The 144179-nt window shown below is 35.4% G+C and overlaps 1 protein-coding gene across 3 annotated transcripts; it reads left to right on the forward strand.

Annotated features, from left to right (window-relative positions):
- The first annotated feature begins 52746 nt into the window (after positions 1-52746).
- On the forward strand, positions 52747-117132 carry MAP3K7 (mitogen-activated protein kinase kinase kinase 7). Of its 3 annotated transcripts, XR_013765272.1 has the most exons (18): positions 52747-53216; positions 67256-67366; positions 70393-70458; positions 70937-70982; positions 71894-72032; positions 75114-75238; positions 77167-77295; positions 79040-79170; positions 80941-81022; positions 83539-83669; positions 84318-84447; positions 87048-87128; positions 98295-98359; positions 107205-107310; positions 111835-111896; positions 112755-112870; positions 114686-115453; positions 116259-117132. XR_013765272.1 is itself a non-coding variant. In XM_079148285.1 (17 exons), the coding sequence occupies exons 1-17, from the start codon at positions 53097-53099 to the stop codon at positions 114864-114866; spliced, it is 1821 nt and encodes a 606-aa protein (XP_079004411.1). In that variant the 5' UTR covers positions 52747-53096; the 3' UTR covers positions 114867-117132. The 3 variants fall into 3 exon arrangements, 2 of the variants coding, with proteins under 2 accessions (XP_079004411.1, XP_079004412.1); XM_079148285.1 differs by having other exon boundaries at positions 114686-117132; XM_079148286.1 differs by lacking the exon at positions 87048-87128 and having other exon boundaries at positions 114686-117132.
- Positions 117133-144179: the final 27047 nt, after the last annotated feature.

Below are 144179 nucleotides of genomic sequence, written 5' to 3' on the forward strand. Positions count from 1 at the left end.
CTTCATAGAATGAGTTTGGTAGGGTTCCCTCCTTTTCTACTTCCTGGAATACTTTGAAAAGTATTGGAATGAGTTCTTCTTTGAAGGTCTTATAGAACTTGGCTGAGAATCCATGTAGCCCTGGGCTTTTCTTGGATGGTAGGCTTTTGATGGCTTCTTCTATCTCATTGCTTGATATTGATCTGTTTAAATTGTGTATGTCCTCCTGGTTCAGTTTGGGAGGAGCATCTAAAAATTTCTCTAGAAATTTGTCAATGTCTTTGGTATTTTCTATTTTTTTTGGAATATAGATTTTCAAAGTAGCTTCTCATTATGTTATGTACCTCAGTGGTGTCTGTTGTGATATTTCCTTTTTCATCACGAACTTTAGTAATTTGAGTTTTCTCTCTCCTTCTCTTTGTTAGTGTGGCTGAAGTTTTGTCTATTTTGTTTACTTTTTCAAAGAACCAACTTTTTGTTTTGTCAATTTTTTGAATAGTTTCTTTTGTTTCAATTTCATTGATTTCAGCTCTGATTTTAATTATTTCCTGTCTTCTACTACTTTTGCTGTTATTCTGTTCTTCTTTTTCTAGGGCTTTGAGCTGTAATGTTAGGTCATTTAGTTGTTGACTTTTCATTCTTTTCTAGAATGCGCTCCATGCAATGGATTTTCCTCTTAGTACCACTTTCATACTGTCCCAGAGATTTTGAGATGTTGTATCATCATTCTAATTGACCTCTAAGAACTTTTTTATCTCCTCCCTGATGTTTTCTGTTATCCATGTTTCATTCAATAGCATATTATTTAGTCTCCAGGTGTTGGAGTTATTTCTGTTTTTTATTTTGTCATTGATTTCTACTCTTAGTCCATTATGATCTGATAGAACACAAGGCAGTATCTCTATTTTTTTGCATTTCCTAAGGGCTGCTTTGTGGCATAACATATGGTCTATTTTCAAGAAGGTTCCATGTGCTGCTGAGAAGAAAGTGAATCTGCTCATTGATGGGTGAAATATTCTATATATGTCTATTAAGTTTAGGTTATTGATTGTGTTATTGAGTTCTATGATTTCTTTGGTTGGTTTTTGTTTGGAAGATCTATCTATTGGTGACAGCAGTGTGTTAAAGTCTCCCAGAATTATTGAGTTGTGGTCTATTTGATTCCTGAAATTGAGAAGGATTTGTTCGATGTATAGGGATGCACCATTGTTTGGGGCATAAATATTTACTATCGTTATGTCTTCCTGATTTATGGTTCCCTTAAGCAGTATGAAATGTCTGTCTTTATCCCTTCTGACTAACTTTGGCTTGAAGACCACTTTATCTGATATAAGGATGGAAACCCCCACTTTTTTACTGAGTCCGTGTGCATGGTAGGTTTTTTCCCATCCTTTCACCTGTAGTCTGTGGATGTCTTTTTCTATGAGATGAGTCTCTTGAAGGCAGCATATTGTTGGGTCTTTCTTTTTAATCCATTCTACCAGTCAATGTCTTTTGATTGATGAGTTTAGGCCATTAACGTTCAGGGTTATTATTGAGATATGATTTGTATTCCCAGTCATTTGGGCTTATTTTTGGTTTTTAAGTTGGCTTGGTTTTTCCTTTGAATGGATTTTTCTTTAAAGTAGTTCCTCTCTTTGCCTACCTACATTGTTGTTTTTCATTTCCTCCTCATGGAATATTTTGTTGAGAACATTCTATAGTGCAGCCTTTCTATTTGTAAATTCTTTTAACTTTTGTTTATCATGGAAGGATTTTATTTCATCTTCAAATCTGAAGGTTAGTTTTGCTGGGTATAGGATTCTTGGTTGGGAACCATGTTCTTTCAGAGCTTGAAATATGTTGGTCCAGGCCCTTCTAGCTTTTAGAGTCTGGGTTGAGAAGTCGGCTGCTATCCGTATTGGTTTCCCCCTATATGTAATCTGATGCTTTTCTCTCGTGGCCTTCAAAATCCTATCTTTATTTTGAATGTTAGGCATTTTCATTATAATGTGCCTTGTTGTGGATCTGTTGTGATTCTGTGCATTTGGTGTTCTGTAAGCCTCTTGTATTTGATTTTCCATTTCATTCTTCAGGCTTGGGAAATTTTCTGATATTATTTCATTGAATAGGTTGTTCATTCCTTTGGTTTGTATCTCTGTGCCTTCCTCAATCCCAATAATTCTTAAATTTGGTCTTTTCATGTTGTCCCATAGTTCTTGGAGATTTTGTGCATGATTTCTTACCATCTTCTCTGTTTGGGCAACTTTATTTTCAAGATTAAATATTTTGTCTTCATTGTCTGAGGTTCTGTATTCCAAGCAGTCTAGTCTTTTGGTGATGCTTTCCATTCAGTTTTTTATTATTGTTTCCTTCATCTCAAGGATTCCCGTTTTTTTTTTTTTTTTTTTTTTTTTTTTTTTGTTTTTTGGTTTTTGGTTTTTTTTTTTTAGAATCTCTATCTCTTTGTTGAAATGATCTTTTGCTTCCTGCAGTTGCTCTTTCAACTGCTTGTTGGTATTATTCATTGTCTGCATTTGCACTCTTATCTCATCCTTTGCTTCACAAATCATCTTAATCATGTATAGTCTGAAGTCCTTTTCTGACATTTCTTCTACCATACTGTCATTGGATTCTATTAATATAGAATCTAGATTTGTTTGTATCATTTTCTTTCCTTGTTTTTTCATGTTGTTCATGTATCTTCTCCTCTAGCAGTTCAGACCTGGGGTATTGCAGATTTCCCCCTAAAGGCTTATAGTGACCCTATAGGTTTCCAAAACCTTTTCTTTAAGGGGAGATCAATATTAGCAGTGCCCAAGTCTGACACTATGCAATACTAGACCAAATAGCCCCTATGAGGACAATAACAAATTTGTCATAATAAACAGAATGTGTTCAAATATTATGTTCAGTATAACAAACAGATTTGCAATAAGGTCTGCAGTTTCCAATGGAGGATGAAGAGGATGCAGAGGGATGTAGGATGTAACTGTTAATGGGATAAGAAAAGAATATATAAAAGTTATAGATAATAGAAAGGGTGAAAGTGTAATCAAAAGAAATTGGATGTAAGCATGCAAAAAGGGAGAGAAAGACTCTGAGGGAACAGGTAAACAAAAGGAAAAGAGAGCCAAAAAAAGTAAAGAAATAAAAACTTAAAATTTTTCAATAAGGAGAAGAAAGAAAATCTACAGTATAACAGTCATATAGTATTCAAACCTCCCAATCTTCAGTAGCCTGATGCATGAGAGGTACCTGACAATGAGTTTCAAGTCTCCAGCAGGTGTCTCAGGATGGGATTTGCCCCACCTAAAGATCGGAGCTACGGCTTCCAGTATTATCCAAGATGGTCTCTTTGGCTTCCAAATATGTTGGCAAATGGGGAACTGCAGCTCGAGGTGTGGACGTGGTTGGCTGGAGGTCCTGGAGGCAGGGTGCGGTTGGTCAGGCAGGGGTCCTTGAGGTCAGGTGTGTTTGGTGTGGTTGTGGGATCCTGGAGGCCGCGTGCAATCTGTCGGTCTGGGGTCCCAGTGATAGGACACAGTCAGTTGGTCTGGGGGTCCTGGCGGCAGGGAGCAGTCAGTCAATGTGAGGGCACCGAAGGCAGGGAGTGATCGGTCGGGCCGAGGGGTCCTGGAGACGGGGCTCAGTCAGTCCAGCCAGGGTCCCATGGGGCCTGACTGTTGTCTCAAAATGGTGGCAGCCACATGTAACCAAACCTGCAGGTACTGTGACAGAGAACTTCCAGGCAACAGCAGGCAGCTGGTGCTCCACTGGCAGTCTGTGGTCAGTCTGCTGGCAGCTGTCAGACGATCGGGAGGTGAACCTCGGGTGGTGGGTGATGGGTAGGTGAAAGGCAGGCGATAGGCAAGAGGCAAGCAAATGGCCGATTATAGGCACCTGACAGTGAGCTTTCTGCAATCAAAAAAGGCGTCAATATGCTGGCAGACTGCAGGTGATCACAGTAGACAAATGGGTAAATAGCAGGGGATCGACAAGCAGCAAATCTACCTTACCAAGAAACAGATATCCTCTGCTTGAAACCGGAGTTACGGAGCGACAAGGAATGCAGCCTCCCTGTAGTCTGCCATCTTGGATCCGGCTGGACCACTCTTTTGAGACATTTGAGTAAAAAAGGAAAAAATATAGATTAAATAGTAATTCTAGGGCAACACCAGGGAAGAATTTACCTTTAAAGTCTTTAAGAATGATAAAACTTGAGCAGGTTTGTAAATCAAGGGGAAAACACCTTTAAAAAGCAAGGGGTTGATATAGAGTAGATGTGGAAGATTCAAAATAGAGACTAGAAGACTGAAAAAGAAAGATTATAGGACGAAGGTGCAGCTGTGTCAGGGCCCAGCTGAAAAGATATAGCCATGAACTGGAGGAGGGAATTCTTATCTAATGAGAATAGAAACAACTATAGAAATTGAGTAAAGATGGAGGCAAGTGTCTACATTGTAGTGGGAGATGAGGAGAGCAAGAATAGGGTCTCAGTTTCTCTCAACATAAATCTCTTCTCTACAGAGTTGTAATGGACCTCGTATGAGCCTCAAAGACAATTCTTTACATCTAGCCCAAGGCCCATGCATTCAGGCCCATATTCAGGTCCATAAGTCCACAACTAGAGTGGTAAAGTGAATAAAATTTCCGTTCCTCTTATCCTTAAGTATAGCTGATATGAGACACTAAGACTAGGTTTCCTTTTCTAATTGGCTATCTGTGAATACCAACATCAGTATAAGCCATTGCCAGACCCCATATACTAGGTTCAATAAAAGAGAGTACCTCTAGAAGAAAGTTTTCAAATAAATCCAAAAGGGAAAAAATAAGGTCTAATTCTAGCACTTTGCACACCCTCTGTATTGCTTTTACTAAATAAATCTCAACCTTTCAGTGGGAGAGTCGTAGCTGGACTTTATTTTTGCTTTTGCCCATCAGAAGACCTTTGTTTCTCCCTGGCAAGGGGACAAGGAGCATAACATAAATATTTGAATACTTAATTTCAAAATATCTTCTGAGATAAAGACTTCTAGCAGATACTCCTTAAACTAAATAAAATCAACAAGAAACACAAGTAAAACTACATATGACCTTCAACATTAACCATGAGACTGAGAATACTGTGAACTAAAATTACCATAGAGAAATAAATACCACATACTAATAAAGCTTTTGCAATTACTACAATTTTATGTATTTGAAGAATGAGGAATGGAATGGTGGGCATAAAAGACTCAGTGAATAAAAAGAAAGAGAAACAGAGAACTGAGAGCAAGCACAGACAGAAAGATAGTCCTGTGCTAAGTGCCAAAATACTGAAAAGCAGGACTCGTTCAAAGCAGGACTTGGTAGTTCACAGTACCAGCTACAGTGAAGGGGCACAGAAGTAAGTAGAATAGAAAGTGACAACCTCCAAGAAGCATTGCTTCTGGGGAGAATCACATACGGAGAGAAAAGATAGTACATCTAGGAGGCATGGTACCTTATTTTTTAAAGGGAAATTAAGAATGAAAGAGGAGGTATTAAAAGTTCTGTAAATACAAAAGAAAATAAATGAAACGCCAAGCCTTTCACCTACACCAGCACTACGAACATTATTGATTGAAGAGACTGCACTTCACTCTACTTCATGAAGGGGTTCTCTTGAATTAGGAACCCTATCTTTTAAAAAATGCCTAGGAATTGAAAAAAAAAAAAAAAAAAATCTAGCTCCATACAAATCTACCATACAAAGAAAAGGGCAAAATGCATTTCTGCTGATGAAAATTCCTTCTTCCTCTCCTCTCCAAAAAGGCTATGAGACAGAAGAAAAGTGTAATATAACACTCCAAAGTTGAATTAAACATCATAAAATGAGCATTTTGAAAATTAAAATAAATCAAAAGAAAATAAAATTAGATTTAGGTGAGAGGAAAGTGAGTGCTGAGGAATGAAATAGACCAAATTATTTTATGTGCATATACAAATAAGTAACAATAAACCCTATTATCACGTATATCTATACTGTAACTATTAAATAATCATCTTAGGGGTTGGGGAGATAGCTCAGTGGTTAAGCACTTGCCTAGCATGCATGAGACCCTGGGTTTAATCCCCATCACCAAAAAAGAAAGAAAGAAAAATAGATTTAGAAACTTTAAAACTCAGAACATTAAAAAAAATAGGGAAACATTCATGGGGAGTAATTAAACACAGGAATGAAATTGGAGTAAAAAGCAAACCATCTCAGGAAAGAATAAATTACAATGTGCCCAACAGAGAATAAATTTCAAAAAATGTCTAATAAGGGATTTTCAAAGGGAGGAATAAGAACCATGAGAATGAATATAAGATTTTGTTTTTAAATGAGCAAAAGAAGTCAGGAAAAAATAATGTTGAAAAGATCCAAAATATGTATAACTAAAGTTCTGAAAAAGAAACACAAAGTGACAATTCAAAACTAAAAATGTAAAATATATTTAAGGAAAACTTTCTGAAAATAAGAGATAAAGTTCATACATTAAAATTTTCTACTGTACACATGAAAACTAGATATAATAATCCAAATAAACCAACTCGGATTTATAAACAAAGAAAAATTCTCAGAGACAAAAAGATCAAATTATTTGTAAGAGTAAGAAAATTTATTTGTAAAGTATGAAACTTCTCAAGGGTGATATATAAAGAGAGACAACAGGGAACAACATTTTCAATAATTTTTTTAAAAGAAAAAATAGTTTCTATATCCACCCAAGTTGTCCTTTAAAGCTATAGAAAGTAATTCTGAATGTACAGAAAATCATAGGATGATACATACATGTGCCTTTCTTAACAAATCAAAAGAAAGGGTGATCTTTATCCAACCAAAAAATACTTGAGGAAACTTCAGTAAAGGCACTGGAGAGCATGTTTAATATATTTAGTTATAGATCTGGAGAAACTTCAGTAAAGGCACTGGAGAGCATGTTTAATATATTTAGTTATAGATCTAAAACTAAAATAAAGAACAGGGACATTGGTGGAAAAAACAGCATGTGAACATTGTATGTTTTAAAAAGTAGAATGAATAGAAAGCAACTAAATAATGGGAAGAGAAAGAACCAAAATGTAAAACAGGAAAAATTAATTATACAAGTAATAGGTGGGAACAAATAGACACCATTTAAAACTGACAGGTAGTATTATATATAGTTAAGTAAGAAAGAAAGGAATTAAAGTAGAAATAAAAAGTAACTTATTTATTGAAAAATACAAATCTTACTAAATATCAAAATGAACTTTTTTAAAAAGTAGTCAACCATATACCAAGAAAAAGAAATATAGCAAATGTAACACACATGGTATTTAAAACATAACATAGTAACAGCAAACATACAAGTCATATTGATAAATATGAAATTAGTTTACCTTGGCTACTAAAAGTTAACAAGTAGCTTTTAAATCATTTTATATCAGTTCAGATAGATTCTTTAAAACCTAACTATGTTCCATGTAAAAGACACATCTAAAACATTAATTTTAAAAGGTTAAACATAAAGATATAGACACAGATATACAAGTCAAATGGAAACAATTAGAAAGCCAGGCTTTTAATCCTAACATAAAGTAAAATTCAGACCAAAAAGTACTAACCAAAAAATAAAAGACAATATGTAATGCTGAAAGTCAGAATTTACTTCAACTAGAACAGTTAGGAATATCCATACACCAAATAACAAAAACAACACTAGTTTGGATCCAATTTGAGTTTGTCCCTCAAGGATTCATCTGTTAGACACTTGTCCCCTAGGTGGTAATGTTGGGAAATAAAGTGGACTTTTTGAGGTGGGGCCTAGTGGCACTTTGGATATTGAGGGCACTGCCCTCAGAAGAAATTCAGGTATTTCTTGTGGACCCTGGGTTACTTCTCTTGGAAGGGTTGTTATAAAAGCCAGAGCCTGGCCCTGCCCAGTCTCCTTGTGCGTTCTATTTAGTAACGTGGTCTCTCCCTCTTGTGCATGCCTTGCCATCCCCATGCTGTCCTCACCAGAACTGAGCTGATGCAGTCCCCATGGCCTAGAACTTCCAGAACTGGGAGATAAATAAACCTCTTTATTTATAAAGTTAGCCTGCCTCTAGTTTTTCTTATAGTTATTGAAAACAGACTAATAGGACCACATATGTAAATCAAAAATTATTCACCAGAGAGGGAAAAGGGAGAAGAAGGGGAGGAATTGGGAAGTAGCATTGATCAAACTATGTTACATGCATGTACAAATATGCCATGATGAGACCCATTATTCTGTATAATTAATATGCACCAATTAATAATTTTTTAAAAAAATTATTCATGAGCCAGGATTGTTGGTGCATACTTATAATCCCAGCAACTCAGGAGGCTAAGGCAGAAGTATCACAAGTTTAAGGTCAGCTTCAGCAATGTAGATTCTCGGCAACTTAGCAGGATCATGCCTCAAAATTTAAAAAAAAAAAAAAAAAATTAAAGGACTGGTGGTTAGGCGTCTCTGGATTCAGTCTCTAGTAACAAACCAAAATCATCATCATCCTCATCAAACAAGGAGAAAATAATGGAAACTTACAAATAATAAGAAAATTTAACACTTAATATGCCACTCTCAGTACAAAACCAGTGAAGTGGAAAAAATAAAAATAAGAATATAAAAAGATCTAAACACATTATCAATAGGATACATCTTTAAAATATGTATAACATTATACTTTTCTTTTCCAGTACTGGGAATTGAGCCCAGGGATGATTTATCACTGAGCTACATCCCCAGTCCTTTTTATTTTTTATTTTGAGACAAAGTCTCACTAACTTGCTGAGACTAGGCTCAAATTTGCAATTCTACTACTGCCTCAGCCTCCTAAGCTGTGCCACCATGACCAGTTATAAAACTTCATAAGGTGGCAGAAAGTAGAAATATAGCAAACAACATACATTGATTAGAATATAGTAAACCCAGAAGTGAAAATTTGCAATAAAATGCCCTTCTTCTTATAAATTTTTACTTGATTAAAAATTTTCACTTGATTAAAAATTTTCAAAAAGGCAGAAGGAAATATAAACAGAAAATACAGAACTTCTGAATAATCATAATAACACAAAAAAACTATATGTCAGAGTCTGATGGATACATTTAAGGCAGTGACTGAAAATTTACAACCTTAAACATCAATGTTAATTAAAACAAAAGAATGAAAATAAATAAATGCAATTTCCTGTTCAAATACTACAAAAATAGCAACAGATGAAATCAGAAATAAGGACTAGGAAGGAAGCTAAAGATAAAAAGATAAAATAATGGCACAGAATTAAACTAATTGGCCAAAATTTAAAAATCAAAATTGTGGCTCTTTTATAAAAAATAATGAATTAATAATGAGATTTGTCAGGCTAGAACCCAAGTCTAAACACAAAATTCATTTATGTTTCATATATGCCTCATACAAATACTCTAAAGGTAACTTTATACTGTATTTTTAGTGCAACTGCATTTTGACTGTGACTATTACATGAGGTCAGGCATGGAATTTTTCACTTGTGGTATCATGTCAGTGCTAAGTAAGTTTTGAATTTTGGAGCACCTCAGATTTAGGATTTTCAGATTAGAAATTCTCAACCTGTATTTGACCAAATAAAAATGAAAAAAACATTTTTTTGACATAAAACACCACAAGACAAATCAAAGACAAATGACAAATTGGGAGAAAAATCTATAACATCACAGATGAGGGCTGATATCTCTGACATAAAAGGAGATTTTTTTTTAATGAACAAAAATCTTGTAGCAAAAGTGAGCAGTAGTCATGAACAGTCAACTCATCAAAAAAAAAGGGGGGGGGACTCAAAAAACTCTACTCCAAGAATTCAAATAATCCAGTCCACAAATGGAAATGAATAGACACTTCACAGAAGAAGATCTACAAGCAATCAACAAACATATGGAAAAATGCTCAACATCTCTAGTAATAAGAGAAATGCAAATCAAAACCACCCTAAGATTCCATCTCACCCCAATTAGAATGGTGATTATCAAGAATACGAGCAACAACAGGTGTTGGCGAGGATGTGGGGAGAAAGGTACACTCATACATTGCTGGTGGGGCTGCAAATTAGTGCAGCCACTCTGGAAAGCACTGTGGAGATTCCTTAGAAAACTTGGACTGGACCCTCCATTTGACCCAGCTATCCCACTCCTTGGCCTATACCCAAAGGACTTAAAATCAGCATACTACAGAGATACAGCCACATCAATGTTCATAGCTGCTCAATTCACAATAGCCAGACTGTGGAACCAACCTAGATGCCCTTCAATTGATGAGTGGATAAAGAAGCTGTGGTATATATATATATATATATATATACAATGGAATATTACTCAGCCATAAAGAATGATAAAATTATGGCATTTGCAGGCAAATGGATGAAATTGGAGAATATCATGCTAAGTGAGATAAGCCAATCTCAAAAAGCCAAAGGAAGAATGATATCGCTAATAAGTGGATGATGACACATAATGGGGGGAGGGAAGGGTTAGTGTTAGGGTTAGAGTTAGGGTTAGGGAGGGGGGCAAGTATGGAGGAAGGAAGCACTGTATAGAGGGAAAAGAGGGGTGGGAGGGGTGGGGGGAAGGGAAAAAATAACAGAATGAATCAAACAACATTACTCTATGTAAATTTATGATTACACAAATGGTATGCCTTTGCGCCATGTACAAACAGAGAAACAACATGTATCCCATTTGTTTACAATAAAAAAAAAAGGGGGGGGGACTTAAAAACAATGCTAGCCATAAGAAAAAATGTTCGATTTCAATCAAAGTAGATAAATTAAAACACACCGAGATACCATTTTTCACCCATCAAATTGGCAAAAATTCAAAAACTTAACCATACTCCTGTTGATGAGGTTTTGGGAGAAAATTCATAAAACCTAGAATTAAGTACAAGCAGAAACAAGTGAACTACTGTATTTTAAGTAAGTAATATAACCACTCTGCAGAAAAAATAAAGAACCAACCCAAGCTACTTTTCAACACTGGTTAAGGAGTCAAAAGAATTCTAAACAAATCTTGAACTCTTTTTAGTAAGTTTGCTTTTGTGTTGATGAAGTGTGAATTCTGAAATTATTTATGTATATTGAAGGGATTATAAAAATGAATAAATATGTTTGTGTTGCCAGAAACCAGTGCTCACTGCAGAAGGGACATGCAAATATGTAATAGAGAAAAACGGGTAAAGAACTTTCTGAATTTTTGCAGGGGGCAACAGGATTGAACTCAGAGCACTTAACCACAGAGTCACATTCCCAGCCCTTTTAATATTTTATTTTGAGACAGGGTCTTGTTAAGTTGCTTAGGGCCTGCTAAGTTGCTGAGGCTCACTATGAACTTAGTATCCTCCTTTCTCAGCCTCCCCAGCCACTGGGATTACAGGTATGCACCACTACACCCAGCTAGAACTTTGTGAATTTGGATTAAAATTAGAGGAATGAGCATGAGTTCATGATTTCTAATATGTGCGCACGCTCATGCGCACGTGCGTGCACAACACATACATTTCTAATAAAGAAGTCTCCTCATAGCAATACACACATAATACCCATCTTGACTGGATTTTTTGTTTTTCGTTGTTTGTTTGCTTGTTTGTTAACATTCAGGATTGCACTCATGGGCACTTCACACAGCTATACCTCCAGTCCTTTTTCAATTTTTTATTTTTATTTATTTATTTATTTATTTATTTTTATTTTATTTATTTATTTATTTTTGTGACAGGATCTCAATAAGTTTCTGAGGCCCTCACTAAATTACTGAGGCTGGCCTTGAATTTGCAACACTCCTGCCTCAGGCTGCAGAGTCAGTGGGATTACTGGCATGCAACACCATGCCCAGTCTCTTCTTGATTTCTAAACACCATTGTCTCCTAATAGGAACAAGAATTCCATTTGGAAATGCCATCCCAGGTCTAGGACAGAAAATGTTCAAGATCAGCCTTAATGCCAGAAAGAAGAAAGGACTCAAAACATTGATGGAAACATGTCAAAAAGAAATAAGATTCAGCTGAAAAGCCTCCCACTGACCAAATCTGGGGCAATTTGGGCATGAAAACAAATACCCATAGACTAAAATAGGAATACATGAGTCCATGCTGATATTAAATGGAAATGATAGATAAATCAATAAACATTTTAGATGTATCTTGATTATTAGGAATAATGGATATAAGAGATGTCTATTTCTTCTTAGAAATGTTTACTGGTCTGAAATCCCAGCTACTCAGAAGACTGAGACAAAAGGATCACAAGCTGAAGTCCAACCTGGGCAACTTAGTGAGACCCTGTCTCAGTTATTTTTAAACAAGGGCTGGGAATGTAGCTCAGTGGTAAAACAGTTGCCTTGTATAAACCCAGGCCTGGGTTTGATCCCCAGTACCACAAAAAGCAAAAGGGGGGGGGGAGGGGGGGGGGGAGGGAGGAAGGACGGAAGGAAGGAGTTTAAATATTTTCCGTTAGATTATAAATTCTCTCTCATTATGTGTGTATACGTGTGTGTGTGTGTATGATAGAACACCCTTATTGCATTTATTAAACTGTTTTTTCCTAGTTGTCTTTTTCCTTTTAACAAATGAAATTTTTTATTTTAAGAACTCCTTCAGATAGTAGAGTCACATTAAGAAAAACAACTACTTACTGTAGATTATATTCATTTGAACTTATTCTTTAACTTTTCTTCACAAAAATAAAACATCCCTCCCCATCCCTAGAACATACTACTCATGCCAAAATGAAAAGAAAGAGACAGAAGAGGGAGGCAAACTGTGAGGATTAATAAGAGAGGAGTTGAATTCCCTCTGTTGTGCCTTAAACCATTCAATTGCAATAGCAAAGGACACCAGAAGAGGAAAATGTGATCCTCTTCCACAGAGAAATTAATTACTTTCTTAGATTTGAAACCTTTCCAATGAAAAATTTCCTGTTGCCCAGGAGCACATTCCTAATTAATGATCTTTAGTTTGTCAGGTAAGCTCATGCTACATAACTCCCATCTCAGCTCTTTATGAAGGAAGAGGCATTTAAGGCGTGAGCTGCAGGCGAAAGAGTAGGAGAAAATGAACTGGCAGTTGGAGCCTGTACACTCCATTCTTCTGCATGGAACCATCAGATGGGGCTACAAGGATCTTTGCCCCCTGGCTCAGTGGAGAAGAGTATGTGCTGACTCAAGGCTCCAGCACCCTCTTAGAAAAAAATCACTGCACAGTTAACTTCTAAATTACTGAGAACAATTGTAGAGATCAATAGAAAACACCAAGCTCTAAAGACATTTCCTACAGCATAATTTGAAGAAGTAGAATACAGGAAGCAGTGAGCCACAGAAAATCAGGTCTTACAACTAATGAGAAATTTTTCTGAGCTTTCTCTCAAGAAAATCAGTTCATCAGTTAAAGGACTAATTTGAAACATGGTTGGTTTACAAATTTTCATTTGGATTGAAAAAAAATTCCAGCTGGATATTTGAGCCAACATTCTAAGTAAAATTGTGAGACTGATTAATTACTTACTGTTAATAAAATTGTAATGAAAAATTGATTATTCACTAGTAGTTAAAAGCTGTTTTTCACATGTCAGAATGAAGAGTCTATGAAGTAGACAGAAAAAAAAAAAAATCTGCTAGAGTATCTTGTTTAACCAGAAAAGGAAGAAGATTAACACTACATCTCCCAAAATGTAACTTCCTCCCTTAAACTTTAACATTTATAAAATTTCCTTGCGACAACTTAATAAATGCTTACCTTGTGTTTAGCTATTAATCCTAACTGGTAATCTTTTTCTTTTATAGTTTGACTCAGCATAGAGATGCCACAAAGAGCTATAGTATGTGTATCTAACTGTATGTATTCTTGTGTAGCTTTTTTTTTTTCCAAGTAAATAGTCTAGAAACCATTTTTGACCTATCAGTGGAAAATCCTGTTTAACCTCCATCTGTATCCACCCATCTCATTCGATTTGGTAGGTGTGGCTCAACTATTCACACTGATGGGAGTTACAGTAGCCTGAGAATGTGTCTGCCAAAAGCTATTCGTTTAAATAAAAATAAGAAAATAAACTCTCCTTAAGAGCAGATCAGCAGGGCCAAGTTTTCTCCTCACTAAAAAGAATACAACCTTTTAGAAACAGACTGCCAGGGTTTTCACAGGCTCACCATTCTTCAAAGGAATGTCATATCTCCTGACCTTACTGGTCTGACCAGTCACTACTAATAGTTCTCCACCCATTGTGCAGTCTCCAAATGTAGCCTATTTTGAATATCTTTCCTTTCACTCTTCCTATATAACCAGGTCACATCCTGTACATAATTCCTTCATATTATCTTAAATATTCACTTCTCCTGTAATTGCAAAGCTAAAATTCTGATCCATTGTCCAATTGTTCTCTTTTCCTATTTCTGAACTAACTGTATCTTCTAATTTGCATGAAACAAATTAGGTATTATTTCTGTTTTATTTGGATAAAATTGTAATATTTGTTACAAGGAAATATGTAAATATAAAAACAGGACACATGAATAAGCAGGAATTGTAAATATATGTTAGGACCAACTTAATATCAACATGAGTATATTATTATATATTCTGAAGTCATATAAAAATTTTTCTGCTGAATATTGGGTGAATTAGATACTAACATATCCTTTTTATTACATAATTAAATATATTTGCTATAGAAAAAGTATGAAAATATGGATGTCTAAACAAAACGAAAGTCTCCCTGATCCTACTACCTAAAATGGCCATTATTTAACATTTGGTGAATGTCCTTTCTGATTTTTCATATTTTTATATGTGTTATTTTTTTCCTTACAATGCTGGGACTCATACTGTATGGTCTGTTTTATAATATGTTTTCTACATCAATAAATATACAGCTAAAATATCATTCTTTATGGCTATTTTTTTTAATTTTGTGAATACCTTAATTTGGTTATCTGATATTATGCCTGTATTCATTTTTACATATAATTTTGACAATGATTGCTTTTTAATGTTAATCTCACTGACCAGGCTCCACTTAAAATCTAGTTTTGTATCAAAACATCAGAAATAATATGTAGCTCTTAGAGAAACCATGAATCCTAACATGAAATCCAGCTAAACACATTTTTTTTATTGTACTACAGCATTTAGTTCTTTGGGCTCATCTGCTATCAATTAGGGTGATAAGCAGGCACTCAAAGCTAGCTTTTCAATTATGTTTTCTACCTTCAACTGAAATGTTCCTGTCATTGCATATTGTGTAATAATTTTGAAAAGGCTTCATCTTAGCAACCAAGTGATAACTTTAAAATCAAGAATCTGAACCAATTAATTCCTAACATTAATTACTTCTTTTAAAACAAAAGGCACTTAAAAGTAAGAGACTGCAAATATACTTTTTATCCCACTGGCTGTCCTTATCTCTTTTTCCCCCAGCTCACAATTCTGTTGACAACTCATGCTCAGACTCAAATCATCATTCAAATCATAATTAAAGCATAATTCTGAGCTCTCTTTGTACATGTTAATTCGACCACCACCAGATGTAAAAGCCACGCAGAAATTCCTATAGAGTATTATTAGCTTGCAAGCAGCAAAATTAAGATGCATAAAAGTATCTTCTATAGTAAGTAAATATTTTGGTTTTAATTACATTATTACCTTGTTTTATGCTACTAATTACTACAATTTATTGTATAATTGACTCTCAGAGAAAAATATTACCAGAACAGTTCTATAGTCTTAAACTGAAGATGGTATATACTAATAATTTTGTCTTACTGCTCAGTTCCCTTTAAAAGTGTGAAATATTTTTGTAACAGATTTGATAAAGCTCTTTCCTATTCTCCCACTAATGTATAAAGTTATTTGTATACTACTGTTATTTGCTGATTTATTACTCTATAAGTCATAGGGAATAAAAAATTATATTCTCAAGCCATATATTAGCTGTCTTTATTCCGTAGCACCTAACTCAGAACTTGAAACTTAGTAGGTGCTCAATAAAATTTATTAAATAAGTTAATGAATTAATCATTTCAAGGATTCCTTTAACTTGACATCATAAAAGTAATATTGTTGAATGTTAGTTGGTATCCATTTCAGCATTTACAGATTAACAACCTGCAGCCTTTAGAGCAAAAGGCTGAACATTAGAAATAATAATAGTTTGCCATAGATTGAAAACAAATGAACTCATTCTGAGACTCGGCAGTCATTCATAAGCCACTTGAGCTGCCAGCCCTCTTACAGTTTATGACCTCAGTCAAGTCTTTCTAGTGAAATAAAGCCTATGTTCACTCTGGGGCCATCTATTGTTCTCTCTGTAATTTGTATCAAATTTTAAAGGTTATAAATACTTGCGGTAAAGCCTAGTTGTTGAGCCACTTTCATTCACATGTAGATGCCTTTTCTTATTAACTACAAGACGGGGAACTGGCACTTCCTTACTTCACAATAACCTAATCATACATACCTTTGAACTCAGGATGTTCTTCAAATGCCATGATTTATTATGTCCTCCTTGGTCACAGAACAATCAACCTTGTCAAATTCAACCATGCCAGCCTCTTTCTCTTAGGCGTAGTAGCTAGTAATAAAAGATGAAGAGTTATTTCTTACGTGTAACTGTATATACTTGGAATTACTTTTCCAATTTAAAAAAATTCTAATATTGCAAATGACAGTGAAATGAGTGAAAATAAGCAGCTATATACATAAATTTTTCTACCACTTCTAAGCCTATTTCCAGCTTATTGCCGTGCTTTTTGTTTAATTTCTCTTGAACTAATGTGCCCTCTAATGGTTAAAATAAAAATATAATCAGAACCATAAAATAAGTGCCAACATATTAATTGCAAAGACTATTTCCATTTAAAAGATATTCCCTTGACTTGAACCTATGCCTTTCAGATTAAAATAGATGTCTTTTAATAAACAACCAGAAAGTTATTGTATTTCATAACAATTTCTAACAAGAATTTGGTCATGTTAGAAAAACATATGTACAGAAAATACATTTAATCCTGTCTAAAACAGGAAAACTGAAATCAAAGACAAAGACTTTCTGCCTTGTTTAACCAATTAATTGCCTTATCAGTAATTTAGATAATTTGTTTTTTATCAAAATAAGATAGTATGTCCATAGAATGGAATTTTCAAGTCCTTTCCAATCATCGATGGGAAGGGGAAAAAAGAAAAAAGAAAAAGAAAAGAAAAGAAAACACGCACAGCCTTTTCCCTGCCTCAGAAAGTAAAGACATCATTTTTCCTATTACATACTTGGTGTGATTTTTCACTGATGTGGACTGACCTATCAAGACTGCATAGTCTTTGATGAAAAAAAGATTAGAATTTCGAAGTATTTATGCAGCGTGCTGATTTGGGTTGGTGCTTTGTATGTCACAAGGATGTGTTATTTTATTAGGAAAAAATCCCTACATTTTCTGAATTCATTTCTGTCTTTTTCATTCAGCACTAGTTTTAAAGATGCACAAACTATGTTATATATATTATATATATATACACATATATATGATAATAATTTTTAAGTGAACATAGAAATATTAAAAAGGCTGCAGGCTGAGAGACAGAAGACCTGGATTCCAACTGTTTGTGCTACCAACTGAACTGTTTGTGCTACCAACTGAACTTGAACAAAGGCATAAAAAATTCTGATTCTGTTTTGCTCACCCTTCAAAGGAGGCAATTGAATTAGATAATTTCTGATCTTCTTTCTAATTTGAAATTTAAGGTTTAAAAAAATAATGATACATATGGAAAAATATATAATCATTTTGTCTTTATAATTTAAAATTATAAGGCATTGAATTAGATTTTTAATATGTTTTTCTTTTACATTATTTCATTTTGCTTGATCATTTTGCAAAAATACATGATAATGTTCAAATAGAGTACGACAGAATAAAATATCTGGTGAAAGTACTTATAAACTATAATCACTCAGAATTTAGTAATTTCTATTATCATTTGCCATTGTTTACATTGTTTTATTTTTGTTTGCATGTGTTCCTACAACTGTACTTCAAAGACAAGAATTAGTTCCTCCATTATTATCTCCCCATGATACCACTATTCAGTTAAAGGAACTCTCAATGAGATTTACCAATAGTCAAGATTAAGTTTGCTGGTTTAATGAATAAATTACAACTGGGACCCTGGTGAATGAATTATAAATAAAAGAAGTGAATGACTGTGTTCTCATATTCTTAAAATAAAACTCAGATACAATATGCCAAGGAGTTTTAATATATATGTAGTAAATTTATATTTGCACCCAAATCTGTGTAATAATAAATGACTGGAACCAGAGATATTTTGATGATAAAGAAGAAAATAACCACCTAAAAAATCTGTACAACCCACACTATGTAGAATCAGAACTGGTAGTATATTGCTCCCAGATCTTCAATCTCATAACTTCCAACTATGAAGAGAGCTTGAAATCAAAGAACTATCAGTCCAATAGTTCCTCTGTGATTTATCAGCACAGCATTAACCTAGTAGAACCTCTGTTGAGGTCTCCAGCAAGTTTAGTAGCAGCCAGGATTGAAGGCTGTACCCAAGAAGCCTCTGTGCATTGATTAGGACCTCCCTGTTCCCCTGTTACCACTGGTTTTCTTTCATCCTTTTATTTTCTGGAATAAAGAGGAATTCTTTCCCTTCTACTGACAAAAATTGAAGTCTAGGTTGTGTATATAGCTCATGTGTAGATATAATCAATGATAAGGAACTTCCATTTCTTACCTTTATTCCTCACTCAATCAGAGGCTACTTTTACCTGTCTTCTCGCCTAACCTCACTATGAAATCATTACTCCTGCTTCCTTAACACCATGTGTAAGACCCACACTTTTAGAAACACACTGATGGGCATCCATAACTGTAGCATTATTCTTTAACTTCTGATCTCCAGTATCAGATGACTTGTCCTGGTCTCTTATCATGTACTTCACAACCACCAACTCTGGATTTCTAATTCTTTGTGGTTCCTAGGATTGAAAACCTTTGAGATCTGCTCAGCCCTCCAAATATTATTGCTTATTTTGTACTGGGGATTGAACCAGGAGCACCCCACCACTGAGCCACATTTCAAATTCTTTTCGTTATTTCAAGACAGAGTTTTGCTAAGCTGCCAAGGTTCTTGTTAAGTTGCTGAGGCTGGTCTTAAATTTGCAATCCTCCTTCCTCAGCCTCCTGAGTCACTGGGATTATAATTGTGTGCCACAATGCCCAGCTCAAAGATTATTGCTATTTGAGACCAGCCCTTGAAGTCATCAGTGCTAGAATCATAAGAAGTAAAATAAAGGGCTTGTTAAGACATGGACCTTAGCCGTGGGTTTGGATCCCAGATCTTTTACTAACTTCATGACTGTGGACAATTGACAACCTCTCAAGGTCTCTATTTCCTCCTCTATAAAATACAGACAAGTGAGCAGCCTCACAGGGTTATTTGGAGGATTAATCATGGTCCCACAATAAAATTCTCAAAATAATATCTGTAATATAAGTGATCAAAATATGTTAATAAGTGACCAAAAATGTTAGCAATTATTAACATGGCATGTTTGACTTTTTCTCTTAGTCATATAGGCAGAATTCTAAAAAGGCAAGGGAATTATTTTTAATGACGCAACCATCTGGCAATCTTAATTTCTATTTTTTATAGTTAATGTGCTCATAAATCCTCGTTTCCTAGTTTACACCTGTTGTCCTGGGGTGATTATTAATATAGCAATTCCTTTTATTCTCAAAAGTGTCCAGATTTGAACAATAAAATATGTAATAATTCTAATTATAATATAGAGTGTTTAGTTATTCTTCCATACCATTAGGAGAATGAATTTAATATTCTCTGAGTTAATGTAAAGCACAAGGGTTTTATGAAAATACATAGTTTATACATGAAAATAAATATTTGGGAGCTTTGTAAATAAAGTCTAAAATCTTAAAAAGTGCTATTAGGTTTTTTGAAGGTGACATAATTTGATATCTTTATTTAAAAATGGAAATAAATGGAGCATGAACTAACAAACATGTAGAGAACTACATTTATCTCACTTGTTTGAAATGCATGCATCTCTCTGGAGTCCTTTTCTTACTCTCCAGGTCCTGTCCTATTCTTCTTCCTTACTTGCTCTCATGCTTTCCTCTTCTGGACTGGAGGTGGGGGAAGGATAAGCAAGACAAGAGAGAGGGCTTCTCCCCACTCCCTAAACTCCACCCCCTTTACCTCAGGGTTCCCAGATAAAGATGGCCATTCTCCAAACCAAGCCCAGGGAAAAATCATTCCTAAGCAAGTATTAAGGGAAGCTCATAAATATAGAGAAGAATAATATAGATTTATGAGTCCTCTGTCACTGCATGAAATCTACAAAATGACAATATTGAATCTGAGAAGTAACACATCCTCATTTAGTTCATTCCTAAATATTTTAAAATATGTGAAACCAGAAAGAACTTCTGGAGAGCAACAAATTTTTAAAAGAATAATTGTATCACATAAAAAGTGCCTTTTTTCTCTTTTTCTTTTTCTTTCTTTCTATTTCTCTCTCTCTCTCTCTCTCTCTCTCTCTCTCTCTCTCTCTCTCTCTCTCTCTCTCTCTCTCTCTCTCTTTCTTTCTTTCTTTCTTTCTTTATTTTTGGTACCAGGGATTGAACCCAGGGGCCTTAACCAATGACCAATGAGACACATGCCCAGTCCTTTTATTTTTTATTTTGAGACAGGGCCTCACTAAGTTGCTAGACTGGCTTTGAACTTGCCATCCTCCTGCCTCAGCCTCCTGAGTCACTGAAACTATAGCTTTTATTTACCATCTCTTCTCCATCATATAATTTTTCCCATTGTCCTGCCATACTTATGTTCATCTTTAAATTAAACATATTGCTATAAGTCATTGATTGATAAAACTTATAAAATTTGAGCCAAATACACACCACTTATAAAGCATATGTTGTAATCAATGCCACTTACTTTAAAAGTTGATTGATTATATAAACATGGTCCACAATTATGAGAAGTAGAGTTTTATTGTACCTCGGTGGACATGCAAAATTTAATCTTAAATATGAATCACTCTATAATTGCTTGATTGTTGCAATGAGCTGAAGGAAACAAAAAACAAGAATCCTGTGGAGAACAAGAAATTGTGAAAGCAATCATAGAGGGAAGCAATTGTTACATTTATGATTCTTTCAATTATGGATTATGGAGACAACTGCACCACAACCTCTTCAGTTTCAAGACAGCATGGTGTTTTATATAATAAGCCTCTGAATAAAGGAACTATTATCAATAGCATTTGCAACTTAATTGGCTACCTTTGAAGCTAAGGAGGTCTTTATGCTTCCCAGCTTTGATTCCCAGCTGTATTTTAGAACACTGCATTCTGTCCAGCTGTTTAACCTCTATTTTTTGTTCACAGATTCTGCGAAGGATAGTGCATATACATTTGACTAGAGCTGAGCAACATTTTCACAGGGAGGAATAAATAAGCAAAGAATCTGTTAAGCATCTGTAAATTTATGTTTATTCAACAACATGCTTACACTGCACCTCTACTCTGTTATAATTACAATTAACATTAAAAGAACCATCATCTCAAACCACAATGTTTATTAAATCCTCAAACAAAGCTCGCCTCTAAAGTCTGGCCCATTTGCCAGAAACAATACTAAGATGCACTCCCTATTTAATGGTTTTCCTAGAAGTTTTGCTTTAAACAACCTTTGGTCTAGTAAAGGCTGATGTTCTCTAAGGTATCTACCCCCATAGAAATTCTAACCAGTAAGGATAACAGTTTAAGAAATGAGAGTTTTACTGCACTGGTTCGGTGTGACCAGGAAAGAGGAAGTATACTAATATACGATGAAAATGTACACCTCATGGTGCAAGAGGGGATAAAGAATTCTAATAACTTAAATATCCTGGCAGGTAAAATTGGGGGGAGGGAAATACCCATCTCAAACTAATATCAGTGATCCATCCCTTTGATTTTCCTATAGTCAAGTCTCAGGTATAATATGACAGCATCCTCTTTAATTCCTGCCATTGAAAAGAAATCTTTATTTGATGTTTGTTAAGTGTCATTCAATCAGTAACACCAACATAGAAAGTGTCAAAAGAGTGAATTATTAGAGACAACAAAATTTGAAGAGCAATACCCTGATTCGCAGTCTGAAGTTCCCTACAATGATATTAGCTCAAGTAACTAGGTGTTTTGATGTGTTCACTAGCACTATTCAGTTTTTCTGGATGATCAGTGATGATCTGAAAACATTTGGAAGGAAGCAAATGCAGTGCAGGAAAGTGAGGTCCCAGTCATGGTTGTCAGTCCTTACAGAGGGATCCTCTGTTCCTCACACAGTTCCTTCTATTGTTGTTTCTACACCCTGATGGCACAGGACAAAGGTAGATTATAATTTCAGAGATTGCAAGGTTCCCCCAAACACCACCCCATGAAATCCAACATGGACAAATTCCTACTTTTGTGGTTTTTCCTGTATTTCAAAGAACTGATTCTAGAAAGCTTTTATTAAAATACAAAATTACTGCTGGGCATGGTATACTCCTGTAATCCCAATCACTAAAAAAGACTAAAGTATGAATATCACAAGTTTTAGGTCAACATGGGCAACTAAGTGACCCTGTATCAAAATAAAAGTAAAAAAGACTGGGGATGTAGCTCAGTGGTACGGTGTTTGCCTAGCATGTGCAAGCCCCTGGGTTAGATCCCCAGTACTACCAAAAAAAAGAAAAAAAAAGTTACTAGAAGAAGACTAAACACTTCATCTGCTATGATAGCAACACCAATTTTGTAATTTCATAAGCTCTTTGTTTAAAAAAAAAAGGAATAAAAAATGTGGTTAGTCTTCATAATCCAACCAACCAATCAATTAGCTGGGCTAATTGCTGGGAATCTCAAGATACATTTTGTTTAAATGCCCCACCTTTACTGTCTAGTGGGGAAGGTGGACATACATATAAATAATTTATTGCATATAATAAATGAGCCCTAAAAAGTAATCATTTGATAAGAAGGAACAGAAATTTACTTGGGTCGCTAAATAAAAAAGATATTAGCATAATGGGTTAATAGTATCTAACAAGCAATGGTGGTCTCAGGAAGGACTCAAACAGGAAATAATAAGCCAACAGAAACCAAGACAGTGCCCATTCCTCCTCCTGAAGGCCCCCAGGGACATTTCATATATGCTTTTTCATGTAGTTTTCTCCATTTTCTACCTTTCCTCGGTGTGCAAGCTCTTTTGGCTTACACATATGACCACATCAATCCTTAATACCTTAAGAGTTTACTTCTCCAACACCCATAGCCAACTAATTCACTCTGTATCTCCATATCTGTTCTTTGAAAGGGAGTCTGACTTAATCCACATCTAATCCAAGGACAAATTTTCTTAAAAGAAAGTGCAATAATGAGGAGGAATCATTGCCCTCTTCCGTACAGTAATTCCAAGGTCAGTTTTGAAGGGAAGATAGGTATCTTCCAGAGAAACAAAGGAAAAAAGGCAGTCCGAGCTCACAAATGTCATGTTCAAAAGTATAGATGGAGCAAAGTATTCCATATAAAGAAAGACCCACACATAAATATCCACTTATCAATTGATAAAGCTAGGAAGATAGCTAGGGACCAGATGATGAAATATTTTTATGTTCTGCTGAGGCATATGGTTGGTTTTTATCCTAGAGTTTATGGGGATGGGGGAATCAAAAATTTTAAGCAGAGGAAAGATAAAAGCATACCTGTATTTTTAAAAGAAAACCCTAACAGCAAAGTAAAGGATGGACCACAGGGAGAACAAATTGAAGGCACCATTCTAAAGGGTTCTACAGTAATCCAAGTAAGATATGGTGTAGACTCAAAATAAGACCATGGCAAAGATGATACACAGGAGAGGAAGGATTCAAGAATATTAATAAAATAGAAGACATCATGGAATGGGGTCAGTTCAGAAAAGAAAAACTTCACAAATATTATTTGGGGAAGAGAAGGAAAGTTTAAACCAAACTCAAAGTGGTAAGGAGTGTACCAGATGTGACAGGAAACACACTAGAAGAAGTGATGAGTACACAAGATACATTTTGCCTTCTTTCCAGTCTGTTCATGGAGTAGCCTATCTACGATCTCTGAATATTTTAACCCAAGTAAATAATGGCAGACCCCAGCTCTTTGGGGTATGAGCACAAAGGGCAAGAAAATAATTGGTAATTAAGTCTTAATCAAAGGCATACTCCAATTATTCTGTCATTTTATTAAAATGTCTGTCAATTCAGCCTGTTACACAAAAGGACAAAAATTCATTCATAGTGAAGCCTTAACTTGTGGATGCTGGGCCCTGTTTCATTATGTCCTTAATTAGAAGTTTTAACAGTGTTGTTTTCCTTTCAATTACAAGAATAAAAAGTAAGAAATAAGGAATGTGAACTTCTCAGATGATCCTATGACTTTGAAGCCACATATCTGAATATATGATCTCTTGCTTTTGCATTTAGAAGCCCTGGGGAGCAACATTATCTGACTGATTATGAATGTGTATATTTTCATAAGAATATGCAATCTTAGCCAGCTCAGCACAGGACACTGAAGTGACTAAGTATCAAATTAAAGATTATTCTTTTTTGTGTGTGGAATTCACTCCAGCAAGAAATTGAACAAGGGGATTTGAAATCCAAAAACAGTGGACCACCTCCTGAGACATTATTAATTATTAGTGGGCCATAGTCTTCTAGTTTCTTATCTCCCTATACACCCAATTCTCCCATTGCTTTAAATTATTATCATTATTGGCTAAATGCTTTCAGTATGCTTGGTACCCTGGCAAGCACAGGTACCATACCTACCCAGGGATTTTCTACCTAAATTACACAGATATAATTTAAAATTGAAAGTGAATAGTGGTTGTCATTTATAGTCTTTTCAATGGACGTAGAAGCAAAGGAAATAGCTAAAAGTTTATAGGTTCCTATACTTCTTTCATCACCCCCCTTGACTCTTCTTCCTATTCCACGGCATGGTCCACTAACCCAGATAAGAGTACTCTGGAAATATGTCACAGGTCAGTAAGTGAAAGGACATCCATAGCTCAGAGAAAATTATTAGCACATAGAAACAGCCCTGAGTGTGTGGGCCACCTCCCGCTGGCCCCTGCCGTTTGGTGTGGGGCCTGTGTTCAGAAGTTTGGCAAAGGAATGTTGAGTGGAAAATAAAGCCATGGGATGCCTTCCTCTTCCCTACCCTACCCCACCCAGGCCAAGTCACATATGGCCAGCAATGCCCACATCTCAGTCTAAATCTTCACCATTGTCTCAGAGGCCTTGTTCGTCCCAGATTTCTCCTCCAATTCCTATGACAACTCTCTAGAGAAGTGAGGTCTGAAACTTCAGAACCTCCGGTTTTAGTCCTTTATGTATGTTGTAAAGCACATCTCATCTACATGTGGTTTTGTTCCACAAAAAGCTGAGTATATAAAACCGGAAAATTGGGGTGCCCTTTCACCTATATTCCACCTTACTCCTATCATTGCCAATAAACACAATCCTTTTTAAAAATAAAAAATACTGTGTTTGCCTCAAGGTCAAACAGATAATAGGGTAAAAGCAGTGAGTTTGGGTGCTATGCCCAGGATGTAGAAAACCCCAGACAAAACCACAGGAGACAGGTATGGAATAGGAAAGCACCCAACCAACCCTGGGTCAATGAAGAAAACAGTAGTAGGGGATTGGTATAAGGGATGGGGTACAAGTGACGTCAGGCTCCAGGGAATAACTATGGGTCTGTTTTACCAAAGAGTCCTGAATCCCTTTGCAACTATCACCAAATCGACCACACCCCGAGGCCCTGCCCCACCCTCTGCCAGTGCTTAGTCTGCCAAGGTGTCTCTACCACCAGTTGTTTGTCATTAAGGCACTCTATTTTCTTGGTTCAACAGGAAGGAGAAGAGGAATAGTCTTTCCCCACTTCATGAAGAAGTCCACCCAGAAGTTCCATTGCTGAAAGTCACCTCCTGGTACAACATTGGTACACCTAGTGATTTAGGTTCTCCTCCTCTTGAGGACCTCTACATGCATACCTTTCTGTGGGAAGATGTTTGAAATTACCTAAATTTGAACACAGTTTTACCTTTGAAATACAGATGTTTCTTAAAGACAAAGCTCTTGACTGACGTGAATACAATGAACAGTGCATATGAATACATTTCTGAAGGGTATTTATAATCTACTGCATTATTGCCTACTGGCCTTATCTTCTACACTGATTCACAGGGAGAAGGCTCCTCAGTTATTTCAATCCAGCAACATGCCACCAAATATGCCCACTTCTACCACCAACAATGCCTAACTCTCCTCTGGCCATCTCTTTTGTTTCCTTTCTATGTTCAGCTCACCATGAATTCCCTCTCCATGCATGTTTTACCCACATACTTATTATTGTTTTCACAGCTATTTACTAAATGCCTACTACATACCAGACACTAACTACAAGGTGTTGTTGAGTTTGGAGTGCCTGGAGTTTCAGTATTCCATTCATGTCTGCTCTAACCCACCAGTTTCTAAAATGTCAACTGGGTCTTAGTCCACTGATGCAATATGAACCTAAATCCTTATTCCTCATATTCCTGACATTTATCTGGAGAGTCTTAATGCATGCATAGTTCTTTTCTTACTGATCCTTTATAGTTTTATTGTTTGGCCACAAAAAACCTAACTCATTTCCTCTGAATAAAACTCAGGTGTTTCATCACTAAAATAAATGAAATAGACTTCCACAGCTCAATGAAAGTGTGCTTTGTAGAGATTGCATAAAATAACTTCAAAAGTGGTTATGTCTGGAAGGGGTTCAGGATTTGTTATCACAAAACATGGAACTGTTGCATGTTTTAAGCTGAAGGCACATTTTATGCTGAAAGAGTTTTAGAAAACAGAAGCAGGAAGGTTTCCCTGACCTCCCACAACCTTTCTCCCCTGAAGCAAGTCATGAAACATGGAAGGATTTTCTGACTTTCCCTGGAAGCAGGTCATAAGACCTTTTGTGACAGATACCCTGAGGAAAGAAGTATCCTTATCTTCTAAGATGAAGGAACACAAAAAAGAATCTGAACAAACAAGCCTTGTTAAGATTCCCCCAGGTATTACATTTAGCTCGTACCCCTTTATCCTATCACTTTTCTACACACTAGAACAGTCTTCACCAAAATTATAAAAACCACTCAAATTTAACTTTTTCCTCAGGCCTTTGTTTTCTTATGAAGGCTCCATATTATGTAAAACTTAAACATGAGTGGATTTCTCTTGTTAATCTGTCTTTTGTTATGGGGTTCTCAGCCATGAACCTAGGATGTGTAGAAGGAAACATACCTTCCCCACATACATAGTCCAGAAATGACTCTCAAGAGAAAAGGAACAGGAGATGAAAACCATAATGAAATTAAAATTAAAATAGCTAAAATCCTGAGCATAAGAGGTACAACTGTACCATGCTTTCTTGAAAATATGGATTTTCAGGGGGAAAAACATGGGCAAAGGTGAGTTTTCATTTACTAAAAGATTTACAGTATCATTTTGCAATATGAATAAAGCATGCTTCAATTAGTAAAATAGAAATATTCTCTATATAGAGAAGATATATAGTTCTGTATAGATAAATAAAGATATATAATATATATTTTCTGATATGCATAGTATCTTTACACTAATCACATAATATAAACTTGTTAAATAATGAATGGTCATTTCTCAATTTTTATCTATCATTTTTGTTCTAAATTTTGCCAAATATCCATGAAAATAAGAATAACCAGGTGGACAGAATATTTTAAGAGCAAGTTAAATGATTTAAAATTGAATCAATCCTTGGTTTTCTCTTAGTTGCCCAGACAAAGGCTAATTTATAATTGTCAGATCCGGAATCCATAAATATCATAAGCACAAAGCTGGATAATCCATATCGGTATGCAGGGGTAAGGGTGAGGAGTGGAGAAGAGGAGAGAGAGACCAGGAAATTTCATTTAAACATTTTATAATTATAGTTTATAAATATTTGTTGAAATAATGTTTAATCTTATCATAATGTATTTTTCCTAGTTTCTATACTTCCTAAAGTTTTTTTCTATCTAAATTACTGCCTGGATTTGTCAGAAATTCCCTTTTCTCTATACCTTCTATAGGTCTGTTACTCATGTTTGTTCAGATTTTCTCATCTCTATCTCTTTCCCCTTTTTCTTTCATTAGTCCATATAATCTGCTCTCCTCTTAATCATTTTAAGATTTTTTTTCTTATCTTAAATCTGGTTTGTAAACAGTCAGAGCTATAGACAACAGTGGTTGCTAACATGGGATGACAAAAACGTACATAAACAATAGCGACATAATCCTACTTTTTTTTTTTTTAAATTAGCTTTTTTCCCTCTCAGAAGTCTATCTTTCTTTATACTGTTATAATCAGCTTTACTCAGTTAAAGGTGCAAGTGTGAATCAATATTTCCAACTAGAGTTCCGGCCATAAATCTAGAAGCCCAGAGAATTCAGGGTCTGTAAAACTTGTCGGTGACTCTACTTTTGGAAGGGAATATATTTGGGTCTGGATGAAGTCACCGATGTGCCTCTGAAGAAACAAATGTCAGCACGACCTATTAAAGTCAACCCTGAGCTAGGTAGCAACAATGAGCTGGGGATTAGCATTGACAGCTCCCTTAATGTGATTCTTTTGGACAGGGATTAATTTAATGTGTTGCTGTCAAATGAAACAAAAAACGAGATGGATTTACTAATGACTCTATTCTATACCACACACTTTTCCACTCCTGATCTATGTCAGAATGAATCTGACAGCCAGAGAAAATAATTTTTAAAATGGAAAGGAGGAAGACATTCCCTTCTCGATAAACTTTCAATGAGGGAGTTTTTGCTGGGCTCCCAAGAGGCAGGATGAGCGAGCGTAGGGCACCGGACCATGTGGAGGAAGACGCTGGGAGCCGCTGCTCCAAGAACTTACAAGGCAGCAGGACCGGACCTAGTGCTAGGTCCCAAATAGGCACCAAACTTGCAAGAGGGCCTTAATTTACCCAGGGCTTCCGATGCTAATGTGAAAGGTTGTATTTCAAGACTTCTAAATTTCTTAAGTCTAAATTGCTAATATCTGGAAGAGGGGGTCCTCAACCCCACCAGGAGCACCAGCCTTGTTCCAAAGACAACTCTGCTGAGAGTGTGACAGAGAGGGGGCGAGTCAAAGAGCGAAGGCTGATCTTTAGCAAAACGGTTTGCCAAATCAAATGCTAAAGCCTCCTTAAAATAGTTTGGATTCTTCTTTGTTCTCCCTAACAAAGAAACTTTAATTCGCAGTTCTGTGCGAAGAAAGACAATGCAGACAAGCCATTTTCAGGTGAAAGGTGTCTCGTCAATTAAAAATCATTGAATAATGACTGAGGATTGGCAGGAGCTATTCATCGAACAGGGTGCTCATAATATGAAAACGGCATCGATTTACCATATAGACTGGGCATTATTCTTCCTCGTGATTTCTTTTTTTTTTTTTTTTTTTTTTTTTTTTTTAATCTCCTGTGAGGTACACGCGTTTCTACTCTTGTATATACGTGTAAGTTACCAAAAGGTTTGTAAATACCTCCGGCCCTATGTCTCAGTCTGCTTCATTGACAGTGATGCTCCCCAGCAGCGCCCAGACTCCAACGAGGTCCCCGCCAGGCGCCAGAGCCCCGCGACTAGTGCTTAACTCGGCACCGACCGAACCCGCCGCCCTCCAGAGTACGTTAGTGGGTCGGGGAAGGAGTAGGAGAGTGGACAGGGAGGAGAGCGGCCCGCGGTGGCGTGGCTGGAGAACCCGAGTGAGGCGCTGCAAGAGCGAGTCTAGGGAAACCAAGGGATAGGGCGCTCCTCCCCTCCCCAGACACCTCTTCGCCCTCATCCCGGGCATGGAAAGCGCTCTTGGGGAGGAAATGGTTCCCCGTACGGCCGCTTACTCTGCCCGCCGAGCGCGTCCTCTCCCCCTGCTACCGGTGCGCTTTGGGCAGAGCCAGATTCCGGTGGAGGAGCGGCGAGAATCCTGGCTCTGACACTTAACTTGATGACCTTGAGCAATTACCTAGCCTCGTAAGGTCCAGGTTTCCCCGCCCGTTAGGCAAAACTGAAGAAAACGCCTTGGCGAGCTCTGCAAGAGGATGAAATGGAAGGATGGCTGCCCAGGCTTGAGCTCCTCTTGCATGTTCTGTGTTCGTTCGACTCCGCTTCTTCCTCCCTACCGCACTCGTATTTTCTGTTTCTCTGGGTTTGCTGTCGTTTTTATATCTTGTTTTCCCTTGATTTTGTCTCTCCAATCTCTCGCAGAACCTTTTTTTTTTTTTCCTTCTTCTTTCACTTCTTGTCCTCCCATGTTCATTACTGTCATCAACAAATTCATCAAAGATTTGTTTTCAGTCCCCAGACCCTGGGCTCCCTAAGGCAAGCCTCCATCATCTCCATTCAGCCCCCTCCGTGGGCCACTCCAAATAGGCAGTCAAAAAGAACTCAGCTTACCACGAAAACATCATCTGAAAACACACGTTCCCTCGGTCCCATTCCAACCATTAAACTTCTGCTATGCAGGACCTCTAAGACCACCTCTGCCCAGAAGGCAGGATCCGATAGGAATTCTTTGTCGCTGTGTCCCCAACACCAGGTCCAGAAACCTATGCAAGGGTTCAACAAATGTAGGCCTGTGACAAGCCAGCAGAGTGGGGAAGTTAAGACTGGAATCCAGTCTTCCAGTTATTTCTCCTGGTTCTTGGTGGAGAGAAAAACAGATTTACATATAATGTTCCATATTCAAATATGAATATTTTTACATCTTCAAATAAACTCAAGGATATAGTGTAAAAAAAAAAGAGCACAATGTATACGTAAATACTTTTTAAAAAGAAAAAAAAAAAAAAAAACCATGTTCTATAATATTTACCTAAAGAACTGAGGCTTGGATAAAGTTCTTTATTATGAAAAAATTGGTCAGAAGGAAGAAAATTAAATACCACAAAATTGAATTGCCTGAAGTTGAGGGGTTGCTTTTATACTCATTTACTAAAACATTTTAAAGATGCTTAATAACACGTTATGTATTTCTTTATATCAACAAAAAACTATTACTATATAAACATAGTAGTGGTTTTTATAATTTTATTTATACTCCTTGTAGTATATCTACAAAGTATATATCTACAAAGTATCTCTTTGTATATCTACAAAGAGTATTAATAAATTATAAAATGCCATAAATTATAACCAGAGTTGATACAGGAACTCAACATAAATAAATAAATAAAATAAACAAAAAAACAAAAAGCCAAGGGGGCAGGGTGGGACTCATAAAGAAAACTAAATAGAGAAATTTTAGTTGCTTGCAAGTTACCTCAAACCTTTAGGTATCAGGTTTTCCTTTGAAATTATTTCTCATTTTTATTAGAATCTAATTGAAGATCACCTGAAAAAAGTGGGGGAAGGAAAGCAAGTGGAGAAATACCAGTTATATGCACAGGTTTTTAAAAGAGTAAAAGAACCACAGTACCACCTTGTGGGGAACAGAGATTTTTTTCTTCTTCTTTAGTATTATGTTTTTTAAATTTCTCTTTACTATAGCCACACATAAACATATTAAATATAAAAATAAATAAATCCACTTAAGGCATAGGCAGAAATTTAGGACTATTTGAACAAAACATGGTACTATGCTTTCTCTATTATTTTAAACAAACTAGCATGTTTATATCAAAAGTTTTAAGTTTATACTAAGTTAAACATGACAATATATGGTATGGAGAAATGTTCTTCTATTATAGCAAGTAATCCCAGAAATCAAATGTTAAGTATGAAACAATAAGTATAAAATTATATGCAGATCCTAAAAGAAAAATCTTTCTTAGCTTAGATTTCACTAATAAATACAACTTATACTTTTTTAAAATGTATTTCTTTCTTCAGTGGTTTAAATGTGGAAAAGACATATTCTTAGAAAAATAAAAAGCTTTTTTTTTTTTTCGGTTAAAAATTGCTTATCTTGTTACATCTAATAGTAGAGCAACCATTTATAGGACCTACAAACATTACCGTAACAAAACCATTATGGTCACTTTCAGGATGTTGAGAAGGCACAGATCACAAAGCTTGAATTTTGGAAGTAAAACTAGAAGACTCCAAAGCCACGAAATGCAAAATAAAAATTGTTCCTTTTCTATTGTACATCTGGAAATATCTTACATGACACAAATGTTTCCTGTTCTAAACGTGTTTTCTGTAAAGCAAGAGGGAATTCAGGGGTTACCTGTAGGCATTCTTTATTCTTTGTGCTTTAGAATCACAGGGCTGGTATATCCCTCTGACCTTCAGGAAGGACTAAATCAAAAGCATCCCGGGAAGAGACCAGTGTATTTCAAACTGTGTTCAGCAGAGCCCTAGGGGCTGTCAAAAGATTACGAGGGGAGGGAAACAGAAAAAGGCCCCTCACTTCCAGCTTCCACCAAGCAACTCTGCTTTCATCATTTTCATATATAGGAATTCTGCCTAAGATTGAATGTAAACAACAGGCTCCATGGCTTTGAAAATGTTAGAAAAGCAGTCTAACTGAAACTATTTTATAACTCTAGTAAAGAATTGCTATAAGAAATGTCCTGAAGCTTCCTTCGAGTTTATTAACAAATGCAATCCAAGAGCAAATCACTATGTTTCTACATACATTTTTTGGTTAAAATTAAAAAATCAGTAATTATAAGATTTATACAGGTTGACTTTTTAAAATCAAAATATATTAAATTAAAATCTCTATATTACAACCCATCCACTCCCCAGGAATAACACAGCTAACATTTTGGTTTATATACTCAAACAATTTTTTTCTCTATATGCACAGGTGCATGCACGTTTGGTGTGCATACATACCCACACCCACAGTGTGTGTCTGTTTATTCATCTTGAGAAAACAGAATCATGTGTCTGTGGTTTTCCTCCTCAATCACATAAGAACATTTTTTTCAGTGTCAGTAGCTACAGAACCACTTGTTCATTGCAAAGATTCCACAGTATTCAAGATACAGACTATGTAATTCATTTAATCTCATCTCCATTGCTATTTGGATCTTTGTTGTTATATCATATATTTGCACTTGCTCTTCCTAAAACGTATATCTTATACTTTTCACCCTGCCAATCTTTGCACGTATAAGTTTCATTTTTTTTGTTATTTCCTCAGAGATGGAATTTTAAATGTCATTTAAATGGAATTTATATGTCATTTTAAATTGTGATAAACAATAATACACATCAACTTTTAACATTTCTCAATACAATATACTTTTCCTGAAGGAGTCAACTTTTTCTCTTTCTGAACATTTAAAGATACAACAGAACAGATGTTTTTTAAAATAGTTGCATATTAATTTCTTCACAAGAAAAAAATACACCTATATCTTTTTTAGATATTTCCAATACCACAAGAATTGGATTTATACCAATTTGGTATTGGGGATTGAACTCAAGAGGCACTGAACCACTGAGCCACATTCCCAGACCTATTTTGTGTTTTATTTAGAGACAGGGTCTCACTGAGTTGCTTAGTGCCTCACTGTTGCTGACACTGGCTTTGAACTCACGGTCCTCCAGTCTCAGCCTCCTGAGACACTGGGATTACAGGCGTGTGCCAGCGAATTTATACCTTTTTGAAAAGCTATTTGGCTCTATCAGTATTTAAAATATGCATAACTTTCAACCCAACACCAAGTAACTTTTCTATAGAAATATTAACAGAAGCTTATTAATTTAAAATATTTATTGGACCTCTCTAAATGCTAGTCATTTTGTTAATTTCTCATGGAAAAGTAGTTAAAAGATAGAAAGAAAACCCACCAAGGACATTATAGTGTGGTAGGAGAAATCTATACAGGATAAATATATACATGTCATTTTAAATTGTGATAAACAATAATACAAAATAATAATCAATAATTAAAATAACAATTAAATTAATTTAATTAAACTAATTAAAATTATATAATAAAATTATTTTCACAGTGGATCTTCTCAAAGAGCGACAAAAATGACATAATAATCTCTCATTATACTTGATCTTTTAGATCCAATTTTTTTGTGCGTGTGCTGGGGATTAAACCCAGGGGCACTTAACCACTGAAGCACATCTCTAGACCTTTTTTATATTTTATTTTGAGACAGGGTCTCATTAAGTTGCTTATGGCCTCCCTAAGTTGCTGAGATTGGCCTTGAACTTGCAGTCCTCCTGCCTCAGCCTTCCGAGTCCCCACCTGGCTTAGACCCAATTTTTGATAGTATATTTCTAAAGTCTTCCAAATATATTTTTTCTTTCTTTCTGCAGTGCTGGGATCGAACCCAGGGACTTGTGCTTGCAATGCAAGCACCCTACCAATTGAGCTATCTCCCCAGCCCTTTCTTTCTCTTTTTAATGTACTTCAACATATGAAAACCACTGCTCAAGTCTAATAAACCTTTTATTGAGATTGACAAATCACGACTTTCAGCTCATTTTAGTCTTTGTCCAAAATTTATTAAAATAATTAGGCCTTATTGTCTGGGGTTGTGGTTCAGTGGCAAAGCACTTGCCTAGCAGGTGTGAGACACTGGGTTCGATTCTCAGCACCACGTATAAATAAATGAATGAAATAAAGGAGCATCAAAAAAATTTTTTAAAAATAATAATTAGGCCTTTATATCTTAAAAGTCCTTTCAATTTTTCTATTGTAAATTTATTTTTAAAATAAAAATAAAAAATGATAAGTTTTTCAAATATATAAATACATACTACTATTTGGATAAAACCAAGAACATAGGTAAAACTTTTTGACTGGCTTTCAATGAAGTTCCAACATTATTTCAAAATCATTTATGATAAGATGGTGTTCTAGAAACCAAATTCAGTGTTCAGAAGATTGTTTGGATGTATCCATGTTTAGTGTATTAAAGTCTGCACTGAAAAGTTATTTATGACAATTAAAGTTTAACATAAAATATAAAATGCTTGCCATTGTATTGTGGGAGTAGGGCTAGATAAAAGGTGTGGCTTTTATCAATGGTTTAGTCTCCAAAAATGTCAGTTGTAATAATAGTAAAAGATACTAAGATTAAGCCAAACAGTAAACCCACAGAAAATTCAGACATGTCTGAACATATTTAGAAGACAAGTGAGCATTGGTCACCAAAGTTCCACTCATAAAAGAGACAAGGATGCTCCAGGAAAATAAGACTTTCAGAGTTTCAGTTTGAAAACACTGGTTAGAATTTAAGAGACTAGAATGACCTTGGAGTGGGAGGGGAGAGGTGATATCCAGGAAAATAACTGCTTTGTTTCTGTTAATGTGTCTCTATGACCCTGTTTTTCTCCTCTGTATCTGGGGCACCCTAAAAAAATGTGAATTAAATAACATAACACAAGGACCTAACTGGAGAAAGTCACTAGGAAGCAGACACTGGTTTTCTTGTTAAGTTTTGGTTGAGTTTGAATTTTGGAAGTGGAGTTCTTTCTCTCTGAATCATGAAAAAAAAACAGAGAACCACCAAAGAAAAATTATTTAAGGGCTCATTAATGACATTAACTGGTATAAACTGACATCTTGAAAAAATGGTAGAAAAACAACAGAACTGAATAAAAACAGAATAGCCCTAGCTTCGATGAATAGAGATGTGATAAAATGGGCACAGCAAAATGTTAATGATAGATTCTAGGTGGTAGATATTTAAATGTTCACAGTAAAATTATTTCAAGTTTACTATTATGTTTGAAAACTTTCATAATAGAATGCTAGGGAAAAAAAATGTTTTCTTAAATCTAAGAAGGTTTGAAGTCTAAAATGAACCAGAGAAGGTCAGAGCAAGAACTATTTATACTGCAACTAAAACCAGCTGTGAACCAGAATGAGGGAATCTGGTCAGAAAGTCAACTCATCTCCTTTTCTCTACCTTTGACTCTCCAGGCACCACTGGGTGGTTACATTGTTTCTCCCACCTAGAGGTTAGTCTTTCCCTGGTATTCCAGTCATTCTATGTGGTCAACATGTAAGCACATACTGCCATTCACTATATAACCACCCAACATACACACACACACACATCACCTCAATTTCAAACAAATAAGCTTAGAAGCAGACACTTGCCTATATTCTTAGTCCCATCATTAGCTTTCATGTTGCTGCCTGAGTCTCTTCTGCCCACAGTCAGGCTTGAAATTCAGTGCCTCAGTGAAGACCAGTGGAATTCTGGGATTATCCTGCCTCTTTTAATTCTAGTTCTGGAAAGCTTTAGTTGTAAGGGTAACGTTTCTGTTTGGTTCCTGTTATTCCCACAGTCACTTTCCCGCTGTGGTGCCTGAGGCACAATTACATAAATAGATGATGACTCTTGTACCAGCGTGACCCTTAGCATAGGCAGCTAAAGAGGGCTAGAAAGGGTCTTTGATTTGGAAGGCCTAAAAAAAAAAAAAAAAAAAAAAAAAATGGGGGTGGCTATTGAGAGTTGAGACTTCTAAACATCTCAGGTCAAGTCACATAATTATTCAACAAACTTATTTAAATCTCTACAATGTACTAGGCACTGTGCCAGGCACTGAGTAATTTGATGGTAAACAAAACAGATATAGTCTCTGACTTTACAGAACTTATAGTGGTGGGAGAGGTAGTAAATAAACACTAAAAAACAAATATCTATACATATGTATAATAATTTATTATGAATATCATAGAAAACAGCATTCTTTAAGAGAAGATTAAGGAGACCCACTTTAGATAGGATGGGTAGAGAAGGTCTCTCTGAAGAAGTATCATTTAAGCTTTGACCACAGAAAGTGAAGTGCAGAGGCATGGGAGGTGGGTGAGAGATAGTGAAGACAGGAGAGAAGATGTGAAAGTTTCTAATATAGATTAATGTAGAGGAAAGGTAAGAATGCTGGTGTGAATGTTTTAAGTTGCTGTAATCCAGGGTAATTAAGTCCTTGGATAAGGTTTTGGATAAGCAAATGTGTCAGATTTATCATGCAGGTCTGGTAAGTATGTTAAGGTCTTTAGATTTTATTTGAGTGCAATGGGAAACCTTGAAGGGTTTCAGGCAGAGGAATGAAGTCTTCCTGAGTACCACCTAACTTAGAAATTGCTAGAATTCTGGGGTAAACAGATCTTCTAGAACAATACAAGAATGTTAGCTACAGGAGTTCAGGAATTTTTATCTGCATTGGTCACTATTCCATCCTCATGTTAGCAGGAGCTCAGTAAACATCCATTGAATAAACAGTCTATCTCTAAGGATAATGGTTCCTTTTTATGATTATAGTTTTTTTTTTTTTAAACAGTGTTGGAGATTGAACCCCAGGGCCTTGTGCATTGTAGGCAAACAGTCTACCACTCAGCGACACTCCCAGTCCTTTTTATTTTATTTTTGAGATAAGAGTCTCTTTAAATTACCCAAGCTGGCTTCAAACTTGATATTCTCCTGCTTTGGCTTCCCAAGTAGCGGGATTATAGGTATGCACCACCAAGCTCAGTTGATTATAGATTTAGATAATACTCAGTTTAATGGCTTTGCTCTCCTTTAAGTATCTAACTAGGTTTAATATCATAGTGCATTTCTTACATAGCAAAGGCTCTTACAATAGAAATCTATTTATTTGGTGTTTTGTCACAGAAGTCTTGAGGAAGGAGTGAGAACAATGAATCCATACAGACTACATAGTAACCATTAGGAAACCTATCATTGCAAATGAAAAAAATAAAAGAAGCAAATTGTGAAGGGATGCTGGGAAAGTGTTAATAGAACTGCTGAAACTTAATGATTCAAATAAGTAAGAATGCAGGGGTGGATCTCCTGGCACCACTGAACCCAGATGCTCAGGCTTTGTCATTAGGATTCTGTCTCTCTCCATCCATGCTCTAATTCCCTTTACAAGCTTTGTTCTCAAGTAAGCTCTTCCCAAATGGACACAAAGATAGCCACTAGTAGCTTCAGGCATGCAGACTACCAGCCTAGAAATCCTAGCAGAAAGAAAATACATTTTTCCCATAATTTAGCCAAAGTCTATTGGTTCTGATTGGCCTCACTGAGTTTACATAGCCACCTCTGAAACCAATAACCAGAAGGATGTTGCCAAAGGGATATGCCATTCTTCTTGTTCAGATGTTCCTACTACTAAAGAGGAACAGTCAATCTCACCCGAAACCCAAATATTGAGAGGTTTCATTGTCCAAAAGGAAACCAAAATGTTAATGCCAAAAGAAAACTACAGAATATTAAGCATCTATCTGCAAACAATATTAAAGGCAGAAAATGACTAATAACAATTATGTTTTTCAAGGGATATATATTTTATATATATTTACATATATACATAATACATATATATAAATATATAAATACATATATATAATATATACTTGTATATATGATACATATATACACAAATATTCTGCCATGTTTCTTCAAGGTTATTATATCAAATTTATAAATAATATCCTACACAAAATTAAGAATAACTTGTTTCAGACCCTTATTTACTTAATCAAAATATTCAGTTTTGAGCATTTATACACATAATCAAATATATGAAAATCTTCAGAATAAATATAACTGAACCAAATATGAAAACTTTGAGAAATACTACTCTCAATGAGACATTAGTGGGATAATGAAATAGGACTTAAAACAAAATCCACAACAATGAAGTCATTCTTAAAAGTATGATTGAAGATGAAGAGCAAAGGAGATAGAGATAGAAAGAACAAACTAGTTGAATAGATATAAAAAAAAAGTAAGCTGCAACTAATACAGAACAGAGTATAACAGAGGAAATGCATCACCACTCTGTGACGCACACTCTGTGTCTTTTTTTATTTTTGTAGTGCAATTGCCAGGGAAAAGCATAAAACACAGTGAATGAAACCAGTAACCTCTTATTAAAGACTATTAATATTTGGAAAAGCTATTAAGATTTGCAAGAAGAACATATATTTATAAGAATAGTACATAGATATAGCTGTAAACAATAAAATAAGCTAAAATTCAAACTTCTATGAAGGCAGAGTTAACCCTAAACAATTAGTCCTGGTCATTGGTATATCTCTAAAGGTTGCTATAGTACCTGGCACACCACAGATGTTCAATATGTTCAGTTAAAAAATGACATGCATCGGGGTTGGGGTTGTGGCTCAGTGGTAGAGTGCTGGCCTCACATGTGTGAGGCACTCGGTTCAATCTCCGCAACACATATAAGTAAAATAAAGATCCATCAACAACTAAAAAAGTTTTTTTAAAAAGAAAGACATGCATAATCACTCTACCCAGTTACTTCCATTATTTAAAGTTAACAATTTATTGGGGCATTTGGTGATTTCAAAGTGAAACCAATTAAACACAAAATTCATGGAATGTAAAATCATACATATGTGCATTTATACATACCAGCATTTATATGACTATAAGTCTGCGATAAAATATACTCAGTAGGAATCTACCAGTCACTCATAAAGGTATGTAAGGTTTTCAGAACTGGAAAATAAACAAAAAACTTATCCATTACACTATTTGGTAGACTTAACTGCCACAACCAAGATTCCAGCTAGACTGTTTGGATAATACAAAGCTCTTAGTTGGGTTTACCATAACATCAAATCCTAAGAAAAGGATTGAGCATACATGGTTTATTTGAAACACTGAGTGACTTTTAGAGAAATAGGAAGGTAATATAGAAAATAAAAGTCATTGAAGAGGTCTTTCGCCTCTTTTGTTAGATCGATTCCCAAGTTTTTTTTTGTTTGTTTTTGAGGCTATTGTGAATGGAGTGGTTTTCCTAATTTCTCTTTTACAGGATTCATCACTTATGAATAGAAATGCATTAGATTTATGTATATTGCTTTTATGTCCTGCTACTTTGCTGAATTCATTTATTAGTTCTTAAAGTTTTCTAGTGGAGTTTTTTGGATCCGCTTAATATAGAATCATGTCTTTGGCAAATAATAACGACTTGAATTCTTCTTTTCCTATTTGTATCCCTTTAATTTCTTTGGTCTGTCTCATTGCTCTGGCTAATGTTTCAAGGATGATATTGAATAGAAGTAGTGAAAGAGGGCATCCCCGTCTTGTTCCAGTTTTTAGAAGGAGTGCTTTCAGTTTTTCTCCATTAAGAATGATGTTGGCCATGGGCTTAGCATAGATAGCTTTTACAATGTTGAGGTATGTTCCTACTATTCCTATTTTTTCTAGTGTTTTAAGCATGAAGGGGTGCTGTATTTTATCAAATGCTTTCTCAGCTTTTATTGAAATAATCATGATTCTTAACTGAAAGTTACACTTATTGAGTTCTGGATGTTGAACCAACCTTGCATCCCTGGGATAAACCCCACTTGATCATGGTGCACTATCTTTTTAATATATTTTTGTATGCGATTTGCCGGTATTTTGTTAAGGATTTTTGCATCTATGTTCATCAGGGATATTGGTCTACAGTTTTCTTCCCTTGATGAGTCTTTGTCTGATTTTGGTATCAGAGTGATACTAGCCTCATAGAATGAGTTTGGAAGGATTCCCCTCCTTTTCTATTTCCTGGAATACTTTGAGGAGTATTGGTATTAGTTCTTCTTTAAAGGTCTTGTAGAATTTGGCTGAGAATCCATCTGATCCTGGGCTTTTCTTGGTTGGTAGGCTTTTGATGGTTTCTTCTATTTCAGTGCTTGAAATTGATCTGTTTAAATTGTATATGTCTTCCTGATTCAGTTTGGGAGGATCATATGTCTCTAAAAATTTGTCAGTCTTCGATATAGATTTTCAAAGTAGCTTCTCATTATGTTATGTATTTCAATGGTGTCTGTTGTGATCTTTCCTTTTTCATCACGAATTCTAGTAATTTGAGTTTTCTCTCTCCTTCTCTTTGTTAGTGTGGCTAGAGGTTTAACAATTTTGTTTACCTTTTCAAAGAATCAACTTTTTATCTTATCAATTTTTGAATTGTTTCTCTTGTTTCAATTTCATTGATTTCAGCTCAGATTTTAATTATTTCCTGTCTTCTACTATTTTTGGTGTTGATCTGTTCTTTTTCTAGGGCTTTGAGATGTAATGTTAGGTCATTTAGTTACAGAACACTAAAGAAAGAAATTAAAGAAAACCTTAGAAGATGGAAAGATCTCCAATGTTCTTGGATAGGAAGAATTAATATTGTCAAAATGGCCATACTACCAAAGGCGCTGTACAGATTCAATGCAATTCCAATTAAAATCCCAATGACATTCCTCATAGGAATAGAGAAAGCAATCATGAACTTCGTCTGGAAGAATAAGAGACCTTGAATAGTCAAAATAATCCTGAGCAGGAAAAGTGAAGCAGGAGGAATCACAATACCAGACCTTAAACTATACTACAAAGCAATAGTAACAAAAACAGCATTGTATTGGCACCAAAATAGACAGGCAGAACAATGGTACAAAATAGAAGACACAGAGATGAACCCACATAAATACAATTATCTCATACTAGACCAAAGTGCCAAGAACATACAATGGAGAAAAGCTAGCCTCTTCAACAAATGGTGCTGGGAAAACTGGAAATCCATATGCAGAAAATTAAATTAAACCCCTGTCTCTCACCCTGCACAAAACTCAACTAAAAATGTATCAAGGACTTAGGAATTAGACAGAGATCCTGCACCAAATAGAAGACAAAGTAGGCCCAAATCTTCATCATGTTGGTTTAGGATCAGATTTTCTTAACAAGAATTCTAAAGTACAAGAAATCAAAGCAAGAATCAATAAATGGGATGAACTCAAACTAAAAAGCTTTTTCTCAGCAAAGGATACAATCAATAATGTGAAGAGAACCTACAGAGTGGGAGAAAATCTTTTCCACAGCACTTCAGATAGAGCATTTATCTCCAAAATTTATAAAGAATTTACAAAACTTTACACCAAAAATAAAAAGAACCCAATAAATAAATGATCCAAGGAACTGGACAGACACTTTACAGAAGAAGACACACAGACAATTAATTAATATATGAAAAAGTGTTCAACATCTCTAGTAATTAAAGAAATGCAAATTAAAACAACTCTAAGATTTCATCTTACTCCAATTAGAATGGCTATTATCAAGAACACAAACAATAATAGATGTTGGCATGGATGTGAGGGAAAAGGCACACTTTTACATTGCTGGTGGAGTTGCAAATTGGTACAACCACTCTGGAAAGCAGTGTGAAGAACTCTTTTGACCCAGTTATCCCACTCTTCAGTTTATACCCAAAGGACTTAAAATTAGCATACTACAGTAAAGCAGGCACATCAATGTTTATAGCAGCTCAGTTCACAATAGCTAGATTGTGGAAACAACCTAGATGACCTTCAACAGATGAAAAGATAAAGAAACTGTGGTATATATACACAATGGAATACTATTCAGCCATAAAGAATATTACGGCATTTGTAGATAAATGGATGGGATTGGAGAATATCATGCTATGTGATATAAGCCAATCCCAAAAAACCAAAGGCTGAATGTTTTCCCTGATAAGTGGATGATTATATATAATGGGGGTGGGGGGGAGTGAGAGAAGAATGGAAGAAATTTAGATTATGTAGAAGGAAATGAGAGGGAGGGAGTATGAAAAAATCGTGGAATGAGGCAGACATCATTACCCTATGTACATGTATGATTACATGAATGGTATGAATCTACATCGTGTACAACCATAGACATGAACTGATGTACCCCATTTGTATACAATGAATCAAAATGCAGTCTGTAAAAAATAAATAAATAATAATTAATTAAAAGGAAAAAAAGAAGTTGGTTAGCTGAGATATTTGTTATAGTAATGGGAAGCTGATGAACATAGGTACTTAATAAATAATAAACAGAAAAAAAAAGAAAAGTCAAGCAATAAAAGGTGAATTATTAATCCAAACACCTCAGTAGAAGGCATCAGATATTTATACCCCACCTTCTAGCAAAGAGGGTGAAAAAACTGTGTATTTATACCTATACACCACAGGTCGGTGGGTTAAGGTCCATCACCTGGGGGACATTAATTCCCATGTACTTCCAGCCTGCTCATGTTTGTAGGGAAGCAGGTTTCGATAATCTAAAGGTAGCTTCCCCCAAAAGATGCCATTGTTGGCCCTGGGAAGTCACGTTAACATGTATGAACAGTTAAGAGAATCTGAGGGGACATGGGTGAGACACTCAAAATGGCTGCTATACCAAACAAGTAATGGCAATTGTTACATAAGAAAAGGTACGCCAGAATAAAAAGAGAAGTTGTAAACATAAAAATGTAACTGTCAGGCTAAACAGCCTTTAAGGGTACTACTATATATACTCAGTAAATTACCATAGTTTGATGAAGAAGTGAATAAACAGTCCAGATAGAGATACTCTACAACACAGCCATAATAGCCCACTTGCTCTGAGCTCTGAGTCTTAATTTATTTTTTAAAGAATGCTTCTGACAACCCAGCTAAGAAGGAATAGCTTTGATTCAGGGTTTTTTTCACTCTGTAAGAGATAGACACAAACTCCATTTTTGCTGTAAACAACCAAGAATAAAAATAATAGATTAAACCGTAACAATTTTCTTTAATGCAATTATATAGCTAATTAAAAGTGTAAAGGAAAAAAGCATCCTGAATTTAAGAAACACAGGCATGTTACTTCTTCCTCTCTACACATACTCAATCTCTCACATTCTTTCACAAGATTCAATGGCATCTCAAGGCTAAAATTGTAATGCAGATTTCACATCTTATTATGGTCCTATAGTTAACATTGGTTGCTTTCAAAAATTGTTTTAATGCTGTTCAATATTCTTCCATTGGAGGCGAATTATCAATTCTTATAATATCTATTTCTTTTTAAATTAAACTGGAGACCTAGGATATAATGTATTCTTTGTTTTCCAAAGGGGATCAATCCCAGGCTTATTAAAGTTGATAATGAGTCCTTTAGAAAAAGTTAGAAATCAATTCTGAGCAGGAAAGTTAAAGTAAGCAACATTATATGAAATTAAGACCAAAGATAACTCCATTTTTGCTAGTTTAATAAATACTATATATCAATTAAAATATGCTATTGTTTTTCTTTTACAGAAGATGGCTTATATTGATTAAGAAACTTGTGAATTGTCTGAATTTATGAAGAGGTGTAGAACTTACTCTCATTTAGATTGATCTAGGATTGCTTCCTTTGGTCTCAGAATGAAATTTCCCTTTAGGCTGTGAATTTCATCCCATTTTGATCAAAAATGACATACTAACCTTAAGCAACTGTCATTTATCAAGAAAACCAGAAGTATTTATTACAGAAGTGTGAGAAATTTAGATTTAAAACGCTAACATAAGTTGGATGATAATATTTGCTATTTTTCATTCTCTCCCAATTACCCATTTCTACTTTACACCATGCAGTATAACATTACATTTGATGCACTCATTACAGTATGGACCACATTCCTAAATATCCCTGAGGATTCATTCCTAGGGATTAATTAAACTTGCACTCTTTAAAATGTTTTATTCTGCTTAAATTTCAACTTTAATTCCTTTTCCCTGAAACTAAAGAATCTTTCCATGCCACTCACCAAGTTTTAAATATAGTTGACACTAAATCAGTAGTAGATAATCTGTTAAGAAAAGAAAGGGAGTACTTAGGAAAACCACAGTGATGCAACCCTTAAGTATAATTACTCAAATAAACGAACAGAAAAGTTCCATTTTTTTCCCCAGGAAGGTTGATATTCAAAAACATTCTGCAAACAAATAAGTTTACAATTAATCATTTGCTTTAAGGAACCCCAATAGGCCCCAATATGCAAGCTGATCATCTGATAAATCAGTAGAAATCTACATCTAGAAATATAGCTCTAAGCTTTCAGGCAAGTAGGTTTTGGTGATCCTCTAGAGATCATTAAAATGAAATATCGTCCTCGAATATAAAGCCAGTTGTTGTCCTTTCAAACAGTGAATCAGATAAAGGTGACAAAATGATTTTATAGAATACTAATGTGTTCTCCTATACCTGTACCAATATCTACACGTACCACTTTTTTTGGCAGGAGGTACCAGGGATTGAACTCAGATGCACTTAATCACTGAGCCACATCCCCAGTGCTTTTTATTTTTATTTTTTTATTTTGAGGAAGGGTTAGGTAAGTTGCTTAGGCCTGGATAAGTTGCTGAGGCTGGCTCTGAACTTGTGATCCTCCTACCTCAGCCTCCAGTCACTAGGCATGTGCCACTGCCTATACATACCATTTCTTTCAAGTGTCCTTTTGTTTATCTACCACATTATTATTCTCCTCAGTTTAACTGGTCTCCCTTCTTCCAGACCCTCATTTAGGACTAGTAAACAGTAGGCTTTTTAGTTCATATAGTCACTAGTGGTTTTGGCAAACAGGAATTAAAAACCTAATCATCCTTTGAATGAGCCAACAAAACCAACTTACAAAACCAAAGATGATAGCAAAGATCACAGTGTCCTCACTAAGGCCCCAAGGCCCCATGAACACAACTGGAAATAGTCTTCAACCTTAATCAATAAAAATGTATTACCAATAAAAACAGAATCACTAAATGCAACTTTCTTCTTTTAAACAATAAAAAAATGGGTCCCAAATTTAAATGTGATCAAAATTTTTGGTTCTTAAAAATTATTCAAATAACTTATTAAAATAAATATGCCCCTAAGTATTCTTAACTCTGACTGGACAATGAAATGGAAACTAATTCTGCCTTGGTCACATCTGGGACTTAGTGGATCAGAATCTGCAAAAGTAATCTTCACTAACTTACTGATAAAGGTTATGGCTAACTTTGTTGAATCATTTCATCTATTTCTATTTCTCCATATAATTTCATTCCTACTAATATTTTTGAAGGCCAAATATGTTCTACATAATAAAATATATAACTTAAAATCTCATTTCATATATATTAACAATATTTAGAAATGGATTAAAATTTTAATTTTAACAAAACTAATGATTCAAATTCCTACTAACAACTCAAAATATTTCAATACTGATAGCAGTTTAGCATAGCTCATTTAGCACAATACTTAGGGTAAGCATGGTTAATCAGGTTTCAAATACTAAAATTTTATCAGATTATTTTTTCATTTAACAATTCAAGCAAAAGCTATCAGCATGGGTTTAATAATCTGTGCAGAGCCAGACTTCTGCACTTCAGGTAGGCAATTCCATTAAGTAATAGTTGTCATAATTCCATTTCCTGAATGTCTTCTACTACTTCCCATATTTCTTCAAACATCTGAGCACTAAATATCAATTTCCCAAACTTATCAAGTGTGAAAGAACAAGTCAATATTGAAGATCAAACTAAAACACTGTTTAGGGATGATTTTCTCATTAGGCTATTTCTTTTAACTTTTTAAATGCCTCTGGGCACAATTAAAAGACCCTGTTACTTTTCCTGTACTGTGTGATAAGTTTAAGTGTGTTATATAATTGAATTGATTAACAATTTTTAGAAGATTAATTAGCATCCCAACAGAAATTTAACAGAACTTTTCATTAATACCTTAATCTTGATAGTTCCAATTTCCCTCTCTGCGCATTTTGAATTCCCAGAGATAGCTTCTAAATACAGACCTCTATTTACTTAATGGAGCTTTTCACCACTGAGAGTAGCTCTGTGGGGTGCTGAGGAACTCAGAGAAAGATGTGAAATGGGCTGCTCATGAACAAGAATGCAAAGTAGGCCCTCTCAGCCTTGCAGGTTTTAAGCACAATATCCTTTATCCTGATTGCAACTTCAGCAGAGTGGAGTGGTTGGTTTGTTGAAATAATGAATAGTAGATGGCATCCATTTTGGCGGAAAGTTTTAATTTGTGATTCCCTGAGGCTGTGTGAAATGAAACACCCCTATTTATTCCTGAAAATGAAGCCAAATTGCTTCTGGAATTTCTTCTGAGAAAAATCATCTAAAAAACAGCAATTTGATATATTAGTCTGTGAAATAAGACAGTCAATGAATGCACTTTTGTAGTAAAGAACACTATTTCCATGAAGGTTATTTTTATTTCTAAACATGTTCTTATCTGATTAAGTTTCTACTTTTAAAAACTGATGATGGTGTATGTCATGATGTCTAAGCTTGCCTCTGAATGTAAGTAAAAATCTGTCTAATTTTCCATATTTTTACTTAAAATACCAGTTATTCTGAAAGTAATCATTAGTGCTACAGTAAAACTTTCCTATTAAATTTCAGCAAGCAAACTATCAAATGGACTATATAGCAATAGGTATTTGGAAGAAAGAAAAACTAAAGTTTCCCCTTGGAAAATCTAGGAAGAAAAAGTATCCTAAAAATTAGTTACCTTAAGATTGGAGAGAAATTCAAATTGACCAGGAAAACAAAGCAATTTAAAAGCCCTCAAATACTTAAAAACCTCCATTACACATAATTGGTATGTTAATTATATATCAATTTAGCTATTTATTAAAATTTCTCTAATAATATTACAGACAATATTTGATTAACCCAATCCTCATAGCTGAAATGAATTAAACAGCACTTACTTAAAACTGTAGATGCTTATTTACTTCCTAAAAAGTTAAATGTTTATTGCATTACAGGTGCTATTCTAAATCCTGAGGGAACCATGAATAACATTTACTATTCCTACCCCAGCAGAACTAACATCCAACTGGCAGGGGTGGGAAGGGAGTTGAAAGACAGAAAATAAACAAGGGACAAAATAATTAAATAATATGTTATCAGATAGGTACAGAAAAAATAAAACTGAGTAGTGGAGAAAGTGAAAGGGAAAAGAGCCAAAGAGAGTATAAAACTACCCCATATAGTTACTGAGCTGAGACCTACTTAGGAAATTTTAAAAAACCAAGTTGGGAATACCTTACCTATAAATCACTAGCACGTAGGACCAAAAATCAAACAAATACAAAACAGACCTCCTAACTTTTATGGGGCCCAGGGCAAGAGTACAAATAAAGGTCTACACGCCAAAAGTCTAAATATTTATGAGTTCCAAACGAGATATCAAACTGGTTAAGGAAATACGTTCCCTTCACCAGAAGTGGTGAAATGAGCAAAGCTAGCCTCTAACTCCTGATGAAATCCCCACCCTCTTACACTGGGTTCAATCTATACTACAAGGGGCCTTACACACACATACATGCACACCCCAACCTACCCATTCAAACTCATTCACACACAAACACACACAAAGAGAGAACCCTTGGCTGGCCTTCCAGAAGACAGACTCAGAGAAGCTTACACACAAAACTATGAGGCTGTTTTAGTTCAGGGTTCTACAAATCCTAGAGTATGATTTCCTTATGCTCCCATTCCATGAGGAACATCATGTAGGAGAACCAGAGAAGGACATTTTAAAGTGTGAGGCTAAGAACAAAAACCCCTCTTGTTAAAACTAGTGGGCAGTACAATACATGGAAAGTCCCCAGCAAGTTTCTTCCCTCTTCATTAATCTACCTAAGCCAATCCCCATCCTTGGGAAAACAGATCCCTAGTATCTGTTATAGAGAACTGTTTTACCCATTATCATCCTTCAAAGAAAGAAAAATGGAAAAGTAGCAATTATTTTATATTTAATTAATTTCTAAGAGCCAGTCACTTTTAATTTGCACCAAAATCTTTGATGTAGGTATTGGGTAAATAAACTAAAGTTGAAGTTTAAGCACTTTATTCAAGATATGTAGCAGAACTAGAATAATAACTCTACTATTAGAATTCTAAAACCTGTGCTTTAAAGATAAAGCATAGAAGTCCTAACTGCAACTAGCTTATCACCTCTCTTCAAAGAACAGGCAAATTGGAAAGGTTTCACAGAAAGGAAAATAAGATAATCAGAGAAACAGAATAGCTTTTGCATAGACACCCTAAAAATATTAGATTTAGACATAAGTTGTTCACCCAACTCCATCAGAGTACAGAACATTTCCAGAATCCCAGCAGACTATCAAGCCCCTTCTCAGTTAATAACAACTCCCCAGTTCATCATCCATTGTTCTGATTTTTATAACCACAGACGAATTTTTGCCTATTCTTAAACTTCATATAAATTGTATCATACTGTTAAAAAAAAAAAACTGGAAAGAATGCTCAGTTAAACATAGACAAGGGCCACATGTTCCTTCTCATACATAGAAGCTAAAAATTAGTTGACCCTAAAGTACAATAGTGGTTACTAGAAATTGGGAAGGGTGCAGAGAAGTCAAGGTATGGGCATGGGATAGGGTGGTAGGATTTTATCGGTGCATGCTGTATGATATATGGATATATCTCACTGAACCCCGTTAATAAAATTTTAAAATAAAAAATACAAGGTGCTCTTATCAGTAATATTTATAATAGAGAAAATTTAGAGACAAGCTTCATGTCCAACAGAAGATAATTAGATGAATGATCCACTGATATCCTGATATGTTTCCATTCTTTTCAGTTTCAAAGACTTACCCTTTTCTCCCAATATCTTAGATCTTTCCCTTGCCTGAAATAGCACCACCTCTGAAATAACAAATTCAAATTCAAGCACTCACCCTCTAATCACAACCCCAGATTCACTCAGTTTGCTTGGAAAACTTTCATCATACCTGTTTTTGGGGGATGGGGGTGGGCTGGTGTATGCATGGCTAGAACTCTTAACACTGAGCTACATCACCAGCCCCCTCATCAAAATTGTTCTTCAAACACATTGCAAACATCCACCCTGCTGACCCTCCTACCTTTTTCCAATCAATTACACTTTCCTATTATCTCTTCAGGTTTGCTTTTATGACCTATCATTTCAACTACACTCTTGCCAAAACCCTACATTCCCTTGCTTTCATACATATTTTATTTCCCCTAACTAGTCAAATTTCTCCAAAAGTTGTTCATATTACTATCCTCATTTTCCTCACTTTTCAATCCAACCCATCTGATTTCTGTTCCCTAAGCCTTAGTCGAGGTTATGAATGACCTCTGAGTGTCTAAATCCAATAGATATTATTCAACTTTTCTCATATTTAAATTCCTGCAAGTACTGTATTTAACACTGAATCACCCTTTTTATCTTGGCTTCCACATCATAGTTTTGGGTTTTTCACAAATTTTGTAAGCAGTGCCTTCACTTTAATCCACTCTTAACCATTTTATTTCTTAAGGTTCTTTCTTAAGTCCTGTTTTCCCTCACTTTACACATTGTTATTCAGTGATCTCATGCATTTTCATGGCTTTAATTTTCATGAGAATGTCAGCATCTGCTTTTCTACCTTCATCTTTTTCCCTAGGATCAAGTGTCAATTTAATAACAACAGTTCAGACTGGAAGGATATTTCAGTGGTAGAGTGCTTGCTTAGCATACGGGAGGTCCTGGGTTCTAATCCCTAGCCCTTCACAATGACAACCAATACTTAGAAGTTTCTCAGGTACCTCTAGCTCAACATGTCGAAAATAGATTTCTTCATTAATTCCTTTCCCAACCTGATTTGTGTACGTCCTTCTGTAAAAGGCACCCTTCCTACCCTGAGTTGCACAAGTGAGAAATCTGCAAATCATCCTGTACACTGCACTTTCCTCTACCATCTTCACCATATCTAGCCAGGTCTAGCTTTTATCCTTAATTCATGAAAATTAAAGACATTAAAGGGAATGCAAAGTCAAAATTGAGGTGAACCAAAAGGGGTCCAGCTCCTCTCCATTGTTTTCCTGTGTTTGAACATTACTTTGGATGATGTTCAAAATCATGTAAACAATTCATTTTGAAAAGCATCTAACAAAACAGATGTTAAGTATGCATAGATGAATAGATATATGATAAAGCAAGCATAGTAAAATATTAGAGGTAGAATCTTGGTAGATACATGAATGTTTACTATTAAATTCTTTCAACTTTTCTGTATATTTGACATTTATAGTAACAAAAAGTTGGGGGGAAAAATCAAGCAGAACTGTATCATGGCTAGTGATAAGCCCTTTTGTTAGGATTCTAGTCCCAGCCTGAAGGTATAGAAAAATGCATCTTATATTCCCAAGGAAAAGGAGAACTGATAAAAACTATTTATTTGTCCAAAATATATTACAAATTATTTCCTGATCTCCCACTTGGCATTATCCACTGTACTAAGACTGAAGTGTTAAAGAGAAATCTGAATGACCGGCAAAGTGAAAATTTAAGGTAAGAAGTGACCATCCTAGTTTGGAAATCTAAAAGGAATGACAAGTGAAAATGATTATCCCATTGATTTAATCTAATCCTATTTGGTTATTAGTACACTGCACATCATTTCATATGCCCTATTTCTCATTTGGACAACTGACTGAGAGAATCTTTTAGTGAAATAGGAATCTCACAAAGAGGAATACATTTGTAGAGTGATTTTTTTAGGTGTTTATATCTATAGAGATATCCAACAGGTCCAGAACTGGGGAAAAAATCTCAGTACTGAGAAGAGACTGGGAGTCATCATCATAAAAATGGTGAGAAGCCAAGCCCCTGGGTGAGATTATCCAGAGAGGCTGTTGTACAGTGAGAAAAAATTATTCCTTCTTTTATTCTTTTACCCACCTACCAAACTGTCATTGTTACAGGACCTACAAATAAAAAGTGACGGCATTTTGTAGCCCATAATAATTTCTTGATCGACAAATACAATGACCTATTTGCAAGCCCGAATGAGTTCAACTTACTTCCACACAGCATCTACTTGTTTCGCTCTTTAATTGGCAAGCTCTCTTATGGTGATATCTGATCACCATTCCCCTTACTCTCTCCTTTTCATTCCTTTTTTTTTTTTTTCCTGGAGATTAAACCTAGGGTTTCCTGCATGCTAGGCACTAAGCTACATCTCCATTTTAAGTCTCTCATTGAGACCTAGAATTTGACATGTGCAGTAATCTGTCCCTGGTCCCTTGGCCCTTAAATCCTCATTTCTAACCCCAATTTTCCCACTGCTTTCAGGCCAAAATCACTAAAGTCTAATATCTAGCTTAAAACTAAAAAATGTATTGGTAGTACAATATGGGCAATACTATTCACCTTGGAGACAGACTGTTCTAGGTAGTAAGGATCAATATTGTTTAAACTCCCTGAATTTACCTTATCATGTCCTGAAGATGGAGACAAAAATATTTGATTTGCAAGCCATTGATAGTCCACACATACGTAACTCATAACTAAATGAATACGACAAAGTATGATAAATTGTACCTTACCCACATGCTCTGTATAAAATTTCTAATAGCAAAATGCTAACTTCTATTCGTGAGCATTCAGCTTCCATAGTGTTACTCAGGTTGCATAGACTGACTCGCATTTAGAATTTCTCAGGGTATGGGACTAGCTCAAAGTGACAGACAAAACTTCCTTCCACGTATACCAAATTTGAGGAAACATTTTACAGGGCTTCTTAAAAGAAAAGACTCTACTTGGTTTAGGACCTAAACTAAAAAATACGCCACAAAAACAATGCAATACCGCCTTGTCCATCTACAGGCGGATCAGAGATGAGGAAGTGAAAGGATGACAGTTCACGAAGCAGAGACAAAATCCTGGGTTTCATCTTTCCCGCTGCTTCTTAAAAGACCAACCACAAGGACTTTCCGTGGTGCTCCTCATCACTTCCGTTCGCGCACTTTATTTACGTCACCGCCTCAGGTCTCGCGGTATTACCCTGGTGTGGAGCACCTTTTCAACAAGGGTCTCGCGAAACTTGTTCTACAAGTCCAAGAGTTAGCCTCTCACCCTTCTCCACCCCACCTCCCAATCGGTCCTTTCTTTCTCTTTCCAAGCCACAAATTTCTCCCCTCCCCTTCCTCAAGCTCCCTGTCCTCCTCCTGTTTCCGATTTTAGATCGGAACCGGAAGTGTGGTGGGCGGGGCCCGGCAGCGGAAAACGCGGCGGAGCCAGAGCCGGGACACGGCAGTGGCCGCTGCCCAGTCCACCGCCACGGATCGCGGGGTGGCAGGGCTGTGCGGCCCCAGGCTGAAGGTCGGCCCGGAGGCGGGTGGGCGCGGGTCTCACCCGGATTGTCCGGGCGGCACCGTCCCCGGCCCTCCTGGGCGCCCCGAGGGATCATGTCTACAGCCTCCGCCGCCTCCTCCTCCTCCTCGTCTTCGGCCAGTGAGATGATCGAAACCCCTTCCCAGGTTCTTAACTTTGAAGAGATCGACTACAAGGAAATCGAGGTGGAAGAGGTGAGCGAGGCCCGGCACCGAAGTACATGCAATTCATGGACCGCCCCCGCCTCTGCTAGGTCCCGGCTCTGAAGCCTCCCCGATCCCTTTAATTCGAGGGGTTCACCCAGGAGTTCCCACAGCCCCCACAGCCTCCCGGAGATGGAGTGTGGAGGACTCCGATCAGCTACTCCTTGGTAGCTTTTTCCCTTACTTTGGCACTCTTAGTAAGTTTGAATTTGATACTCTGGTGCCTGGATTGGTTCACCTTAAATAGTAGAATGAACTGGTGAGAGTGTGGTCCACCAATTCTCACATCTGAAAGTAGTAAATTCAGCGAAGGTCGTGGCCATTGTGGAGTTTCAGTTCGCTAAACCTGGTGTTTCTTAAGTGCCAAAGATTGTGTTGTGTTCAACTTCTAGCCCAGTGCCTGGTATGTAGGGATGCTTAATAAATGCTTCCTAAATTTATGGACAATCAAGTCTAATGAAATGCCCCCTCCCAATACTGAAATGATTCTCAGTTTATCTGATACCACAGGACAATATTATTAATATTAAGTGTTCTTCCTTCAGTTGGGCCAATTTTAATGAACTTCACCGTTGGTAAAAGAAACTAGTGTGTGATAAAATAGTGTTTCAGGTAGCATATTCTAAAAGAGATAACTAATGATTTGGGTAACAACAAGAATACAGCACCAGAACAAAAATCACTGCTAGAAAATTGGATCTATTCTTTATTCTGCATTAATTTATTTTAGAGTAAGGTATTGGTTCTAAGGGTCATAAAATTTAGAAAAGTTAAAATCCTTGTATCAATTTTTAAATACACTTTAGAATTTTTTATAAGTTTGGAAATAGTTTCATACAGTTATCATTTATCATTTTAAGTTAATCATTTCATATTATGAATGTCATAGTACTGGTCCTAGTAAAATAGTATAAACTCTGAGTTATCTTTGCTTTAAAAATCTAAAGTTACTTTGCAGCAGCAAGGTAAAATTAGTAAGCTAATTAATGTTCAACAAATACATTTTCCCCCGTGCATGTTTTGGAAGAATAATGGATTACTGAATTACATATTTTTATGACATAGAATACCTGTAGAGAACATTGTGTTCCTTGAAAATATTCTCATTTTACAAGGTAGTTTGGTGGGAAGAGCAAGATTTGGGATATTAAAGGAAGGTTCAGTATATCATAAGTGCAACTTATTAGCTGTGTGATTTGGGAGCACATTTCTTAACCCCTTTGAGCTTCATAGTTCCTTAACTATAGTTTTCTTAACTATAAAATAAGGGTGGTAATTTCTATTTTGTTTGTATAACAGATCTGATTAAACAATATACATAGTCATCCTACACAGTGCCTGACATATATTAGAAAACAGTTCCAGTGAAGAACAGTGACCTGCTGTAAGGTTGTGTGACTAAAAGAAGACCTGTCTTTTGAAGAGAAGAAAATATTTTTTGGTGCCTTCCCCCGCCCCAATTGAGGCTATGATAAATTCCTTTTTCAGAAGTGGGTAGTTGATCCAGCTTTCATGGCTAACATTCTTTTTTAAGAATAAAAATTCAATGAGTCAGAATACAAGAATTGCAGTTTTTAAATAAGCATGTACGTCTACTCTGTGGTGAACTGCTATGCTTGGAGACTACAAATTGTTATATAATAATAACTTTGCTTTACCAAGTGCTTTCACAAACTTACTTCATTGGATTCTTAAAACCTTAGTTTTTGCACACTACTTTCTAAAGTTTTTTTGGTTGTTCATGAAAAAATGCAGATTACTGAAGAGACATTTATCAATTTGATGCTTTTCCCCAAAAGCCATTTCACTTCTGGTTAGGTTTTTATGTTTCCAAGACTTTTTTTCAGTTCTGTGTTTCAACCCCACCTTCTCCAAGTATTTAAGACATTTCTGGGAAGAAGGATTTTGTTTTTAGATGAACATTTTTTCTATTTTTAGGTAGTCATTTAGTTTTTTTGTTTTGTTCACTTTCATTTTTTAGTACCCAGTTTATTTTCACATCACAGATTCATTTCAGATCTTTCTGATGTTGAAACCATGACATCATTTCTATCATATTTTTCATTTGCACACATTAAAAGTGTTATATAATCTATGGTACACCAGGGGCTGTTTTTCAACTTAAATTCTGCTTCTAGGTTAAATCTTGAATAGGAAAACAGAAGGATGACCAAAAACAAACAAAAAAACTATTTTGCATTGCTTTCAGCATTCTATATGTTCAAATGTATCACCTTTTAAATTAAGAAAAGCATATACTATATTTCTCAGTAGCATAATTGAATCAACATTACAAAAACATAATTAAGAACTAAAAAATTCCAATCACAGATCAAATGTAATCCTTTAGTAGATAAAGATATTTCTAAGATATCAGCTGCTTTTAATTCCTAATAAACTACATTCCTAATATCGTGACTCAGTAATATATTGGGCACTTTTAAAATTCAGTTCTATCAAATAATGTAAGTTCTCAATCTCAGGCATCTACCTAGTTACTTTTTTAAAAAGTCATTCCATTTTTACCTTCTTAAATTTGAGTATAGAGAATGTTAGAATTAATTGTGAACTGTGTACCTTGAGGATGAGGTTACAAGAAGTGTTGAAAAGAGTGTGGTATAGTGAAAGGTTGCTGAACTGGGCATTTAATATTTTTCTGTAACTTTGGGCATGTCCCCTCATTTTGGGATCCTGTGATTTCTCTTATAAAATAAGGAATTGGACAAGCTCATTTGAGATATCTTCTAGTTCTCAAATGAAAACACATTCGTTGTTTCCAGTATTTTATACTTTGTTTCCACAGTAAGCTTAGAAATTCTTTAAGGACAATGATTATGATATCACATGGAATTTAGTTGGTGACCAACTGATTTTGGGTAGACAGGTCAAATGAAGTCCCCATTTTATAGATATTAACAAGTGGTCATGAAGTTTGATTTGTCAAAAGCTACGGGTGTAAGTAAATGGTAGGGCTGGGGATTGAATTTGAGATTTCTTGCTCATGAGTCATATGCTCTTTCCACTGGATTTACAATGTCACTTTAGTTCTTCCTGATGTACTTGATAATGAAACCTTATTCTGAGAATAGAAATACATAGTGCTAGGCTGGGGATGTGGCTCAGTGTTTGAGTGACCCTGGGTTCAGTCCCTAGTCCCAGAAACCAAAACAAAAAAAGAAATACATAATACTGATTTCCTTTATAGTAGTTAGTCCCCAGCATTTAACAAGCATTCTCTGTGAAGACTACTGCTGAGGTTTTGTGGAACATGAATAGAAAAATCCTAGGATTCTTAGAAATATCTGACTTGGTATGAGACTAGAAAAAACAGAATGGTTAATTACATTTTCAGAACCATGAACTTAAAACTATGAATATGGTGTAAATTGAGCACATAAACCTTAGTTTGAATGTTAATTACAGAAGCCTCCATTGAGTGGGGACAAGTTTTAAACTAGGGTTTTGATAAAGTAATCATCATGGGTTGAGAAAGTCACTAAGAATTGTCTTTGCATTTGTTCCTCTACCTAGAGTGAGTGCTTTTGTCTCCCCACTATTTCTTCAAGTCCCACCTCAGATGTCCCTTCCTCAGAGAAACTCTCCTGCCACAACCTAGATCTTGTTCAATTATTTTTCATGGCGCTTACTAGTAACTAAAATTGTATATACCTCTCAGCAAAATTCACATTTGTAACCCCAATGCCTAGCGCCTAGAAAGTTATTTGCAAATAATTGTTGGATGAGTAAATAAAATTATGACAGCATAATATGAGAATTAAATGCCTATCTGGGTCTCTTATATCACATGTAATAAATCAAGGGTTAAGATGTGTTATGCCATTTGACTAAGGCAGCATTTACACTAGAAATGAGATCTGATTCTTATTCCAGTGTTGGTTCCATTATATTCCATTATACATAGCAAATACTTAGCAGAGGTAAGATGCAGTCAAGGGCCAGTTGCTATGAATAAGCCAAATCTTGGTGGACCTTTACTGAAATATTACAGGGTCTGTTTGTGAAAAAGAGAAACCCAGAATGTGGACAAGTATAGTGTATGAGCAAGCATATTGGACAAATATGATCACTAAATATGTTCTTAAGTCTTATTAGAGACACAAAGGTTTTGTTTTAAAAAACTAAAGCATACTAGGAATGGGAAATGTAGAATGAATTTGCATAGTGACGTTTATTTTATTGGTTTAAATTATAAATACATGGGCAACTAGAGAAAACCCTAAATCGTATATATTATAGTGGTCTGAATAAACTGAGTCTGTAGATTTGTCACCATTTAATGCTGGATATTCAAAACAATCAATAAACCACATGAAACTTAGTGAACACTGATTTTAATAGAAATCTCAAATGATTGTTATGTTAAAGAGGTAGCTACAGAGATCATTTTTGTGTTATACATGTGTAACTTAAAAGGTAACCTGAGCATATTATTTGAAGGAAAGGTCTATTAAATAGGTCAGAAGTTTTATGACAGGCTTTAAATGAGTACATGGAAAATTCAGAAGAAAGAATAATCACCCCTTTTATGTTATCAAATCTGTCTTGTCAGCAGATGACAATTCCACTCTGCCAGTTTATTAATAGATATTGAAGTTCTGAAATAGTTGGAGGCCCCAGGTCCTAACTAATAAATGTAATATCTATGCTTGTTCTGTCATGTTCTAGATTTCTAGCCAGAGTCATTGTAACATACCCAGGGGTCTATTCACATAGTCTATATAACAGAGCCAAACCAAACTGACAGCTATAGTCACTGAACTAAAAATAACAAACTGGGGACAATTAAGATGAATTATTTAATAGTAAATTTAGAGCACAAAGGTATATGTCCTTTTCCATTTATTTTAGTTGATGTGGTTTTTTTTTTAACATAATTACATGAAGGAAGGGAGTAATCTTTTATTCTGAAGATGTCAGTTTTTTAAAAATTGCTTTCTTTAAACAAAACAATTCTGATTTTGGTTTTTGTTCCTTACAGTAGTAATTACATTAAAACGTTCTATACACCATCTCTTATATTGTTATATTTTTATTACAAATTTAAATTTAAATCTTTTTTTCTTTTAATGAGACTAAAGTTGTAGATTTAAAACCAGGAGGACTAAACCATGGAGGGGGGGATGCATATCATAAGAGAATTAATCTAAAATATCTTAATGTAAAATATTTCTAAATTGACTTTTACAATCAAAGTCTTCTTTGCAATCCTACTTTTACAAAGGTGAGGGATTACGAAGAATATCTTAAATATTTATTTGTAGGTTCATCACTTAGAATGAATATGTATAATGGGGGAGATACTTATAACTTAGATATTTTCTCTTGTCTTACACTTCTGATAAAAATTGATTTGGGGAGAAAACAGTCATTCAAGATAATTATTAATGGTAATGTTTCAGAGAAACTGTTATATTATTCAGATATGACTATAATCCAGAGGTATATTTGATTTGTGAATTTGAATTAGAAATTTGGTAGTAAGTAAAATGTACTTTTTTCATTATTTTATAATTTGAATATTAAGTTTTCCATTGTTTGTCTCAGTTGGCCAATGCTTACTCAGTAGTGACCCTGCTATTCTTCTGTTGATCTATCATGTCAGGAAAAGCACTGGACTGCTGTCTTCAATTTTAACTTGGACCTATTCCTTCTCTAATAATGTATATAATTTCCTTATATGTTTCTAGGTATGACATGTCATAGTCCAGGCATGACAATTACTCTAAATCTGATATTCTCCACCATTTTATATTCTCAGTTAATGTAATAAGTAAATATGCTACCAAGCTATTGGTATTTAAAATTTTTTCTTAAAAGTATAGATTAAAAAAAAAAAAAATCAATACACTTGTAATGTTTCCCCATCTGCAGAGTGCTATTAGCCCAAGAGAGCTAGAATGATGATAGTAGTGGACTTTCTTCTCCAGTGACTCTATTACATCAGTCGTTTCCATGTTTTTGATTATTTCCCTGTAGTGAACAAGACACTTTATGTTTTGGATATGTATTAAATATATAAGACATGCAAAAATAGATGCAGTATTTTAAAATAATGGGTATTATTAGCAGAACTTAAGTTATAGTTCCATAATATCATCTAATTATTCCTCAAGTTACAATAAATATTTTCCAAATACAGTCATGCCAGAATGTGAGGATTGGCTTAATTAAGATAAGCTAATGTGCCAGGTGCAGTGGCACAGGCTTATAATTCCAGCTAATAGGGAGCCTGAGGCAGGAGGATCACAAGTTCAAGAACAGCCTGGGCCACTGAACTGAGATTGTCTCAAAATAAAAAGAGTGATAATATAGCTTAGTGGTGAAGTGCCCCTGAGTTCTATCCCCAGTGCCTCAAAGAGAGAGAGAGAGAGAGAGATACTATAATCTGTAAATCTACTTAATTACAGTTAAGCGAACTACTGTATGCTAAAAGGAAGGGACAGAAAATGAAGTCAGTATTTGATGTGTTAGACTTGAAGTGCCTGTAAAACCTCGGCCTTCTGCTTTTAAATATATCTCCAGATTGGGCAAAACATTTGGATAGGAAGAAGATTTAAGAATACAAAGTCATGAGATTAGAGAGCAAATTGAGAAAAAAGGGCCAAAGACTGAAACCTAGAAAATATCAGCATGTAAGATTTCAGCAGAAGAGGAGTTAGTGAATAGTGCTATCATGGAAGTATTTCATAATTAGTCTTCCGTTGATTATATTGTGGTTGATTCTGATTTTTTTGTTACTGAAAACTAACATGAACAGTCCTTTAATATCTGTCTATCACTTTAGAATTAATTACAGAAGTAGAATTTCTGGGTCAAAATGAATACATTTTAGTTGTATCTTGACATATTACTGTCGTATAGGGACGATAGGCTAGAGCATCTTGTCTGACTGAGTGGTGCCAATATCTGCTGGGAGATCACTTTGACTCTCAACCAAACACTCAGTTGCCCTCCATGTGACCTATCCTTATCCATTGGGCTTCTTAGATCATGTGGCTGGATTCCAAGAGGAAGAATATAGAAGCCACTAGACCTGAGCCCTGGTTTTGAGAGTAAAACATCACTTCGGCCCCTCGCTGATGAAAGTAGTCGTTGGCCAGATTTGATCCCAGGGAAAAAGATATAAATTCCTCTTCTCAATTGGGGAATTTCAAAGAAAAAAAGAGATTGATGGTGGCCCCCTTGGAGACGATCTTCCATAAGCCCTTTATTTAAGCCTTCCGTTAACCTCCAGTTGCTTGTTTCTTTAAAAGTATCAGGTGTTTTAAAAACCCTTTCTAAACAGTTAAAAATCTAATTTGAATATAATCTTTTGAAAAGCTAATTGTTTTTGGTGGCAACATATTTTGTACTTCTGAGTAGCTTTTTCTATTGCTTCTTTTGTATAGGGTACTGGACTGAAGTTTGTAGAGCCCCTATTTGGCTTCATGAGACATATCTGAAAACTGACTAATTTACTGGTTCTGTGATATTGAGTATACAACTTCAATTCTTGGAGCCTTGATTTTCTCCTAAGATGGAAGTAAAAAAAATCTAATATATTCATAGGGTTGTGATGAGACTTAAATTGGATCATATTTGTGAGTGCTGTATCATGTAATCAAGGTTTGATCAGTTATTTCAGAGTTCATTCTTCAGTCATAAATATTTTCCTTTCCATTCGTTTTTTTTTTTTTTTTTAGTACCAGGAATTGAACCCAGGGGTCTTAACCACCTAGCCACATCCCCAGGTTTTTTTTTTGTTGTTGTTGTTGTTTTTATTATAGACAGGGTCTCACTGAGTTGCTTAGGGCCTCACTAAGTTGTTGAGACTGAGTTTGAACTTGCGATTCTCCTGCCTAAGGCTGCTGAGTCACTGGGATTACAGGTACATGCCACTACTGTGCAGGACCCTTCCTTTTCCCTTCTTACTGCCCAGCATGATGTCTAGGTGTTCAGGAAAACTACAAATGATACAGCAAGGGAGGGAGGGCTCTTTGGTCTATGTGACGACTTCCACTGGAATATTGTATTCATACTGTTAATGTTGTAGTCTAATGCATGGGTTATCAAACATCAGAATTACCTGGAGGACTTGGTAAAACATATTGTTGAATCCTACTTTTAGACTCAGTATTTCTGAGTAGGAGCCTGAGAATTTACATTTCTTACAAATTTCCAGGTGATGCTAATGCTTTTGAACCAGAGATTGCACTTTGAGAGCCACTGGCTTAATGCTTCCATTATTCTTATAGCTGCTTTCTTCTTAAAACATTTTTCCTCTTTATTTCTGTGACTCTCTTCTGCTTTGCCATCTTACCGACTGTTCCTTCTTAGTCTTTGCTATTTCCCATTGTTGTGTTCTCAAAGTTGAAACTGCTGCCAGGCACCGCTGAGCACACATGTAATCCCAGCAGCTCAGGAGGCTGAGGCAGGAGGATCTTGTGTTCAAAGCCAGCCTCAGCAAGAGTGAGCCACTAAGCAACTCAGTGAGACCCTGTCTCCAAATAAAATACAAAATAGGGCTGGGATTGTGACTTAGTGGTTGAGTGCCCCTGAGTTCAATTCCTGGTACCAAAAAAAAAAAAAAAAAACATTGAAATGCTTCAGAGTGCAGTTCTCAGACTCCAATCTAAATGTTTTTTGGTGATCTCATCCAACTCCTTTCATGAGAAATAGACTAGAAATACCCACCAGATGCCGATGACTCCCACATTTGTATTTTCCCCTTACTTCTTCACTGACACGTTTTTACCTTCTTTGAAACTTCTATTTGAGTATCTAATTGGTATCTTACACTTTATGATTAAGACTAAATTGAGTTATTTTTAAAAAACTTGCTTTTCATTCTTATTCTTTAAGAAATATGGACATTATCCTGGGTTCATCTCTTTTTCCTTTCTACCTTTCCTGCCTGCGTGCAGACCACCAGCAAGCCCTGTTGACTGGGTATGCCCAGGTTTCTGCACTACTGTCACTCTTCCTCATAGTGGTTATCTCTTGTTCGGGCTGCTATAATAGGCTGCTAACACATCTCTTATAAATTCTAGCTTCCCTATAATGTATTCTTCACATAGAGCTTGAATGATTGTTTTTAAATAACTTTATTTTTACGTGGTGCTGAGGATTGAACCCAGTACCCAGTGCCTCACACATGCTAGGCAAGCTCTTTACCACTGAGTCATAACCCCAGCCCTAAAATCATTTTTTTTTTTTTTTTCCTAATGGAAATCCCATCAATCTTTCTTCCTTTAAATTTCTCCACTGCTTGCTACTGCACCCAGCCTGAAATCCAAACTACTTTTTGTAGTGCATAGGCCATTCAGGTCCATCCTCTGCCTATCCCTCCAGCCTTGTCTTAAATCACTTTTCCCTTCCCCTACTAGGCACCAGCCACACCAAACACTCTTTAAGTATTTCTCTAGGTCATAAGTGAAATGTCACCTTTCTCAGTGAGGCCTTGTTGGACTATCCTATCTAAAATTAGGTTGAGAGGGAAGTGCATACATGTATGTAAACACACATACAATTATGTTCCTTTTCTTCCTTGTACACTTATATTCTAAAATGTTGTGTACTTTTCTTACGTACCTTACTTCCTATCTCTCTCCTTGAGAATATAAACAGCAAGAGCAAGGATTTTGGTTTGGTTTGTTTGCTGCTATAGCTTTTTAGTCTGGAATAGCACTAGTCCATAGATAGTATTCACATATTATGAATAAGGGTATTTTTCTCTTAGGAATTTTACGTTAGCTGTTTCTTCTCCCTCATCTGGGTTGATTCCCTTTGTCGTTCAAATTCAGGTTAATAACCTCCTCATATGGCCTTCCTGTTCTACCCAATCAGAAGCTGTCACCAGTCTTTATCATAATGTCCTTTTATTTTTTATTGTCTGTGTGGCTTTTTAAAAACAGTATGGCTTTCTGTTTATTCATCCTTTTGTCTTTTAATTGTCCTTTCTCCTCCCCCTGCCCCACATATTAGGAAATATATTTCATGGTAGATCAAGGCCTTTGTCTTTACTTCTGTATTTCTGGTATATCAAACAGTAGCTGATGTAGTAGGAACTCAAGACTTGTTGGTATAAGGAGTAAAGAAATGAAGTTCATCATTCCCTTTGCTTAAAGCCTCATTTTCAGGTAGCTGTAACCCATTTCTCCCTGCTGACCAGACCTTTCCCTTGACTTTCATTGATTCCCAGCCTATGCTCTGCATTAAACCCCCCTTTTCTTTGATCAGTCTTTCATTCCACAGCCTCTGATAAAAGTCCTAACACTCAGCCCTATAATAGCCTCCTTCCCATTGTCAGAAGACTCTTTAATTTTCAGTTACCTTTTCTGTTGGTTTTTCCGGATCAATTCCATGTTCTGGGGCTAGGGGAAATTGGAATAAGGCCTTCCTCTATCTCTCTTGCCATTATTCTTACTCATGTGTACCTTGTTCTGTGAGGCTGCCTTCTCTTGAGGGTCTAAGTGAGCTACAATATAAATTCTTTCTGTCCTTGAATTCATTCCTAAGCCTGTTCTAGAACAGGTGGGATTGAGGGTGAAGTCTTATCCTTCATCATGGATTCTCCCCTTTGGTTCTCTTCAGCTGTGAAGTATTTAAGTAGTAAATGCTACTATTGTTTAGTCTTGAATTTTTTTCTGTACCTTACATTCATCCCATGAAGGTAGGGGTCACTTGTTTACAGATTTTTTTTTTCTTTTACCCCTAATATAACTGTTTTTATACTGTTGAGAGAATAAAAAGCAGTCATTTTTGACACACAGAAATTTAATTCTTAAGCATTGACTTTGTGCTTATAGCCTTGCTCCTTTGAATTCATTTGCAGTTATTTCTGTCATATCTATGTATGTATACAGCCTTGGACATCTTGCCTTTCATTATCATTTTAGATCCTGTTATTTCACTCTACTTATAAAACATCTTAAGGCTATAATGAGGATGGAGTCTTCTTGAGTCCATAGGCTTTCATCATGAATGTGCCTGTTTTATATTTCAGGGTATTCTGGAAAATTGCTTTCTCCAGCAAAAGGGAAAACTTTGTTATGTCCTCATTCGCCCACAGTTTGTTCCCATAATTTAAGTTGAAAGCTCAGAGCTAGATATCATCTCATCACTAGGTGGCACTTGTGGATCACAAATGGTCATACATACCCAACACAATTTTTGTGAGAAGTGCATGATCCACAAATACAGGTGATGTTTAGAATCCCTGTGTGAACATTCCTGAGAATAGAAAAATGAAGAGTCATACTAAGTACCAGTTGCTTTAATGTATTGTAAATATATAGTTGAAGACTACGTTAAATTACTTCATAAGCATTAGTTCTTAGTTAATAGTTAGTCTGGTCTCTGTGCATAGCTTCTTAGTCTAATGTGGCCATAATGTTAAAAAACATTTAGGACCTGTTTACTATCCATATTAATTTACATGAGAGAAATGAGTACTATAGCTCTGTACACTGATTCACACCCAACCCTAAGCACTTACTGTTCTTTTTAGTATTTATTCAAATGCCTAATTTTAATTTGCGAACCCTGTAGGTATTTACTAAGAGAAATGTAAGCTTCTCTCTTTTACTATTAAGAAAACAGAAGCTCAAGAACATTAACTTGCCCAGCATTGAGACCTAATAAACAGAGGCTACATGTAAATTCAAGGCTATTGGGTTCCAGAACCTGGGCATGCTCTTTTCATTATTTTAATGGTGCCAGGTAGCCACTACCCCTTCATGATAAAGTAACTAGAGGAGGCATGCAAATTATTGATGTTAGTTCCTTTCTCTTATAAGCAGTGTGGAAGAGAGCAAGAACCTAAGCAGCAGGAGGACCCTGAGGTCCAGGGTTAGGAAGAGTAAAAGAGAAAGTTATCAAAGGAAAGAATGGCTGCCAGAGATACTGGCCTAATTAGCAGTTTTGCCCAGAGGCAGCCCTGTTTCCTTTAGGCAAAGTTGCATATAGAGCCTGTTGGTAATTACATGCTCTAGTCTTCAGATCCTGACTTCTCTGAATACTTTGTGACCATCTCATCTTACAACCATGTGACTCCATTTGCTTACCTTTAAAATGGAGCAGAAGGAAACATGTTAGTGCATGAAAAGCACATAGAAGAATACTTGACCACATGGTAAATATTCAACAAAGGTTAACCATTTGGGTGGCTTTATATATTGAACAATACTGAGAAGGGTTCATACTTTAAATGATTTATGAAGTATAATTTGAGCCATGGCTAGAGTCCATACATTCCAGATTATAACTACTGTCCTGGTATAGTAGTTGTTGTTTGTTGTTGTGTTTTATTATATTCAGTACTGGGAATTGAACCCAGGAGTGCTTTACCACTAAGCTACATCCACTTTTTAGTTTTTTATTTTGAGATGGAATCTTGCTAACTTGCTGAGGCTGAACTCAAACTTGCTATCCTTCTGCCTCAGCCTCTTGAGGAGTGACTGGTATTACAGGCATATTCAACTGCTCCTCGTCTGGTATAGTTATTATTAATGCTGCCTACAAAGTGTCCCTATGTAGATAATAAATCATTTAATCACCCTAGCTATAGTCAGCTTTATTATAGAAGAGTTTTATGCAAGTTTGTCTAAAGTGAAGGCTCCTCCAAGGGAAAACATAACTGCATTCTGGCATATGGAGGACATTATGTGTGTTACAAAATTAGGCTTGCTACCATTCTGGTATTAGACTTCCTGGCATTAAACTGCACTGTACCATTTGTTCACTACATATCCTTGGGAAAGTTAGTTTACTTCTTTAAAGCTAGGTGCCTCCTCTGTAAAATGAGGCTACCATTAGTACCTGCCTTCTAAGGCTGTGTAAATGAGGTGATGTATATAAAGCACTGAGCTCACTGTCTACTACATAGGAAATACATGCTCTATAGAGAGGTAAGGAAAAGGCCCTGACACAGCACTTAAATAATGTTGGAAGTTGAGAGATTGGAATAAATGAAACTTAACTAACATTCTTCCCAATATAAGATTTTGTTCTACCAGATGTAAAAGGTAATTTTTATTTTGTTTTATTGTATTGTTATTTTTATAGTATGGAAAATATCAAATATTCATAAAAATAGAACAGCTTGACAAAATTTGAACCCATGTGATACCTGTTAGTTTCAAACAATAATGTGATACACAGCTGATCACTCTTCATAGCTTTTTAAAATTAGATATATTTTACATATTATAAAATTCACCATCTTGAAATGTTACAGTTCAGTGACTTACAAATTTACTCAATTGTCAGCCATTACAGTGTCAGTTATAATATTTCATCACTTTTGTGGGATACTTGCTACCCATTTACATTAATTCTAGTTTTCACCTTCAGAACTAGATAACTGCTGATCTTCTAACACTATAAATTTTTCTTTTCTGGGCATTGCATACAAATGGAATAGATATGTGAACTCTAGTGTCTGGCTTCTTTCACTTAGTGTAATACTTTTGAAATTCATCTTGTTTTGTATGTATCAGTAGTTTGTTTCTTTTCCGGCTGAATAACATTCCATTGTATAGGTAATCCTGCATTTTGTCCATCCTTCAGTTTTGCATCTTTAATTATCTATATTTTTTGTCCCTTTCCTTTAATTACTCAAAAGCTATTTTTAGTCTTTTAAATATGATAGCTTAAAACATTTATTATAATTATGTCTCTTTATTTTTCTGAACCATCTTCTGTTCATTCATCTTGCCTGTTTTAATTTTTTTCTGCAGTTAATAAATTGCTTTACATTGTTTATGCCTTCATGTAATGTTTTGGTTATTTTGGTTTTACTTGAGAATGGAGGGGTGTCTAGACCATTGAAACAGTATAGTCTGTTTCACAGACTAAAACAGTACATTTTATTTTCTCCTCACTTTAATGAAAATTAATTCTTACCCAGTGGCAAATCCAAATATACATGATTTTTAAAATTTTCTTTAATCAGATTTGATTGTCTCCAGTGTTATATTTGAACTGGATTCATTTGCTTCTGATTCTTTTGGGTTTTTCTTTTAATTTAGGTTGTTGGAAGAGGAGCCTTTGGAGTAGTTTGTAAAGCTAAGTGGAGAGCAAAAGATGTTGCTATTAAACAAATAGAAAGTGAATCTGAGAGGAAAGCTTTTATTGTAGAGGTAAGTTGAGATGTTATGTCTGTTGTGTAATCCTTCACCTGAGATACTCTGCATTTAATATTATAAAAGACATTGTTTCTCAATTGGCATTTCTCTGTATACATGAAGATCAGCAAATAGGTTGATCCAAAGGTAGTACCATAGGAATATTTTTTCATTCACACTTTTAATTCTGATTTTAAATTAGGGAGAGACTTAGAATTTAAATGAATTGAGTCCTGAATTAAAATAGTCTCATCTATGGAATTCAGATCTATTTCAAGGTATGTTATTTTAATTTTGAAATAGAGAAAAATGATATTCTCTTATATTATTGAAAATTAAGGACCAATTTTATGCATTCATTCTTAATATTTTTAGAAATTCACATGAGATTATTTTAAAAAAAAATAACTTCAGCTTTGGTTTTTCCTCATTTAGCATGAAAATTTACAGTTCTTTCACCAATTAGATGATGAAGGACAGTTCAGTAATCATGAGGTTATGAGATTTATTCCTTAGTATATTAACTTTGTGTTATTTTGTATATAGATCTAATAAAATCAGTGCTTTATACTTTTAGCCTCATTGGCCCATGGATTAGTAACTTTTACCTTACAAAGCTTCTGAATTTATATCTCTGTTCTCATTTAATCAGAATTTCAAAATATACTCAATGGGTTTTTTTTTTGGTGTTTTTTTTTTTAATGTGTAACATGAAGAAATGAGCTTTGTTTTGTTTTGTTTTCAGAATTGTGGATTGAATCCAGGGGTGTTTTACCACTGAGCTTCATCCTCAACCATTTTCAATTTTTATTTTGAGACAGGGTCTCAGTTGCTTAGGCTGTACTCAAATTTGGCAGTTCTCCTGCCTCAGGTTCCTAGTTGCTGGGATTATAGGCATCTACCACCACACCCTGTGAGAAATGACAATTTAATTTTGATATGATGAAATGATTTATAATTGACTTGAGTGAGTTGAGAAACACTGATAATTGGTTTAATTATCATAAAGGAAAATGATCTTTAGTAGAATGCTCTAGGAATCTAGGCTCAACCTTACCTTAGTCACAATTTTTTTGTTTATGGTTAGATAAACTTACACTGTTGCATTGATGGTGTCACAAAGCTGCATGGGTTGCATACATGTTAAATGCTAGGAATCAAGAATCCAAAGGATCGTAATGGCGTGGGGAAATTTTGTAAATTAACTTGTACACACATGTAATTTAAAGAGTCAAATGGTTCTCTAAAACTGCACAGTAAGAAACTGTAATCCACTATACCTTTTCCCATCTAAATTTTCTGCTTCCCAGAGACAACCACTTTGGTGTTTGGTGTCCCTGCATCCAGATACTATTTGATTTAGCCTCTAGTCTTTTGCTTGGATACTGTAAGGTAGTCATTAAACTATTGGAGGTTAGGGGAAGAACTTGGGGACCCCTAAGGTGGACCCCTTCTTCCCTACCTTCATTTACTGGTTCATTTGCATAGGTACCTGGTACTATCACTCAACCTCTTGGAGGTTTTGTGAAAACATTCTGGTTGCTTCTTAGTTTTTTTCTCATTGTTAGTTGATGATTCAGCTCTTTTAAATCTGTTGTGTCTGTTATTGCTAGTCATTAGTTTTTTAGCTTCCAAAAATGTGTGCTTTAGTTTTCTCATTTCACATTCTTTCCATCCTTTTTGAGTTTATACCTTTAAAAAAGCCTTTACCATCTTAGACAGGAGGAAACAGGGATAAGTATGAAATAATCTGCTATCTCAGTCTTACTAAAATAAAATGTAATAAGTATATATTTATGATAAATATAATAAATAGTGATATTAGTTTTTCTGTTAGGAACCAAAATCCATAAATATTGACTGTAGAAAGATAAAGCTTTCTAGTAGCATATAGTAAAAAGATTTAGAGACATCAGTGGACTTAATATGAGCCAGCAGCATAATGTAGGTTATAGTGAATAAGGTGAAAGGCAGAAAGAACAGAGAGGCAAAGGGAGAAAAGAGAGCATGAAGCAGTTTTGTGGAGAGGATACACTAACCCATTTTGTCCCATCATTCTATATGTTCTATATGTGGAACACCTATAGACACTTTATATCATAACTATATAAGATTAATGTAATTATATGTATATATGCTCTAGATTATGATTTTTAAATCTGTGTGCACCTGTGACAATTTCCCTGAAATATTCACAGAATTGAAAAGTTGAGATTTGATGGATTCATAGAAGTTTGAGATGTGGAACAAAGGAAATGAGTAGAGTGTGAATTATTGGATCATGGATTATAAATGTCAATGTAAATTATTGGATCATGGAAGATTAAAACTAGAAGTAGGGAGACCACCTAGGAGGTAACTGTAGTAATTACTGCAGCAATTCAGGTTGGAATTACTAAGACAGTGAGAATGGAAAGGAGGGAATTATTTTGGGAGGTAGACTATGGAACTGGAGGCGAGTTATGCAGAAAGACTACACGTTATAAGTCAGATAGACCAAAGTTCAATCGGTAGGATTTCTAGCAGCATATCTAATCTTCTCTGGGCCTTCACTTTAAGTACCTTCCTTGCATGTTGTGATGATTATACAATACCAGTAAAACTGGGCCACATGGGAGTGGGTAGATTGTAAGAGCAGTCGTGACTGTGAAGACAATGACAAAAGTAGAGTGGCCTCTGGCTTGGATAACTCAACTCAGCCATCTCTGAGATGATGTCATAACGTTTCTTGACAGAGTTTAACTTCTGTGTGCTCATGCCTTCTTCATAACTCTTCATAATTATAGCACTTTGCACATTATTTTAATTATTTCTTTACCTGCCTGTCTTCCCAGCTAAACTATTGGAGTACCAAACTGTTCTGTGGCATTTTAGGTAGGCACTTGATATTTTCAGTGCCTGTGACCACAGTGCTTGCTACATGATAAATAGTAATTGTTGCATGGTTTAAACAAATAGTTTGTGTAATTGTAAGATTTAATCTGTGAAATTAACACCTCAAAAAAGGATCACTTTTTTAAAAAATCCTTAATTTGTTACAGCTTCGGCAGTTATCCCGTGTGAACCATCCTAATATTGTAAAGTTATATGGAGCCTGCTTGAATCCAGTAAGTTTGTCACTTTTTCATTTTCATCTTATCTAGGAAGAAATAACATGGCAGATGTATGGATGTGTGTATGTAGTTCGTGAAACTATTTTGATCTACTCTCTTAGATATACTTCTGAAAATAAAAATTGTACTTTATGCATTTGATATTTTTCTAGGCTTTTAGCAAAACAGTGTATTAGAGGAGTTGTTTTAGGTGACCTTCTCCATTAACCTCATCTACTTATTAGCACTAGAGAAAATAAACAAAAGATTGTGTGATTATGTTTTTATATTCATCTCCACTCTTAGTGGACTCATAGAAGACATGGTCCTAAATCATAGATATTTCCCCTTCTTTTACTTTAGCACATGTGATAAAGACCAAAATAATAATTTTTAATGTACCTATAAAATCAAGGGGTTGAATTAAATTAGTTTTCCAGGGCTCTGAGATGCTATATAGCTATAATTAATTTTTCTGGCATGTTTTCTTTAGGTGTGTCTTGTGATGGAATATGCTGAAGGAGGCTCTTTATATAATGGTGAGTGTCATTAGACCTGTCTTTACCTGGTAGATTAAAATAATTTGAAAACTTGTAATATAAACTGTAAGTTATTTAATGTTCTTCACAGTTTACCATTGGAGTTCCAAAAAGAAGTCATCAAAAAAAAAAAAAAGAAAAATTCAAAGATTATAAATTAGGGGGCTAGGGTTGTAGCTCAGTAATAGAGCCCTTGCCTAGCACATGTGAAGCACTGGGTTTGATCCTTAGCACCACATAAAATAAATAAATAAAGGTATTGTGTCCATCTACAACTAAAAAAATTTTTTAAAGGATGAAAAATTAAAAGATAAGAAAGATGCTACATTAGTGTATGAAATTTATAATTCTAAGTATACCAATTTTTAATTGATTGTACTTATAAAATAGTTACACTAATTTTTAAATTAATATTATTTTATATAAATTTGTCCTTTATGTTTACTGTCCATGCTAATTAGTTATCTAGTACGTCTTTGTTTTATTTGGTTGAAACACTGGTTTTTAGTGATTAGAGACAGTATAATTGTAAATATCTTGTTATGCCCATCTTATTTTTATACTGTTTCTCTGCATCTATTTTACTGTAGTGTGAATAACACTACTTCTAATTCTTATTTCTCTGTGACTTTATCAATTTGAAAGAGTATGTAATGTATGTTAATTTTATTTGGATGTATAAATAACATTTAATTGAAGTCCTGTTAAATGTTAGATACTTTCATGGCTATTATCCACTCAAAATTATTACATATTTCCGCATTTTTTATTTAAAAGAAAATTGAGAGCAGGACTAATGGGAATATGTGTAGAAAAATACCTGATCATGTGCTCTGAAAGTGCTTGCATTCACATTGTGTCTTTTGTTATATGCAATAAAGTTCTTTTTAGTTTGTGCCTTTGTCTTGCAGTGCTTCATGGTGCTGAACCATTGCCATATTACACTGCTGCCCATGCAATGAGTTGGTGTTTACAGTGTTCCCAAGGAGTGGCTTATCTACACAGCATGCAACCCAAAGCTCTAATTCACAGGGACCTGAAACCTCCAAAGTAAGTTCTAATAATGTGACATTCCCTCCCTCCCTCTCTCCACCCTCTACCTATTTCCTAATTCAAGGTAATTGTTGACCTTGATTTTCTTTTTTCTCTTCCCTTTTAGTGTAGTCAAGAATGTTTATTTTTTACTCATCTTCTCATTTAGTAATTTATCTAAGCTTGTAATTTAGATTGTTGTCTTTGGGAGATTTTTTTTTTTCATAACTCCTGCCTTAGATTATCCCACTTCTAGAATCTGTTATCCTATATCCATTTTGTGTATGGAGTATATAATGTTACTTCTAGACATTTTTTCAAGAACAAAGAGAAGTTTGATTTATTGTTTCTCTGTATCCCTAACAACAAGTACAATGTTCACACACAGCAGACATTTCACAAAAATTTACAGTGATATTCCTTGTCCTTTTCAGAGGAAAGCAAAAGGGAATTTCTGGCATCTGGGTAGAAATTAAAAATACTCCCAATTTCTTCATATCAAGACTCCTGGGATTTTGAAAGAACTTTAATAAAATTCCTTAAATAACTCCAAAAGGCAAAAACTTGGATTTTTTCATTTGTATAGATCATCAATTTAAAAAAATATACACATGAAATGTATTGTCCTTTTTTTGTCCATTTTTTTTTTCTTCTTTACTCACATGTGAAAGATTTAGAGCATCTCCACATATCTTCTTCCCTCCACTACCATATCAATCTCAGATATGAAATTTCTCTTAGGAAATCAGTCACAGTGTAACAATATAGTCTTCATTTATTTCATTCTCTTGATATTAGCTTAAAGCATTAAAGCATCCTTTCTGGTTGTAATTCATCACTCATGTTTAATCTGATACACTCTATCTACATAGTTCTAAATCTTGAAATCATTGTTGATTCTAGTTTGCCTTATTTCTACTTCAATGCTTAAAATTTCCCAGATCCCTGGAAAAATAATGTTTAATCTAAAGGTTCATGTCATTTTATTTTTTCACATGAGTCCCATGTCTTAGTTATCTGCCTTGGTCAGTGAAGAAGAAATCACTTAGTTCTTTCTTTTTTTCCCCCTGGGTATGGATATTCAGTCCCTTTCCCCCTGTATTAACACAGTTCAGTTCTTAAAGCAGGCTCATGAGAATTGTAACTCTTAACCAGTAACACATGACTAATGATTCAAAGACTGTATGTAGGTAAGCATCAGGCATAAAGTATTCTTTTCCTGGAGGAACCAAGACCATCAGGTGCAACACCCAACAGTATCCATTTTCATCTCTGTTAGGATGTCTTTTGGTTTGGGGATAAGTGACTAGTTATGGAACAATATATATAAAGAAATATCTTATAAAAGGAAGTCATTTATATTTTCTAGCATCTTTTATATTGCATTAGCCTAACAGTTAACCAGTGACCCTAATATCCTTCAACACTATACCTCATAAATTTTAGATTTATTTTATAAGCCTGGTATGGATGACCAGAAGTATCCTAATAAAATCAAAAGGATTCTTCTTTTGCTAGTAAATTCCACTAACATTTACAAGAGGTCAGGTCTGAGTCCTTCATTTCTCTTGAGCATCTCTTTAGTTGAATTCATCCTATGGTATTATAAGTCATCTTTGGGGCACCCAGCATACTAGTCAGACTTTAGGATTAGCATTGATTTCCTATAATGTACTGGGGAAAGAGAATTCTTTGGAATGGCTATACTTTCATATACAATTGAATATGCATACACCTCCTATGTCTTATTGTCAGTAGAAAACTGACAGAATAGCACATAAAGAAGGCTCCTGATGATTTGGTGAGGAGTTTTACATAGTATCAAGTTGAATTTGTGTTCCTTTTTTATTTTATTTATCTTTCAAGTTCATTCATATGTACATCAGAAACTAAAATATGCTTTTAGTCTTAATTTTGTGGAAGTAAGCCTACTAGATAATTTAAATTTGGGTTTTATTGAGCCTTGAATGTCATGTTCAGGGTTGGTGGATTGTTGAAGACTTATGAGTAAAGGAGTACTAATTGTAAATGTCATTCATAAAAATTACTTGGATACATTGAATTTACCAGGATGAAACAAGGAAACCAGTTAGAGAATACTTATCATTGCCTTGAGTAAAGGGTAATAAGAATTCAAATAAGAATTAGATGGGGACATTTTTTGTTGTTGTTGAATTGATTATGGAGGTAAATTAATTGCATTAAGCATTTTTACCACTTGAATTATGGAAGTATTTTTAGTGGTGTAGAGATGGCTATTATAGTCTCATTGAACTAAAAAAAACTGATTCTAAATCTCTTCAGTTAGAATTTAATACAAAATTATATACAAAAAGTTTATGAAATTTATAATTAAAATGCTTTCCTGTGTTCTGATGACAGTTGAATATAAGTATAGTATGATTTTTATAAATTATATCACTCATTTCTGTTTATTTGTCATCTAAAGCAAAACCTAAGTGCTCCTTGGTAATTGTAGTTAGGTAATAATAGCACCTAATGAATCTTAAATTCTGAAAATTTTCTGGAAACCTTTCATTAGGTTGTTTTAACCATAGTAGATTTGTACTTTTCCCACACGTACATATTCTAGACACAAAAGTAGTGTGGGGGACTGAACATTTTTAGAAATATCTTCAAAATTAAGCATTTAAAATAAGTACCATTTTTCTTCTTGTATTGGCTTATTTTACTTTAATTATATAGTGTTATTATTTTTAAAATAATAATACATACTACGATTGAACTCCTACTTCCAGGCACCATAATGTTGAGCTGCTGGAAGTTTTATAAATCTGTTGTTTTATTTTGACCAGGAGAAATATGGTCAGGACTGATTATGGAGCTAGAAATGGAGACATCAAAATGTGAGTCTAGTAGTCTCCCTGAGAGAGCATTATATTATTGTCAGTTAATTTTTGCTGGTATTCCTTGAAACTATTAGGCTCTTACAGTGACCAGGTAACATTTCACAGAAGTTCAGTGATAACATTCATTTTGTTTAACTCCTTTCATCTCCACAAATGTCACTTTTTATTGTAGAATCAAATATTGGCCTTACAGCATTTTGATTTTTTTTTTTTTTTTTTCTCTAAACAGCTTGCTGCTGGTTGCAGGGGGGACAGTTCTAAAAATCTGTGATTTTGGTACAGCCTGTGACATTCAGACACACATGACCAATAACAAGGGAAGTGCTGCTTGGATGGCACCTGAAGTTTTTGAAGGTATAATGGCAGAAACAATTTATGACTGATAATTTATCTTACTCTATGTGAATTCAATATGTATTTGTAGATTTTCCTGTACCCATGGTTTTATTTCTTCATAGTATATAATTTAAGGAGAATACAGAAGTCTAAAAAGGCTTTTAAAAATACAGCCTTAGATCCCAAATTTTATGGCAAAATTGAAATCATCTGACATCTTGCATGCATATTTAAGCACATGTGTAGCTGATCCTCATTGTTCACAGAGTCCATAATTACAAAATTGTCTGGTTACTAAACTTCACTTGTAGCCCCCAGATCAGCACTTGTGGTGCTATTCCTGTTATTCACAGACCATATGCACAGTAGTGCACATTTTTGAATCACCCAGCACACTTCCCAGTATGAGTTGAAACAAAATGAAGTTCTCCCTTCTTTGACTAATGATATAAATGGGTAGCATTTTTGCTGTCAATTTCAGAGCCACATTTTCTCTGTTTAGATGATTTTTATTGGTGATTTTGCATAGTTCTCAATTTTAATGATGCCCAAGTACAAGAAGACTGAATTTGTAAGATAATACCTGAAAATACATTTGTTAGGTAGCATTCATTCAGACATGATTTACAGTGTTAAGGGTCAATGTTAGTAAATCAGTATTATATGTTAATAAGATTCTTTATACAAGCACACTTACAACAAAAACTTATTTATCATTTAGTTGACAAATTTTGTAATGAGAGGCACATAAGAATCTTAACCCTATATTTTTCCTAGGAGCAGTGATTCAGCGTTAAGTCAGTGTTCACAGAGACTTCATAGAATAGGAATGCTAGGAAAAATGAGAATCAGCTGTGCTTTTGTATTGGTTTCTAGCAATTAAAAATTAACAGCTTAAAATTTCAATGAGCATGTCTTAATGAAAATAACTGGATAGGGAAATATAATACCAAGAACTACAAATAAAGGGCACTTATGTTTACTTTCAAGTTCTAAGAGAGTAGTTCATAAATTAGATACTGATTTTCTTTTCTTTAGTATGGGGGATTGAACCCAGGGGTGCTTAACAACTGAGCCACAACCCCGGCTGTTTTTTGTGTTTTATTTAGAGACAGGGTCTTGCTGAGTTGTTAGAGCCTCAGCCTCTCAAGTCGCTGGGATTACAAGGAGTGTACCACTGCGCCTGGCCATACTAATTTTCTGCATAGGAACTTTTAAATTATCTTTTAAATGAGAGAAGTTGAACTCAAGGTGTCTACTTTATATGTTAGGAAATATGAACACCCATAATTTTAGATGCATTAAGTAATCAGATTCTGGCTATAGGTTATTTATTTTATTTTTGCTGAGTTTTAAAGTTTTTTGTCTCTGTAATTTAGCCACCCCAGAAAAGGTGAAAATGTTATGTAGCTGTCACTTGAGGGGAGCAGCTGTTTTGCCCCAAAACTCAATTAGAAAGTTAGTGGACAAGCAGGCATTGAATTACACAAAATTAAATATCTTCTGTTTCATACACAGAATATATATTATTTGGAATTTTTTTAAAAATCACTTATTTAATAACCTCTTTGATGTTAAAAAGGAATAGTGTTGGGGCTGGGGTATAGCTCAGTTGGTAGAGTGCCTGCCTCGCAAGCACAAAGCCCTGAGTTCAATCCCCAGCACCCAAAAAAAAAAAAAAAAAGGAATAGTGTTACTATAATAAGGAGAGCAAAAAGATTTGTTCATATGGAAGAGTAATAGTTACCATTAATTGTTAAGGAAAACAAAGTTTAGTCTATCAGACTGCAGTTGTTAAACAGATTTAAAGTACTTCAGAAAGAATAATTTGACTCTACATGTGGTAGCCTCTTGTTTTTGACTGAGATACCCAAAAATTTATGAAAGCAGTTGTTTCTATATTTCATATGGAAAAAGTCTCAAGATTATACTATCTTTTTTTCTAGGTAGCAATTACAGTGAAAAATGTGACGTCTTCAGCTGGGGTATTATTCTTTGGGAAGTGATAACACGTCGGAAACCTTTTGATGAGATTGGTGGCCCAGCGTTCCGAATTATGTGGGCTGTTCATAATGGTTCGTGAAAAGAAATTTTTCTTTAATTTACTTTTCGTGCTTTCTACTTGTCCTCTCTCCCAAAGAAGAACTTTTTCCCTAATATTAAAATGTGCAATTTTTTGTTACTAGACTACTTTTTGTTTGTTATTTCCACAATCCCAGAGGGCTGGGGACTCGAACCCCGGCCTCCAGCACAAGAGGCAGGCACTCTACGAGACGGGCTATATGGCCAGCACTAGACTACTTTTTTATTACCACTCTCTGTCCTCAAGCCCTGGATCTGAGGATGTTTGCTGGTGTGCTGATTTGGGAAGGACCATCAGTGCACAGCCAGAGCCTGCTGTCAATGTCTTAGGGACAGAATATCATCAGACTAGATTCTGCAAAAATTAAATACATAAATAAATGTTAATTGATAAAAGATCTCATCTCACATGGTTATGGTAAAAGAAAAAGTATATCCTGTTTCTCCTGGGGAGGCAAGTGTTTCACCAAGGAGAGAAAGGAAAAACGCCTAAGAGTTATTAAGCTCAAACAAGCAAAACACAAAGCACTTCACATACCCTTATTTTAATGTTCTTACCCATTCTTATTTTACAAATTAGGAAACTGAGGCCTAGAGAAGTTAAATAACTTGCCTAACATCACAAGATTAGTAAGTGGTAGAGCAAGAATTCAAATCCAGATCTTTTCTGACTCATATTAACTTATAGACTCAGTGTTATTTTAACCCTTTGATCCTTTTATACTTCCTAATGATGTGTCTAACCACATATGATGTTATAATGCATCTTCATTAATGAAATTACTTTACATTTGCCTTGAGAAAATAAACTATGAAGGAAAACAATTTAACCTTCTTAACTTTAGCATCACTGTTATTTCTGTCACTTGATTATAGTCATTCTGATTAACACATTTTTTACACATTGTTCCACAAGTGATAAAAACAAATATCTGCCTGTTTAGATCATTCATAGACTGTCATATTGTACCATGTTTGCACTACTATTAGCTGTTTTATCAGTTTTCTGGAGCATCTTTAATGTTGCTACCTTCATTGTCATTGTAGAGAATGCTAGAGCATTGACCAAGGAAGTTTACCTTCTCTTCCTCACCATTGATTGTCAGTAAATAATTGAACATTGGTGAAGTAAACTAACTTGATAATTGATTCAATTACTATGATTCCATATTTGAGGCCTTCTTTAAGTGTAGACCTTACTAATTATGTCACAAGCTTGATAATTAGACATTGGCAGTTTTCAGCTTGCAAAATAATTGATTCATAACCATCAAAATGTCTGCCTTCCACAAAAGGCTTATTAGGAAGCAGAGTATGACACCATAGGTCACCACTTTCTGAATAGGGAAGATGATTTTCTAAACACGTTTGAAGTTTTTGCAACAATCCTGAAAATATAGATGAAGTTTCCTCAAAACCTTTCTTAATAAAACAAATTAAGGCTTTGTTATTTGTTAAAAAAATGTTTATAACAAGTCAGATATTGTTAATTCTCAGTCTCAGAGTTACATGTATTGTAAAAAATCTAATTTACCTTTTTAAAGGCATAGTTTCTCATTATGAAAATATACATAGAATAAATACTAAAGGCCCAATAAGTATGTTCATTAATTCAAAATAATAGCTCTTAAGTCATGAGATCTGTAAAATAAATACTGTTTTGGAAATGTGCATAAAAAGCTTGCTCTATTCTGTTGATTAAAATGGTCTTCCCCCTCCTCTTATTTTCAATTATAGGTACTCGACCACCACTGATCAAAAATTTACCTAAGCCCATTGAAAGCCTGATGACACGTTGTTGGTCTAAAGATCCTTCCCAGCGCCCTTCCATGGAGGAAATTGTGAAAATAATGACTCACTTGATGCGGGTATAATCCTTCTTTTGAGGGGCTTTGGGTTTAGGGGGATTTAATATATACTCAATTTTAATGGAGTTTTAAAATAAAGAGCACAATATTATTTTATGTATTTCCCATGTTAGAGTAGACTTTACTCATATAACCAGAAAAGGAAACATTAGTTTGGAAGAAAAGATTAGTTCTTCATAATGCAAAAATGGCTAGGCTATGTTTCTGGACTTGTTTCATACTTTTTACATTAGTGGACAGTATGTTTGTTTCTAGGCCTGTTGCCACATCTGTAATGTGAAAGAAACTGAATTAGATGATATCTAAAGCCTTTGTAGGATTTAGGTATGACTCTTAATTACATGCTAACCTACATTATAAATTTTTGATACAAATTTTCACAAGAAATATAATCATTTATGCAGGGCACAAGAGAGGTTGTACTCTTCGGGAACATTTACTTGAATAATTTTTACTATTTGTTTTTTTGTTGCATATTTTCAGATTTTCACATGACAGTAAAAAGTTAAACTTTTTTCTAGGGCTTATGAAATGTTGAAGTTTAGAAGAACCCTTTTAAAATGATGATCAAATTAAACAAACTACAAACTAAACATATTAGAATTATTTGATGTGTTTTAGGCTTTTAGTTTTTAGAACACTATCAAAAACGTCAAGTGGTACTTCGACTTTAATAAGTTCAGTAAGGACATGGTGACACACACCTGTAATTCCAGTTTCTTAGGAGGCTGAAGCAGGAGGTTCCAAGTTTGAGGCCAGCCTGGGCAAATTAGTGAGATTTCATCTCAAAATAAAAACGACTGGGGATGTAGCTCTGTGGTAGTGCACCTCTGGGTTCAATCCCAGATACTAAATAAATAAATAAATAAATAAATAAATAAATGAATAAATAAATAAATAAATACTCATGAGCTCATGAAAGTGTATGATTTCAGAGCAAGCTCGTTCAGAATAATTATGCAGTCTCTTTAAATACAAACTAAGTGATTTTCTGAATGGTCAAAGGTTGAATTAATTTCTTCTTTCAAAAATCTTGGGCAGGGAAGCTTGAATTAATTGGTTAAAGTTTACCAGCTATATATAGAAACCTAGGCCCTTGAGGTGTTAGTGTATAAGAAAGCAATCTAGTCTTTGTAGTTAGATAAAACTTTGAGCCATATAAATTGTTTAAATGGTGATTGTGCTCATATGTGCTTTGTCTAATTTGAGAATACTTTTCTTTTTTTCCCTAAATTCTTTTTTTTTTTTTTTGGTCCACTGAATAATTTCAGTATTATTTCTCCAATTCATTAAAAAAAGCCATCCAAGCCTATTTTATTGATAACTTAAAATATTCTAATAATTATTCTATGGCATACCAGTCTCACTTGTCAAACTAATAGTCATTGCAACCATTTGGAAGTTTACATTATTGGTAAATATATAAGGAACATAAATGTGTTTTGTGTAATTATGAGAAATAATACTATAGTCCATGTTTCTCTAGAGAAGTATTTGTTATTTTCTTCAAGACTATCTAGACTTCATGTAAACTAGAGGCTTAGGTAGGTGCATGGCATTGTTCACAGTTGATATTTTGAAGGGAGCATATTATCATCTATGTCAGATCAGAAACTTAGGCCTCTCCAAATTCAGTATGCCTGAGGGAAAGTAAAGCACCATCTATGCTACTGTCAAATCTTACAATGAGATAATTCAAATATATTCTTTAATAGAATTTAATTTGTATTAACAGAAATTTTAAATTATGATTTCCTTTTGTATATATAGTACTTTCCAGGAGCAGATGAGCCATTACAGTATCCTTGTCAGTTTTCAGATGAAGGACAGAGCAACTCTGCAACTAGTACAGGTAAATGGATAGATTGGAAGAATTATATCCTGAGTTTTTTCTATCTTTTTCATATGAATTATAATCAAGAAGCAATGAATGATGTCCCCATTTGCATTTTAATTCCTTCATTTCATATGATCATCTGCAATTTGAGTTTCCAGGTGCATCATTCTTGAAGGTATCTAGATTAAAGAGTTACTTGAGAGTTGCTTCCAAGTCTTGGAATTCTTACATCGTAATGTGTAAAAAGATTGAATATTGTATTGCTGTGAATATCTTAATTTTTAATTTGAATAATAGTTTTTACATAGATATTGCTAGATCAAATAGGATTAAAATTATTTTAAATGTATACATGTTTCTTCACCATGAACACCCTACTTTTGTTTTTTTCCTAAGACACTTTTATTTAAGAAGCTGTGTTTTCGTTGAAAGTTACTCAGTTTTCTAAAATGTGAAGTAGTAATAACAAATGGTCGTTGGTGGTCATATCAAAAAATAGCTGAAATCACACTCTTAGAAATCTTATACCTCTCAAAATACTTTGCATTTTTGTTACCCTATTCCATCTGCAAGGTATATATATACCTGTACACATATATTTGCATCTCGTTGAGTTGCTTAAAATTTTATTCTTACTGAAGTATTTTTAATGTTCTTTTCCCTTGCATTAAGAATAATTTTATTTTAAGTTGCTTTACTGTTTGGCTAGTTATTCTCAAAGTCTAATTATATTGAAAATTTATATTGAGTTGCTTTGAATTCTAAAGTGAACTTCTCTAGAATTCTATCATTTGCTTCTCCCTTTATCTCTAAACCCTCTCCTCATTCCCATATTGTGACCTTCAGTCCTTTGATCCTTCTACCTTTTCACTGACCTTTTCGCTGACCTTCCACCTTTTAGGTTCCTTTTTCCTTCATCTCTCCACTTAATTCTAGTCAACTCTGATAGTCCTTTGGAAATTTACTCAGCTGTCCAGCCCCTTTCTCAGAATTAATCAGGCTGATTTAGCCTGATTAATTATGATACTTAGCTACTCCTTGCCTATACCAGTGCAGCTGCAGGTGACTGGAGATAGCACATGTGTACCATCCTAAGGTGCATATGTAGCATTGCTGAACCATTGTACTATTTTTAGTCCATATCCTCTCCCCTAGATTACTGAATTTTATGCTTTTACCTCTTTCCCCAAACTTCAAACACTTCCTCTTCAATCCCCACTCTTCACTCTCAGTTAACCTTGTTTGCTATTCCTTTGAGAAAAGTGGAATAATCAGAAGGTAGCTTATACAGGCTCCCCCATTATGCACCTACTTATCTGCATCTGTACCCATCTATTCTATGTTTTTTCCCATTGGTGTGGCTAAACTATACTTGTTTTTTGCCAAAGGCAAACCTTTTTGCTTGTGCCCTGTGTTCTATCTGACCTTCCCAACAATTCTGTTATATGATCAGTTTTAGCCTATTAGGATCCTTCCCAGAGTAAATACGGTCTATATTTGAAATTGCTAGCTTCTTTCATCCCATTCTATCTTATACCAATGCCATTTAGACTACTATTCCAGAACTGTTCTTGTTAAGGTTACTAGTTATTTCTTTTACTAAATTTAATAAGTGATTTGTCATAAGTGACAAATAGCTTTCATAAGTGATTTGTCATTTGACACACTTTATTATTATCTCCTCCTTTTTTTCTTTTCTTTTCTTTTTTTTTTTTTTTTTGGTACTTGGAATTAACCACTGAGCCACATCCCTGCCCCTTTTTTGTATTTTATTTAGAGGCAGGGTCTTCCTGAGTTACTTAGTGCCTCACCAAATTGCTGAGGCTGACTTTGAATTCGAGATCCTCCTGCTTCAGCCTACCAAGCTGCTAGATTAAAGACATGCAACACCATGTTCTGCCATTACTATCTTCTTCTTACCAGCACTTTCTTCATTATTTTCTTCAAGACATTACATTAGCCTGAGTTTCATTTTAGGTCTCTGGCCATTTTGTTCTGTTTTCTTTGCTGTTTAATCTTCATCTCCTCAACCTGCAAATGTCATCATGCCAAGGCCTCAAATCATTTTAGATATGTCCATTTCCTTGATAACTTCTTCTAATATCAAGGCTTTATATACCATCAGCTTGCTGATGTTTTTCTTCATATCATATTCAAAATCCATATTCACATATCCAGCTACTTGCTTGATCTCTAATAGGAATCCAAATTTAACATTTTCCAAACTGAGTTCCTGTTACTTCATTTAAATTTATTCATCATCTTGTTTTTTCCATTTCAGTTAAATAACCCCTTGTTCTACTAGCTTATGGTACAAACTTTAGGACTACTAGATTATTAGACATTTTAACTCCTTTTTTTACTATCCTTAAGTTTCATTTAAAATGGGCTCTTTTGGAATGTCTTCATTACTGTAAAATATTATTTCTATTCATGTCTTCCAGTTGAGAGAAGAATTTTGGTTGCATACTATTGAATGAAGCATTTGTGGTATTTTCAACCTGTGGTCATAAATGTTTCTGCTTTCCTAGGCTCATTCATGGACATTGCTTCTACAAATACTAGTAATAAAAGTGACACTAATATGGAACAAGTTCCTGCCACAAATGATACTATTAAACGCTTAGAATCAAAATTGTTGAAAAATCAAGCAAAGCAACAGGTTTGTTATGTTACTAAAAGTAAACTTGCATGGTGACCTTGCCAGTAGTCATAACATTAAACTAACTGAAGTTAATTATTTGCCATCTTCTATAATATAAATCCTGACTGTTCTTCCTGAAGCACACAAATGAGCTTAAGAAGAGAGTCATAATGAGTTTCTCCTGCCATTTACTGCCAAACAGGTTGTTCTCCCTTCTGATGATTGCTGTCTTTGCCAAGTCTGCAACTCCATCCCTGTGATGACCCCCTCACTTTTTTGGTTGGTGGTTAAAAATGTATAATGGACACATTTTGACTGCACCCCCCAGTTAAAGGAGTTGTCCTAAATCTGTCTTCACGCTGTTCAGATTTATTACATTGTTGGTTTAAAAATATTTCAAGGAGCAATTTTTGTTCTTGTTTGCGGCATTTAGGTTAACTAATAACGGGCATTTAACTCCCAACTCTAGTGACTACCTTTTCATAAAGGTAGTATCTCAGCTTACTTTTCTGTTTTCTGTTGCTCCCTCTTTCTTCATATTTCCCTTCTTTAGGAAAGTAGAGGGTCCATAAGAATCCACCTTAGTAATCTTCCTCCTTCTAAGCTGCCCAAGATTTCTAAATCTAAACAATTTCAGTAATTCAGAATGACCTAAAATTTTAACAGAGTGAATCTGGACGTTTAAGCTTGGGAGCCTCCCGTGGGAGCAGTGTGGAGAGTTTGCCCCCAACCTCCGAGGGCAAGAGGATGAGTGCTGACATGTCTGAAATAGAAGCCAGGATCGCTGCAACCACAGGTAAAAAGGAACCACAAATCCAAAGAGGAGTGAAAATGCACATAATCCTTTTTGGCATAGTAATTGCAGTTGCTTTAGTGGGGATGTCAGAGGTTTTGTGTGTGTGTGTGTGTGTGTGTGTGTGTGTGTGTGTTGTTCTTTCTTTAAGCAGGAAACAGATTTATAGTGCACATTCTAAGCCTCTAGCCATAATTTGTATATTTATCATACTCCAAATGAGGAAAATATGACTTATAAAATTTTTTGAATTATAAAATGTCTTCCTAATTACAAATTTTATCAAATATAATTCTTTCTGCTCAAACGCAAGCTGAAAGTCTTGTAAATCGAAATTTAAGCCAACTCCAGGATGTTTGCAACGATTTTGAGTGATTTAATTAGATGTCTGTGCTGCACTTAGATAATAGCAAATATTTTATTTTGAAGTGAGCTAAAAAAATATACTCCAAATCCAGCTATGATTCAACCTTACTGTATGCTTCTCCTTCCTTCTAGTGCAAAAGTAGCTAAATTGTATGTGGTTAATTCATTTAATCATAAAATAAAAGAGTAATAATTGTGTTGGATCTTGAAAAACTAGCATTAAATTCCATTTTGTCAGTTCTTAAAATTACTAATAATAGAAGAACTACTCAGCACAAACCAATTATATATTTTATTACCCAAGTGGACTGAGAACTTTCTTTTCTAACCAGGTTTCATTTTACTAATGCTTATTTAATTTGTGATTTTTTAGTTTAATTTTGTTTTTCCTTCTCCTGATTCTTCCCATGGTAGAGGGGAGCTGATTATAAAAAGTAAACACATTTTTGTTGAGGAGAATGTGGAAATGTAAACAAAAACCTACATAATTATCCTACTAAGAAATAAACACTTAAACATTTTTGTGTAGTTACATCTAGTCTTTTAACTAAGAATACATATAACTGTTTGTTTTCCATGTGTATTTGCATATATATTTTTTAACTTAGCTAACCAGGTTTTATTTTTTTAGGTCTTTTCTTTACATTTTTCTCTGAATATAATACTCTCATTGTATGTGGAACTCTTTTCAGAAAGTAGTAGTCCAGATGGACCATCGTACTGTATATACTTCTCTTCAATTAATCATGATCACTGATTTTATCTATTGGTACTAGACTCCATTATTTTACAACAGAGTATCCAAAATAACAGTGTTCGTAATATATAAGCCTTATTTTTCATACATAAACAAGTTTGGAAGTAGTCTCTATGATTATCAGGCTGCTGGTCTCCCTTTATTTCTCTGTGTTATAGCTTCTGTCCTCGAGGTTACCTTATGGTCCAAAATGGTTATTATAGTTCCAGTCATCACTTCTACATTACAGACAACAGGAAGGAAGAATCAGGGAAAGATGAAAGGGCAGCCAACCTTCTTAAAGAAACTTTCTACAACAACTTTCACATAGATGTCGTTGGCCAGAGTAACATGGTGGTCACGTAGCTTCTTTAGAAGAAGGGATCTGTGCTCATTTATTTAGGAGCATTGCTATCTTAATTAAAGTCAGCTCTTTTGTCAAGAAAGAAAAAAGAGATTGGCAGGGAACTAGCAGTAGAAACAATCAAGGTGAGTATAGGTCACCAAACACTAACAAGCCATGAGTCACAAGTATTTTTGTAGAGTGGGCTTTGTTAAATTCTGCCCACAGAGACATAACCCCTACACTTTGGGGAACCTTTTTCAGTTCAGGGGTGTCAAGAGAGATTCACCAAGTATACTGATTGTACCCTAAAACAGAAAGTAGTGCCTTCATAATAGTTTGATGCTGGTATTATTTTTCTAGTCAAGTTTGGTATATAATTATTCTTTATAGAAATGATATTTCACTAGGTTAAGGATAACTGTGCACTTTAAAACTACCCTGTCCTATCTGCTTAAATGTAGGACAAATACTATTGTACATCCTTTGAATTTTACATAATTTAAATTTTTTAGTGAATTGTCTTACTTTGAAGGTTCATACTACAACTTCTTACAACCTTCATGTTTAGCAGAAATATACCCTAAATTTTGGAACTCCTAGTAAATATTCAGTTTATTAGATATATGTGCAACTATTTATAATTAGGAAAGCATAAACGTTTCATACTTTGATTCTCTAATTATTGTTTTATTACTGAATTTTACTTTATAGTGAATTTCAGGAAAACACTTAATTGAAACTATATTTCTGTTTGTGTAATTAAAACAAATATGGCAGCTTATTTCTTATTCTTTTTTTTCTTCCTTCCTTCCCTTCCCTGCCCCCATTGCGTATCATTGGTTTCACATAGGTAGATTATTTCAATGAACACACCTGAAATTTAGTTTCCTCATTACCCTGCAGCTTTGTCTGTCTCTTTTTTTTTTCCCCTTGCTAATTAAAACCAGTGTGTGAAACTTCTTGAATTGTTAGCTGTTTGCTCTTTAATCATGCCTTTTCTAGCATGGATAAAAAGTTAGATAGTTCTGCATGCCATTCTGCATGAAATGTTATTAACATAACTATTTGAGAATTATTCTGTTTTTGTAGTTAATCATTTTCTGTATTACTATTTGTGGTTGTTTGCATGTATACTGTATATATGTGTTTTTGCAGCCTATTCCAAGCCCAAACGGGGCCACCGTAAAACTGCTTCATTTGGCAACATTCTGGATGTCCCTGAGATCGTCATAACAGGTATCATAGACCACCTGAGTTGGTCTAATAGCTGTGGAACTGGAATAATGATCCCTGGTATTTTGTAAATACTTCTTGCTCCAATTTTTACAGGACATGAAAATCGATACCTTGCATACAGTAATTAGGAAGAAAGATTGAAAACTGTATACAACTCCCTTTTTGTTTCTAATAGCAAGGATAAAATAAAAGGAAAAGAAAATCTTCTCACAGAATGGAGTACACCAACCAAGAATTCTGCCAACTTCCTCTCATTTGGGAAGTAGATGTATGAACTCAACTCAGACCTTTTTTGCACCCAGCAGAAACGGGAAACAACTGAAATTTTTCGTTGTCATGGGTTCCTTTCCTCCTCAAGTTATTACATTTGGGGCTACCTCTAGGCTTTATTCCAGCCTCTTTCTGTTGGCAGCAAATTAATATGAAGTTGAGAGAAGAGAGTTGCCAAATCTCATTTTGTCTTAATGTGGAAAACAGAAACAAAAGTAAAACAAAAAGAGATTTGCTGTTTTGCAGGGTATCTTGCAAAAAAAAATCATCATCATCATCATCATCATGTAAAACAAAGGTCCATTCTAGTTCTTGTATCAGAAAGATCTTATAAATTACCTGTTTTTATACCTGATTCACACATGGTACTTCAGTGTCAAATTGGTAAAATGATTTAATATCTTGTAGTCATTTCATAGAGAAATATGTTACCATTTCTAATACAAGCTTAAATGTCATATCAAACTTCAGTATTGACTAATATGTTAACTTTATCAATTATCATTTATCCCTCTACCCTAGGTTCTCTTCTATCTCTGTCCCCCAAATTTTGGTAAGGAAATGCATAGTATTCCTTCCAGTATATGTGTGTGATTTGGAGAAAGCACTCTGAACTTTGCCTGTGATTGTGCTTTCAACAAAAGTGTTTATATTGAAAAATTCTATAAGGGTAGAGACTGTGTTTTCGATTAGACCAGTAGTAGTTGGCTCAGTTCTTCACATATTGAGTGTAGTGTTTAATAGATAGGTGTTTATTAAATAAAGAAAGAAACCATTATTGAGCATCTGCAGTAGCTAGGATACAAAAACATATCATACAATTTGGGGGTCATTTTGTCTATACAAAATTATTTTATATTCCACTAGTTATTAAAAGTTTCTTATTTTACATTATTGTCACTATCACTATTCAAAGAAAAGCATTAAGTCATTTCTTACATAGTAATTTTTTTATTGAGTCAGGAATGCTTTAAAATTAAAGTATTTGTGATCATTTTACTTCCATACTGATAGGTGTATTTATTCAGAAACAATACTCTGGTTAAAGTAGGGTAGCATTTAAACTTACGTACTACTGAATTGTGATTACCTTAAATGTTTGAGAGATTAAAACATTTAGACAATAATACAGTCAATTAGGTTTATGGTTAAGCATTAAAAACAAATTATATGTGTGTGTGTGTTTAGCAATATAACTATTACTATACATGGATTATGGAAGAAGGAGAAAAGAGCAAAGAATAATAGTTTACACTGGCAGGAGTTACTGGCTTATGACTAACAAAAGCCATGGGTGTTACTAAACATCCTACAATGTCCCAGACAGGCCCCACAACAAAGAATTAGCCAGTTCAAAAAGTTAACAGTGCTGAAGCTGAGAATCCCTGGTTAAATATTCTTTGTGATATACAAAGTAGTTTAAAGTGCATCATCTTAATTGACCTTCATTTCAGCCTTATTAGCTAGTAAGGTTATCAGGTGAAATTATAGCCATTTTTCAGACATAAAATAGATCCAATGATACTGGGTGGTTTTGCCAGAGTCACACAGCAGCTTGGACCCCAGCCCATATCTTCCAACTTCAAATCACACCCATTTCCTTCTCTTTAGTTTAAGTCACAGAAGATAGAGTAATCCCTGCCTCATGCCACCCACCGCACCTATCCACCCCACTTTAGTGTTCACATTAAGAAGAACTCTCCACTCAGGGAAACCATGACCGTGGGTCCTTTATGGAATCAGAAAACCTTAATTTTGCTATTAATTTGCCAGAGCAGCAATGCTGTTTGAATGAAAATATTAGTAATATATTTTATAAATATTCTAATTGGATTTTCCTTCCAGATACCAAAACATTAACCTAATCATTTTCCACACAAGAATATGAGATCTGGAATTGAAATTGATGGACATAAAAACCAAATATTAATGTTGTCTACATTGTAATATAACCTACCCTTTGGGAATATTTTGGTTCCTAAGGAGGATGGCATTTAATTTCCCAAAATTCATAATGCTTCTGCAATTTTTTCCTTCCTTTAAGAATGTTTCCAACATGGTCTATGATTTTAACAAATACTACTTGATGTATCCCACTATTATTAATTAGCCATGGAACCCAGTGGTAAGCATTTTTTAAAATATAGGGGTTTTTTAAAATCTTAATATTTATCTTAGATAAGTAGTTTCAGTAATACTTCCCTTTGACCAAGTATAACATGCTGAGTCCAGTATCCTTGTTGCAGTGAACTGCCTCTCAAGAATGTTCCTTCAGACATCACAAAAAATATTTCATATGTACATCATTACTAAACAGGTAAAATGCCTAACATAGGTGAACAAATGCAAAGATCCCTGTAGGTTGGGAATCTATCTCAATGGTAGAACATGTGCCTAACATGAGGAAGGTCTTGGGTTCAGTTCCCAACACTGCAAAAAAAGAAAGAGGAAGAGAATCCAAATGCAAAGACCCTAACCTTCTAATCTATTTATTGCTTACTCCTCAAAAATATTATGTGCTATTCCATCTTCAAATGAGGAAGAAAAATCAACTTATGGCTATGAGCAATTTTTCATCAGTTGTCTTAAGTCATGCCGAAATCATGCCAAAAATTGACCTTTAATATTTCAGGACTCCCTATAGATTAAACTATTAGTTTTCTATGTCTCATTTCCATTATTCCTAGGACGGAAGTTTTGGCAGACGTTGGTATAGTAACCCTCCCTTCTACTTTCCACTGTTCACCTGCCCTTAAAGAGTGAGCTGCAGACCAGTCTGACTCCATATTACCAGACCAGACAGAGTGAAAAGCAAATTACTGGTAGTAATTTTTGCTGACTCTTCATTTGTGAAGAAGATTCCACCAAGTAGCAATGTGCTACCTAAACAAAGTAAATGTAAATATGAAAGTTTCTTGCCCAGAATTTAGACCATTTAGAATCATAATTTTCTAATGCACTTGCTTGTTGAACATTATAAATCAATAAGTTGGTATAGGCTTTGATAAACGGAAATGGCCTTTCTTAAATGTTTTCCACCAAAACTTGTGGGTTTAAATATATATATATTGTTGTTGTTGTAGATGGACACAAAAACCTTTATTTATTTTTATGTGATGCTGAGGATCGAACCCAGTGCCTCACACATACTAGGCAGGTGCTCTCTACCACTGAGCCACAACCCCAGCAAAACCTGAGTTTTAAAAGCTGTTCTTTTCAACCATTGTATTGTTATTTGTTGTACTTTTATTTGAAGAAAAGAGAATGGGTGATAGATACTTGGGTTGCTTTAAGGTGTTCTAGTTTTTTAAAATTTCTTTCAGTATTTTAATACAGGACAATAAAATGCAGATCTTTGTTTAATTTGGCTTTTCCTTTTTCCCGCATCTTATTTTTATTGCTATCCAAGCTTCCAATTCTTTTTTCCTTTCCCTTCATCTCAAATACCCTAAAGAGACAGGGTTTCCAATTGTGAAACTATAATATATTCAGACAATGATAGTAATAGTTTCTTTGGTGCTAGAAGAATGTATGTTTGCATTCCTTTTAAAAATCCAAATGTCAAAGGTGAACAGGTAAAATGCCTAAAAATTACAAAAAAGGGAACAACAGCATTTTCCAGTTTAAAGCATAGAATAAGTCAACAGTAGTTAAGAAAGCAATTTTGTTCATGATTCCTTCATCAATAATCAAGGCACATCAGCAGTTGTGCTCCTAGAGTCTGATGTGAATAGTTCGAGCTCTCAAGGAAATCAGCTATGATATTATTTCATTGAATAGGTTGTTCATTCCTTTGGTTTGTATCTCTGTGCCTTCCTCAATCCCAGTAATTCTTAAATTTGGTCTTTTCATGATGTCCCATAGTTCTTGGAGATTCTGTTCATGATTTCTTACCATCTTCTCTGTTTGGGCGACTTTATTTTCAAGATTAAATATTTTGTCTTCATTGTCTGAGGTTCTGTCTTCCAAGTGGTCTAGTCTGTTGGTGATGCTTTCCATTGAGTTTTTTATTTGGTTTATTGTTTCCTTCATTTCAAAGATTCCCTTTTTTTTTGTTTGTTTTTTGTTTTTTTTTTTTTTTTTTTTTTGAGAATCTCTCTCTCTTTGTTGAAATGATCTTTTGCTTCCTGCAGGTGCTCTTTCAGCTTATTGGTATTATCATTCATTGCCTGCATTTGCTCTCTCATCTCATCCTTTGCTTCGCGAATCATCTTAATCATGTATAATCTGAAGTCCTTTTCTGACATTTCTTCTAACATACTGTCATTGGATTCTATTAATATAGAATCTAGATTTGTTTAGATCATTTTCTTCCCTTGTTTTTTCATGTTGTTCATGTATCTTCCCCTCTAGTGCTGCAGATCTGGGGTATTGCAGATTTCCCCCTATAGGCTTATAGTGGCCCTATAGGTTTCCAAAACCTTTTAAAGGGAGATCAATATTAGCAGTGCCCAAATCAGACACTATGCAATCCTAGACCAAATAGCCCCTATGGGGACAATAACAAAATTGTCATAATAAACAAATTGAGTTCAAATGTTATCTTCGGTAAAACAAACAGGTTTACAATAATGTCTGCAGTTTCTAATGGGGGACAAAGGAATGCAGAGGGATGAAGAATATGGCTGTTAATGGGATAATAAAAGAATATACAGAAGTTCTAGAAAATAGAAAGGGTGAGAGTGTAATCAAAAGAAATCGGATGTTAGCATGTAAATAAGGGAGAAAGCGACTCTGAGGGAACAGGTAAACAAAAGGAAAAGAAAGCAAGAAACGTAAAGAAATAAAAACTTAAATATTTTTTTTAAAAAGGAGAAAAAAGAAAATTTGTATAACAGTCATATACTAATGAAACCTCCCAGTGTTCAGTAGCCTGATGTATGAGAGGTACCTGACAATGAGCTTCAAGCCTCCAGCAGGCGTCTCATGATGGGATTTGCCCCACCTGAAGATCAGAGCTACGGCTTCCAGGATTATCCAAGATGGCTGCTCTGGCTTCCAAATGTGTTGACAAATGGGGAGCTGCAGCTCAGGGGTGATGTGGTCAGCTGGAGGTCCTGGAAACAGGATGCAGTTGGTCTGGCAGTGGTCCTGGAGGTCGGGTGTGTTTGGTGTGGTTGTGGGATCCAGGAGGCCGGGTGCAATCAGTGGGTCTGGGTTCCCGGTGATAGGGCGCAGTCAGTTGATCTGGGGGTCCTGGCGGCAGGGAGCAGTCAGTTGATGTGAGGGCCCCAGAGGCAGGGAGTAATCGGTCGGGCTGAGGGATCCTGGAGACGGGATTCAGTCAGTCCGGCCAGGGGTCCTACAGGGCCTGGCTGTAGGAAATCAGCTATGAATATAATACAATTTGAAATTCACTGGAAAAAAATTACCGGGGTGTATGTGTGTATGAATACACACACAAACATATGTGCTACCTGTAAAAGTTCTAATTGAAACCTTAGTCTTCTGCATTTCCTCCTGTTACAGGCCTGGGGTCTTCTAGGAAACTCAAGACAGCATGAAGACTCCACCCTCACTTCAAACCCCATTTCTTGTGATCAAGTCAGAAATATTTCAGACATGTTCAGAGTAACAGGCATGAGTTTATTAGAAGGGAGAGGAAAGAGAAAGGGGACACTCTCAAGGGAGAGTGGGTCCTTTCAGAGACAGTGGGGAGACAGTGTGCCTCTCTTGCACTCCAGTGTTATCGAGAATTTCAGAGAAGTTTCCAGAAGGTCCCACCCAGGACCACCTCTTTATTTTTGACAGGATGATGTCACACTTTCAAGTCACCACTGCCATGACAGCTCTAAGTTACTTTGGCCCATGCCGATTGGTTCTAACTGAAATCTTAACCATAAATTCTTAGAGATAGTATGGTTAAAAAGAATTGTCCTTATCTCCCTGAGTTCCTATATCTGGTCTGTTAAAAGGTTCACAAAAGTCTTCCCCTTCAAGGAAACTTGGGTTTCTTTGATCAGCGTTATTTCAGATCTGCATTTCTCCTGCAAATAACAGGTAGTTTGCCAAGGATTGACAGACATGTTGTGTCCACTTAAGCCAGGAAGGGCTGAGGGTAAATTGCTTCTTGGAAAAAAAAGCATGTGGGGATCAGCACCGTGGGCCCATTTTATAGGATTATTCCCTTAACCTCATGTTTCCACCAATTGAATTTGTCTTCCCTTTCACTTCCACTCTAATATAAAATTCATTACACATAATTTATACGAGCTTGATTGCTATTATAAAGTGAAATGAATTTCCAAAATATGATTCACAAAAGTAAAACTTTCCAAATATTGATATTATAATTATAATAATTATAACCCAAATACATTTTGAGAAAATTACCTAAATTGGAAAATATTATAGAGTATTTGTTGTATTCACACTTTTTATTAGTGCTTTGTAATAGCAATAATTTTAAACTTCTTAGTTCACACCAAACTAAAATGCTTGGTTGTGTGTTAAGCATTTGAGAATTCTGATTCATTCTATAGATACCAGTTGCCAGTTTGAGAACCTTGAACAGTGTTTTTTTTTTTTTTTAACATCTTTTTTATTGTTTGTTCTATTTAGTTACACATGACAGCAGAATGCATTTTGATTCATTGTACACCAATGGAGTACAACTTTTCATTTCTCTGGTTGTACACCATGTGGAGTCACACCATTTGTGTAATCATACATGTACCTAGGGTAATGATGTTTCTCTCATTCCACCATCTTTATTTCCCCTCCCCTCATTTCCCTCTATACAATCCAACATTCCTCCATTCTTCCCTTAAGCCCCTCCCCCCATTACATTTCAGTATCTACTTATCAGAGAAAACATTTGGCCTTTGTTTTTTTTGGAATTGGCTTATTTTACTTAGAACAATGTTGATTTAGTACACCTTTTTGTTTTCTAAGCCTTAAATAATATGATATAACCTTTAAGAATGATAGAATGTCTTGATCAAAGAGCATTTTTTGTCTGATGTACTATTCTTAAGGATATGATGAAGAAGAATGAATACTTAAAAGTTTTTGAATCTATGTTATTGAAATATATAAAATATAGTGCCTGGTTCCCTGAAGAGCCTGAATTTAATTATTATTTTTATCATTCTCAGAACTGAAAAGAGATTTTATATGTCTTTATGATTTAGATCTTTTGACTAAAAAGATTTAATGAGTATTCACCTTCAATTTCAGTTAAGGACATTTGGCTATACTCTTGGATTTTTATTTTTTTATCAAGAGTATGATAAAGTAATAAAGTGAGATAAGTAGAATATGAAAAAGGCTCAAACATATTTAACAGAAGAGTGGATGGATAGTTAGGTTTCTGTTACTTACATACTGTTGACTTTTTCTGGAAGTTTCAAATATTTTAGGTATTGGCAAACAGATTGACCTACTCTAAAGCACCAGATAGCTGAAGGCAGATGTTCTTCAGGAACACCTAGGTATTATTTTGCTTGCTTTACCACGATGACAATAGAACCTTTCTAATACTAAATTTGGTTGAAGAAATAGTGGATATTGTTTATAGACATTCCTTTTAACTGGATAAATTGTTAAATATATTCTCCTAAACAATGCAGCTTTAATATGAAGAGACAGAAGAATACAGAGAATGGAGTTTTTCTAGGTCTGGTACATTCATACTTGCACAGGTAAATATCATTAATTGTAAAGATAGTGTCATTAGCAGTTGGAAACCTTTGATTAGGGATGCTGGGGTCCAAGAGGAACTAAGATACATATGCCTATTTCTGTTACTTATAGCCACTGTACTTCCATCAAAATGTTCTATATGTGGTTAATAAGGAAGTTAACTTTACATTGAATATTTAGGAAGTCCCTCCACTATATTGTAGTCTACCAAGATAATTTTTTCTAATATTAAAAAAAAATTAATAAATCTGACTTATTAGAAGGCACAATTCATCCATAAGTAATAATTACTCTCCTTTGATAGAATTAAAAAAAAAAAATACCTGAAAGGTCTAAGGTAAGAGGCAGAATTTGTTGAAAGTGGTTAAAGAATATGAAATTTGTGGTAACCTAAATAAGAAAGCATTTTAAATTACATATTCAGTTTACCATGAAACAGGAATTTAATGCTACAGTACATGATGCTATATAAATTTTTAAATCATTTTACATATGTGAATAATGTCCCACAATTTTTAATATTCTAACTTAAGAACCTTAAATTTCCCAAAGTTTTGGTTAAGAGATGTCTTCACAAAAGTATAGTATTGTTTTTTAAATGAAGAGGGGCTTCAGGAACTTTGAAAAAAATGACTATAGTTAAAGGGATGGAAATCTGTGAACATGTTTAAACCAGTAAGAAAAACCACAGGAGCGGTCTGCCTGGGACTTAAGCGAGCAATCTCCAGAAGATTTCTGGGATGACTTACTCAGGAAATCAATTGTATTTAAAAGAGAAACTTCTTTGAAGAGGTAGATTTCAACTTAAAAACATAACTATGAAAGCAATTGACCTATAAGCTGCTATAGTTTATAGCTGCCTCCCTTTCGATTTGGGGATGGGGAGTAGGGAAAGGTATGAGGCATGAGTTGGCCTCGTGATATATTCCTTCTGTTGCTCTTACTTACAAAAAGTCATTCTAAAATATCTTTCTATCTACCTACCTACCTATATATATACATATATATACTATTTCATTCTGTAATCATTTCATTACTTTCATTACCTATATCTATATGTTTATAGATATAAGTATAGATACTTATAAATAGATAAATGTATTTCTCTATCATAAGTAATGAAAGTTTCAGAAATGATTACAGAGTGAAATACTGCATCATATGTGGGTTTCAGATTCCTTAATCAGTTGTATGTTTATATCATTTTGCTTTCATTTCTTCTTTTTTTTGTTTGCACTATTGTGTGTAATACAGGTATGCACATATCAAAAAAATATAGAAAAATGTATAATGAGTGCATTTCTAAATTAGTATTCAGTTGCAAAATATTCAGAATCCAAATGTTCTGCAAACACATGCAGTAATTTTCATTTGGAGTACTATGAGATTGATTTTTATATTCATATTTCTAAATTATGACTTTTAAACTTAATATTGGAGCAACAAGTATTTGTTGATTGCAATCCTTTTTTGCTTTGTCTGAACTATTTGCCAGGTGGTTTCTGCCATGCTTATGCTAATTGAAATGCATCGCCTGATATTGCTTGCTTTAACTCATGTTGTAGCTTGAAGATTTCTCATTTAATGGTATTCGTTAACTGTCTGCTCTTCTTTACCCTGCTTCCTTAAGTTTTTACTCCTTTTCCTCCAACCCCCTCATGTAGACTTGAGTTGGTTTTTGTTGTTATTGCAATGATGGTGATGTAATAGTTTATAGACACATGTGCAGGATGATTCCTCAGATTCACAAATGTTTCTGATTTGAAGAGAACTCCAGACACTTTTACAAGCCTGTCTCATCTATTGCTAATTTTAGAATGAGTGTGTTGAATGAAATGTGCCTAAAATTGCTTATTAGTCATCGTGATGTGAATCCTTTTTGTCCTTGGGAAACAGTGAGAGTTAAAAGTATTCATGAAAATATCTTAGTGTGCCTGGTTCAATAAATGCCCAGTTTTGTTGTTTTAATTTGTAATGGAAAGTTGGGACTTTTGTGAATAAATTGAAATTTGAAGTAAATCTGAATTCATATTATACGAAGAATTCTAAAAACATAGCCTAAAATGGAAAAAAGAGATGACTTACACTTTGAAAATGGCTATAAGTCTGAGTTTATATATTCAATACATATATTATTGCATTAAACAATTTTATTCCATGGTAAGGTCCATTTAGTTTATATACAGAACAATAGTGAGGTCACAAAGCTTAAGCTGTTAAATTATGTTGATTAGTATAAGAGGATTTTTTTAAAACTCAGAATCATAAAACTATAAAATTTTAAAAAATGAATTCTCTGCTAATGGGGCCATAGCTATTAGAGTGCATGTTCTGAGTGCTGTCTGCTGGTTGAAAAATTACATAATATAGCTATGAGAGTCAAAAGAATTTTGAGTATTGTGTCAGCTGTTACCCATAGTATTTTGGTGTTTCCTTTTAGACAGCTGATCTCTCAGCTTAGAAGATACTGTATAAACAACCCTGTTCCCAAATAAAAGTGCTGAATGACACTATTGCTCAATTCATTCCATTTTGCTAAAGATTTAAATGTGTAGCATTCTTTATTTTTATTAAATTAAATACAGCAGGAAATATACACACACACATATATATAATAGCACATTTCAACAATTTATATTTGAGAGTGGAATGAGAGTCATTTATCTCCAGAAAGAAATTAAGTCTATATTCACAAAAAATAAATTACTGCATTCTGGCAAACACTATTAGGATTAAGTGTTACTCGCTATAATAAATTTAAGCCTAAGCATCCATTTAGACCCTGAAACAAGGTACTGCTGCCCATTAAAGTCAGTTGTGTTGTGTCTTACAACACGCTAGCTGTCTTGCTGTAAAAAACTGTAACGTAAGGCCCTTGAAATAGATGCCGTCATCAGTCCCAGCCTCGCAGCATTCATCTATTTAAACACATGACAGAAGATGGTGGAAGAGAGTTCAGCAGCTATTCATGTGGTCGGAATGGTTATTGTATTAGGACATATTCTGTTGTAGGCCAGCAACTTTTGAGTTAAAACACTGCAGCTGTTTCTCTTCCTTTCCTTACGTATCTCTCTCTCCCTCCCTCTCTCTCTGCCTCACATACACACACAATAAACTCACTTATTCTTTTTTCCCATGAACATTTTGTGTAGATCCAAGGAGCAGCAGATGGCAACTTCCTGCTATAGCATTTATACCCTTATTACCTGTTTGAATAGATTCCATTATTTTACTTTTTTTATTTTTTAAAAGGCAACGGGCAACCAAGACGTAGATCCATCCAAGACTTGACTGTTACTGGAACAGAGCCTGGTCAGGTAAGATTTAGCATTCCAATTCTTTGTCTTTGAAAAATGATAGGCAGAAATCAAGAATTAACTATAATATACTATGCCAAAGTAGTTTTGTGAATTGACCCAAAATTGTGGTAGAGAAGTTCATTGGCAGTGAACTTTAATACTTAGAAAGCATAGATGCTATTGTTAATGTAACTGAAAGGATAACTTATGAAACTAAATTTAAACTGCATGAGAAAGTAAATTGTTCAGTATTTCTCTATGTTATATGATTTTCATATGTTTTAGCAAAGAAGTATTCAGTTATATAGTTTAATAATTTGTTGTTGTGATTGTACTTGAAAGTGAATCACCAATGTTATCTCCTTTTTACTAATGAGAGGAGTAAGTAGTTCCCAAATAAGATGTCTCTCCTCTAGGGTCACATAGGACATTGGCATATTTGTTAATTTGGCATATCTACTGCATTTATATTTTTGTGAAATATCTTTTAGACAATATTTACTAAGCAGATGGATACACTCTAGAAAGGCATTTATTCCAGTTGTCAAGGTTTTTATTTATATTTCTAGATGTTCTTCTAACCACCCATTATCTTGCTATCACTGCTTCTTTGTAGGTAGTTCAGACAGTGCTGTTATTTAAGCCATTACTGACAAATAGAGTGTTTTAACCAACCACGTTATAAAAGTAGCTTGGTCATTAGTGTTTTTTTGTTACTCAGGTTAATGTACCATATATAATTTGTATCATGTTCTCTAAAATGATTGAGGACTGATAATGAGATGTTTTGTTTTCATTTGTACTGAAGTAAATTTTTTAAGTACAGCATGCATCTGAAGTAATTAAATTATCACATCATGGGCCATATTCATGTAAAATTTTGGCGTTCTGTATTTAAAAGAATGTGATTTAATTGTGATAATTTGTATTAGTACTTTGCATCCTGAAAAGCTGTTTTCATTTTTATAAAAGACTAAATTTTAGAGATTCTTTGTAATCATTAATACAATTTGAAAGTCCATTATAGCCATTTAACTAACAACTAATCATTTGAGATATTTAAGTGATAAGTATCTTTGATCCTCATTTATCTGGAAGTATTTTTATTATACAACTCAGTGACTACACACCCATGTACATGTATATTCTTAAAATATACAGACATATTTACTATATGTTTTGTGATATTAGTAACTCTAGATCTTTGTCTATTCAGCAGTAAATTTTTCAGTGTTTTTGTGAGGTCCTGAAACTTCTGACTAAAGTTTTCCCTTTTTCTTGCCCTCAAATACTTAAAGGCTTTAGTAACAGATAGTTTGACATCTGGTACTTGCTTTGATTCTGGAGAGGCTTGATGAGCTCAGTCTTTTAAGCTCTGTTTATTATTGCTATTGACATTCCATTTATGAGAACCTCTAGCCAAGTGCTCTCCCTTTGACTAGGAATGAGAAGCTTTCCCTAAGATACATCAGCAGTGGCTGCTACTGTGTGTGCTTTTTCTTTGGACTCTGGAATAAAGGCATTGCTTTCATTGAGGCCTGTTCTCCTTACACCAAGTCTTACTCATTTTCTCACAAGCTTTGTAAACTTGTAATTGTGGTTATTAACTCTTTAATTTGTAATGATGCTTTCAGGTGGTAAAACACAGGAACTGAAGCAGATTGTGAATGTGCAACAGTCATTTGCCTTATTATAGACTATTTCAAAAGATTGGGGTAAGGGAAAGTTTGATAAGACAGTAACATTTATTCTGAAAGAGTTGATATACAATCATTATATGACCAGTTTCTAAAATTGAACTCACTTTTAACCATGGTTTGCAATTAATTTAGTAAGTTTATTAAACACTTACAATGAATCTGGCCTCCTACAGGCTTTGAGAAAGAAAAATGAAACGCTAGATATCCAAGAACTGATCTGACACTAAGGTCTCAGTATTGTTAGAAGTTGCTCTGACTCTCACAGCTGGCTATATTATTGTCTTAAACATCATCTTCCAGACCCCAACATCAAACAAGTTTATGCTGAGACCATGGTAAAATGAGACAAAATAAGTTTATGCTGAGACCATGGTAAAATGAGACAAAATAAGCCCACTTTATAATGTTATCTAAACACAGACAAAAACAAGTTCAGTGCCACCCACAAAATATCAAATATTGCCCTCTCCCACCTAATATGAGTCACTGTTACTTCTTCACTATTTGCAGCTTCATCTTCACTCTGGTCTGCCTTCCGTATAGAATTGTCCCTTCTGTTGACAGCAGCCAATCTAGAGTGAACCTCACGTTCCTTAGAGCCTCGACCAAAGGCTAAATTCTATAATAGTTTCTTTCTAAAACCTCTTACTGACGCACCCCATGGTACCCTGTGATGAGCTGTCTTCATAACAACACATTAAACCCAGCTCTTAACACAGCAGATCAGTTCCTGGTAGTCTTTGGCTGGAGAGCACTGACAATGCCAATAAAGCCCAGTCCTTAGGGAGCTTTTGGGGCTGATCCGCCTTATCTGTTCAGTTCTCATATGAAAGAACTATAGTAATAATAACTTCCCTTTGTCATATATTGACTTTGTACCAGGCAAGCCCTTAATATATATTATGTAAATCTTAACCCTATATAGTGGATATTTGTTATTTCTATTTGCAGGTGGCTAAACTGAGGATTGGAGAAACTTAACCTAAGTCTCAATCTTTCCTCACACTTCTATGAACTTGTTATGATCAGGTTTTAAATGCAGATTTGATTGATGGCACAGAAACTGTACACTCTCTCATCCTATCTTGCATATAAAACTGGATTCAATGTGTGTTAGTGTAATCCTACTAAATGTTAAAAGTTTTGGTTTCTGATAATGTGTCTGCATCATCCTTATTTAGTTTTCAGTGATGATGAGTTCTAACTGTATCATACATTGAGCAAGGGTAACTATAATATTTATTATGGTAAGTTTCCACAAATGACTGCACAAATTTTAATTTATTTTTTATACATTATGTGAACCTTACAGTATTTCACTAAAACTATCTCTTCTTGAGAATGCCTACATACCCTGCTTGGAATTCTATCCATTGTGGATCTGTATTCGAGAGTTCTCTTAGAGGGGCCACAGTCAGTAAAAATTACAGCTTCAAAATGATGCAATTATGATTATCTAGTGAACTGCAGGGTCTTAAATTGTGGCATTAGGCATAAGTTCTTGCCTTAATGAAAATATTTTTCCAGTCTTTCAGGTAGGAAATAAAAAGCCAAGTCTTTTTTTTTTTTTTTTTCCAATAAAATAACTTTCTATTCCTTTTTATAAATATAAAGCTCTGTCAAAGGTCAATTCTGGTTCATGTCTACTGTTGGTAACTTTCCCTGCAGTTTAAATTTGGCTTAGTATTTTCTTGGTGCCCTAAATTGCTCTGTGGCATTTCTGTATACTCATAAACACTTTCATATCCAATCTTATGGTTAGTCATGTTTATCTGTGTGTCTGAAACTTTGCAGGTTATATGGGAGTAAAGTAATTGCATTTGTCTTGAAGGGATGAGCAAAATGTGTTTTAATAGTTTGAGAGCATTTGTGGCCATCAGAATATTTCTAGTGATTTTTTAAAAAAAAATAGCTACTATAGAATAACCTCCATAGTAGGTTGTAAGCAGTAACATAAATTTAGCCAGAAATTAGTGTGATTTTTTAAAAACTTTAAAATTTTACCTGTTCTTGTTAATCTTTTATAGCTTTTAGATATACAGAAAATATAGTTGTTTTGTACTTCTTTAGTTTTTTCATATAAACATGTTAGCATATTATTTATTAAAATATATATTCCTTTAAATATAAAGACTTTAAGATAATTCATACATTTAAATTTAACTCCATATGGCTTTTCTTGTAGCTTTAAAGAAAGTTTTGAAACTTGAACTAAAAATATAAGCTTCATTTCTTAGTTTTATAGCTGTAGATATCTACAAGTAGAAAAGTGTGTCAAGTACCTCAAGAGCCAACAGCTTGGAGAAAAAGATGAAAAGAAACAAGTAAAAAAAGAATTCTCTTGGGAAAGATTTAAATTTCAGGAGTACTATTAATATTAGGTCTAGATAGCCTTATTTGTTTTAATATTGCAAGTGTTTAATGGCCCTTTTTTTCCAGATACTAAATCTGTTCTTACATTTTGAAGACCTAATTCCTACTTGTACTGTCACTTATTTTTAATTACTCATAACTGATACTGATTCTCCTATGTTGCGGGCTCGTTTGTTTTTCCTTTTAAGAATATTAAAATATTAGCATAAAATGACACTGCTTGGAACCCAACCCGCCACCACTATAAAGAAGCACTGCACTCAGTTTACAATAGAGGACTTGGAATATAGCTGAGACCACGGTTTCAATCCCCAACATTGCAGAAAGATTAAAAAAGAAAGAAAGAAATGATAACTACAAAGTAGCATACATTTGAAGTCAAGGCTTACTCTCAAAGAAAGTTAAAAGGACTCAGTGATAATTTCATAATTCTTGCTTTATCAAGAGCAACAGTATCTTAAAAGTACAATTTATACATTGCATGACTTGTTCTCTTTAGTGTATGTTCATTCTTCTTGTATATCAAAGGCAAATAAGCTTAAGCACCATTCTTATATGTGAGTTCCAACAGCTCGTGTTGACATTTTCTTTATTGAGTACTTACATGGTTATTATATAGTTAGAAACTTCTTAAAGCCCAGGTAGCATAATATAAAATTATATGTTCTCTACTCTTTCATTTTAATATTTTTAGTTGTAGATGGACACAATACCTTTATTTTATTTGATTTTTTTTGTGTGTGTGTGGTGCTGAGAATTGAACCCAGTGCCCCACACATGGGAGGCAAGTGTTTCACCACTGAGCTACAACCCCAGCCCATGTTCTCTACACTTAAGAAATTAAAATACTTTTCAAAAACTTCGAGTGTAGCCTGGAGTGTTGGCACACACCCTGTAATCCCAGCAGTTTGGGAAATTAAGGCAAGAGGATTACTAGTTCAAGGTCAACCTTAGCAACTGAAAACCTGTCCCAAAATAGAAAATGAAAACAACTGGGGTTGTAGCTTACTGTTAGAGTACCTTTGGGTTCAGTCCTCAGTACCCACCCACCACCACCACACCCACCTCCAAAAAAATACTAAAGCATTTCAGTCCCAAGTTTAAGTTTATATAGGAAGTTGTTACAAACATTACCAAAAGTCAAGAAGGAAAAAATGTCCATGTAATACTTTTAGTCATGTATATGCTTTATAAAAGAACTGTGATTTTTAAACTAGGAAAGGAATTATTAGATGATACAAGTTTACTCATACCCATTTTGTTTTTATAGCCAGCTTACCCAGCATTTAACAGGCATTGTTATTGTGTCAAGATCTTTAATGTACATTATTTTCATTTGATTTTCACAACCTGATGATATAGTCATATTATCTTCATTTATTTTTAACTTTCTTCGATTCCATTGAGTCATAGAGGCTAAAAAATTTATCTAAAGCTGCATTACTTGTAATTGGCAGAGCAGAAATTCAAACTCTAGATTTTCTTGTCTCCAAAGCCTAATTTCTTATCTATTGCTACTTTTCATCCACACTTTATAAATGAGGAAGGCTTAAAAAGGTTAAGTTACATATATAAGCTCATTTAGCTAAACATGGCCAAACTGAGATTTAAACCCAGGTATTCAAAGTATTAGACTGAACCTTTTGAAATTTTGATAGTTGAGCTACAAAAACAGCAGAGTTCAGTTTCATACATGCCCTGGCCACTTATCCTTGAGTGAATTTGGAATCAAGATGAAAAGCTGAGAGGGGAAATATGGCAGAATTATAAGAGGAGAGAGAATCTAGATGGATAATATATACCTGCTGATCAAGAGTCATGAATGCTTAAGAATATCAGAATTGACCCAGCAGCAACCAGTAAGTGAATGGTTTGCATTTGATACAATGCTAGACATTCCATCCTTAAACATAGGGTCTGACTTTGTTTGCAAAGAAGCAGAACAGTAACAAAAATGATCACATAATGTTGAAGGGGATCGGAGCTGAACCTTACAGGATAGGGAAGAATCATTAAGGAGAAACAGAATAATGTGATACACAGAAACCTATGTAAAAGTGGCATGATTGAAACTGAGGTTTTAGAAAGACCAATCTGATTATGGAGTTAAAAATTGTTTGTGGTATAGAAAAGTTTTAGAGAATTTCTGAAAAAAATTCAATGGTACTTAAGATGAAAGTTATATTTCATCAGTTTTTCTTCAAAATTATTTTATGATTTTTTTATCCCTGAAATGTTTTTAAAAGTTCCTTTTACTATCTAGTGTCTTAATTCACTGTGCTTTTTCAAAACTTAAAATCATAGAATTTTGGTAGTGTGGAACATTAGAAACCGTCACATGCTTAGCGTGGCCCCATTTCTCCAGATAAAGAAAGCAAGTTATTGTAGTTACCTAAAGCAAAACTCAACAGAATTAGAACTTATATCTGCTGTATTCTACTCGTTTACTTTCCACTACTATATTGACTCTGATTTTACTTGATAGAGTCCTGAATTTTAGTATTATGTATTGAAATGGGACCTAAGATTCTTCATAGTGGGGACATTGTGGCACACATAAAATTCCAGCTATTTGGGAGGTTGTGGCAGGAGGAGCACAAGTTTTGAGAATAGCCTGGGCAACTTGGCAACACCCTATCTCAAATTTTAACCTGGGCTATAAACCAGTAGTAAAGTGCCCCTAGGTTCAATCTCCAGTATCTTAAAAAAAATCTTTTTTTTTTTGAAGATTCTTCATAAATTTGTTAATGTTTTTCTGTAATTCCATGTTCTTTTGAGCCTCTTATTTGGTATTCCATCATACTAGAAAGAAAAAGGGGCTTTTTTAAAAAATCCTTAGGATATCCATTTTAGTTTTCTGACATCTTGCTACTGAGGTTCTTAACTCATTTTGTAAATAAAGTATTTCTTATCCAAAATGTGTGGGATCAATTGTGTTTCATATTTTAGATTTGTTCACATTTTGAAATATCTTACAGATGAGACCCAAATCAAACATAAAATTCATTCATATTTCACATATGCCTTATACACATAGTCTGAAATCAGTTTTATACAATATTTTTAGTACTCATGTTTTGACTATGATCTGTTACATGAGGTCAGGTGTGGAGTTTTCTGTATGTTGGCATCATGTCATCACTCAAAAAGTTTTAGCTGTGTCACTGTGGTATGCTGATTTTAAGTCCTTGGGGTACAGGCCATGGAGTGGGATAGCTGGGTCAAATGGTCGTTCCATTCCAAGTTTTCTAAGAAATCTCCATACTGCTTTCCAGAGTGGCTACAGTGAAATAAACCAATCCCAAAAATCAAAGACCAAATGATTACTCTGATAAGTGAATGATGATACATAACAGGGGTGGTGGGTAAGGCAAGAATGGAGGGAGGATGGATTGTGTAGAGGAAAATGAGGGGTGGGGAGAGGGCAGGGGGAAGGAAAGATAATAGAATGAGACAAACATCATTACCCTATGTGCATGTATGATTACACAAATGGTGTGACTCTACTTCGTGTACAACCAGAGAAATGAAAGTTGTACCCCATTGTGTACAATGAATCAAAATGATAATAATTTAAAAAATAAAAAGTTTTGGGTTTCAGAGCACTTCTACTTTCGGTTTTTGGATTAGGAATGTTCAATCTATAATCAGTCTCTTCTCTCTGGCTGTTTTGTCTATCTTCTGTATGTTTTCTAGAAGTTGACTATATATGTCCCATGTTGAACTCAGGATGTAGCTTTTCTCTTTATCTATTATACTTGAGATTTGTTGTGGTTAGGATTTGTTAAATTTTCCACTGATTCAGGAAAAATTTTATGGATTCATAGTGAATACATTTTTCTTCCCCCTTACCACCACCACTCCATACAGAGCCACTACAGAGACAGATTTATTTCCTGTCAGTGGATTTTTCTTTTCCTAGTTTACTCTTTCTCTGAGAAGGACACCTGCCCTGAATTTTACGTTTAAACACAGGTTTCTCCAGGCTAACCCATCCTATAAAGGCCCAAGGTTTTATTTTCTGTTCCTATAATGCTGTAGGCAGTCAAAACTCTAAAGCTGTACGCCATTACGTTATGAGATCCCTAAGGGTAGCGTATACCTTCCCTGCTCTCTTGGTCTTGCTTCAGTCTTAAGATTGTTTCTCTTACATTCTTTTTTTTTTTAATTCATTGTGTTTCTTTTATATTCTTGAAGCGTATCAGTTTGTGTATACACACACATATATATATGCATGAGTGCATATATATTTTTACATATATGTGTGTGCATAATGTCTTTAGAGGGGTTTTTTAGGGTTTTTAGGTTGTTTTTTTTGTTTTGTTTTGTTTTTGTTTTTGTTTTTGTTTTAAATTTGGTGGGGGTAATCATAGGGTTTGAAATCTATTAGGCAGGCCCTCTACCACTGAGCTACATCCTCAGCCCTTAGTTTATATTTTTAAGAGTATTTCGGGACTTCTACTCATAAAAATGGAAATCTGTCTTTTGCCTTTTAATGGAAATACTCTCTTGCTGCTGTTTTTTTGTTGGCTTTTTTTGTTTGTTTGTTTCTCAGTACTGAGAATGGAACTTTCTCAGTGTTCTACCACTAAACTACATCTCCAGCCCTTTTTTTTATTTTATTTGTTTATTGAAACAAGATCTCACTAAGTTTCCCAGGCTGGCCTCGAACTTAACTTTAGTACTCCTACCTGGGATTACAGCTGTGTGCTACTACAACTAGCTTTGACATTGTTTTTTTTTTTTAATGAAAAATCACATTTTGTTTCTTCCATCACTCTTTCCTACAGGTGAGCAGTAGGTCATCCAGTCCTAGTGTCAGAATGATCACTACCTCAGGACCAACCTCAGAAAAGCCAACTCGAAGTCATCCATGGACCCCTGATGATTCCACAGGTGACTGGTCTACTTCCTCATTATAATATGAAATTGAATTCATCTTATTTACATTTATTTAGCACTGTTACTAATTTACACAAACACAAACGTTAGGTAGTGGTTTAGATGTTTATATTAATAAAAGGAGCTATTTACCAAATTTTAAAATATCTTTCAATTCTGTGACAAAGTCTGCCTTGACCTTTGCATTTTTTCCTCCCAGATACTAAACACTTATTTTGAAGATAGTTCATTTTCAGTTTTTTCTAGTTAGGAAGCATAATGTTTTCTTGATACTTCAGTCTGTGGTTTTCTTATTATGATTCATCCAACTGGATAATAGTAGTAAATCATTAATTTTTATATAACTAAATAGAATGGTAAAAATATCCATCATCATCTTCATCTCAGTCTTTTGTTTTAAGAATACAAAACTTAGTGGAAAAAAAATTTCTGATTTTTAATCTGATTGAGAAACTTCATTCAGTTACCTAGACCTTTAAAATCCAATTAAGAATTAAGCTGGGCATGGTGGCACATACTTGAAATCCCAGCAACTTGAGAGACTGGGACAGGAGGATCACAAGTTCATAGACGGCTTCAGTAACTTAGTAAGATCCTAAGTAACTTGTCCAGACTTTGTCTCAAACTAAAAAATAAAAAGGTCTGGGGTTGTGGCTCAGAGGTTAAGCACCCTGGTTTTATCCCTGGTACAAAAAAAAAAAGTTACTTAAATTCCTCAACATGAATAACTAACTTGCCACATTATTAGTATTTTAGTATTAAAATCTACCTACCTGCAGATATAAGGATGGAATAGTTTAATTATGGACAAGCAAGAAATTATGTGCTATAGTGGAATAAACTTTTCCCTAACATTAAGAGAATACCTTGGGGCTGGGGATATATAGCACAGTGGATAGAGTGCTTGCTTTGCAAGCATAAGGCCCTGGGTTCAATCCCCAGTACCGCCAAAAAAAAAAAAAATACCTTACTAAAAATTCCTCAAGTATACTTAAAAACAAAAAATTTTATTAATATTTTATTAAGTCAGAGAGGGAAAGATGATCTCTTAGACCTTAGAAAATTAAACCATTTGGGATTTTACATTAGATCAACTATGTTATTAATAATGGCAATTATAATTAAAATTCAACAGCTTTCTCTCTTCACAAACTAAAATATGACAGGTATTTATAGATATTTGGCATGGTTTAGTCAAGTTTATAATTTAATTTAAAAAGTTAACCGAGTGGCTTTTCTCTGTGTCACGTAAGATAAGACTATGTTTAGCAAGGAGTGTATCCTCTACTTTTAGTAAGTTTAAATATAGTGGTGGTAAAAACTCCTAAATTTCATCCCTAGCACAGCTCACCACTACTCAGCACATGTGTAGAATTCATCATAGTTGTGTTTCTGCCCCCAACTGGTAGATAGGGAAATGCTCCTATCAGATTTTATCATTAACTTTCAGGTAATATCAGCACTTTTTAGTTCCTGAACCACGGGAGTACATACTCTGACATCCCAGCTGTGTCTGGGTCCATGTCCCAGCTGGGCCGAGAATCCAAACTTCAGCCTACACTGATATAACTAGACATGTGAATCAACAACATGGCAGGTGTTCTTTCTGTGTTTCCCTGTCTCTCTCTCTTTTTTTTTTAATTTCCTGTACCTAAAATGCCACAAGTACCAGTAGCTAGAAATCTTACTTGGTCCCAGATCGCAATATGAACTAAATTTTGTCTTTGCTTTGAAATGTACTGCAGAATAATTTATCTGTAATAAATAGAATAAATTTTAGAGAATAGATAAGCCCTTTTTCTATGAAGGCCCACTACTAGTTCAGAGAAAAATTAGTATAAAACTAAGTTTTAAAGAAAATGAAATGATTGATTTTTTAATTTAAAAGAAGTTTCTGTATGTTTTCAAAGACAATAACAATTTAATAATTAGGAAATGAGTGCTTTTCAGTTCCTATTTATAATATAAGGGGTCTAAAGAAATATGTACCAAGGACCTAGTGAGGAAAATACCTAGACCTAATGAAGGGAGTAGCAGAGGGAGAAACTCACTAAAGAATTTCTTCTGTGCTTAGTACTTTGCAGAGATAGACATTTAACATGTGGCCTTTCCTTGTAATCATGACTAAAGTCATGACACACGTTAACAGTAAAACTCATCATGCTGTATAATAAACTACTAAATTTATAGTGCAAGCTAAACATTTTAACAGTTGAGTAAAATCTATTAAATGTAAGACCTGGCAGAGTTCATAACTTTTTGGTACTCTTTAGTAATAAAGCAGGAAGGAGAAGGCAGCATTTCAGGCAAAGGAACTGCATAGTTAAAGAATATGAGATGGTAATAAGTATTGCATTGAGGGAACCAGAAAAGAGATTTTTCCCAATTTAATCAAACCATTATGAATCTTGACACATTCAGGAGAAGAGGTTAAATTTGTTTAGCAGTTGAAACATTAAAAAAATAAACTTAACTGGAGTAACCTTGCCATTTGTTTTCATAGAGTAATCTCATGACCATTTATTGATATGAGAAATTGGAAGCTCAATTTCAACTTAGATATAAGTGAGAAAGTGAAATCCTTCTTGGTTTTAGAAAAAAGATGAAATTCAACGAAGGACCTTATGGAACTTAGTCATTTGAAAAACACAATCCTTGAACTTTTTCCCACACCTACTGTACTGAGAAATTCTAAAATATCAAACACAGAAATCTGATAAAATAATTATATATATATAATTATATAATAATAATAATTATATATACATATATATACATGTATCAGTGATTTAAGAAAGAATAATAGGAGTGGAAATGTTAAATTCAGGAAGCTTTTCAAGACAGTTTTTCCTGTTAAGTCGAGGATATATCATTTTTAGTCAATTTTAGTTTTATGCAAAGCAGCATTTGAATGGGAACATGATTTGAAACTTCTGTTGGGGGAGGGGAGAAAGTTGGTAAGAGAAATAATGAAGTGTTATTTCTTATTTAGCACTTTTTGAAAACGTTTATGTTAGAATATGAAGTTAGGGTAACCTTACAGCTCTGTTAGGCTCTGCTCTTTTTTTAAACTTTACTTTTTCAATGAAATATAAGCTTGACTATTTAAAATTGCTCTTCTGCTAGGCACAGTGGCGCTCACCTATAATCCCGGTGACTCGGGAAGCTGAGGCAGGAGGATCTCAAGTTCAAAGCCAGCCTCAGCAAGGTGCTAAGCAGAGTGAGGTGCTAAGCAATTCAGTGAGACCCTGTCTCTAAATCAAATACAAAATAGGGCTGGGGATGTTGCTCAGTGGGCAAGTGCCCCTGAGTTCAATCCCTGGTACCAAAAAAAAAATTTTTTTAAACTGCTCTTCCTTCCTAATTCTCCATTTAGTATCAATAGTAATAATAATTACCACCACCTTGTGTTGAGTGCTTCGTCTATATAAGCATTGTGCCGGGTTCCTTTCATCCTTACCTCATTTAGTCTGATATAGCTTATTAGCTTTAGTAGTAACTTCTGAGCACATTCTTAATGACTTAAAAAGAAGAAACCTAAAAGCTAGCGGTATAGCTGAGTAGAGAGGTCCTGGGTTAAATCCCTAGCAACTGAGGGGGGAAAAGAAGGCAACCTAAAGTATTAGTCATTAATAAATAAAGTAAGGGGCTATTGAACCATCAAACTTCCTTAGTTTCTTATTGGATTGAGTACAGCACCTCCATTGTCATCCTGACCTTGCCTTTATCCATACCACTCCTTCAAGTTGTATGGCAATTTTACCTGCTTTGAAACAGAATCAAAAGCATACTGTTCTGGGCTGAGCATGTTGCACAGTAGTAGAGTGCTTGCCTAGCATGCTAGAGGACCTGGGTTTATCCCCAGCATTGGGTGTCAGGAGCAGGGGGTGGACAGGGAGCTGTCTGTTCAAATAGTTTAATAAGATTGATTGTTTGAATTAACCAATTTAACTGTTTTGGCCTGACATTGAGGCACACTTCTAAACTTTTTTGTTTCCATATTGTTGTATGTGTAACATACTCATTAGTAACAACTCTCATTTTCTTCTCATTCTCTTTGGGAGGGACAAGGTGAGAGGTTCACATTAAAATCTGTATAAGTTGAAAATGATCCACTGGAAAAAAGTGCTTGCTTTCTCCCTTTACCTGTTTACCCTGTTGTTGACAGAGTTGATCCAGCCTTAATTGTAAACTTAGCATGATAATGAGATTTGGGGTTTGATTAGATAGGGTCAGGACTGAATATAAAGGTCTCATATCATTGTTGGCTTATAAGCTTTAACATTGTGGTCTGTTTTGTTTATAACCAACTTAAATCACAGAATGTGATTGCACTTAATATATATGATTAGTTGTACTCACTTTACCTTTAGAAATTAAAGCCACCCTTTTCATTACAGTTGCAGTAACTTTTGTTTGATGTGCTGTTTACGTGAGAATCGATGTATTGTGTGTGCTTTCTTGCTTGTTGTTTGTAATTATGACAGAAAATAAATAAAATATATGCTTGAATTCCAGATACCAATGGATCAGATAACTCCATCCCAATGGCTTATCTTACACTGGATCACCAACTACAGGTAAAGGAGCACTTTCTTAGTGGAAGTTTACTTTTTTCTTCTTAGGGAGATTATCTTTGAAACCGACTATTATGTTTTTATTCATTATTGTATATTCATTTATTTATGCTTGTAGCCTCCTTAAACTTTAAAATCAAACTAAAATAAAGGAGTTTTAGTTAAGTTAATCAGATTTAAGATTGGCAGAATCATATGTTCTATCATAACAGTCATTTTAAAATAGTTCCATGTCTTTGTTCAAGACTGCCAAGCGTAGCATTTTCACTCTCTAATTTTAGTACATTAAAATATAAAACTCCTATAAACTCATCCCTCTTTTATACATTTTGTGATGCATTCTTGTGTTCATAGTGACCAAGAATGTAAATAATATACTTTGGTGCTTCCTCACTAGTATGAGAGCTAAATAATCACCTCTTAGGAGCTAGAGGCTATGGAACATACTTTATACCCTAAGCTATTCGGGAGTTTGAGGCAGAGGGATTGAAAGTTTGAGGCCAGCCTGGGCAACTTAGCAAGACCTTGTCTGAAAGGGGGGAAAAAAAAAAAAAAAAAAAAAAAGTCTTTTAGTGTAATACAGTTTGGCAACCTGAAATGTCATACCAGAAGCTACAAGTACTCTAGTCATATTTTTCTGGAACATGAAAGTGTTAAAACAGCAAGTGTCAATTTAAGTTCTGAGTTAACTCTGACAAAAAAGACACGAACATTTTCTAGGGCATGGTTTAACACTTATTTTTAAAAGATCGTTGCTTTAGTGCTATAAAAATACATTACAGTCTCTGTCTTAATTCTCGTCTTAGCTAAAAACTAAGATTTGATTTTAATTATGTTTTAACATTCCTGATTTATTTTCAGCCTCTAGCACCATGCCCAAACTCCAAAGAATCCATGGCAGTGTTTGAACAGCATTGTAAAATGGCACAAGAATATATGAAAGTTCAAACAGAAATTGCATTGTTATTACAGAGAAAGTAAGTCTTCTATGAATAAAAATTAAAACATTAATATTTGGAGCTTAAAATATATAAAGTGGCAATGTTTTTTGAAGACATGAAAACTTTTAGAATTAATCATAAATCATATTTACAGCTGGGAGATTTATCTTAAGTTTTAAGTGCCCTTTGACTATTTTTTTATGCAAAATTCAACCCTTTTGACTATGTCATATTTGTACTCAGGAGAATAAACTAGTGCGATATATACAAGTATTGTGTTCTCAGAGTTTTAAAGCTAAAAGCTCTTTAGATATATTGTTATAAAAATGTAATGTTTCCTTGGTCATAATTTGGGTTACTAACATGCAGGTGTACTTCATCTTATAATTGTATACACATATCCTTCCATATCTTTGTTTAAGAGAGAGGGATCACTTATTTCAAGGCTTTATTTCATATCTATGAGTGTTTTTCTAAGGAATTATACCTATACATGTTTTTCTGAGAGTTATAGAAACTGCCTTCCTCCCATTTTTAAGAAATCCAAAGGCTAGGATTGTAGCTCAGTAGTTAAGCACTTGCTTAGCATGTGCAAGGTCCTGGATTCAATCCCTGCTACCACAAAAAAAGAATGAAAAGAAAAGAAATTCAAACCAGTTTCCACACTACTCTATGCTCAGTTCTTTAAAAAAAAAAAAAAACTCCATATAATTTTGTACTTATAAAGCTAATTTATGGGTGGAAACTAAAATCAAATGTTATAGGAGAAAAGTATGACAATATACATGGTAATAAAATTCCTCCTACTAATTTTTATCTACATAAATTAAAATTCTTGTTTTCCAAAATAATGAGTGAAAGCTTTCTGATTTTACTTCAAAATAAGAGTTTTATCACGATTTTTTCATACATAGTTTAACTAAAATCAACTTGGTATCTTAAAGGTAAGCCTAAGAAGGAAATTAAATATTAAAATCTAGAAGTTGTAGAAGTTCTTGTAGAACTGCTGGCACTTTATGTTGGTTAAAAAAAAAAAAAAAAAAAAAATCTACATTTCTTATTTCACATATTTAATCAGTACTCTTTGAAAGAAGAGTTCTATTCAGAAAAAAATAAGTGGTGGATATGGGAGAATATGAACACAGTTTTAATCAATTTTAAGTATTTACTTTAAATGAGAAATATTGGGAAATTATTTGTTTTCAAGATTTTTTTAATTATTCATTATATCCAGTAACCTCACTTTAGGAACTAATCCTTTAGCCCCAAACAAAAGGGACTAAAAGAAGTTAGACTGTAAAAGACTCTGAGAATCTTCCCTAAAATTATCTGCAAATGTAAGTGGTTTAAATGTGGTTTATGTTGTTCTCACTGTTTTAAAATAGGAAAGAGCTTTAAGTTGGATAGCATCTCTTTTAACTAGCTTGCAAATGTTCTATTAGCTACCACTCAGCACTGTAAATAGGATTGTGACATCAGAATATGAATGTGAGTGCATGAGTATAAAAGTAGAATATGAATTTTTAAAACATCAAGTGTTATTTTCCTGTGATCAGATAGGACCTTTTTTCTTCCTTCACAAAAAGAAGATAGCAAATGAAATTCTCTGCAATTTTTATTATACCACTTTATTCCATTAATCGTCTAAATATAGTTCTTTATAAAAGGATTATGGTTTTTGTATGGTGATATCATAAGAGTGGGTGACAGTTTGCAGTGTGGCCCATAATTATATTTGACTCATGTATTTAAGATATAAAATGATAGACTCAGAATAAAGTTCTCATTAATTGAGCAAGGTATCAGTTTTTCTATCCTTGATGATATTTATTATGTTGTATTTGTTTTTAGGCAAGAACTAGTTGCAGAATTGGACCAGGATGAAAAGGACCAGCAAAATACATCTCGCTTGGTACAAGAACATAAAAAGCTTTTAGATGAAAACAAAAGCCTTTCTACTTACTACCAGCAATGCAAAAAACAACTGGAGGTCATCAGAAGTCAACAGCAAAAACGACAAGGCACTTCATGATTCTCTGGGACCGTTTAAATTTTAAAATATGCAAAGAAAAACTTTTTTTTAAGAAAAGAAAAACCTTATGACAATTCATGAGTATTAGCTTTTTGGCGTGTTCTGAATGCCACCTGCCTGTATTTGCTGCATTTGTTAATGTCATTTATTTTCTTCTCATGGTGGATATGCAGTTCCACTGTCTCATTGCATAACATGATGGCATCTATGACTTGGATAGCAGCAGTTCTCAACTTCAGAACAGATGCAGTGAACTGTGGATGTATATGCATGCTCCTTGTGTGAAGGGTAGCCGAACAGAACGTGGGTTTTCAAACTAGCTGCTATATGCAAACATCATCCTTTTTTCTATTTTAGAGGTGGAACCTCGAGAATGATTTTGTTCTTATGTCTCATCTCAAAAAACTAATAATTTTTTCCAAAAGATGGTATGCACCAAGTTAAAGACAGGGTATTATAAATCTAGAATAATTGTTGGTACATTACAGAAATAAAGAACCTTTAGGGTTAGTTTGTGGTTAGGACTTTGATGCCACCATATCCTTGGATCAGTACTGAACATAGTTCCATCTGTAAAATATTTAAAGGTAAGTGACGGCTACTGTATTAATGAAAGCAGTTTTCTCAGTTTTCATCAGACTGAAAATTGTTCATTATACATTGAACAAAATGGAGCTCTTTTTTTTTTAAGGCATAAAGACTTCGAATTCTGTGTGTATGTGTGTTGAAACTATAAAGCTTTTATGACTCAAATATTAATTTCTCTTAAATGAAATTAAAGGCAAAACAATATGGTCTAGCTTAAATGATCATTCCTTCCTACAATGATTATTGGATTGTTTTACCATATATTTTTACAAACTAAAGAGAAAATACTGGAAAATGGAAATAATTTCATAAGCTAAAAGACTTTGACTTAGATTTCTTTTTACAATACTAAATGAGGCATAAACCAGGCAAATCAAGAGAAGTTATTAAGGAAGTTAACATAGTCAAAATAAACTTACCAGGTATCCTACTTACCCTCAAAATAATTGATTTTTCTTGCAAGACCATCTTGGAATGTCTGCTGCCTTTTCAACACTTTAAAGAAAATTCCAGCACTTATAAAGAGAATATTTATATTGTTAACAGTAACTTTGCTACCAACCTTCTAAATAACTTAAAAGTAATAAAATGTCATTGAAATAATAATCTACACCAGGTCTATTTTTTCAGTTGATACTAAATTACATTTTGATACCAATACAAGAGCGTCTTTTAAGTAAGGATGTCATCCGTTTGGTTTTTATAGCATTCGTGTTTTAGAAGAGAAAATTGAAAGTAAAAGCATAATTGCTCTGTTTATTAGAATTCTGTCATGATTTTATTGCTGTATTTGGTCTGTTTCAGGTTAACAAGTGGATCTAAGAAGTTATCAAAATTGCTGGGCATGGTGGCGCATGCCTGTAATCCCAGCAATTCGGGAAGCTGAGACAGGAGGATTGCAAGTTTGAGGCCAGCCTCAGCAACTTAGCGAGGCCTAAGCAACTTAGCAAGACCCTGTCTCAAAATAAAAAGGGCTGGGATGTAGCTCAGTGGTAGAGCACCCCTGGTTCCACCCCAGATACCCCCGAAAAAATTATAATAATAAGTTATCAAAGCTATTCTTAAAATTGCTAAAGCAGATAACTTTTTCTTCCATTACTTTTTTTTCTTCCACTGAGTTTTATAATGAATCCCATGTGTATACAAGTAATAAAGATAAAGGACAGTTCATACTAAACTGTATCATGTTTAGCTTCTTCAGAATCTCTTATTAGAAAACTTTTAGGAACTAAATGTCTTCTATCACTTAATTTAAATAAAAGGAGGGTTATCGTACCCATATAATTTAACTACCTAGCTGAAATTAATATTGGGCTCAGCATACTAATAGTAAAATAAAATTGACACAGAAAATAACGTAGACTAAAGGAAAGTATAACTCAACCATAGCATGCCTGCTTGTATGTACATCTATCTCCATCAAGAGTCACTGTTAAGCAGCTTTTATAATTATCTCAGAGCATAAGATATCTAAGTGTAAATGCTAAGGCTTGACTTTCCATTAGAATTTAGCATTAGAGAGTTCAAATTTCATTTCTAGACACTGATGTGTTTTGCTATGTTTTAAAACAAAGGGAAAATTTATTATTTTTTACATGCAGATACTTCAAAAAAAAAAAAAATGGTAAATGGAAAAAAATAGTAGATTTAGTCATTGTTCCAAATGCAAAAGGCTGTTGAGCAGTTGCTGTTTGTTTACAATCAATTCCTTGGGATTTTCAGTTCTATAGTTGCCCTGGACATTCAGAGCAATTCAGTCTTACTCTGTTTTTAAGTAGCCACATTGCTGATCTCATACTTTAAAGTCCCTATTATCCCTAAAAACTGGGGGAAAAGGATGCGGTGGAGAATTAAAATCCATGACCAGTTTCATCAGTGTCTTTACCCATTAAAACTTCAAATAGAGATGTTAACAAGATAGCCAAATGTTTTAGTAATTCTGGTTTTAAATTTATTCTGACCATCATTTGGGGGTGGAAATAGTAGAGAGGGAAATAAGATTCAAAAATGTCCTAATCTGAGAAATTCACAAATACTAATTATATTTTATTCTTCTCTCTGGGGAAAGAAAGGAAAGCTTTTCTGATCTAGAGGGAAATATTCCTCAGCAATAAAAATGTTTGAATAAAAATCAGTTATAGCAACACAGCAAATTGAAAAGATTTGTTTAAAAAAATTTACAAATGTTTGACTTTTCTTTGCTGAAGTATTTGAAAGTATTGAATTTTTTTTTTCTTCAAGTTACTCTTATGTTCCTAATTTCAGTTCCTGCCTGTAACCAGAGATCACAAGTCTTCCCTGTGGGACTATTGTTTCTCTCTGTAAATGTGTGTGGTTTTCACCGTTCTTCTCTTCAAATGATAGTAAATTCTACTTTGACTTCTGTCATTCAGAACATGTGTAAAATGATGTAATGCAGAAATTCTTGTGCATACTGTAACTGAAGGAAGCTTTTTAGATTTATTTTTGTTTTTAATAAAACTCGGATTATTATTCTAAACTGATACTTAAAATGATGAATGGCTTATATCAGCAAATGAGCTTTTTTTTTTTTCACTATAGCAGTGTGTTTGCCTAACACAGAACCTAATAAAAACTGAAACATCAGTATTTTTATAGTATTCAACACGGTTATACCATAATCTTTATTTTTAAGAAGTCTGAATGATGAGCCAGTTAACACATTATCTCCTTCAAATCAGAATTTGGAGTTAAATGTGTGCTTTTAGGAATTTGAGTCTTTAATTTGTATGAAGCATCACATCACATATGTGATCCATTTTTATTAGACATCTGATTTCTAATAGTTTTTCAAAGTTATATGAAATATTTCAATTTTTAGTATTCAATTTTTACAGACATGCTCAGATTAGGACATTACAGACATTCTCAGATTAGGACATTTTTATCAACCCAGCCTTCATTTTTGTACATTCATACATTAATTTTTTCACGTCTTCAATATTTATTGATCACCTATTAACAATCTGAGCTGCTGTTACTGGTGCCGAGTTCTGTCCATTTCAGTCACACAGTAGGTAGGTGGTATTGATACCACCATTTACCGGTGACGAGTTCTGCTCCCTCTAATGTGGAAGTTTGAACACTAGAGAAGCACGCCAAGGCAAGCATATTAAGCAGGTTTTATTTAAAAGTAGTGATAATACAGACTTCTCCCGGGAGGGAGAAGGGGGCATGGCTGATGTTCTAAAGTCCCAAGAAGTGAGCACACCCTACATTTTTTATAGGTTAAGGTCTATTTTGTTCTCCCGGTCTTTCCCCCTTATCTCTTTCCTTCCTGCCTACATGATTAGGCCCGGTTTTGCATAAAGTGACAAGCGATGGGCAGGGGGAGGGCCAAGGTGATTCAGGCTGGTAAGGGCCCAGAGGGCATTAATTAGCATCTCCTTGTCTGTAGTCCCTGACAAGGGCAGATAAATTTGGTTATCAATGGACTCTGCAGTTCCTTTGTCTCTTAACTTCCAGAGGCAGATGGCTTTCATTTTCTTGATTTGACCTGATCCCCTATTTCTACACTAACTGCCTGTCCCCAATTCTGGCTTCAGTATTCCCAACTTTCAAATGGGAAAGTAGGCTACCAAATGTTAACACTGGTAACTGGGGGGCTGGGGATATAGCTCAGTTGGTAGAGTGCTTGCCTTGCAAGCACAAGGCCTTGGGTTCAAATTCCCAACACTGCAAAAAAAAAAAAAAAAAAAAAAAAAAAAAAAACGAAACTTGTACCTGGGTATGGTTTCCCATCATTGTCACTTGTTTTAGGCAGTATCTCATGCTTGAGGATTGTTGCCACTGTCTGCCCATGATGTGAAGAAGAACATAGGAAATATTTTAAATTGAATAACAAAGGAAGAGGAACTTGAGGTAATTCCTAACTAGCAGGCACAGAGGCTTTGTGACCACCCTATAGTAGCCACAAAGCCAATATTGAGAAACCCGTGCATCTTTTAAACCCAAATCTTTGCTCTTAACTTTGCCACACTGAAATTTAAAATTCCCACCAAGTTCTGAGGTACATCAAGTTTTCACATTCACAAATTTGGTGGGTGGAGTATAATTTTTCTACCTATTTTACCTGACAGAAATGTGCACCCAAAATGAAAATACAGTAACCGTACTGTGGGTTTAATCTAGAAAGAAGACTTGTTCTTTCCAGTCTACAAGAAAGTGAAGCATAGCTTGAATTTTTTCATTGTGAGACCTCAGACAACCACTGATCTGCTTCCCAACAATATAGATAAGTTTTCATTTTCTACAGTTTTGCATGAATGAGATTATATAGTATGTACCCTTTACTTTTTAAGCTTTTAATCTCCCACTTGGATAATTTTGTTTCCTTTGAGAGGAATTTTTAATTAAACCTTTTCTAATAATACTTGAAAATGATTTTTCAGTCTTTGAGGGAAAACTTAAAATTTAAGAAGACGGTAGATCTGTTGTTCACTATGATCTCCTTGACAGTAATGTCATCATGTTCAAAACTCTTAAGACCACAGAGTAACTAACCCAGGGTCCTTTGTGTGGTAGGTAAGCACTCTTCTGCTGAGCTATATCCTCCAGTCCTTTTTTTAAAACTTTCATTTTGAAAAAGGGTCTCCTTCAACTGCAGACTGGCCTTGAACTTGAGAGTCTCCTATCTCAGCCTCCCAAGTAGCTGGGATTACAGGTGTACACCACAACAGCCAGTTCCACGAGAATCTAAACATTTTTAGGTGCTATTTCTTTGAGGATTGGAAACATCTTTATTATCTAAGTTACATAGGAAGTGAATGATTTACATGTTTGTAGGACATCTACTTCTGTACGTTGTGGACATGATACTATTAATACATGCTTAGTCAAACTCATGTCTGATTAAATAATTCTATCTACTTCCAAGTTTTACATATGGGAAGATTGAAGAAGCAGTTCAAATTTCCTTGGCTTAAAATGAAAATTTTTCCACCTTTTACTTTCTCTTTTCATCCATATAAGAGAACCCCTTAGTGTCTCAGACCATGTATGGTATCTCCCTATATTCATTAGAACATAAGTTTGGCTGCTGCCCAAAATAATGGCTTAAACAAGATAGCAAGTTCTAGGCGTGTTCAGCTACTTGGCAGGCAGAGGCAGCAGAATCACTTGAGCCCAGGAGTTTTGAGGCCTTCCTGGGCAACATAGTAAAATCCTGTCTCAGAAGGTAAAAACAAGATAGCAGTTCTTTCTCATACAGAAAGGCTAAAGTGATTGATAACATCCATCCAAAGAGAAGCGGGGAAAGGTAAGAGCATTGCATCCTTTGACCATAACTTAGGCACATGGCCACCTCTAACTTCAGAGAGACTGGGAAATATCTTTACATGAGGTAGCCCTGTGCTTAGCTTTTTGAAGTTCACTTACAGGTGAAAAATGGAAAGGATATAGAGACAGTGAGTAGGCTCCACCGCACTCCCTAGAAAAGGAAGGTAGGTCACTACTTGTTACCACTTATTCTGTTCCGCCTACAAAAGGGAGCAGGAAAAGCTAGCCTCTCACCAGAATGTCCAAGTAACTGCATTTTTCTTGATGTAAAAATGACCAATGTGTTTCATTCTTTGGGCAATTTTCCTGTATTTGTAATTGATGTAGCTTGGAAATATAAAATTAAACTTCAACATGTGTTTTAAGTTGGAACACCTTAGTTGGAAACCAAACTCTTGAAATAATTTAAGGTCACTATCATGCAGTGCCCATTTAGGAGAGAAACTGGTTTAAAAAAAGAAAAAAAAAAAAGTGCCAGGCGCAGTGGTGCACACCTGTAATCCCAGCAGCTTGGGAGGCTGAGGCAGGAGAATCACAAGTTCAAAGCCACCCTCAGCAACTTAGTGAGGCCCTAAGCAACTCAGTTAGACCCTGTCTAAATAAAATACAAAAAAGGCCTGGGGATGTGGTTCAGTGGTTGAGTGCCCCTGAGTTTGCTCCCTGGTACAAAAAAAAAAAAAAAAAAATGTGATTAAGGAGAAGTAACTAACTTGTCATTGAAGAATAGAATTGTAAGAATAAGGAACTAAAATCTGTGAAGTGTATATTATCTTTCAGGCATTTCTTATGTTAGCCCAGTAAGGCCCCCAAAAAGGAAACCCCAACTCTGTCCCATGGATGGACGGCAACCCCAATCAACCGCAGGAGGCGTCACTTGATGCAAACCGCAAGAGGTGTTTATTCCAGCGCGCTGGGACCCAACTCCAGGAGTCGAGTCCCTAGCAGAAAATCTTGTAGGTTTATAAAGGCAGAAACCACACATCGGGAGGGGTCACACATGAAAGGGGGAAAAGGGGGAACAAAGCTGCCAGGAAATTTCAAAGGGGGTCTGGGTTTGCTGACAAAATGTTTCACAATGTTTTACAACAGGCTGTAGATTCTGGTCAATAGTTTCTGGTAATCCTACTGTTTGAGCACTATCTAGCTATCTGGCTCAATTTACTCTTTTACTCTCTGTTTGGGGCTGTTTCCTGGAACAGCTTTAAGGGCTTTGTTCCCATTACTGGGAGGGAAACCTTAGGGAGTTGAGATAAAACAGACAGCTTAAAAAAATGTCCATTCTTTCACCTTAAATTTATAGAACAAATTGAGGGGAGTTGATGTCTGAACAATATTGAATATGCCAGTTATGAGTTTCAGGATTTTCCCTATTTATCTAAGTCATTTCTGATATATATCAGCAATGCTTTGTAGTTTTTAGAGTAGAGATTTTGGACTTTGTTGTTGTTGTTGTAATATATATATGACATTTTTATTAAAAGTCCCACTTTGAGGAATCAACAGGATTAAGAGCACCTATATGTATAGACATAGATACCAAGAAGTAACTTGAAACAAGCCCTTCACCCCATTTTTTAATTTAAAAAATGTGTTAGCTTTTTGTTGCTATAGCCAAAATATCTGACAAGGACAACTTAGAGGAGGAAAAGTTTATTTTGTCTGAGAGTTTTAGAGATTCAGTTCATGGTGAGCTGACTCCATTGCTCTGAACCCAAGGTGAGGCAGACTGTCATGATGGAAATCCTAGGTGGAGGAATACTGGCAACCAGGAAGCAGGGAAGGGGAGGGGTCACAGGGAAAATCAACCCTTCCAGAGCAGGCCCCCACAAGTGACCCACCTGCCAACGGTTACCACCCATTTAGACCATTCAAACTAGAATGAACCGAACAGGTTACAGCTTTTATAATCTAATCATTTCACCTCTGAATATTCCTTTTGGGGGACACCTCATATGCAAACCGTAACAACAACAAAATCCTAAGCCACAAAAATTGCCTATTGAGAAAAGAGTAAACTCATTTTAGTAAATTACATAGTTTTTAAAGGAATGAGATCTATATCTGTTGATCTGGATAAATATCTGTGCTCTATTAACTATATTAAAATAGGACATGGAGGAACAAATATTATAATACCATTTTGGCCAACAAATGTAATATGAGATACATAGGAATACAGAAATCAGTGGAGAGAGGATACTAATAAGTGGTTATCCCAGGGCAGGTAGAGGGTAGTGGAGAGATTACTCACTTTCTTACATTTTGTATATTTTGTATATTGTTGTCTGACTTGTTGCGAAGTACATTTTGTTGACAATATAACATACATACACCCAACCCTGATATAGACTTTCTAAGATAATTTTTTAAATAATCAAAAATCTTCTTTTTAGTTGACTTCATGATTACCAGTCTGTGCATAATATTTCAAAGGTCTAATATTGGAGGAGGGAAGGAAAGAAGACACACACACACACACACACAAAAAAAAAAAAAAAAAAAAAAAAAAAACAGCATAATGAGTCCATCTTTAGCCATCTAGAGAAAACAAATCGTAGCCAGCAGTTTTTCAGAAGACTTCTATGATAATGACCAGCCACCATCTAAATCCATCTCTGTGCATTATAGAATTTGTGATCTGAAGCACATGAGGAAAAGCTTCGGGAAATTGTATTGGCTGTTTGTGGGGGAAAAATGGAGGCAAACTCATTCATCTCTAAGGAATCAATCCCAATCTTTGCCTGCCCTTGAAACACTCAACTTACAGAAGTGTGAATTGATTTTTCAACAGAACACACGTGGATAGAAGATCTGTGCAGACACTGCTATGCCTGAGTGATCCAGCATAACTGGAGACCTAAGGAGGGAGTCATGCTCACATTCTTTACAAGCACTGCAATGGCCTTTAACTTTACTTACTCATTCATTTAAGTAGATAAAGGGAAAAGTGTTTCTGTTTAGGCTCTACCAACCGATGGCAACCACTGTGGGACATGTCAAAAGACTGTAAAGATACTGTAGAGAGATACCTTAGTCATATAAGCCAGCTTATTCTCGCACTTAGGAGGCATCAGATGAATCTGCTTTTTCCAATATTAGCCACACCAACTACTGTCAACTTCATGCTGCTAGCTTAAATGATTTTGCCTTAAAATTAACAAAAATAACACGCTCTTTAGGTGATCTAGAAATCAAAATATACAAGGACTATGCATTTCCATTTCTTACCTAAAATACTCCTACCTCAGCCAACTCCCTAAAATGTTTAAGTGTCCTTGCTATCATTGTTCCTTAGAGCTTCACTAAGGATCTCAGCAAACTGCCATTCTCTGTAAATAATAACCTGTCACAACCACAAAACGGTTGGTCCCAAATGCAAAGTATGCTGATAAGTTGTGTTTCAGCAGACTGTTCCCTGGATAAGCAAGGGTTCCTCAAAATGAAACAAATTTACCCCCAGAGACAATGCTTTGGTTACTGGGGGTGGGCGGGGCAGGGAGTATCTTTTATTAATGCTTTTTTAATGCCAAATGGAACTTAAAAGTATTAAATATTTCTTACTCAAAAAATTGCCTGTATTATCTTTGTTCCAAATTCTCTTACTCTGCCCACTGTTAGTAACAGGGCATTATATTATCTATTAAAATGTGACACTTCACCTCCCAGGATTGTCTTCTTTAAACTGATTTTGAGCACATGGATATTCTCTTTTAATTCTTTCTTGGTGAATATTTATTTTGTTAGTGATGTGTATGTGTGTGTAAAGAAAGAGAGGAAGTGGAAAAGGAAAGAACCATAGTACTAGGGACGAGATGAAACTATTCACTGACACAACAATCTCCAGTTTTTATGACTTGTAATTCCAAGACAGTCATGCCAACTAACAAGTGTGTTTCTGCTTTCTTTTACATCAGTATTCATAAAATTGCTCCAGGATTCAGGGAAGGAGCAGCAGTCATCGAATGAGTTTTGCTCATAAGTCTGAAAGCAGAGGATTGTAGCTGACTGTGTGAAGGAACAACAAAGACCTAGAAACCAGACTGGTTCTGGTCCTAGCTGGTCACTGCCTCCCAGTTTGATTCTGTCATGCATCCAGCCCCAGTTTCCACATCAGGTAAACTCAAGATGGCCTAGGTCCATTTGTAAACGCCCATCATCTCTCAGTATTGTTAGTGTTACCTTCATTCTCCACTAAGGCGGATTCATTTCCTCTGTCAGGTATACCTCAAGTTTGGTGTAAGAATGTGGCAAAATGTTAGGGGAAGAGTAGAATTAATGTGGATGTTGATTCCTCTTTCAGAAAAGATTCTAATTCCTCTTACAGATAAAACAATGTCAGCATAAATTCTTCACAGTCCTTTTGAAAGTATTATCTTTATTTAGAATCAGTGAATATCCTTCGAACAAATATGAATGCCAAACTCCAGTGGAAGATCTCCAGGACCGCAGGGAGAGTCCTTGAAGCAAGTTACTGCTGCTGTGAATTGGGGATGTGTTTGCAAGACCAGCAGAATAAAGTCTCCTGGATAATGTCACAAAGGGTAGCAATCCCAGGCATAGCAAAGGACCCATTCTAGCTTGCAGTATTAAACCTGAGGGATGCTGAGAGAAACAGCTGCCTGAAAACTAAGTGGAAATTGAACTTAATACTGATCACCATAAATTGTAGTGATTAGTCATATAAAACCATAAATGTATACTACGACTAAATGGGTCATTTACAGAATATCCTCTCAGTTAACTTGGCATAAATTCTAATCCCCAAAGATTAAATTGAACACTAATCACTTTGAACGAGCAAGGGCCTTTTGTAATCCTGAGTTTTGTATTTATATATGGTAATTTCCCCCATGGTAGCCAGTAGGGCTGATCATTACTATGTGCACACTAATGTATGACAAGGCATGTTATAACAAGGATAGGGTTTTCATCTCTTTTCCCTACCCTCCCCCTCCTTCATTCTCAATTTGAGCTTAATTAAAACTGTTTAGAACTTGGCTGTTAAACAAGGGGACAAAAAAGCCCTGAATACTCCTCCACTCATTGCCTGCTAGGTTGGCTCATTAAGGGTTGGATTTTACAGCACATCCATGGTGGGCTGACCAGTTTGGGGGAAGGCTCTAACCAAGAAGCAGAATGCATCTCGACAATTAAGTCAATTTGCCTTTCAAAGTGTTCTAAAGGGAAATTTTAATTTTTTAAGTTAATTCATGGACTTAGGTTTTGGTTTTTGTGGGTGACTTTTTTTTTTTTTTTTTTTTTTTTTTTTTTCCTCTTTTGGTATCAGGAATTGAACAGAGGGGCACTTAACCACTGAGTCACATCCCTAGCCCTTTTCTATACTTTATTTGAAGACAGGGTTGCTTAGGACCTTCTGAGTAGCTGAGGCTGGCTTTGTTTTTGCTTTCTGTTCGTTTGTTCTACTTAGTTATACATGACAGCAGAATGCATCGTTGTACACAAATGGAGCACACTTTTAATTTCTCTGGTTGTACACAATGTAGAGTCACACCATTCATGTAATCACACATGTACATGAAGTAATGATGTTTGTCTCATTCTATCATCTTTACTTTCTCCTGCCCCCTCCCCTCCCCTCAATTCCCTCTGCACAATCCAAAGTTCCTCCATTCTTCCCTCACCCCACCCCATTATGTGTCAGTGTCCACTTATCAGAAAAAACATTTGGCCTTTGATTTTTTTAGGATTTGCTTATCTCACTTAGCATGATAGTCTTCAACTCCATCCATTTACCTGCAAAGACCATAATTTTATTCTTCTTTATGACTAATATTCCATCGTGTATATATGTTACAGTTTCTTTATCCATTCATCAAATGAAGGGCATCTAGGTTGGTTCCACAATCTGGCTATAGTGAATTGAGCAGCTATGAACATTGATGTGGCTGTATCTCTGTAGTATGCTGATTTTAAGTCCTTTGGGTAGAGGCCAAGGAGTGCAATAGCTGGGTCAAATAGTGGTTCCATTCCAAGTTTTCTAAGGAATCTCCACACTGCTTTCCAGAGTAGCTGTACCAATTTGCAATCCCACCAGCAATGTAAGAGTGTACCTTTTTTCCCACTTTGAGGCTGGCTTTGAACTTGAAATCTCCTGCCTCCAGAGCCAATGGGATTATACACGTGTGCCACCATGCCCAACTCATGAATTTAGTTTTTAAATCAAATTTGCTTTCTGTAAAATGAGCTGCTGCCATTCTGCTCTCTAAACATTTCCTCTTGTTATCCCATCTTTGTAAATATTTGGTTTATACTGCTATTTATTAATTTTTCAATTGTGCATACCAAAATTTCTACTATCGTAGCATTGGAGGGTTTAACTTGTTTACACACACTTCTCCCATTTCCTTGATCATTTATCCAAATATAGCTATGTCATGATTTTGAATTAAATCATAAAACAATATTCCACTATTATGACTATATAGTATTCACTGTTACTCAACTAATATATCACTATATTTGCTATGGTCTGGAGGTTTGTTTATTCCCAAAATTCGTCTGTTGAAATCCTAACCCTGGCAGAGGAGGATCCAAGATGGCGGACTAGAGGGAGGCTGCATTACTTATCGCTCCGTAACTCAGGTTTCAAACAGAGGATATCTGTATCTTGGTGAGGCAGTTTTTGCTGCTTATCGATCCCTGCTGTTTACCCCATTTGTCTACTGTGATCACCTGCAGTCTGCCAGCATATCGACACCTTATTGAGTGCACATTGCTCACTATCAGGTGCCTATCATTCGCCATTTGTCTACCTCTTGCCTGTCCATCGCCTGCCTTTCACCTATCCATCATCCACCACCAGAGGTTCACCTCCTGATCATCCAACGACAGTCAGCAAACTGATAGCAGACCGCTAGTGGAGTGCCAGCTGCCTGCTGTTGCCTGGAAGTTCACTGTCACAGTACCTGCAGGTTTGGTTACACGTGGCTGCTGCCATTTTGAGAAAACAGCCAGGATCTGTAGTACCCTTGGCTGGACTGACTGAGCCCCATCTCCAGGGTCCCTCAGCCCGACCGATCACACCCTGCCTCCAGGGCCCTCACATAGACTGGCTGCTCCCCACTGCCAGGACCCCCAGACCGACTGATTGCACCCTGCCTCCAGGATCCCACAACCAGACCGACCACACCCCACCTCCAGGACCTCCAGCTGACCACACCCACACCCCAAACTGCAGCTTCCCATTTGCCAACGCATTTGGAAGCCAAAGCGGCCATCTTGGATTATCCTGGAAGGCATAGCTCTGATCTCTAGGGGGCAAATCCCACCCTGAGACACCTGCTGGAGACTTGAAGCTCCTTGTCAGGTACCTCTCATGCATCAGGCTACTGAAGACTGGGAGGTATGAATACTATGTGACTGTTACAGTGTAGATTTTCTTTTTTCTCCTTATTGAACAATTTTAAGTTTTTATTTCTTTACTTTTCTTGCTCTCTTTTCCTTTTGTTTAAGTTTTTATTTCTTTACTTTTCTTGCTCTCTTTTCCTTTTGTTTACCTGTTCCCTCATAGTATCTTTCTCCCTTTTCACATGCTAACAACCAACCTCTTTTGATTACAATCTCACTCTTTCTATTATCTAGAACTTCTGTATATTATTTTCTTATCCCATTAACAGCTACATTCTACATCCCTCCACATCCTCTTTGTTCTTCATTAGAAACTGTAGACCTTATTGCAAATCTGCTACACCAAAGATAATAACTGAACTCATTCTGTTTATTATGACAATATTGTTAATGTCCTCATAGGGGCTATTTGGTCTAGGATTGCATACTGTCTGAACTGGGCACTGCTAATATTGACCTCCCCCTTAAAAGGTTTTGGAAACCTACAGGGTCACTATAAGCCTATGCGGGGAAAACTGCAATACCCTAGATCTGCACTGCTAGAGGGGAAGATACATGAACAACATGAAAAAACAAGGGAAGAAAATGATACAAACAAATCTAGATTCTATATTAATAGAACCCAGTGACAGTATGGTGGAAGAAATGTCAGAAAAGGACTTCAGATTATACATGATTAAAATGATTTGTGAAGCAAAGGTTGAGATAAGAGAGCAAATGCAGGCAATGAATGATAATACCAATAAGCAGTTGAAAGAGCAACTACAGGAAGCAAAAGATCATTTCAACAAAGAGATAGAGATTCTCAAAGAAAAAAAAAAAAAAGCAATCCTTGAAATGAAGGAAACAATAAACCAAATAAAATACTCAATGGAAAGTAGACCACTTGGAAAACAGAACCTCAGACAATGAAGACAAAATATTTAATCTTGAAAATAAAGTTGCCCAAACAGAGAAGATGGTAAGAAATCATGAATGGAATCTCCAAGAACTATGGGACATCATGGAAAGACCAAATTTAAGAACTATTGGGATTGAGGAAGGCACAGAGATACAAACCAAAGGAATGAACAATCAATTCAATGAAATAATATCAGAAAATTTCCCAAGCCTGAAGAATGAAATGGAAAATCAAATACAAGAGGCTTACAGAACACCAAATGCACAAAATCACAACAGAACACCAAATACACAAAATCACAACAGGTCCACACCAAGGCATATTATAATGAAAATGCCTAACATTCAAAATAAAGATAGGATTTTGAAGGCTGCGAGAGAAAAGCATCAGATTACATATAGGGGGAAACCAATACGGATAGCAGCTGACTTCTCAACCCAGACTCTAAAAGCTAGAAGGGCCTGGAACAATGTTTTTCAAGCTCTGAAAGAACATGGTTCCCAACCAAGAATCCTATACCCAGCAAAACTAACCTTCAGATTTGAAGATGAAATAAAATCCTTCCATGATAAACAAAAGTTAAAAGAACTTACAGATAGAAAGGCTGCGCTATAGAATGTTCTCAACAAAATATTCCATGAGGAGGAAATGAAAAACAACAATGTAGGTAGGCAAAGAGAGGAACTACCTTAAAGAAAAATCCATTCAAAGGAAAAACCAAGCCATCTTAAAAACCAAAAATAAGCCCAAATGACTGGGAATACAAATCATGTCTCAAGGATAACCCTGAACGTTAATGGCCTAAACTCATCAATCAAAAGACATAGACTGGCAGAATGGATTTTTAAAAAAGACCCAACAATATGCTGCCTTCAAGAGACTCATCTCATAGAAAAAGACATCCACAGACTAAAGGTGAAAGGATGGGAAATGCACACAGACTCAGTAAAAAAGTGGGGGTTTCCATCCTTATTTCAGATAAAGTGAACTTCAAGCCAAAGTTAGTCAGAAGGGATAAAGAAGGACATTTCATACTGCTTAAGGGAACCATAAATCAGGAAGACATAAGGATAGCCCCAAACAACAGTGCATCCATGTACATCAAACAAATCCCTCTCATTTCCAGGAATCAAATAGACACAATAATTCTGGGTGACTTCAACACACCACTGTCACCAATAGATAGATCTTCCAAACAAAAACTAAACAAAGAAACCATAGAACTCAATAACACAATCAATAACCTAGACTTAACACACATATGTAGAATATTCCATCCATCAATGAACAAATTCACTTTCTTCTCAGCAGCACATGGAACCTTCTCAAAAATAGACCATATGTTATGCCACAAAGCAACCCTTAGTAAATGCAGAAAAAATAGAGATACTGCCTTGTGTTCTATCAGATCATAATGGACTAAGAGTAGAAATCAATGACAAAATAAAAAACAGAAATTACTCCAACACCTGGAGATTAAATAATATGCTCTTGAATGAAACATGGATAACAGAAAACATCAGGGAGGAGATTAAAAAAATTCTTAGAGGTAAATGAGAACAACAATACAACATATCAAAATATCTGGGACACTATGAAAGCAGTACTAAGAGGAAAATCCATTGCATGGAGTGCATTTGAGAAAAGAATAAAAAGTCAACAACTAAACGACCTAACATTACAGCTCAAAGCCCTAGAAAAAGAAGAACAGAATAACAGCAAAAGTAGTAGAAGACAGGAAATAATTAAAATCAGAGCTGAAATCAATGAAATTGAAACAAAAGAAACTATTCAAAAAATTGACAAAACAAAAAGTTGGTTCTTTGAAAAAGTAAACAAAATAGACAAAACTTCAGCCACACTAACAAAGAGAAGGAGAGAGAAAACTCAAATTACTAAAATTCGTGATGAAAAAGGAAATATCACAACAGACACCACTGAGGTACATAACATAATGAGAAGCTACTTTGAAAATCTATATTCCAAAAAAAATAGAAAATACCAAAGACATTGACAAATTTCTAGAGAAATTTCTAGATGCTCCTCCCAAATTGAACCAGGAGGACATACACGATTTAAACAGATCAATATCAAGCAATGAAATAGAAGAAGCCATCCAAAGCCTACCATCCAAGAAAAGCCCAGGACTACATGGATTCTCAGCCAAGTTCTACAAGACCTTCAAAGAAGAACTCATTCCAATACTTCTCAAAGTATTCCAGGAAGTAGAAAAGGAGGGAACCCTACCAAACTCATTCTATGAAGCTAATATCACCCTCATACCCAAACCAGGCAAAGACACATCAAGGAAAGAAAATTTTAGACCAATATCCTTGATGAATACAGATGCAAAGATTCTTAAAAAAAATTCTGGCCAACGTATCCAAACACATATTAAGAAAATTGTGCACCACGATCAAGTGGGGTTCATCCCTGGAATGCAAGGATGGTTTAACATCCATAAATCAATAAATGTAATCCATCATGTCAATAGACTTAAGGATAAGAATCATATGGTTATTTCAATTGATGCGGAAAAAGCGTTTGACAAAATACAACACCCCTTCATGCTCAAAACACTAGAAAAAATAGGGATAGTAGGAACATACCTCAACATTGTAAAGGCTATTTATGCTAAGCCCATGGCCAACATCATTCTGAATGGAGAAAAACTGAAAGCATTCCCTTTAAAAACAGGAACAAGACAGGGATGTCCTCTTTCACCACTTCTATTCAACATCATCCTTGAAATACTAGCCAGAGAAATTAGACAGACTAAAGAAATTAAAGGGATATGAGTAGGAAAAGAGGAACTTAAGCTGTCACTATTTGCTGATGACATGATTCTCTATTTAGAGAACCCAAAAAATTCCTCCAGAAAACTTTTAGACCTCATAAATGAATTCAGCCAAGTAACAGGTTATAAAATCAACATGCATAAATCTAAAGCATTTTTAAACATAAACGATGAAACATCTGAAAGGGAAATGAGGAAAACAACTCCATTTGCAATAGCCTCAAAAAAAAAAAAAAAAAACTTGGGAATTAATCTAACCAAACATGTGAAAGATCTCTATAATGAAAACTACAAAACATTGAAGAAAGAAATTGAGGAAGACCTTAGAAGATGGAAAGATCTCCCATGTTCTTGGATAAGCAGAATTAATATTATCAAAGTGGCCATACTTCCAAAGGCACTAAATAGATTTAACACAATTTCAATTAAAATCCCTATGACATTTCTCATAGAAACAGAAAAAGTGATCAAGAAATTCATCTGGAAGAACAAAAGGCCCAGAATAGCCAAAGTAATCCTGGGCAGGAAGAGTGATGGAGGAAGTATCACAATACCAGACCTTAAACTCTACTATAGAGCAATAGTATCAAAAACAGCACGGTACTGGCATCAAAATAGACAGGTAGATCAATGGTACAGGATAGAAGACACGGAGACTTACCCACATAAGCAGTAACCTCATACTAGACAAGGTTGCCAAAAACTTACAATGGAGAAAAGATAGCCTCTTCAACAAATGGTGCTGGGAAAACTGGAAATTCATATGCAGTAAAATGAAATTAAACCCCTCTCTCTCACCCTGTACAAAACTCAACTCAAAATGGATCAAGGATCTAGGAATTAGACCTGAGACCCTTCACCAAATAGAAGAAAAAGTAGGCCCGAATCTCCATCATGTTGGCTTAGGACCAGACTTCCTTAACAAGACCCCCATAGCGCAAGAAATAAAAGCAAGAATCAATAAATGGAATAGAGTCAAACTAAAAAGTTTTTTCTCAGCACAGGAAACAATCAACAATGTTAAAAGAGAACCTACAGAGTGGGAGAAAATCTTTTCCACACACACTTCAGACAGAGCACTCATCTCCAAAGTTTATAAATAACTTAAAAAACTTTACATCCAAAATACAAAGAACCCAATCAGTAAATGGGCTAAGGAAATGGGCAAACTCTTCACAGAAGAAGATATACAGGTGATCAACAAATATATGAAAAAGTGCTCATCATCCCTAGTAATTAGAGAATTGCAAATTAAAACCACTCTAAGATTTCATCTAACTCCAATTAGAATGGCTATTATCAAGAACACAAGCAATAATAAGTGTTGGCGTGGATGTGAGGAAAAAGGCACACATACATTGCTGGTGGAGTTGCAAATTGGTACAGCCACTCTGGAAAGCAGTGTGGAGGTTTCTCAGAAAGCTTGGAACGGACCCACCATTTGACCCAGCTATCCCACTCCTTGGTTTATACCCAAAGGACTTAAAGTCAGCATACTACAGTGATGCAGCCACATCAATGTTCATAGAAGCTCAATTCACACTAGCTAGATTGTGGAACCAACCTAGATGCCCTTCAATTGACGAATGGATAAAGAAACTGTGGTATATATACACAATGGAATATTACTTGGCCATAAATAAGAATAAAATTATGGCACTTGCTGGTAAATGGATGAAGTTGGAAAATATCATGCTAAGTGAAAAAGGCCAAGCCCCCAAAACCAGAGGCCAAATGTTTTCTCTCATAAGTGCATGACAATATATAACAATGGGGGTGGGGTGGCAAGGGGAAGAGAAGAATTAAGGAACTTTGGATGGTGTAGAAGAAAAAGGGGTGGGAGGGGGTGGGGATGAAAAAATAGTAGAATGAAACAGATAGTATTACCCTATATATATGTATGATTACATGAATGGTGTGAATATACAAGAACAAGACCTGGAGATCTCCATTGCCCCTTCTGCTGCACAAAGACACAGGGAAAGATAGCATCTCTGAACCAGGAAGCAAGCCCTTACTTGGATACACCACAGAACTGTGAGGAATGAGTTTCTATTCTTTTGTAGCCACAGAGTCTGTGGTATTTTGTTATAGCAGCCCAAATGGACTAAGACAATAATTACATCACTTTTCTCTTTAAATTATTTTTTGTTCCCTTGCTTACCTTTTTTTCATTTGTCTGTAGATTTATCACCTTTTAAAACAGGAGATCCAACAGATTTATCATCCACATATCATTTTTCATGTTCTCAAACAGTTTGAGACTCCCTCTCAGATCCGTTTCTCCCCTGGAGATGTCCTTCTGCAGCCGCCCGGTACAATCCCTCCAGCTCTGACACGGCAACCCAGGTTTTTAGCATGCCTGATTGATGCCAGGAGTCAGGGAGAGCCTTTCTACTACCACCATGTCCCTCCATGATCATCCATGCAGCTTGGCTCATTCTCAGCCACAGATGTGGGATGTAGGCCATTCAGGGACTCAACATTGGGTTTCCCCTCCTGCTCATCAGGCCCTAAATTTTTGTTGTTATATGGCATAGCCTTTTAGGGTTGAAGTCCTGCCTTGATCTTGCCCATTGCTGGCCCTAAGCCCACCAAGGCCTACCATGGCATCTAGAATCTTGTATACTCATCTCTCTGTTGGGGACCCTGTCAGCAGCTGTCCCATACTTTAGGCTGACTGATTCCCTGCTTGTCTGAACATCTAAATATGGTCTATCCCCAGATGACCCATCCAGCTTATGAGACCCCAGCACCTTCTGCTGAGCACCTTATTCCTGGACATCAGGTTCCACATGCCTGGCCTGGCCTTTGGTTGGGTGTGCTGGCCTTTCTCACCCCCAGGGAAATGTCTGACTCTGTCTTGCTTGTCCCCCAGTAATGTTACACATACAAGCAGATGGCATCTGGGCCAACCAACTACATTCCTTATATGGTTTCTAATTTGCATTAAATATTTCATTCTATTACCTATTATATTGAATTATTTCTATTTTCTGAAATGAGCAGGGAATAAATGCTCAATAAACTATAATCAGAAAGTTAATTAAAAAATGGCTCTAACCTGTAGTTTTGGCTTAAAGAAAAAAATAACCTCCAAAGAAATATTTTCTATTTCTAAGTATTCCTATACCATCCCAGATTTTAGTTTTTTCATGTCAATTAAATAATTGACAGTTAAAACTATACAGTTTTAACAGTTAAAACTATAATTTGAGGGAAGTTTCTTTCTTTTTCCCTTTCTTCTAGTTGGCAGTGATTTTTTTCAAACAGACTAGGGAATTAAGAGAGTATCTTTTATCAGTCCCATCAGTGACATGGCCAAAACAACCAGACCAAGGTTCTGAAGGCCACTTTAACTTCAGAAGGATGTTTTGCTGACAGGTATGCTCCCGGAATACGTTCCCAGGGGGCAGCACAGACTCCTGAGTCAGACATAGACCCTAGGCGTCCTTCCTCTGCAGATTAAGGAGCGGAAGGGCACCTGCCGGCAGGGGGTCCCAGCAGCCTTAGCTTGCACCACTCCTGTGGTTCCCCTTCTTGGAGGCAAATGCCAGCCACTCTTCTGTGTGTCTTACAATTATTAGCTAAGTGATCACAAAAACTTTTTGAGATAGGTATTGTTATACATAGGTACATTTACACATGAGGACGCTTAACAGGACTCAGAACATGCTAACTCAAATATGTCATCGTGGCATACTATATATCTTAAACTGAAGGAAACTGAGGAAACCAGAGACTCAGTAAGGTCACTCTCTGAATTTCCTTCACCCCTTCCCCTTCTAAAGTAGTCCTAAGACCTAGTTGAACTTTCCCTGAATATAGCTAATAAGACCCTCATTCCATAAGGGCCCTCCCTCTACCTGGAAAAAAGAACTAAGACACAGAAACAGAAGAATCTGAGCCAGGCCTTGCTAAGCTCCCCCACTTTATTACCATTAGATCCTAGGCTTTGGTCCTCCAACCCTACTTCCACATGACTGCACACAAAAATACATAGGATTCCCAGTTTCTTAAGGTCTTTATTTCTGAAGGCTCTCATTTCATGTAAAACTGATAGTAAATAAAGGTGTATAGTTTTTTTTTGTTTTGTTTTGTTTTTTGTTTTTTTTTTTTTTTGTTACTGTCTCTTGCCATAAGGGTCTCAGTCATGGCCCTCATGGTAGTTGAGGAAAAGATACTACTTTTTCTCCCCCACAACACAAAGGCAGAGGGAGGTAGAATACTTACCCTAAGGATTCTCAGCAAGTTAGTTGCAGAGGTGGGATCAATGCAGGCAGCTCAGCTGTGGGCTCCTTAACATCATGCTCAAGTCTGAACATCACTCTAGTGGAGATCAGAGGTTTTAAGAAAATGCAGTTTTTAGATACTCTGCCTACTTTTTATGTCAGATCCTTTTCCCCAAAAAGATAAAAAGTTGACTAGCAACTTATAATTTAAGCATTAGATGCCCATTAGAATTAAAGTATCTTTACTTAGCCAGGTGCATAGCACAAGCCTGTAATTCCAGCTACTTGGGAGGCTGAGGCAGGAAGGTCACCAGTTCCAGGCCAGCCTTGCCAACTTAGCAAGACCCTATCTCGAATAAAAAATAAAAAGGACTGGGGATGTAGCTCAATAGTAAAGTGCCCCTGGGTTCAATAACAGTGTCTTAATTTAAAAAATCAGTTTTTTATGAACTGACGGTTTTAAGATTAAAGAGCAGGAAATGTGATCATGAAAGAAGAAGGAAATTTCCTACTTAACAATTTTTACATTCTCCATTTCATGCTGTTTACAAAATAAAGCAATCCTGACAAACTTGTTCACCATTGAGCCGTTTGGAGAACTAAAATGCAATTAATATTTTATAAGGACAGATATTTTTTGAAAAGTGAGAAGAGGCAAGCACTTGGACAAGAAGCAGTGTCTGTGGGAGGATGGAAATGAACATCTTTGGGATAAAAATGAAAAGGTGTCAAAGGACAACTCAAGGGAAAACCTAGGAGCACCACCTTGAGTTCTGACTCATTTCTCTTGAAAGAATTCATTCATTCTCTCACTCAGGTAGTCTACTGGGGACACCGCGACAAAGGAGTTCCTGCCGTGAGGAATCCATGAGTTAATGTAGGAAAGCAAAGGGAGGTGAAGCAGGCATGGCTGCAGGCATGGCTGCCCACTGTAGGAGGCACCGTCATAGACTGAGGCTCCAAGCCCTGCAGGGAGCTCTGAAGACAAGTCCTATCAGAGCTGCTGCCAGAACATACCTGGAAAGACGATGCCGTAGCTGAATGCCGAAGCTTGAAGAGAAGTGGGCCAGACAAATATCACCACAAAATATTCCAGAAGAGGGGGCAGAGTGTTCAAAGGCCTAAAGCACAAGCATTCACCTCTCTCGAACCCACAGGTCTGAAGATTCCTCCTGGAGGAGTGGGCCAGGGAAAGAGAAGCCAGGAGAATGGGAAGGAACTAGGTCAAGATAGGTCTTGCATGATTTCTACAATCATGTAGAATGATTAAATGTAGAATTAGATTAAATGAACAGCCCAGGGAGCCTTGGTCCAAGTCATCTTGGCCCTCACTTGAGCTGCCTTGGTGTATCCTGATCACATCCCTGCTCTGCTCTCGCTCCCCCAACATCCATTCCACAGAGCAGCAAGAGCAAGTCAGAACATGTAGACTGTCCCTCACTTAAAGCCCACCAGTAGATTTCCCATGCTATTAGGGTAAGATTACAGACAATTCATGTGGTCTATGGTGCCTTGCTTCCTCTGGCCACTGCATTTCCCCTTGAACTCCTTCCCACACCCTCTTCTTCTTGCTAGTGGCACATTCCTTACAGCCTTCTCCCAGCTAACTTTTGCTCTGCCTTTCGGGTCCAAACTTAATAGTGAGTCCTCAGAGAAATTTCCCTTGATCTCCAATCTAAATTTGACCCACTTGTCATGCTTTTTTAATATAATTGAGGTGAAATTTACACAACAGAAAATCAGCCATTTAAAATTGTACAATTCAGTGTCATTGAGTACATCCACAATGTTGTGCAACCACCAGCTCTATCTAGATTCATAACATCTTCATCCCCCCACCACCATCCTGCAGGCATTAATCACTCCTTCCCGTTTCACCCTGCCTCAGCCACTGGAAGCCACTAATCTTTCTGTGTCGGTGAATTTAACTATGCTTGATATTTCTTATAAAAAGTATCATTTAAAATGGAAACTTTGGTGTCTAGCTTCTTTCATTTAGCATGTTTTTCAAGTTCATCTATGCAACAGCATTTTCCAAGCACTTAATTTCCTTTATATGACTCAATAATTTTTCCATTGTAAAAATGTACTGTATATTGCCTACCATTCACTGTTGATGGCTATCTGTGCTGTTTTTACCTTTTTGGTTATTGTCAAGTGAGTTACTATGAACAGTCACATGCAGGTAGCAAGTATTAGAGTGTCTGTTTCTACTTCCTTTGGTTATGTACCTTTAAGTGGGACCACTGAGTTATTTGGTAATTTTATGCTTAAAATTATATATACATAATTTTATATTTATATATAAGTATACAAATATTATATATATATGTATATAAAATCACATTGCTAAAGTGAAGATAGTGATGAAGATATTCACAGGGTTCCTGTGAGGGATAAAATAAATGAACCTGGCAGGGCTCTGGGTACAGGGCATCCATGACAGGTATTCGCTAAATGGTTTCATGTACTCTTTTATGACTCAGCAGACAAAATTAGAATGAATGGGGCTAAATTAAAGGGTCAAGATTTCAGCCTATGAAAGAAAGAATTCTAAGGTAAGCTTTATGAGAATAGGACCACATCCATCCTGTTCCCTTTGAGACAGTGTCAAGACAAACAGTTTTTTGAATGAATGTTTAGTAAGACTGTTCCACAGTGGAATAGGGGCTGGGGATGCACCTCAGTGGTAAAGTGCTTGCCTGGCATCTGTGAGGCTTGGGTTCCATCCCGGATACCACACACACCAAAATAAAACACAGTGGAATGGTAACCATGAAGCGGAGGGCTACTCACTACGGCCATGATTCTGTAAAGACTCAAAGTCCATCTGTTCGAGATGCTAGAAAGAAGAAGCCTGCCCAGGTAGGATGGTGGACAAGTTTGTCACAGAGATTCCCTACACTTCTAGCTGGTTAGTGCTTTTTGAGCCCTCTTGTAAGACACACAACTTCTCTAGGGCGGGACTTAGGAACAAAAGAATACAAAAATGTCTCTAGAGATAGGGACTACTGAACGCAGTACTTTTATAATCTCTCATGATGAGAAAAGGAAAGCATGCATTTGAATTTCTTCAAAACTGAAGATGGAAACAAGTTTGGAATTTTCTTGGGTGCCTAAGTTTAAGAAAAAAAGGAGGGGGCTGGGGAGATAGCTCAGTTGGTAGAGTGCTTGCCTCATAAGCACAAGGCCCTGGGTTCAATCCCCCAATCCCCAGCACCCCCCCCCCCCAAAAAAAGAAAGGAAATTTTCATAGAAAGTGAAGAACGTACTTTAATTTGCTATAGCAATTGCAAATACTTTCATATTTCCAATCAGAAATTTTTTGAATATTATTTTTATTGTGGTAAAACATAAAACATTCACCAGTTTAACCACTTTAAGTATATAGTCGGTAGCATATTCACACTATTGTGTGATTGTCACCATCACCATCCAACTCCAGGACATTTTCACCATGTGATCTCAATATTATTTTTAAATATTAATATTACCTAGGAACTCTGTTCAAAAGTTGAAGGTAAGTTGTCGATAAGCAATTAGCTTTTAAAAAGAAAAAGAAAAGCCAATAGAAATTTATGTTTGCAATATAATCAGAGGAAGTTGCTGTTGAGAGGATTAAAAGTAGCTAAATTTCCTGAGTAGAAAAGGGCTTTGGGATATTTTTCACTTGTTTGAGGATCTGGAGAGATTAAAATTACATGGATTTCATGTATCTCAATCCCTTGGTCAATAAAAACTCCTAAAATCTTCTATTGCGCTAGCCAGTAAATCCAACTTAGAAGCATAGATGCTACTTGATAGATGAAAATCAGCAGCCTCGGTAATTTGGTTACTTGCTTTATTGCACCTATTTGAACTACAGTTATTTTCACAACAGGAGTATAATCAATTCCACATATCCAAATCAGAATCTCATAGATAGGATTTGAAATCCTCTAACTATTTTTGACAACTGAACTGCTTTCTATATCGGCTATAGTTGACCTCAGGACACATCAAGCCGCCCAGCTTTGTGTGCAGGGCTCCCCAGGGCTAGTACAGTGGTGAGCCTGTGCAACGCAGATCACGTGGTCACCCAGCAGGCTACACCATGACAGTCCACTGGGACCGAGCAAGAGTGCGCTGTGGGCCCAATAGGGCCAATTATAATCAGCTTCACATTGTTTTATTCTACTTCCTACATTGAACAGAAATAAAAATCACCAAATTCAAAAGATTACTGGGCAGCAAAGGTGAATCAAACACAGCTGATATCAGATACAGTTTCAAAAACAACTGTCTGGATAAGCCTTTAATAGAATTTTCTAGTTTACAGCTCTGAAGATGAAGGCCAGTTTCCATGGTAACAAATAATCTCTTTAAAGAATGAGGGGTCTCTCTCTAAGCCTCAGTTCTTTACAGCAGTATGAAGAGGGAGGTAGGAAAAGGCAGGCCAAGGATCTGGGTCTAGAATAACAAAAAGTTTTCTTCTCAGCACTAAAATTTTACCCATGAAACTGCTGAAGCTTTAGCTCAAAACAATTTCTCTTTTGACAGTACTATTACAAAAGTTCAAGTAGCTATTCTGAGCTATTTAAGCAACATTTAAATTTAACATTTTATTGATAAATTCCTTAATTTTTTTTCTTTATTCAGTTAATGATACATGAGACCCTCCAGTATGATAGTATGATAGTAAAAGGCAAAGAGAAGTCACCTTTCCTGGTCTTCCACCCCAATACACACCCTCTGGGGTCACAGTCTGTTTTTTCTGTACCTCTACCTCCTTTATATATATATCAAAATAATACATACAAACCCAAAACAACAACATGATTTTAAAATAGGCAAAGAAAGCCAGGCACAATGGTGCACACCTATAGTCCCAGCAACTTGAGAGGCTGTCAGGAGGATCACTTGAGTTCAAAACCAGCCTGGGTAACAGTGAAACTTCCATCTCAAAAGAAAAAATTAAAAAAATATGCAAAGTACTTGGATAGACATTTCTCCAAAGAAGAGACGCAAATGGCCAATAAGCACATGAAAAGATATTCAACATCACTAATCATTATAAAAGTGCAAATCAAAATGAAATATCACAATGAAATACCACTTCACACCCACCAGGATGGCTGATACATATGGAAAATAACAAGTATTAGGATGAGAAGAAATTGGAGCTTTTGTGCCCAGCTGATAAGAATGGAAAATGATACAGAAATTGGGAAACAGTATAGCAGTTCCTCAAAAAATTGAAGACAGAATTATCATGTGATCTAGAGATCCCACCTCTGGATATACACCCCCAAAGAATTGAAAACAGAGATTCACATACCCATTTGCATCTATGTTCATAGCAGTCAAGAGGTAGAAGCCAAGTGTCTATTGATGGATGAATGGATGAATAACAGGAGGTATATATGCATATAATGGGATATTGTTCAACCTTTAAAATGGAGGAAATTCTGACACATGCTATGATAGGGATGAATCTCTAAGACATTGAACTATGTTAAGTAAGCCAGTCGTGAGAGGACAAATGATTTTTCTTATATGAGGTTCCTAGAATAGTCAAATTCATAGACAAATAAAGTAAAACGTTGGCCACCACAGGTTGGAGGAAGACACATTGAAGAATTATTATTTAATGGGTTCAGAGTTGCAATTTGGAAAGATGGGAAAAATTCTGGGGGTGAATGGTAGCGATGGTTGGTTAAAATGTGAATATCTTTATTGTATAGATCTGTACACTTACAGATAGAGTTAAACATTACATATGTTTTAACACAATAAAACTTTTAATTAAAATATATGTAGTCACAAATATTCAGGGGTATTGGGTTTTATTTTTGTTTGCTTTAACTACAAGAGAATTAGTATATACACATATTCCTGGGTATCAAACCCCAACTCTTACTGGTGTAAAGCAGCCATTTAATTATGCACAGAATGAGAGACTGTGGATCAAGAATTTGAACTCCCTACAGAAGGGACAACTATTTCTTTGTTTTTATAGCAAAGAAGAACTTTATTTAGTGCTTGTGGGTTCAGAGGTCTCAGTCCATTGATGGCCAATTCCATTACTTTGGGCTCAAGGTGAAGCAGAACATCAGGCAGAAGGGCATGACAGAGGAAAGCAAGTCTGGGCATGACTACTAGGAAGCAGAGACAGAGCACTCTCTTACCAGGAACAAAATAGAAATCCCAAAGCCATGACCTCAGGTACCTATCTTCTCCAGCCACACCCTTCCTGCCTATAGTTACCACCCAGTTAATCCATTCAAGTGTATTTAAGAACTAATTATTTTAAGGCTCTCATAACCCAGTCATTACCCTGCTAAACTTTGTTGCATTGTCTCTCACTTGAGCTTTTGGGGACACCTCATATCTATACCATAACATTCCTCCCCTGGCCACAAAAGCTCATGCTCATCTCACAATGTAAAATACATTTAGTCCATTTCAAAGAGCCATTATTGTCTTAAGAGTTTTAGCATTGCCCAAAAGTCCACATACAAAGTCTTCACTGAGACTCAAGCAAACGCTCAGTGAAAACTCCTATAACAATCAAAAGGAAGTGACATATATCCAATATATAAAGGCTCAGAGTAAACATTTCCATTCTACAAGGTAGACATGGGGGCATAGAAACAAGGGTTGGGACAAAAGTAAGATTGAAATCTAGCTGGGTAAACAAGTTCCATGGCTCCACGTCCAGCTTCTGGGTCACAAGACATCATGATCTTCTATCCAAAGGGCTTGTACAGCTCCACCCCTATGGCTTTGCTGGTCACAGTCCATGTGGCCTCTCTCTTAACTTTTTTTCTGCTTGATTCCTACAACTCTCCTTGGCAAACATCCCACATTACTGGCATCTCTTAATTGTGGGGGTCGCCACTGCAGCTTGGACTTCCATCTCACATCCTTAAGCATCACCTTCTCAGGAGCAGCCCACAGGAACTCTGACCCTGCTGTACTTTGCCTGGTCTCTCAGGCCTTCCTTTGAAATCTCAGTGGAAGCCTCCATGATCCCCTAACTCCAGCACTGGCCAATCTTGCAGAACTAGCATCATATGGTTGATGCCAAGGTCTGCCACCATCTTGAGCAGTAGAAAAACCTCCAGGGATCCTGACTGCAGCAGCCTCTGATGCCCAGGTGGGTGTATTTGACAAAACAACTTCTTAGGCTCCCCTGCACAAGCAGGGTGCCCCACTGGTCTCTTCTCAAAGGAAGTATTACTTTTATACTCTTGAACCTGAGTTGGGTATGTTCTTGTCAATTCCTGAGATGCCCTCAAGTCATCTCTCCTACTGTTTCCAGGTAAAATTCATAGTTTTTTATTTTTTATTTTTTATTTTTATTTTTATTTTTTTTTAGTAGCTGTAATGTCTTTAACACCCACAATTTCCTTCGCCCCAGTTTTACTCGAAGTTTTCTGGCCAAACTGCAAGTTTTTAAGCTTTTTCTTCTTTGCTTTCTGCTTCTGATTATCACAGAAAACTTAGCTAAAACCACCAACAATACCCATGCCACCCCTTGAAAGCTTTGTGTGTAGAAATTTCTTCCACCAGATTAAGAAGTCCATCACCTTTAAATTCAGCCTCACAGGAAGTCTTAGGATATGGGTAAAATGTTGAAAACTTTTTAGCAACATAACTTGAGTGGCCACTAGTCCAATTTCTGGTAGAGTCCTCCTTCTCCTCTGAAACCTCTTGAGCCCAGTCTTTACTGTCCTGTTGGCATTCTGTTCTTTTGAGCACCCACCAGAATTGCCCTTTATGCTCTGCTTATGATAATATAAGCCTTTTAGACTGTATCTCTAAACTTCTCAAAACTTCTCCCAACACAAACCAGCTCTAAATGCTTCTGAACTACATGGTTAGGTTAGTCTCAGTAATGACACCACTTTTTGGTTCCAATTTTTGTTTTAGTCAGTTTTTTCACTGCTGTAACCAAAAGACCTGTCAATAACAATTTTAGAGGAAAGAAAGTTTACTTGGCACTCACTGATTCAGAGGTCTCAGTTCATAGATGGCCGACTCCATTGCTCTGGGCCCAAGGTGAGGAAGAACATCATGGTGGAGGAAAGTAGTTTGGGACATGGCACCAGGAAGCAGAGAGAGTGAGACAGCTATTTCTGCTCACG

Source organism: Sciurus vulgaris (genome assembly GCF_902686455.1).
Source record: "Sciurus vulgaris genome assembly, chromosome: 7".
Lineage (NCBI taxonomy): Eukaryota > Metazoa > Chordata > Mammalia > Rodentia > Sciuridae > Sciurus > Sciurus vulgaris.

Bases quoted from the DNA above. Each gene is read 5' to 3' on its own strand.
- MAP3K7 (XM_079148285.1), top strand. From the start codon at position 53,097: ATGTCTACAGCCTCCGCCGCCTCCTCCTCCTCCTCGTCTTCGGCCAGT. The intron at 67,367-70,392 runs GTAAGTTGAGAT...AATTTGTTACAG, and splicing joins GGAAAGCTTTTATTGTAGAG to CTTCGGCAGTTATCCCGTGT. The intron at 107,311-111,834 runs GTGACTGGTCTA...CTTGAATTCCAG, and splicing joins GACCCCTGATGATTCCACAG to ATACCAATGGATCAGATAAC.